At 43.1% G+C, this 144,179-nt stretch overlaps 4 protein-coding genes and 4 long non-coding RNA genes across 10 annotated transcripts in view; 2 read left to right on the plus strand and 6 right to left on the minus strand.

Annotated features, from left to right (window-relative positions):
• LOC118396024 (serine/threonine-protein kinase WNK1-like) overlaps nucleotides 1-44,003 on the minus strand; it is a 61,112-nt gene extending 17,109 nt beyond the window's left edge. The window contains 10 exon segments of the mRNA XM_052465924.1: nucleotides 57-198; nucleotides 201-452; nucleotides 551-652; nucleotides 957-1,176; nucleotides 2,562-2,650; nucleotides 4,468-4,625; nucleotides 6,263-6,483; nucleotides 6,623-6,795; nucleotides 39,831-41,064; nucleotides 43,712-44,003. Coding sequence (XP_052321884.1) covers nucleotides 57-198; nucleotides 201-452; nucleotides 551-652; nucleotides 957-1,176; nucleotides 2,562-2,650; nucleotides 4,468-4,625; nucleotides 6,263-6,483; nucleotides 6,623-6,795; nucleotides 39,831-40,601 — 2,128 coding nt within the window. The 5' untranslated portion in view covers nucleotides 40,602-41,064; nucleotides 43,712-44,003.
• Nucleotides 44,004-53,812: 9,809 nt separating this feature from the next.
• LOC127908249 (uncharacterized) lies at nucleotides 53,813-58,526 on the minus strand. The gene is made up of 2 exons (XM_052465913.1): nucleotides 54,031-58,526; nucleotides 53,813-53,873 (listed from the first exon to the last, which is right to left on the minus strand). Exon 1 carries the CDS (start codon nucleotides 58,472-58,474, stop codon nucleotides 54,623-54,625), a length of 3,852 nt encoding a protein of 1,283 aa, XP_052321873.1. The 5' UTR covers nucleotides 58,475-58,526; the 3' UTR covers nucleotides 53,813-53,873; nucleotides 54,031-54,622.
• On the plus strand, nucleotides 54,272-63,626 carry LOC127908254 (uncharacterized). Its single transcript, XR_008066503.1, has 2 exons — nucleotides 54,272-54,315; nucleotides 63,154-63,626. It is a non-coding gene; the product is annotated as an uncharacterized LOC127908254 (long non-coding RNA).
• On the minus strand, nucleotides 59,669-60,540 carry LOC127908251 (uncharacterized). Its single transcript, XR_008066486.1, has 2 exons — nucleotides 59,887-60,540; nucleotides 59,669-59,729 (listed from the first exon to the last, which is right to left on the minus strand). It is a non-coding gene; the product is annotated as an uncharacterized LOC127908251 (long non-coding RNA).
• A 2,722-nt stretch (nucleotides 63,627-66,348) lies between the features above and the next one.
• On the minus strand, nucleotides 66,349-72,709 carry LOC127908253 (uncharacterized). Its single transcript, XR_008066502.1, has 3 exons — nucleotides 72,618-72,709; nucleotides 70,467-70,608; nucleotides 66,349-67,483 (listed from the first exon to the last, which is right to left on the minus strand). It is a non-coding gene; the product is annotated as an uncharacterized LOC127908253 (long non-coding RNA).
• LOC118395736 (ELKS/Rab6-interacting/CAST family member 1-like) lies at nucleotides 71,751-113,635 on the plus strand. Of its 2 annotated transcripts, none has more exons than XR_008066477.1 (20): nucleotides 71,751-71,946; nucleotides 74,399-75,234; nucleotides 75,469-75,657; nucleotides 90,994-91,285; nucleotides 91,380-91,507; nucleotides 91,640-91,714; nucleotides 93,412-93,567; nucleotides 93,875-94,042; nucleotides 94,879-95,046; nucleotides 95,173-95,310; nucleotides 95,484-95,624; nucleotides 95,721-95,861; nucleotides 95,947-96,140; nucleotides 96,676-96,811; nucleotides 97,666-97,797; nucleotides 100,442-100,602; nucleotides 100,763-100,910; nucleotides 101,269-101,364; nucleotides 101,662-101,739; nucleotides 105,628-105,772. XR_008066477.1 is itself a non-coding variant. In XM_052465914.1 (20 exons), exons 2-20 carry the CDS (start codon nucleotides 74,692-74,694, stop codon nucleotides 111,137-111,139), a joined length of 3,330 nt encoding a protein of 1,109 aa, XP_052321874.1. In that variant the 5' UTR covers nucleotides 71,752-71,946; nucleotides 74,399-74,691; the 3' UTR covers nucleotides 111,140-113,635. The 2 variants fall into 2 exon arrangements, 1 of the variants encoding a protein (XP_052321874.1); XM_052465914.1 differs by lacking the exon at nucleotides 101,662-101,739 and adding an exon at nucleotides 111,002-113,635 and having other exon boundaries at nucleotides 71,752-71,946; nucleotides 105,628-105,813.
• A 470-nt stretch (nucleotides 113,636-114,105) lies between these two features.
• LOC118395735 (F-box/LRR-repeat protein 14-like) lies at nucleotides 114,106-116,986 on the minus strand. Its single transcript, XM_035789603.1, has one exon. The coding sequence runs from the start codon at nucleotides 116,325-116,327 to the stop codon at nucleotides 115,116-115,118; it is 1,212 nt and encodes a 403-aa protein (XP_035645496.1). The 5' UTR covers nucleotides 116,328-116,986; the 3' UTR covers nucleotides 114,106-115,115.
• Nucleotides 116,987-131,692: 14,706 nt separating this feature from the next.
• On the minus strand, nucleotides 131,693-134,350 carry LOC118395737 (uncharacterized). 2 transcript variants are annotated; one of them, XR_008066499.1, is made up of 2 exons: nucleotides 133,706-134,350; nucleotides 131,693-133,384 (listed from the first exon to the last, which is right to left on the minus strand). It is a non-coding gene; the product is annotated as an uncharacterized LOC118395737 (long non-coding RNA). The 2 variants fall into 2 exon arrangements; XR_008066498.1 differs by having other exon boundaries at nucleotides 131,693-133,387.
• Nucleotides 134,351-144,179: the final 9,829 nt, after the last annotated feature.

Genomic DNA, 144,179 nt, shown 5'->3' on the forward strand with positions numbered 1-144,179 from the left:
TATAATGTAGGTCAATAATACAGAGCCCTGAGAGCAAAAAGGCAGAAGGTACAGACCAGTCTCAGTCTGCTGTGGGTACTGGTCCACCTCTGGCCTCTCTGATTCTGTCTGGACTGGAACCTGGACTGGAATCTGGGACGATACTGGGACAGAGACTGGGAGCTGCCCTGTAGACTGGGGTATATAGGGAACCCCCTGTGGCCCCAGCTGTGCTGTCTGAGGGGGGATGTAGGGGGCCATGGGCTGGGTTGGCTGCTGGGTGGGCTGTGGGGGGATGTAGGGGGCAGCCTGTTGGCCTGGCTGGGGGCTGCCTGAGGGACAGGCTGGGCTGGTTGGGGGGCCTCTGTGCCGGGCTGGAGCCCTGGTTGAGGTTGGCCCTGCTGCTGCTGCAGTAGTTGTTGTTGCTGGCCCTGCTCCTCCTCCAGCCTCCTCTTCTCCTGTTCCTCTCGCACCTTCAATTTAATCCCATCTAGTTTAATTCATGATTGCAATACCATACATCACATTTATCCAGGATTCAAGCCAAAGATTCCATTGAGCCGGTACAGACCTGTTGCCTCTGCTCTCGCTTCCTGCTGATGAGGGAAACTCTGTCCTTGATGGCCTTAGCCATGGTCTTATGGTCCCCTTCACACACGTAGCCAGACTCCACCTGACAAAGAAAAACACACACACACACACACACACACACACACACACACACACACACACACACACACACACACACACACACACACACACACACACACACACACACACACACACACACACACACACACACACACACACACACACAATAGGGCAGTGTCACATTTAATGTTATTTAGTCTAGATGATGTTTGTAAGTCAAGGATTCCTAATAAATAATCAGGAAGAATAAAGATTGTGTCTCAAATGGCAGCCTATTTGGGACACAGTCAATCTCTCTCTGATGTGGACATTGTGTTGCCACCCACCATCTCCTGGGCCACGTCCTCAGGGACATCCTTGCTGAGGTCGAAGGAGAACTCAATGGCCTCGTTGTCTTTGTATTTCCCCTTCAGCTTCTTGATATCCTCTATCCTCAGCCAAAGCTTGATGGCCTCCATTTCTCCGTCGTCCTCTTCGGCCAGCTCAACACGCACCCCTGTCTCCTCCTGGAAGAAGGCATGGTTCAGCAGGTCCTTTATCGAGTACCTGAGAGAACGTGGGAGGGGGATGAGAGAAGGTGAGTCAAATCAACAGACATCTTTAACACACTTTGAAACGGGTCATATTTTGAGACGGTCCTGGGTGGTTGAGTATGAATACTCTCCCTGTATCAGTGTCTCATTAGTGGTTGAGTATGAATTACTCTCCCTGTATCGGTCTCTCATTAGTGGTTGAGTATGAATAATCTCCCTGTATCCGTGTCTCATTAGTGGTTGAGTATGAATACTCTCCCTGTATCTGTGTATCATTTAGTGGTTGAGTATGAATACTCTCCCTGTATCTTTCTCTCATTAGTGGTTGAGTATGAATACTCTCCCTGTATCGGTCTCTCATTAGTGGTTGAGTATGAATACTCTCCCTGTATCTGTCTCTAATTAGTGGTTGAGTATGAATACTCTCCCTGTATCTGTCTCTAATTAGTGGTTGAGTATGAATACTCTCGCTGTATCTGTGTCTCATTAGTGGTTGAGTATGAATACTCTCGCTGTATCTGTCTCTAATTAGTGGTTGAGTATGAATACTCTCGCTGTATCTGTGTCTCATTAGTGGTTGAGTATGAATACTCTGCCTGTATCCGTGTCTCATTAGTGGTTGAGTATGAATACTCTCCCTATATCTGTCTCTCATTAGTGGTTGAGTATGAATACTCTCCCTGTATCAGTGTCTCATTAGTGGTTGAGTATGAATACTCTCCCTGTATCGGTCTCTCATTAGTGGTTGAGTATGAATACTCTCCCTGTATCCGTGTATCATTAGTGGTTGAGTATGAATACTCTCCCTGTATCTGTGTATCATTAGTGGTTGAGTATGAATACTCTCCCTGTATCGGTCTCTCATTAGTGGTTGAGTATGAATACTCTGCCTGTATCCGTGTCTCATTAGTGGTTGAGTATGAATACTCTGCCTGTATCCGTGTCTCATTAGTGGTTGAGTATGAATACTCTCCCTGTATCTGTCTCTAATTAGTGGTTGAGTATGAATACTCTCCCTGTATCGGTCTCTCATTAGTGGTTGAGTATGAATACTCTCCCTGTATCGGTCTCTCATTAGTGGTTGAGTATGAATACTCTCCCTGTATCTGTCTCTCATTAGTGGTTGAGTATGAATACTCTCCCTGTATCGGTCTCTCATTAGTGGTTGAGTATGAATACTCTGCCTGTATCCGTGTCTCATTAGTGGTTGAGTATGAATACTCTCCCTGTATCTGTCTCATTAGTGGTTGAGTATGAATACTCTCCCTGTATCGGTCTCTCATTAGTGGTTGAGTATGAATACGCTCTCTGTATCTGTGTCTCATTAGTGCTTATGAAGCTCAAATCACACTGGATAAGAGTGTCTGCCAAATGATCAAAGTGAGAATGTGAGCTGACCTCTCGTCCTTGTTTTGTCGGATGCATCCCTCGATGATCTCCTTCACCTCTGGGATCGCCACCTTGTCGAAGCTGGCCGGCTTCACCCCCTATAAGACACAGACCTCCCAGTCACAACCCACACATTGTCAACACACTGTTTCCGTGATTCTAACTTCCTGGTCTATCCAGGGTTGCAGATAGAAATGTCTTGTACAGAGCTGAAATTATGACATATTTTACATGACGGAAGTATGTCTGTTCTATGTAATATATTTCCATCTGCGCCTTCTGTGGCGTTGCTCTGTCACCACATATCAGAGAACAGTGTATAACACTGTATTGGACTGCAGTGCACTCTATATGTTCAAACTTGTGTAATTTTAATGTGATCTACTTGAGTGTTCCTTGTGGGAAAACAAGGTTGTTCAGGGGGAAAAGAGCCAAATAGTAATGGAGTCTTTTTACAGGCACTAACTCAGTGATGGTTCGTTGGACAAAGTGTATGAGGAAAATGAATGGCATTTTTGTAGGGATTTTGGATAAACCAAGAAAATAAGGTCTGTGGTAAACACAGGTTTAGGAGATATTATACATTCTGTTCTATGAGATAATCTTCATCAGCTAACATCACGTTTAGTGAACAAAGGCTTCATAATTCATAAAGGTCATGTTAACTGACTAATCTCAGAACAAATTGTAAAAGATCTCCTAAGCCTGTGCTAACCTCAGACCTTAGGAATGGCATTCCCATAGGGATGTCTGAACAAACCAGAGGTAACTTATTTCCGGGTTATAAGACTGCAAGCTGGCGAGCTCTATAGTCACCAGGTACAGCAGTCTTGTCTCAGAGCAAGGTTCAGCAGCAACCCACTGTGTCCAGGGCCTGTGCTGCTGAGGACCACTAACCTAGAAATCTACATGTGAACTCTGGAGTTATGGTGACACTCCCACTCTTTGAAGATTAGGGCCTGGTGCTGTTGTTGCTGGGAGTTGGGGAGAAGAATGGTGTGGGAGAGCATGGATTCCAGAAAACAGGGTTGATGAGGGGGGCAGAAGGAGAAGTGAAGGAGTGATGCGGGGAAAGGAGTGAAGGAGATAAAGAGTGAGAAGGAGGAATGGAGGAGGGAGCAGAGGGTGTATGTGTGACAGTGTCCAGTGATGGACAGGTCTACAGAGACAGCAGCAGACTGTCATATATGATATCTGAAGCTCTGATAGTCATAAGGTTGCACACTTCTGATGGTCACAACGCGATAAGTCTGTGGCGTATATACTGATTCCGGGAATGCATGTTACTTATCAAGAGAGTTTAACAAATGTTTAGCGAAGGTAAAAAAGTAACCTGTGTCATGTGGCGCTCATGGAAGAAACAGGCACGTGCAAGAAGGTATACCTACTACCTCCCAACGTAGTTGTTGATCAACCGTGCTCACTGACACTGGCAGCCGACATTCGATTCCTAGAATGGCAATGCTGATTGGTGAGAAAATAGGCTCACCTTTAAAGGCCCATTTCTAACCATAATCATGAAGTATCTATGCTGAGGTGTGTGTTTTCTTCCTTTGGGTCCAAGTCGAGGCCAAGTTACACCCAACACAAATGACAGACTCAACACGCCTCAAGAGACAGAACGAGACAAGGCGCAAAAGATAGAGAAAAATAATGTAGGCTGCAGGATTGAAGGAGGTGGGAAAAGAGGTAACGGAGAGAGAGGAAGAAGGCTCGCAGGGAAGACAGAAAGAGTGGGGAGAAAAAGGCAAGTGGCAAAGAATGGCTAATGATGCAAATTAAAAAGAATTTAGCTCAAAAGGGACAGCCAAGCAGTGAGGGAGAAGGGGCAGATAAGAGGGAACTGGAAAGAGGAGGAGAGCGGGTGGCAGATCGAGGACAACAGGCAATTGGGGTTGAGGCAGCGGAGACTTACGCTGGTGACTCTGCGGTAGATCTGTGCAGCGTTCTGGCACTCGGAGTATGGGTACTCTGAGGTGGCCATCTCCAGCATGCACATCCCAAAGGCATACACATCCACTGACTCGTCGTACTTCTCCTCATACATCTCAGGCGCCATGAACTCAGGGGTACCTTAAATCAAATACAACCATTCAGAACTCTGTGTCTCTCTGTGTGTTCGTCTCCATCTCCGAGTGTCACACCCCAAACGCCCCTCTTCTCCTCTAACCAAGAGGAGGAAGAGTGACCGGTCCACCGCTGCCTCCAGGTGAGCAGAAGCTGCGAAGGAGAGTAGAGAAAGAGAGAGAGGAAGGAGAGAACAAAAAGGGGGGAGGCCGGGTTCAGTTAGACTGTAGAGAAAGAGGCACAAGTTTCTCTGTGTAAGACCTGGTTATCTGTGGGGTGACACCTTGTATAGGGAGTCTACAGAAGATGGCTGGTGTACAGAAAACACTGTAAGGGGGGCCAAACTGGTGTTAGACACACTTTGTCAGTTTAACTACTGACAAGCTGTAGAATGGCCCGGTTTACCAATCAGAACCTGGTTAGTGAGTTGAACGTCAATGATCAGGGGCCTCAAAATGGCATAGAAGGGGCACAAATAGTAAAACTAGCTATGGAAATAACTTGTGTCAAGACCTTACATTTCACAACTAAACCCTCAAACATAACCTGTTTCATACAAACATACCTTTGAGTAGTCTGACTCACCTGTCCTCCTTGACCTGGGGAGTAAAGGTGTTATGGTGATGGCCGAGAGAAGCAGATCCCATAGCTAGTTAGTGAAACAGTGCATTTCTGGACACCAGCCTTATTCAAATAGCAGATACTCTGCTCTCAATCTTCTAATGGTCTTACACAGAAAAACTCTAATGGTTATTTGAAATGATTAGTTTTTTGTAAGGTGTGTGTCACAGTGCACTCGCACACTTACCAGGCCATTACAATACTCACTGACCAGCAGTACCCTACTTATTCCTTTACTGCAGAACGGAGCACAGCTGAGGCTACAGCCTACAGTCTCAAAACATACCCGAGAGTGTGAAAGAACAACAACAAAAAGGCTGATAAAGGAGAAGAGGAAAGTGGGAAGGGGGGGCTTTCCAGACAGAAAAAGAAGCAGACATTATTCTCTGTGCTCCTGACATTTTTTTAAAGGACAGAGACAAACATGGACAAAAACCTGTAGGGCCAAACCCTTCAAAAAACAGAAACGGCAAACGTTATTGGCATCACTGGCAAACAGACCACATATTTCCAAACCACAGAGCAAAGACCAGTCTGAGACAGAACACATAACCAGAGGCCATACCTGTAACCCTGGCCTGGCTAGCCTGACAGTTAAGGCATGACAAGTGGATTGAGATTCATATTTCACAGAAATTGGCACTACTTACTCTCAGTAGGAGCCTGAAAGTGAACTTTCACTTTGTGGAAGAAAAAGAGAATCAAATCAATTCTGTCACGAGTAATCAGCCCTGGTGGACTCGCTGACATAACACAGTGTGTGTAAAGAGAGGGTTAGTGGGTCTCCCCATGGCCTGGCCTCCACTTGAGCTGTGGTTTGAAAAGAGAGCTGAAACATTGTGGTCTGCTTTCCAACCACATTGTCAGTAAAAAAAAAAGAGAGAATAAATAAAATAATCTAACCATTCACAACCTCAATGTTAACTACAGTATAATGACCTTACACAAGACATCACCATTGGAGTTTAGTGAGGAAGAAAGCAGAGCACAGTAAAAGGTAGCTGGTGATGTTGGAGTCTTACCTATGACACTCTTGGCAAAAGAGGACCTCTTGAGTGTTGCTAATCCCAGGTCTCCTATCTTGACGGAGCCTGTGGGCCCCGTAATGAAGATGTTGTCACACTTCAGGTCCCTGTGGATGATAGGCGGGGCCCTGGTGTGGAGGAAGTGAAGGCCCTTCAGGATCTGCCTACACCAGCTCCTCAGAACTTTGATCTTCATGACCTTGAAGCGCTTCAGATACCTACAGAACAGACATAGGGGTAAAGATGAACATCACACAACCATCCTCATCACATTACACTGATTTGGGTAACTAGGACCAACAATTGAATCGTGATGATAGACTGGTGTTGATGTCTGTGTGTGAAAGTGAGACTCACGTTTTGAGTGTTCCAGAGGTCATGAGCTCTGTGACCAGCACAATACACTTCCTGCCTTTAACAGGGGCCTCCCAAGAGTCGTAGAAGCGGACAATGTTGGGGTGCTGCAGCCCCTTCAGCATGCCCGCCTCCTCCTTGAACCGCTGGCGCTCCGACTTGGACAGCTTACGGTCCTACAGGGGGGATCAATACAGTTGAGGGTCAATACTGTTGAAAAGGGTGGATTTAACTTACATGCTTATATGAGAAATACTTTTTACATGCAGGAGAGTCAAATAACAATGGGAACAGTAGCCTATTACTAGTATGCCAAAGTGAAAGCAGCTAGTCTACATTTTGGCAGTTATGCCGAGTGTTGTTCTTACAATAAGAGAGTTTAGTGAGCTAAGCATTTGACAAGAGGACAAGTCTGCAAACATTTCCGTCAGTCAATGTTTTCTCTGGCGTGGGGCACTGACATGAGAGGAATGTGCGTAGCTTTGGCCTACTTTTCCACCAAACGAAAACAAAAGAGCCAAAGTGTGAGATGAATGTGAAGTGGATACATGTGAAAAACCTAATTTCCCCTGTCTACTAACCAACTCCCCTCAGTCTAACATCGCAAAGCATACAAAATGTCTTCAGTAGGGACGGGCGTTTTTCTTGGTCAGGTCATGTGGTCAGGAAAAACAGCTAAATCTACTGAGCAGACAAGACCAGCCTACCACAAAACACACAATACAGCTTCATGCATCTATTTGAAACAAGTGATTGCTGATAAAGAGTTCAAGTCAACATACAGATTAAGCAGACTACTACTACTCCTAGTGCACTCTACTACAAACACAGAATTCTGTCTGACAACGTTCAACAGGTGGCCAGCCTAAAGCACTGACAGAATATCAATTACAAGTCAAATACCTTCATGCATGTGTAGGCTAAAAGTCTTTACTCTATATGATAGCCAATCCCTACATTTTTGGACAAATATAAGAACCAACATTTTCTTCACTAAAAGAGCCCGCAAATAAATTGTTCTAACTAAAAAGTCACATTTTACAAAAGGGTTTTGTAAATACTAAAACGAGATTAAAAACGGCCAGAGTCGTTAGGCCAATAAGCCTCCGTCTCAGGGTTGCCACAAGTTGCCAGATATACTGCTGGAGTGACCTACATTTGCACTGAGACCAGACCACAATATAAAACCTCAGTGCAATGATCTGGCAACCCACCACCAGTCAACCAAGCCCAGAATAGAACCCCCCCCAGTCAAAGACCTGGCACCCTGCCTGGTTGTCCAGGAAACACTCCCCATTGTTTGAGGAGAGCACAGAGGGAGAGAGAGAACTTTCTCAACAAAAGAACAATGAAACAGCGCACTGCTCTGCAGTTAAAGAGGAACTGAGCTGTTCCAACTCTGAGGCTTAGGTCTGACTGATGAGAGTTGGGGGCCGTTACTAGGGAGGGAGTTTTGGCAGACAGGAGACAGAGGGATGAGGATTCTTTGGAAACAAGGCAGCGTTTGTTGTAGGGGGGTTGGGGCCAGAGTATATTTTAGTCGGAGGAGTGACCCTGAGCCTGGATGAGGGGGTGCTTGCTGTGCCCCCTGACCAACTGACCTAGTTTCAGTATCTGCTGGGCCCGTGGTGTGGGCCAGTGGTTCCCCTTCCAATTTCTTTGCTCTTTCTTCAGTGCACGTTAAAACAGTCAAACAAAACATCCACGGCAGAATTCAATAGCTTCATTCTTTACCCCCCCGTTGCCCTTTTTTCCCTAATCCCAAACAGACCCCTCGCCCCTACACATTAGGGCTGGGTATCACCTTTGTTAAATGTGATACTGTATATAAATGGATGGATACATGGTGTATCAGTCAAATGTTTGGACACCTACTTATTCAAGCATTTTTATTTATTTTTTACTGTTTTCTAAAATGTAGAACAATAGTGAAGAAATCAAAACTACGAAATAACACATGGGGGGAAAAAAGTGTTATTTTACATTTCAGGTTCTTCAAAGTAGCCAGTCTTTACACACACCTGGAATTCTCTCAACCAGCTTCAACTAGAATGATTTTCCAGCAGTCTTGAAAGAGTTCACATATATTCTGAGCACTTGTTGGCTGCTTTTCCTTTACTCTGCGGTCCAACTTATCCCAAACCAACTGAATTGGGTTGACGTCGGGTGATTGTTGCTCGCTCGCAACAGCAAGCAAGGTATCTAGCAACAGCATGCTAGCTAAATTGCCATAAATGTGCTTAATGCTTTTCGACCTGCACCCCAAATTAATATAGTTGGTTCAGAGTTTGTTTTGATATTTCAACCTGTGTGTTCTGATCACATCTGGTGGGTGGACAAAATCAAAATGCGAGCGATGGCACATTTAGGCAGCATGTTAGGCCTACACATGCATATACAAACACCTGCATACAGTCTTTCTCTGAAAACACTATTGTTTTCATTTGTAAATGGGCTCCGTATTACACTGAAATAATAAACGTTTTCTTTTCAAAATGATAGTTTCCGGATTCGACCATATTAATGACCAAAGGCTCATATTTCTGTGTGTTATTATGTTATAATTAAGTCTATGATTTGATAGAGCAGACTGACTGAGCGATGGTAGGCACCAGCAGGCTCGTAAGCATTCATTCAAACAGCACTTTCATGCGTTTTGCCAGCAGCTCTTCTCATTGCTTTAAGCATTAAGCCGTTTATGACTTCAAGCATATCAACTCCCAAGATTAGGCTGGTGTAATCGATGTGAAATGACTAGCTAGTTAGCGGGGTACGCACTAATAGCATTTCAAACATCACTCGCTCTGAGACTTGGAGTAGTTGTTCCCCTTTGCTCTGCAAGGGCCGCGGCTTTTGTGGCGCGATGGGTAACGCTGCTTCGAGGGAGGCTGCTGTCGATGTGTTCCTGGTTCGAGCCCAGGTAGGGACGAGGAGAGGGACGGAAGCTATACGGTTACACTGGCATTACTAAAGGGCCTATAAGAACATCCAATAGTCTAAAGTATATGAAATACAAATGGTAGAGAGAGAAATAGTCCTATAAATACTATATTAACTACAACCTAAAACCTCTTACCTTGGAATATTGAAGTCTCATGTTAAAAGGAACCACCAACTTTCATTTGTTCTCATGTTCTGAGCAAGGAACTTAAACTTTAGCTTTCTTACATGGCACATATTGCACTTTTGCTTTCTTCTCCAACATTTTGTTTTTGCATTATTTAAACCAAATTGAACATGTTTCATTATTTATTTGAGGCTAAATTGATTTTTATTGATGTATTATATTAAATTATAATAAAAGTGTTCATTCAGTGTTGTTGTAATTGTCATTATTACAAATTTTAAAATATATATTTTAAAAAATTACAGTGAGACATACGAGCTGAGACAGGATGTCGAGTGGTGACAGAGTATGGTGCGTTACCACCACCAACAGCACGGATGGAGAAATGACATTTAGAATGAGAAGCTAGCTTACTAGCTAGAGGCTAGCTGGTAGTGCTAGCTTGCAGCAGAGATAAAAGGGGTTAGTTATCAGTATTAGGGATGTAATGATTCACCGATAAACACTTGAACTGGGGACTGATGCGTAAGATAAAAGTACATCAGTCTGCGGGAGCCCAAACCGATCCAAATATAGCATGCATTGGCCAGAAAAACAATTCAAATGTTAAGAATTGTCGGTTCACTAATGTCTTTTATTCATATTGTTTCCCTTCATATCTGTAGTGATGGAATTGATGAGTCCTCTCCTTCAGTTCAGTAGCACATCAAACAAAAAAAGCATGTTACGGCATATTAGGGTTGGGTGGTATCCATATTGTGTCTGTGCATTCCCAGGATATACCATATTACCAGTAGTGCACACAAGGGGCGCAATTGTTTTTCCAAAAGAAAAAAAACGGCACTTACCAGAATGCGTGGTAAGTGGATAGTGGATGCTAGGAAAATGCTAACAAGCACATGCAAACCTTTATTACTAGGACAGGCAACCCAACGCTTAAAGTTATGCAAGTATGTCAAAACGCAGTTTGCCACAAACAACACAAACATTAGATAGTTAACTTAATAGTTAAGAAATATAGCTGGCAAACATTGGTAGTGAATTTCATACAAGTGTAACATGACCACCTGACTTAAGTCGCTCTGCAGGAGTGACTCACCTCACAAAGCTCCCATTTTGCTTAGGGAGACTCTTTGTAAACAAACACTTGTGACTGGCTTAAACCTCTGTTATAGGAAACTAGTACCAGAAAGCTTCATAATGAAAAATCTTTACAATGAAACATTTGCTAGGACACAAGCTGACTACAGGTATCTATTTAAAAAGCACTAATATTCAAGGCCCTGAAAAAGTAACTTACTAGAATTTAAAAAATGTTAACACATACTAAGGAATCTTCATAGACAATGTTAACGAATTGCAAAAATCGCTGAAGTTGGAGACTTTTATCTCCCTCACCAACTTCAAACATCTGCTATCTGAGCAGCTAACCGATCGCTGCAGCTGTACATAGTCTATTGGCAAATAGCCCACCCATTTTTACCTACCTCATCCCCATACTGTTTTTATTTATTTACTTTTCTGCTCTTTTGCACACCAATATCTCTAACTCTCTACATGACCATCTGATCATTTATCACTCCAGTGTTAATCTGCAAAGTTGTAATTATTCACCTACCTCATGCCTTTTGCACACAATGTATATAGACTCCCCCCTTTTTTTTCCTACTGTGTTATTGACTTGTTAATTGTTTACTCCATGTGTAACTCTGTGTTGTCTGCTCACACTGCTATGCTTTATCTTGGCCAGGACGCAGTTGCAAATGAGAACTTGTTCTCAACTAGCCTACCTGGTTAAATAAAGGTGAAATAAAAAAGAAATAAAAATAAAAAACTAAATTCTAACGAACGCATTGCGAACATATTGAGTTTGACCTGAACTATACAAGTCAGTCAAAAACGCTACTCACAGTTTGCTGCACGCACAAAACAAAAACGTGCCAGCAAGTCTCTTTAACTTCTTCGATATAGGGGGCGCTCTTTTAATTTTTGGATAAAAAAACGTTCCCGTTTTAAACAAGATATTTTGTCACGAAAAGATGCTCGACTATGCATATAATTGACATCTTTGGAAAGAAAACTCTGCCGTTTCCAAATCTGCAAAGATATTATCTGTGAGTGCCACAGAACTGATGCTACAGGCGAAACCGAGATTAAATTTCCAACAGGAAATGCCCCAGATTTTGAATGCACTTTGTTCCAATGTCTCCTTACATGGCTGTGAATGCGCAAAGAATGAGCCTACACTTTGTCGTTTCCCCAAGGTGTCTGCAGCATTGTGACGTATTTGTGGGCATATCATTGGAAGATTGACCATAAGAGACTACATTTACCAGGTGCCCCGCTTGGTGTCCTCCGTTGCAATTATTGCGCAATCTCCAGCTGCGTGTATTTTACCATGTGGTTCAGAGGAGAAACCAAACTGCCACGAATGACTTATCGAATAGATATGTGAAAAACACCTTGAGGATTGATTCTAAACAACGTTTGCCATGTTTCTGTCGATATTATGGAGTTAATTTGGAAAAAAGTTTGGCGTTGTAATGACTGAATTTTCGGGGGGTTTTCTTAGCCAAACGTGATGAACAAAACAGAGCGATTTCTCCTACACAAATAATATTTTTGGGAAAAAATGAACATTTGCTATCTAACAGAGTCTCCTCATTGAAAACATCTGAAGTTCTTCAAAAGTAAATGATTTTATTTGAATGCTTTTCTTGTTTTTGTGAAAATGTTGCCTGCTGAATGCTATGCTAGCTATCAATACTCTTACACAAATGCTTGTGTAGCTATGGTTGAAAAGCATATTTTGAAAATCTGAGATGACAGTGTTGTTAACAGAAGGCTAAGCTTGTGAGCCAATATATTTATTTAATTTAATTTGCGATTTTCATGAATAGTTAACGTTGCGTTATGGTAATGAGCTTGAGGCTATAATTACGCTCCCGGATACGGGATTGCTCGACGTAACAGGTTAAACAAGAGGGGAATTTCTGCTGGCGCATGTTGCTACAGGAAGTGACTCAAAGCTCTTGTCAATGTGTGCTTGTGTAAAAAAACACACCACATGACTGGGGACTACCATAAACTACATAATGTGACAGATGAAATGAAGAACGCAATGTTCTTTATCTCCTAACGTATTGCATAAGTTGACTGCAGGTATTTTTTTTTAAAAGTAGCTACAAATATTAAACTTAATTTAAAAAACTTCAAAGACAAACGATATTGAAAAACCATCCTGTGGTTTTTTCAAAATACCCCAGTATACATAGTAGTGTGCGGGAGACAGCTCACGCCAACGGGAGGTAGGCCCATCCCTGTTCAAATAGGCTATTCACACATTTGCATTCAGATGGCAGAGGCTTTCACTATGTCAAATAATAGGCTTTATTACTTTGACAAACAATGTCATTTTCTGGGCCATTGTTACCAAATACCCCGTAGAAGATTGTGTTTTACCGGAGTGAACGTAACTCACATCCAACTGCTGATTGGGGTTGTCAATCATTCAGGTTTTATTTAGATCGTTCAGGTTCACCACCATAAGAAGTAGTTTTGCTTTAAAAACCGTCAGTGTATTTGGCCATTTTAACTTGAACGGGGTCATTTAAAAGGACAGCAATATTTTTTTGTGAGCTGCGCATGGTCACATTTATTGGTCAGAGCGGGAGAAGCTCTCCACGGTTTAAACTGTTCGCTTTTGATAAGGTAAAATCCAAAACTGTATTATATGAATTGGCTAAATGCCATGTTAATGTCTAAATATAAATATTGACATAATACATTTGAGGTAGTACTATCTGCAAAATGATAAGTTAATCAGTAGGCGATTGTGATTTCAAATAAAACGTGGGAGACAAAAAAGCATAAATTGCCACACACACACACACTAACAGAGAGCCACGCAGCTTAGAGAAGTCATCTCAGACAGATCCAGCTGAGGCCCAGGGCCTGGTTGCATAAAACATCTTAATTGTTTACCTTAAAGCTGCACTATGCAACTTTTTGGGCAACCCAACCAAATTCACATATAAATCTCAGTTATAGATCTGTGATTCTCATTGAAAGCAGTAGATCTTTTCTATGAGTGTTATTAAGATCCTTCCTGTTCTTAAGTTATATTTTTGTGTCTTTCACCTTCGGTTTTGTACACCAACTTCAAACAGCTGAAAATACTATATTATTGGTTATTGAAAAGATATTTCACAGTGGTTTAGATTGTACAATTTCTCTTTACACTAACAGGCTGACAGCACTCGCGTGTGCGAGCATTCCAAAATAAATGTAGAAATCCGTTATTCAATTATTGCACCAACACTGCTCACGCATGCCAACGAGCGTCTGCGTTGCCAAGGGCTACAATAGAAATCAGTTCTATTTCTGACGCAGATCGCGCTGCAAGTCCTCCCTCTCCCATCTCCTCATTGGTTAATACAAGCAGGTACCCACATGCCATCTCATCATTGGTTATACCCACGTGGGTGACTGAAAGACTAACGAGGTCAGTGGCTGTAATGCACCTAATTTATGAAACTTGCCAATGGCAATATAAAGTCAAGAGAAGAAAAGGCCTAGAAGGAAGAGAGATGACTAGAAACGATTCAGTTGACCTTTTTATGTGTGGATTAATTGGCGGCGTAGAGGACCTTGTGCAACTCAATGTTTCTATCCCTGGACAAATTAGCTAGCAACAGCAAGCTAGATAAATAGGACAAATTAGCTAGCAAGTGTAAGCTAACTAGCCATAAATGTTTAATGCTTTTAGACCTGTCCCCAAATTAATATAAATTGGTACAGAGTTTGTTTTGATATTTTAACCTGCGTTTCGTGATCACGTTTGGTGTGGGGGGACAAAATTAATTTACGCACAATGGCGCACCTGTGCAGCCGGTTTGGGTTCCATGTAAACATTGCTTGTTTTGTCACAAACTGAAATTGGGCTAACTATTTGTGGCGGAGTGATTTCTGCACATTACACCTTTAAGGAAAATGTTCCCTTACCCAAGGGAATTGTTTGAAGGTGTTGCATAGAGCCCCTCAAACAGTTCTTTAGGTGAGGGCATAATTTAAGGGTTTTACGGTAGTTTGAAGGCCTGTATGGCATAAAGAGTCTCGGGTGACAATAGAGATGACTTGATTCACTGACTGAACATGTCAAAGATATGCATTTATTCATTAGATAATAAAACTTATTTTAGTAACTTTTTCAGAACTTGTTATTACTTTTGAGCACGCACGTCAAGCTAATTGACTAGCTAGCTAGCTTTGTAGCCATTGAATGTGCACCTTCCATTGTTTAGCTAAGTACCTAACTAGCTGGGTGATGGATCTTTTACTTTTGAAACCAGGGCAGAGGCAAGCAACATTAGCCTCCACAAATGCTGTTAAAATTTATAAACTTCTCTCGCTATATAAACTCAGCAAAAAAAAGAAACCTCCGTTCTCCAGGACCCTGTCTTTCAAAAAAAATAATAATTCAACTTCACAGATCATAGTAAAGGGTTTAAACACAGTTTCCCATGCTTGTTCAATGAACATTAAACAATTAATGAACATCCACCTGTGGACTGGTCTTCAAGACACTAACAGCTTACAGACGGTAGGGAATTAAGGTCACAGTTATGAAAACTTAGAACACTAAAGAGGCCTTTCTACTGACTTTGAAAAACACCAAAAGAAAGATGCCCAGGGCCCCTGCTCATCTGCGTGAATGTGCCTTAGGCATGCTGCAAGGAGGCATGAGAACTGCAGATGTGGCCAGGGCAATAAATTGCAATGTCCGTACTGTGAGACGCCAAATACGGCGCTACTGGGAGACAGGACGGACAGCTGATTGTCCTCCCAGTGGCAGACCACATGTAACATCTGCACAGGATCGGTACATCCGAACGTCACACCTGCGGGACAGGTATAGGATGGCAACAACAACTGCCCGAGTTACAACAGGAACGCACAATCCCTCCATTAGTGCTCAGACTGTTCGAAATAGGCTGATAGGCTGATAGAGGCTGGACTGAGGGCTTATAGGCCTGTTGAAAGGAAGGTCCTCACCAGACATCACCGGCAACAACGTCGCCTATGGGCACAAACTCACCGTCACTGGACCAGACAGGACTAGCAAAAAGAGCTCTTCACTGATGAGTCGCGGTTGTGTCTCACCAGGGGTGATGGTCGGATTCGCGTTTATCGTCAAAGGAATGAGTGGTACACTGAGGCCTGTACTCTGGAGCGGGATCGATTTGGAGGAGAGGGTCCGTTATGGTCTGAGGCGGCAATCTCAACGCTGTATGTTACAGGGAAGACATCCTCCTCCCTCATGTGGTACCCTTCCTGTAGGCTCAATCCAGACATGACCCTCTAAGCATGACAATGCCACCAGCCATACTGCTCGTTCTGTGCGTGATTTCCTGTCTTGCAGGATCCAGCTCCAGAGTACAGGCCTCGGCGTACCACTCATTCCTTTGACGATAAACGCAAATGTTCTGCCATGGCCAGTGAAGAGCCCGGATCTCAATCCCATTGAGCACGTCTGGGACCTGTTGGATCGGAGGGTGAGGGCTAGGGCCATTCCCCCAAGAAATGTCTGGGAATTTGCAGGCGCCTTGGTGTAAGAGTGGGGTAACATCTCACAGCAAGAACTGGCAACATCTCACAGCAATAACTGGCAAATCTATTTACACGTGTTAAGTTTGCTGAGAATAAACGCAGTTGACAGTGAGAGGACTTTTCTTTTTTTGCTGAGTTTATGTACTGAATTAAGCACTTAAGGGACCTCATGGGCAACATGAACATCTTCACTTAAATTTAAGGGGGAAAGTCACCGTAAAATGTTTTATGCAACTGACAACGTTAAAGAAATGAGAAAAGTAGGAAAATGTTTTATCCAGCTCCTATCAGCAGCAGATATGGATTTTAAATGGAAAATGAACGTGTTCATGCAAAAATATTCACTGCATCAAACCGTATATTGCATCAATTAATTTCCCTAATCAAACCGAATCACACCAAATAATTTCAAACTAAAGTATCGTTCTTGTCTCGGAGCCAATCAGTATCTTTTCTATTAGTAGTAGTAGCTAGCTAGTCAGTGTAGCCAATTCATCAAGGTCATAACACAAGAAGTAGTTGCTTTGTTGTAATTATTTTTGGCATTAACATTGTATTTAAAAAAATTAGCAAAACAAAATTAATCCTGCACACACAGATTGGCTAGCCAAACATCCCAACTTCAACCACTACAATACTAACATAATTCCCTGGACCAGAGCAAGTTCAGGTTGCATGCGCACATAGCATCTGAGACCAAAAACACCATCTGATTCCAAAATTGTTAGACACACACGCTTTGAGATTCGCAGACCAGGGGGCCTCAGCCTGAATAATCTGCAGACTGTAGCTAAGGTGACCCATAAACGCAGGTTATAGCGGTCACCACCAGAGGAGATGGCCAAGACCACCACAACATTAACACAGGTGCAATGGCTCCCTTCCAGCCCTACTTTCCTCCTTTCTTCTGCTAATTTCCTTCTAAAACTAGCAGGTGAAAATATATGACCACCTTCTCTCACAACAGTGGCGGTGAAGGAAGAGAGAAAATGCAAGGAAGCTAGTGGAGACTTGAGACACAGCCAACATCCTTCAAATGTCATTTGAAAGGTGTGCCAGCCAAAGGAAGGGACCTATAAAATACAGGAATAAAGCAGTAATAAATCCCCGGGTGGCAGGCAACAGCAGTAATGAATGACTAGACTGCAGTCATGAGTCACAGCAGCAGCTCTCAGTGTGTGTCTAAGACTGGGAATGAGTCAGCTCAATAAATAGCAATGTTGCCACTGCTGTATTTCAAGCCGATACCCTAGCATGGATAAGAAATAGCTAGCAGGTGTATGCCTTTTTTACTTCTTAACGAGGGGAGATTCCTGGCACAACAGTCAGCACTGGGCTGTCAAATGGCCCAGGTGCTGTGAGGCCGCTTTCACACAGAGCATTATGGATCCACTCTAAAGCCAGTCAAGCCCAGGCTTCCATGGAAGAGCACACACTGCTACCAGGCAAAGGCTGTCATAAATAACCTATGTAGTCTATAAATAGAGCAAGGAAAAATAGAAGGGTCTGTGCCCACTCTGAGGCCTGTCTCTGTCAGGTCTCTGCTCTGAGGATGACATTGGGGGAAAATACACTTAAAAGGGAAGCAGTTTCACTGGTCTGACTCAGGCCATACTGGCAACAGAGGCAGGGCACCTATTTTCCATCGATAAGACCGTTACACGTTTAATCAATTAGCCCTCACATAGATTTGGTGATACATTGATTGCATACTTGGCTGATGTTGTTTGGCTACAATCCATCAACTGTTACTTCCAATTGTGGTGTCCTCTATACATTTTACATGCATGTGTGGAGCTCCCTGGTGGCCACAGGGCATGACAGTAGAGGTCAGTGGTTCAGCATATACAGAGACGAGCAGTCAGCCAGGCTGAACTACAGTTGGACTAACAAAATGATTAGCTGAGTTCCACAGGTCAGTGGAGGCTGGTAGAAAACTCACACATACACGTTAACCCCATAACATATGTGGGTTAGTGAGTGCATGCATGCGGGAGTGTGCCCAGCGTCGTGCGGGTTAGGACGTCATTGTAAATAAGAATCTTTTCTTAACTGACTGTGTAACTGTGTGTAGCAACTAGCGAGATTGTATGTGTGGAGAGCTGGTGTACGGCAGTAGGCTATATGGGGGGGGGGGGCGTTCTGGCTATATAGTGTCTAAATGGTACTGACACACGTGAGGTTGGCCAATGAATGACTGCTTTTGCTTGTCAAGGCCCAGGAGCAAAGCTAATGATTGACACTGAAGATTTTTTGCTGACATATGGAGAAAAAAATATTCCCTAGAAACTGTATTGAATGAATGAAGTACAAGCCAGCTAACCAGCAAGGAGAGGCTGAGCTCAGAGCAACAGTACAAGCCAGCTAACCAGCTAGGAGAGGCTGAGCTCAGAGCAACAGTACAAGCCAGCTAACCAGCAAGGAGAGGCTGAGCTCAGAGCAACAGTACAAGCCAGCTAACCAGCAAGGAGAGGCTGAGCTCAGAGCAACAGTACAAGCCAGCTAACCAGCAAGGAGAGGCTGAGCTCAGAGCAACAGTACAAGCCAGCTAACCAGCTAGGAGAGGCTGAGCTCAGAGCAACAGTACAAGCCAGCTAACCAGCTAGGAGAGGCTGAGCTCAGAGCAACAGTACAAGCCAGCTAACCAGCAAGGAGAGGCTGAGCTCAGAGCAACAGTACAAGCCAGCTAACCAGCTAGGAGAGGCTGAGCTCAGCGCAACAGTACAAGCCAGCTAATCAGCAAGGAGAGGCTGAGCTCAGAGCAACAGTACAAGCCAGCTAACCAGCTAGGAGAGGCTGAGCTCAGAGCAACAGTACAAGCCAGCTAACCAGCTAGGAGAGGCTGAGCTCAGCGCAACAGTACAAGCCAGCTAACCAGCAAGGAGAGGCTGAGCTCAGCGCAACAGTACAAGCCAGCTAACCAGCTAGGAGAGGCTGAGCTCAGAGCAACAGTACAAGCCAGCTAACCAGCTAGGAGAGGCTGAGCTCAGAGCAACAGTACAAGCCAGCTAACCAGCTTGGTGAGGAGCAACAAGCTCATACAGATCTGCTTATCCTCCTGATCACATTAGATTGAGTGTTTTCTTTGGTTCACACAAAACATAAGAGCTACAGCAAAGCTTCAGTCTTCCCCTCTTTATCCATTAGATTAAGATTTAAAAAAACAAGGACTGTCTTTGTACAGAGAAGCCTCTAGAAATCTCTAGTCTAAATCACATCAGATCACACTAACAGAGTTAGCCAGAAATCCTGCTTGTACGAACCTCGGAAATGGCTAATCTCGTTAAAACAACATTGCGGGTTGGAAAATAACCATTCAATTCTGGCACAGAATGGTTTCCTAATTTCACAGTGGTCAGCTTTCTAATACAATAGTCGGCATCTAACGAGTGTTCTGGCACAAAATGGCTACTTTGTGTGTCACTGGCCGCAATGGAAGAAACACATTGGTTTTGCCATGTGAATGGATGGGATGTTAAGCCTTCATTGGCCAAACCAAAATCGAATATACATTTACATTTACATTTACATATAGTCCTCCAATGAAAGATGACCCCTCCATAACATTTTAAACCCATATATGGGTTAACAGCTATGGATGCAAAAGTCTATGGGAGGGGTCACTCATCTCCACATAGTGATTGACTGAAGGGAATTTCAGAGGATCATATTACAGACCATCGAACCCATATGGTCCAGAATACAGAACAGTTGCTCCAACATAGCTCTGGAATGCCATTGAAGAGCAGTCAGGAGGAGAGACAAGGAGAGGCCACTAGAATTCTATGGGGAACATAGCCTGACCAGCTGGCATCGTGGCAGTCCCTAGATTATACCAGCTCTGAGCCAGGCTGGCAACCTTCTGCACCAGGCCTTCTGAAGGATGCCTGCCTCACAGTTCTCCTGCTTAGCTTTCTATGCTGGAGCTCAGCCAAATGAGGACGGGAGGGGTGACATGCTTCATTGAGGCCGGGTGAGAGAGGAGTCTCTTAAATGTATTCGTCGCTTCCTCCCCCCCTCCTGTGCGGTGACCTACTTATTGTTCAAACATGCCTGCAATGTGAGATCCGAATGAGAGAGGGTGTGCGCGCACGGGTGGGTGGAAGATTCAACGTTTTTACCAGACCAGTATGGACATATGGCTTCCAGATTGAAAGTATCAAGGGGCCATTCTATTAAAATTTTGTTTGTTGTTTTAACACTAAAACAAGATTTAAGAGCTTTATGTGGGGAAACTTGTCAAATGTGTTGTGGCTGGAGTTGTGCTGTTGCATTCAAATGCTTCCAGCTTCATCTCACACTTCCGTAGAGCAAGCAATAGCAAGTCCGATTAACATATGTGCTGATGAACACAGATCAACAAGCTCTTCCCACTAAGACAGGTTCCTGCCTGAGTCTGATTAATTTATCAATATCCTAAACAACCTACAGATACATCAGGGAACGCATTTCAACATAATCACTTTCATAACGAGGGTTGTCACGGTACCAGTATCGTGATACTCAGAGGTATTGTGGCAAGGTGACAAAACATGAAGCAGACTGAATTTCCTGAGGAAAACAGCACTAATGTTGGAAACTAGCAGCCTTATGTTGTCACCCAGAATCACATTTATTCTCCAATCTATAGCACACATAAGTAGGTACAAGTAGGTTCAGTCTGCTTTGCATTTTCCTTTTTGCCAATGAAAATTAAGACTCGTAGTATCGGGATACTGGTATCCAGACAACCCTAGACATAACTTGTACAGAATGTACATTGACTACAATAACAGTTGGGCAAATTTTTTTGCCTTGGCTTTTTTATCAGCATTACACTGTGTGTGTGCGTGTAGTGTAGTGTACAATAGTTAAATCCATGTTACAAATCCCTTTTGGCCCGACAGTCTAGGGGGGATGGTAATGAGACCCGTAACATAACTCAGGCAAATTATAATAGTGACAAAGTAAAAGTGTGAACGAAATAACCAGGACAACTGAAATCTACTGTCAAACTCAAGGTTTATTTGAAAACACACGGTAATGGGGGGGGGGGGTCCTCCCAGTTCCAAAAATACAGTGGGTGGTCCGCCCAGTTCTAACTAGTGTATTTAACAAAGTCTACCTACGGGTAGTGTATGCCCATGGGCGATTTGTCTTGGTTTCCCCTTTTCCCACCAGCAAACAAACAAACACCATAACCAAAAACAATACTCACAGGTGATGACAAAGTGCTATGGAGGTGCTCAAACAAAAAAATAGCTCAATACATAAAGAGAGTGAAACAGAGAGATCTACAGACATGGCATTTACAGAGAGATTGAGCTCTAGAGCAAACAACTGACAGGGTTTTTAAACCAAAGGAAAGGAACTGTGATTGGGTAGGAAACAGGAGGAGGTGTGTCTTCTGATTGATGATTGATTGTTGACTGATTGGGAGAAGGGGAGAAAAGAAACACACACAGGATACTTGTATCCATAACAATCCACAAGAATTGTGCTGTCTGTCAAATACTAAAACGCACTGTCCCTTTCATGTCTGTCTGACCACACATGCTTAAGATAGACAGAGAAATCAATACACATGGAGCAGCAACAACTTTGCTTCAATACCCAAGGTACTGTGGCCCAGCCAGATCAGATAGGACTCAAGAGGCTCTTGGCACTAACATGCAGTAAAACAATAAGTTGAAACCTGACTGGTCCCATGCCAGTGAAGAGCAGTGTATTTAATACTGTAATGACTTTGGTCCACAGAGACATGGGTGGACTGGGTTACAGGTAGGGAGGGGGGGAGAGAAAAGCAGCACGTAGTTTTGCATGGGTCAATAGAATGTTTCGTAGACATATTTCTTGGGATTTTACATTGAAATCATATCACATTTTATTGGTCACATACACATGGTTAGCAGATGTTAATGCAAGTGTAGCTTAGTGCTTGTGCTTCTAGTTCCAACAAAGCAGTAATATCTAACAAGTAATCTAACAAATTCACAACAACTACGCAATACACACAAATGTAAAGGAATGAATAAGAATATGTACACAGATATATGGATGATCGATGGCCGTGCGGCATAGGCAAGATGCAGATGGTATAGTATACAGTATATACACATAAGATATGTAAACATTAAAGTGGCGTTATTTAAAGTGACTAGTGATACCGTTATGAAGTCCATTTATTAAAGCGGCCAGAGATTTGAGTCTATGTTGGCAGCAGCCTCTCTGTTAGTGGTTGCTGTTTAGCAGTTTGATGGCCTTGAGATAGAAGTGGATTTTCAGTCCCAGCTTTGATGCACCTTTACTGACCTCACCTTCTGGATGGTAGCGGTGTGAACAGGCAGTGGCTCAGGTGGCCTTCCTGTGACTTTGGGTGCTGTAGGTGTCTTGGAGGGCAGGTAGTTTGCCCCCGGTGATGCGTTACGCTGACCTCCCTACCATGTGGAGAGCCTTGCGGTTGAGGGCGGTGCAGTTGCCGTACCAGACGGTGATACAGCTCGACAGAATGCTCTTGATTGTGCATCTGTAAAAGTCTGTCAGGGTTTTAAGTGACAAGCCAAAATCCTTCAGCCTTCTGAGGTTGAAGAGGCGCTATTGCGCCTTCACCACGCTGTCTGTGGACCATTTCAGTTTGTCCGTGATGTGTACGCCGAGGAACTTAAAACTTCCCAGCTTCTCCAGTACTGTCCCGTCGATGTGGATAGGGGGGTGCTACCTCTGCTGTTTCCTGAAGTCCACGATCATCTCCTTTATTTAGTTGACATTGAGTGAGGTTATTTTCCTGGCACTAAACTCCCAGAGCCCTCACCTCCTCCCTGTAGCCTGTCTCGTCGTTGTTGGTAATCAAGCCTACTACTGTAGTGTTGTCTGCAAACTTGATTGAGTTGGAAGCGTGCATGGCCACGCAGTCGTGGGTGAACAGGGAGGGGGCTGAGACGCACCCTTGTGGGGCCCCAGTGTTGAGTATCAGCGGGGTGGAGATGATGTTTCCTACCCTCACCACCTGGGGGTGGCCCGTCAGAAAGTACAGGACCCAGTTACACAGGGCGGGGTCGAGACCCAGGGTCTCAAGCTTAATGACAAGTTTGGAGGGTACTATGGTGTTAAATGCTGAGCTGTAGTCAATGGACAGCATTCTTCCAAAGATATTCCTCTTGTTCAGATGGGTTAGGCCAGTGTGATGACGATTGCATCGTCAGTGGACTTATTGGGGCGGTAGGCAAATTAGAGTGGGTCTAGGGTATCGTGGAATTAGAAGGTTTGTGGTTGACCACAATGCTCCCTTCGGACTTCCACAAAGAAGAAATATGAGCCCGGGCAGAGAAGCGAGAGATTGAACTTCACTCAACTTTCTACAGTTTTCCCATTTAGTTAACATTATCAATGGTTCGCTCTACTGTGGAAATTGTGATCAAATCAACACATTAGCCACATCCAATGTAATATACTGAAACAAAACAAGCTATGCAAGATTTAATATGTAAAACCGTGCAAGAAATGTTCTTGGAATAGGATTCTATTACATTGACAGGCACGACTCACTCTACACAGACCGGTCCACCATAACCAATCAGAGCTGCAGTAGGCCTATATGCAAATAGCCAGTGTCATACACGGATCTATGCAATTCAGTTTGAACTGAACTGTGTTGAGGCGACAGTATGAGCGGTCGCGAGTAGATCCGCACGGTTTGATATCAAAGTGAGAGCTGCATGTAGCCACCTGTGCACATTTATTCATATTCTTTCCTAGTTAGTGAGTTATCGGCCCAATTACAGCTCATTTGTAGTCAATGGGGGAATGGTTGCTTCCAACAGGAGCACAAAATGTGAGCATTTCTAGCAATCTTTGAAAAGCGAATCAGGTATAAGGGATTTTTGGTGTCTTAAAGGGGTAGTGTTGCATTTTGAGACAGCCTTGAATAAGCTAAGTACCCAATAGACAGAGAGTAGCATAATTTGTCTCATTCTCTGTCACAATGGTATGAGAACAATGACTTATTACGTAAAGTGGTTTCTAGCATCAATCAACATTTTCAGTCACCTTGTCTGAAAGACAAGTGGATAAACAGGTTTATGTCAAGCCCTGCAAGTCTCATGGAATGTAGACATTGAACACCACACATTGGCTGCTACTGTAGGCTGAATGACAGAACAGCTATTTCCATGTTAAAATGTTATGGGATGCATTTTCCTCCATTGTTTTTGATTATAGGCGACTCTGGTAGGCCTACATTATGATCAAACAGCCACAGTAGCCTACTGGGCCACTGTTAAAACTAACTAAGCGGGTACAGCGTCCGTGTTCACAGTAAACGCGCACCAGAGGTTGAACAGAATTTTCAAAACTTTCAAATTGCTGCTAAGCTGATTTTTTTTTTGTTGCGAACATTGGATGACTACACACTCCAAAGCCTGTGGGTTGACAAATGGAAAGCAGATCTGAAAATAGGCTCAAAAAAATAAAGGGAACACTAAAATAACATCCTAGATGTGAATGAATGAAATATTCTTATTAAATACTTTTTCTCTACATAGTTGAATGTGCTGACAACAAAATCACACAAAAATGATCAATGGAAATCAAATTTATCAACCCACGGAGGTCTGGATTTGGAGTCACACTCAAAATTAAAGTAGAAAAACACACTACAGGCTGATCCAACGTTGATGTAATGTCCTTAAAACAAGTCAAAATGAGGCTCAGTAGTGTGTGTGGCCTCCACGTGCCTGTATGACCTCCCTACAACGCCTGGGCATGCTCCTGATGAGGAGGTGGCGGATGGTCTCCTGAGGGATCTCCTCCCAGACCTGGACTAAAGCATCCGCCAACTCCTGGACAGTCTGTGGTGCAATGTGTTATTGGTAGATGGAGCGAGAAATTATGTCCCAGATGTGCTCAATTGGATTCAGGTCTGGGGAACGGGCGGGCCAGTCCATAGCATCAATGCCTTCCTTTTGCAGGAACTGCTGACACTCCAGCCACATGAGGTCGAGCATTGTCTTGCATTAGGAGGAACCCAGGGCCAACCACACCAGCATATGGTCTCACAGGGGGTCTGAGGATCTCATTTCGGTACCTAATGGCAGTCAGGCTACCTCTGGCGAGCACATGGAGGGCTGTGCAGCCCCCCAAAGAAATGCCACCCCACACCATGACTGACCCACCGCCAAAGCGGCCATGCTGGAGGATGTTGCAGGCAGCAGAACGTTCTCCATGGCGTCTCCAGACTGTCACGTGGTCAGTGTGAACCTGCTTTCATCTGTGAAGAGCACAGGGCGCCAGTGGCGAATTTGCCAATCTTGGTGTTCTCTGGCAAATGCCACCTGTGGGTGTTGGGCCCTCATACCACCCTCATGGAGTCTGTTTCTGACTGTTTGAGCAGACACATGCACATTCGTGCCCTGCTGGAGGTCATTTTGCAGGGCTCTGGCAGTGCTCCTCCTGCTCCTCCTTGCACAAAGGCGGAGGTAGCGGTCCTGCTGCTGGGTTGTTGCCCTCCTCCACGTCTCCTGATGTACTGGCCTGTCTCCTGGTAGCGTCTCCATGCTCTGGACACTACGCTGACAGACACAGCAAACCTTCTTGCCACATCTTGCATTGATTGTGCCATCCTAAATGAGCTGCACTACCTGAGCCACTTGTGTGGGTTGTAGACTCCGTCTCATGCTACCACTAGAGTGAAAGCGCCGCCAGCATTCAAAAGTGACCAAAACATCAGCCAGGAAGCATAGGAACTGAGAAGTGGTCCCCACCTGCAGAACCACTCCTTTATTGGGGGTGTCTAGCTAAATGTCTATAATTTCCACCTGTTGTCTATTCCATTTGCACAACAGCATGTGAAATGTATTGTCAATCAGTGTTGCTTCCTAAGTGGACAGTTTGATTTCACAGAAGTGTGATTGATTTGGAGTTACATTGTGTTGTTTAAGTGTTCCCTTTATTTTTTTGAGCAGTGTATACAGTTGAAGTAGGAAGTTCACATAAACTAGTTGTAATGGCTCCAACCTAAGTGTTTCAACCACTCCACAAGTTTTGGCAAGTTGGTTAGGACATCTACTTTGTGCATGACAAGTCATTTTTCCAACAATTGTTTACAGACAGATTATTTCACTTAATCACAATTCCAGTGGGTCAGAAATGTACATACACTAAGTTGACTGTGCCTCTCAACAGCTTGGAAAATTCCAGAAAATTAAGTCATGGCTTTAGAAGATTCTGAAAGGCTAATTGACATCATTTGATTAATTGGAGGTGTACCTGTGAATGTATTTCAAGGCCTACCTTCAAACATCTTTGCTTGACATCGTGGGAAAATCAAAAGAAATCAGCCAAGACCTCAGAAAAAAAAATTGTAGACCTCCACAAGTCTGGTTCATTCTTGGGAGCAATTTCCAAGCGCCTGAAGGTACCACATTGGTCTGTACAAACAATAGTACGCAAGTATACACACCATGGGACCACGTAGCCGTCATATTGAGGAAGGAGACGCGTTCAGTCTCCTTTAGATGAACGTACTTTGTGGCGAAAAGTGCAAATCAATCCCAGAACAACAACAAAGGACCTTGTGAAGATGCTGGAGGAAACGTGGTACAAAAGTATCTGTATCCACAGTAAAACAAGTCCTATACTGACATAACCTGAAAGGCCGCTCAGCAAGGAAGAAGCCACTGCTCCATCAACCATCTAAAAGTAACTATTGCCTCTTCCTCTCTGCAATCAGAGGGCTGTCTGTCGATTAGGATTGCAAAGGGTCAGAATGTTAAGCACTGGAATTTTGCTTAAATTGAACAAAAAAAGTTCTTATAAACAGTGAACCTTTTTTGTGGGATACACAAGGCAATTCTAGGTCTTGTGGGATAATTTGGTTAAACTATCACCAATTCAATGAAATTTCAAATATCTGCATGCACAGTGTATTCTTCCATCACATGGGCAGTGCACTCTTCCATCACATGTACAGCTGATTCTCAAGATCTTGCACACTAATGAGCCCATACTACTACACTGTCTGGACCAAGGACTACATGCTTTCTGGTAAGTTTTGATTACAATACTGGGTGGGGTGAATATATTTGATATAAAACACATTTTTTTGTTAACTAGTAAATAGTAGCCTACAGCAAAGTGAACTTGTTAACCATTTCTGCTAGTTAGTTTTAGCTTGCTTGAGCCTGCTGAGGTGTTAATTCACCTGTTTCCATACATGTTTCATTTTAAAACATTTATCTTACAAAAGGAGTTTAATCTAACTGCTTAAGTATTTATCTGTACATGGAATTGTATTTGTTGTTTTTTAAAATTAATTTTCCCCTAATCTTTACAGGAAAATGCCACGGGCACCATCTGATGTGTGGAGACATTTTACTGCAGCTAATGAAGAAGGAAAAGCTGTGTACATTTGCAAATACTGTGCCAAATCATATGTGAAGAATGTAACAAAGATGCAGAATCATCTGGCCAAGTGCATAAAGTTCCCTCCAATACTCACAACAAGCGACCTCTGACTAAAGTCCCTCTACTTCTATTTGAGGTGAAAATTATGAATCAGACACCTTATCGATAGCAACAGCTCGTGGTCCTCGTGGAATCAGAAGTTCTTTTGACTCAATGGAGGAATGTAGTCAGAGAAATGCTGATGAATGTCTTGCTCGAGCTGTGTATGCAACCGGTTCACCTCTGATGCTCACAGGCAATGTGTATTGGAAGAGATTTCTGAATGTTCTTCGCCCAGCATACACCCCTCCAGCCAGACATGCTTTATCTAATCATTTGCTGGATACAGAGTTCAAGTGAAAGTCAAGCAAATCATAGAGAAAGCAGACTGTATTGCAATCATCTCTGATGTGTGGTCAAATGTTTGTGGGCAAGGAACAATTAACTTAATCATATCTACCCCTCAACCAGTATTCTACAAAAGCACAAGGGACAACAGACAACAGTCTCTACATTGCAGATGAGCTGAAGGCAGTTATCAATGACCTTGGACTACAGAATGTGTTTGCACTGGTGACAGACAATGCTGCGAACATGAAGACTGCTTGGTCTAAAGTGGAGGAGTCCTACCCTCACATCACAACCATTGGCTGTGCTGCTCATGAATTGTATCTGCTCCTCAACGACATCATGGCACTGAAAACAATGGATACACTCTACAAGAGAGCCAAGGAAATGGTTAGGTATGTGAAGGGTCATCAAGTTATAGCAGCAATCTACCTCACCAAGCAAAGTGAGAGAAGAATAAGAGCACCACATTTAAGCTGCCCAGCAACGCCTGTTGGGGTGGTGTTGTCATGTTTGACAGTCTCCTGGAGGGGAAGGAGTATCTCCAAGAAATGGCCAAATCACAGTCTGCCGATATGGACAGCCCCATCAAGAGGATCCTCCTGGATGATGTATTTTGTGGTAAGCAGCCCAAAACCTATAGCAGTAGTAGTCATTGCACGGATTGTGGGAGACAATGTCATCCTGTCTGATGTTCAGACTCTGCTTGCAGATGTAAGAGAAGAAATCCGTACTGCCCTGCCCACTTCACCGTTGCTCCAAGCAGAGGAAACTGCAGTTCTGAAATACATCAAAAAGCATGAAGACTTCTGCCTGAAGCCCATACACGCCGCAGCGTACATGTTGGACCCCAAGCATGCTGGCAAGAGCATCATGTCTGGTGCAGAGATCAACAAGGTGGTGTCATCACTGCCATGTCTCGCTACCTTGGCCTGGATGAGGACAAGGTTCTTGGCAGTCTGGTGAAGTACACTTCCAAGCAAGAGCTTTGGGATGGAGATGCAATATGGCAGTCGTGTCAACATATCTCATCAGCCACCTGGTGCAAGGGACTTTGTGGATCTGAGGCTCTTTCCCCTATTGCCTCCATCATCCTCCAAATCCCACCAACATCAGCCACCTCAGAGCGCAACTGGTCCTTGTTGGGGAACACACGCACACAAAAAAAAGCACGCAACAGGCTGACCAATACAAGGGTTGAAAAATGGGTGGCCATCTGGGCAAATGAGGCTTTTTGAGCCCGACAACGAGCCATCAACTAGGTTGAAAAGTGACAGTGAAGATAAGGCCTCAGACTCTGATGTTCAAGGAGGTGGACATTGAGGAGGTCCAGGGAGAAGACATGGAAGCATGAGAGGAAGATAGTTTCTAGACTAAAGCTTTGGTTAGAATTTTACAGATGCATGTTGAAAACGTTTTTGGGAAATGCGATGGATCATTGGGGGATCATTCAATATTCCCTTTAGTTGTTCAGTGAAATCAGCCCATGTGAAGTCTACTCCTTTAATTAAAAATTCAATTCATAACTACATTTTTTTTTTTTTTTTTTTTTTTTAAGGATTTAATCATTTGCAATATTGTCTCCCTATGATTAGGTCAAATGTTTATCTCCATATATGATAAAAATATCTAATGCAAAAAACATCTACATTTAAAATGGTATATTAATTTGCATATATTCCCGTCAATTCCCACGGTAAGTTTCCACCTCTGAATATTCCCCAAAATGTGCAACCCTATCGCTGATCGAATGCCTGTTCGTGAATGCAGGAATTGAATTGGTCTAAAGACAAGAGCAAAGATCTCTCATCCGAGTGGAAGTACAAAATTAGTCAGAAGCTGAGTGGAAGTACAAAATTAGTCAGAAGCTGAGCAGAAATTACAATAAGAAGCATTTTAGATATGAGTTTACAAAACGCAGCAAGAGCTTTCTGCGTTCTTTTCTTTTTATGCGTGAAAATTCAGAATTCTGTATTACAGCGACCCCTGTTATACAGATAAACAGTGCACATTCAACACTGATATGCGCAACAATGACAGTGATATTTGCATTAATATGAGGCAACTCGTGGGGAATGTTCATATGAGATGACAACGTGCTCTTCACCAAACCAAACATTTTTCCATTCTCTACAGAGCTTTTGGTAGGCCATTATGGTAAATAAGAATGTGTTATTATTAACAGACTTGCCTAGTTAAAAAAATAAAGACGATAAAGGTTTGAGATGGTAAGTTAGAGGGAGCATAAATGAAAGCGAAAAGGCAAGAATATATCGAGAGTCAAAGCAACAAAAACATTTACGAGCAGTTTGATTTGGTTATATGCTTTAGGTCTGAATCCTGGGGAGATAGTAGAGATATGCCTCATGTCAACATCATCTCTGAAGAATGGAGGGGGCTGAGGAGAGAAGGAGGAACGGGTGAGAGGGTGGGTGCATAGAGGGCTGAAGGGGGACTGGATGGGTAGAAACCGGTTGTACTTCACACAGAAGATAAGAAAAGCCTCTCAAGAATCTGACCCATTTTACATTCAAACAAGCATTGAGCTCAGGAGCGCACTGAGCATGTGAAGGATTGTCTCTCTGCACTGAGCGACAGGGGAGGGAGGGGTCTGGTCTGTGTCAGCAGTATCTCCACAGGCTGTGTTGTCAGTGTGTGTGTTGTGTGGGGTCTGTGCTGGTTCTGACAGGCTGAAAGCGAGTCAACATAAATATACATGTACTGAATGGGGTTAACCTCTGCTGTGCGTCTTGTCCTTTTCCCTGGAAAAGCAGACAGCCCATCTGAGCCTGTGCCATCGCTGGGCCTTTGGCTCGGCCAGAATCACCCTTTGCTACAGCTACTAAGCTGAAGCAGAATTGACTGTATTCAGGTGTTCTATTTAACTAAGGCCCGAAGCCAGGTCAACACCTAATAAATAAATAACGCTTTTAGAAAAATCAATATATGAATGCTAAATGGCAGCCCAGCCTCTTAAAGGGGAAACATCCGTGGCTGTGACTCAGGAGACTGAATCAGATCAACAAGAACAAAGATTGTCATATTCCATTTCAAAAAGCTTTGCTGCTTTTGCACTAATGATTGGAAGTCCCATAGGGCGGCGCACAACTGGCTCCGCTTCATCCGGGTTTGGCCGGGGTAGGCCATCAAGTTTAAAAAAAAGAATATGTTGTTAAATGACTAGCCTAGTTAAATAAAAGGTTACACACACACACACACACACACTGACCCCCCCCCCCAAAAAAAAAAATCAGGAAGTGGTAGGTCCATCCAGAAAGAATTTTCAGCTCTGTAACATTATATTCTATTGGCAACGGGATAGATATCAAAGAGGAAATGCCAGCAACTCATGACTAAGGAGATAAGGCCTATCATAAATACAAAGTGAGATTGCAATAGCGTAAGCAGCAAATGTCAGGAGAATTATTCTGTTTCCCCTATAGTCATTTAGCAGTGGAAGACCGCAGCTGCTAAATCGTTGCCGCTACTCCAAGAAATATGATGCAAAAATGTTTTAGAATACATTTTTTTTTTTAAATGTAATTTGATGGTAAAACATTGTCAGTGTAAACTTAATATGGATGTAAAGTTTTGAAGAAAAGATAAAGGAGCTATATGTTTTTTAAAATAAGATAGTCTTTGAGAACTAACAATCACCAATGAAAACTAGACAGCCTAAGAAAAAATAAATAAGTGTCATGTATTGGGGACCCATTGATTTTGTTAGCATAAGAACACGGCATGATGGCAAAATGTGTAGAATTTCATGAAATCTGCTTTAAACCCGCAAAATTGTGTCTCCGTAACCAAGAGGAGGACATTCAAATCTTTGGTCAGAGACCATGCATGCAATTGGCCACGCCCACGCCCCATGCTAATTTTGCAAAGGCTGCTGAATTTTTTTTATAAGGGAAACATTGTTATTGGACTGTCCATTTCCCTTTTAAAAATAAGTTATACGATTACAATGGACCACTGTATCCATCAACAGCATTCTAGTACAGTTAAATAGTTGACACACACACATAGACGCAGCGGTCTAAGGCACTGCATCTCAGTGCAAGAGGCGTCGCTACCGTCCCTGGTTCAAATCCAGGCTGTATCACATCTGGCGTGATTGGAAGTCCCATAGGGCGGCACACAACTGGCCCAGCGTCATCCGGGTTTGGCCGGGGTAGACCATCAAGGTAAAAAAAAATATGTTGTTAAATGACTAGCCTAGTTAAAGAAAAGGTTACACACACACACACACTGACCCCTCCCAAAAAATTGCTGGCATTTACGCATGTCCCCATGACCAGTAAAACAATCAAAACCTATTTCTTTCACTTACTTGCTGTTTCGTTGTTCAGTCGTTTCATTCTCAACCACGATTTCTATGGAACACCGTTTGGGTCGTTGCATGTCAAAAAAGGTACACGTCAACTAAGCTTGTTGAGGTTGGAGTCATTAAAACTTGTTTTCAACCACACCACACATTTCTTATTAAACTATTGTTTTGGCAAGTCGGATAGGACATCTACTTTGAGCATGACAAGTCATTTTTCCAACAATTGTTTACAGACAGATTATTTCACTGTATCACAATTCCAGTGGGTCAGAAGTTTACATACACTAAGTTGACTGTGCCTCTCAACAGCTTGGAAAAGTCCAGAAAATGATGGCATGGCTTTAGAAGCTTCTGATAGGCTAATTGACATAATTTGATCAATTGGAGGTGACATAATTGGAAAATCAAAAGAAATCAGCCAAGACCTCAGAAAACAAATTGTAGAAATCCCCAAGTCTGGTTCATCCTTGGGAGAAATTTCCAAACGCCTGAAGGTACCACGTTCATCTGTACAAACAATAGTACGCAAGTATAAAAAACCATGGGACCACGCAGCCATCATTCCGCTCAGGAAGGAGACGCGTTCGGTCTCCTAGAGATGAACGTAGTTTGGTGCGAAAAGTCCAAATCAATCCCTGAACAACAGCAAAGGACCTTGTGAAGATGCTGGAGGAAACAGGTACAAAATTATCTATATCCACAGTAAAACAAGTCCTATACTGACATAACCTGAAAGTCCACTCAGCAAGGAAGAAGCCACTGCTCCAAAACCACAATAAAAAAGCTAAGACTACGGTCTGCAACTGCACATGGGGACAAAGATCGCACTTTTTGGAGAAATGTCCTCTGGTCTGATGAAACAAAAATAGAACTGTTAGGCCATAATGATCATCGTTATGTTTGGAGGAAAAGGGGGAGGCTTGCAAGCCGAAGAAAAACATCCCAATTGTGAAGCACGTGGTGGCAGCATCATGTTTTGGGGGTGCTTTGCTGCAGGAGAGACTGGTGCACTACACAAATAGATGGCATCATGAGGAAGGAAAATGATGTGGATATATTGAAACAACATCTCAAGACATCAGTCACAAGTTAAAGCTTGGTCGCTAATTGGTCTTCCAAATGGACAATGACCCCAAGCATACTTTGAAAGTTGTGGCAAAATGGCGTAAGGACAACAAAGTCAAGGTATTGGAGTGGCCATCACAAAGCCCTGACCTCAATCCTATAGAAAATGAGTAAGCAGAACTGATAAAGCGTGTGCGAGCAAGGAGGCCTACAAACCTGACTCAGTTACACCAGCTCTGTCAGGAGGAATGGGCCAAAATTCACCCAACTTATAGTGGGAAGCTTGTGGAAGGCAACACGAAACATTTGACCCAAGTTAAACAATTAATATAGAATGCTAGCAAATTCTAATTAGTGTATGTAAACGTCTGACCCATTGGGAATGTGATGAAAGAAATAAAAGCTTCAATAAATCACTACTATTATTCGGACATTACACATTCTTAAAATAAAGTGGTGATCCTAACTGACCTAAAACAGGGAATTATAACGAGGATTAAATGTCAGGGATTGTGAAAAACTGAGTTTAAATGTATTTGGCTACGGTGCATGTAAACTTCAGACTTCAACTGTATGCTATGATGCTGGTAAAGTTGTCTCGCGCACAGTGCTAGTCATTAAAAAAAACTAACTAGCTCATGGATGCAAACAATGTTCTTCCACAAAAACGTAGCAAAACAATCTGTTTCAGTAGCTATATAGTTAGCTAGCTAACTACAGTGGGGCAAAAAAGTATTTAGTCAGCCACCAATTGTGCAAGTTCTCCCACTTAAGGTGAGAGGCCTGTAATTCATCATAAGTACACTTCAACTATGACAGACAAAATGAGAAGAAAAAATCCATAAAAATCACATTGTAGGATTTTTTATGAATTTATTTGCAAATTATGGTGGAAAATAAGTATTTGGTCAATAACAAAAGTTCAATACTTTGTTATATAGCCTTTGTTGGCAATGACAGAGGTCAAACGTTTTCTGTAAGTCTTCACTAGGTTTTCACACACCGTTGCTGGTATTTTGGCCCATTCCTCCATGCAGATCTCCTCTAGAGCAGTGATGTTTTGGGGCTGTTGCTAGGCAACAGACTTTCAACTCCCTCCAAAGATTTTCTATGGAGTTGAGATCTGGAGACTGGCTAGGCCACTCCAGGACCTTGAAATGCTTCTTACGAAGCCACTCCTTCGTTGCCCGGGCGGTGTGTTTGGGATCATTGTCGTGCTGAAAGACCCAGCCACGTTTCATCTTCAATCCCCTTGCTGATGGAAGGAGATTTTCACTCAAAATCTCACGATTCATGGCCCCATTCATTCTTTCCTTTACACGGATCAGTCGTCCTGGTCCCTTTGCAGAAAAACAGCCCCAAAGCATGATGTTTCCACCCCCATGCCTCACAGTAGGTATGGTGTTCTTTGGATGCAACTCAGCATTCTTTGTCCTCCAAACACAACGAGTTGAGTTTTTGACAAAAAGTTATATTTTGGTTTCATCTGACCATATGACTTTCTCTGGATCATCCAAATGCTCTCTAGCAAACTTCAGACAGGCCTGGACATGTACTGGACATGTACTGGCTTAAGCAGGGGCCATAATTCTGTCCATGTCATTGACAGTGATGCAAATCAATACAAGTAGTAGAATTATGCCATAATTGAATAGATCATGCTAAACGAGGTTGGGATGTTATATAAAATCAAAAGACATTAATTTGTTCATTTGACAAATCTGTTGAAATTACACTGGATGTTATATACTTTATAATTGCATTGGGGGCATAGTTATTTCACTGTACAGCCTTACCCCATGTCATTGATCCACAATCCATAGGTATCAGTCTACTCAGTGACACCCAGAGAACATTAGCGTCGTAGCTCTTATTGCGGGACCCTGAAACAACTGTAAATGTAACCATATTTATTGCCAACTTGTGTGTATTGAACACTATTCTGAAGGAAAAACATTACTGCGTGGATGTTTTGGAGTCTGATAACTCTGTGGATGACGTTGGGGAAAAATAGCTTGGGTATTGAGTAGACTGATACCCCATTTCACTGATCCCCAACCCTTAAGTAAAGCTGTACAGTGCAATATGAATGTCAACACTGCTGCCAATGACTGGTACGAATTGAGGGGGGGAAAAACGGAGAAAAAACCCCCCCGCTGAAGTTGGAGACTTATATCGCCATCACTAACTTTAAACATCAGATATCTGAGCAGCTTATCGTTCGCTGCAGCTGTACAAAGCACATCTGTAAATAGCCCATCCAATCTACCAACCTCAACCCCACATCATCATCATCATCTGCACATCTATCACTCGTGTTAATTTGCTAAATTGTCATTACTTCGCTACTATGGCCTATTTATTGCCTTACCTCCTTACACCATTTGTACACACTGTAAAGACTTTTTCTATTGCGTTATTGACTTTGTTTGTTTATTCCATGTGTAACTCTGTGTTGTTGTTTGTGTCGCACTGCATTGCTTTATCTTGGCCAGGTTGCAGTTGAAAATGAGAACTTGTTCTCAACTAGTCTACCTGTTAAAATAAAAGGTGGGGAAAAACACAATAGGCTGACAGGGGAGGTGATTTCACAGTCATGCGATAAGAGCTACAACGCTAATATTTGCGTGAACTCTAATATGGTATGATTCCACCAGTTGTAAACTTCTGCGTCACTTTCAAAGAGGTACTTTTATTTTGAAGGCAAAACTCAAATTCCACTACTGTGCCTAATCCTTCTTGTGGCTAGCTTCACAACACATAACCCGGACAGGTCGAGCCTCACTAGCCAGATGAAGCTAGCTGGCTGCTTATAACGTTAGCTTTGGGCAACAGGGTTATGTAGCTGGCTTGAAATGTATTTTCATTAATTGAAGTTCAATTTCAATAGGCAAACAACAAGTGCCTACCCTGGGTCTCGACCCCGCCCTGTGCAACTGGGTACTGGACTTCCTGACGGGCCGCCCCCAGGTGGTGAGGGTAGGCAACAACATCTCCACCCCGCTGATCCTCAACACTGGGGCCCCACAAGGGTGCGTTCTGAGCCCTCTCCTGTACTCCCTGTTCACCCACGACTGCGTGGCCAACTCAATCATCAAGTTTGCGGACGACACAGTGGTAGGCTTGATTACCAACAACGACGAGACGGCCTACAGGGAGGAGGTGAGGGCCCTCGGAGTGTGGTGTCAGGAAAATAACCTCACACTCAACGTCAACAAAACTAAGGAGATGATTGTGGACTTCAGGAAACAGCAGAGGGAACACCCCCCTATCCACATCGATGGAACAGTAGTGGAGAGGATAGTAAGTTTTAAGTTCCTCGGCGTACACATCACAGACAAACTGAATTGGTCCACCCACACAGACAGCATCGTGAAGAAGGCGCAGCAGCGCCTCTTCAACCTCAGGAGGCTGAAGAAATTTGGCTTGTCACCAAAAGCACTCACAAATTTCTACAGATTCACAATCAAGAGCATCCTGGCGGGCTGTATCACCACCTGGTACGGCAACTGCTCCGCCCACAACCGTAAGGCTCTCCAGAGGGTAGTGAGGTCTGGACAACGCATCACCGGGGGCAAACTACCTGCCCTCCAGGACACCTACACCACCAGATGTTACTGGAAGGCCATAAAGATCATCAAGGACAACAACCACCCGAGCCACTGCCTGTTCACCCCGCTATCATCCAGAAGGCGAGGTCAGTACAGGTGCATCAAAGCTGGGACCGAGAGACTGAAAAACAGCTTCCATCTCAAGGCCATCAGACTGTTAAACAGCCACCTGACACTGACTCAACTCCAGCCACTTTAATAATGGGAATTGATGGGAAATGTAAAATATATCACTAGCCACTTTAAACAATGCTACCTAATATGTTACATACCCTACATTATCCATCTCATATGCATATGTATATACTGTACTCTATATCATCGACTGCATCCTTATGTAATACATGTATCACTAGCCACTTTAACTATGTCACTTTGTTTACATACTCATCTCATATGTATATACTGTACCCGATACCATCTACTGTATCTTGCCTATGCTGCTCTGTACCATCACTCATTCATATATCTTTATGTACATATTATTTATCCCCTTACACTGTGTATAAGACAGTAGTTTTGGAATTGTTAGTTAGATTACTTGTTGGTTATTACTGCATTGTCGGAACTAGAAGCACAAGCATTTCGCTACACTCGCATTCACATCTGCTAACCATGTGTATGTGAAATTTGATTAGATTTTATAGATAATATTTACAAGGATTCCTAAATCATTGCTAAGAATAATGAAAATGACTGCAGTTTCTACTGGTCATTGTTTTCAGGCTGGTTTTATTGATGCTAGCTTGGTACCAAGCTAAAACAATAGCTCCCCCAGACGTTGCGGTCGAACAAATGGCTGGTGTTTGCAGACTTTTTTGTACAGCTTTGACAGTGCTACTGATAGTAGTGGTGGCAGTTGGCTTGCACGTGCAAATTCAGAACACATTCTATAATAGAACTGTTATTTGACGTATCAAATTAAACGCTTATTTAACGTGTCATTGTCAAATAGTATTATTTAACGTATATCTTTGACACGCAAAGGTCGTTCCATAATATGTCGTGAAGCTAATAGCAGTGACACTTGACACAATTACTGTGTAACATCTGAAAAATTGCACACTTTGTAGTGTGTACAGGTGCTCAACCAGTCGCAAAAGCCAGCATCATCCACGAGAGAGAACGGTTGATTGTCAAGGGCAATGAATTCCATTATCTTGCCGTTAATGGATTTCACCTTTGAGATGTCCAGCAAAAAAATTTGGACTCTTTCAAATGACTGCTCGATCCACACAGGAGACCTTGTGGGCTTGGTCAGGAATGCTGTGTTGCACGCGTAGTGCCAAATTTTACATGGCTTCAATACGTCACGCCAAATTTTACATGGCTTCAATACGTAACGTAGCTATGTTATATAGGTATGCACGTCAGCTTTGACATCGGTTTTGCACATCGGCATTAAACTAGACATCGGGCCGATACAGATAAGTCGCTCTGGATAAGAGCGTCTGCTAAATGACTTAAATGTAAATGTAAATACAGATGTTGGCATTTTTAGCTAATATCATACCGATGTTAGCATTTGAGCTAATATCGGCCAAATCCAATATGTTCATCAATATATTGTGCATCCCTACTTTGAACCAATGGCTTCAAATGGATTTGCAACAACACAACTGAAGGGATAACTATGACTGATTGACAGACCCTTAGGTGTTTAACCGGTGACAGTTACTATGTCCAAATGCCGCGAATGTGACACAGAGACAGCATAAAGGCCCGTAGTCACTGCAGAAGAAAAGGCAGACTTTTGGCTCTAGCCTGACTTGGCAATATGAGCAGCCTGGTCTCAGACTAGACATGACATAGTAAATGAAAATCAGGAAAGTCAAATGTTTGGTATGGCTACATAAGGCAGATGGTTACTTAAGGCAAAAACATAAGTAGGGTGGTTGGTCGGCATGGATGGGTGGGCATATAACGCGAACGTTTAGCAACCCAAAGGTCACGTATTCAAATCTCATCAAGGACAACCTTCAAACTTAATTTAATCTTTATTTAACTAGGCAAGTCAGTTAAGAACAAAGTCTTATTTTACAATGACGTCCGTTTTTGGCCGGGGTAGGCCGACACTGGGCCAATTGTGATTGTCCCAATCACGGACAGATGTGAAACAGCCTGGATTTGAACCAGGGACTGTTGTGATGCCTCTTGCACTAAGATGCAGTGCCTTGTACTGCTGCGCCACCTGGGAGCAACTAGTTACTACTGTTTAGCTACCTTGCAACTACTTAGCATGTTAGCGAACCCTTCCCCTGACCATTTTAGTTAACCCTACCCATAAACTTAACTCCAAGCTAAAATTAGCCAGCTAGCTAACATCAGCGATAGCCACCTAACCAACAGTCACAAATTGGAATTCATAACATACTGTACTTTTTTCAAATTCTGAACATATTGCACAAATTGCAATTTGTAACATATCACATGAAATGATTGACGAACATCCACAAATTAATACATACCATACGAAACTCAACATACATTATCATACGAATGATTTACGTACAGAATAATACAAAATGCTCTGAGACCAGGTTGAAATGAGACTAGTATATTCTTCTCACAGATTTTGTAGGTTATGAGTGACTCAACAGGTTTTGTATGGGTCTGATTAGGGATCAACCGGTAACCTGTAAAGAGCCAATTTTGTAATCACTGGGCTTATCAGTGGTGCACTTTCATATCAGTTTTCATGGAGGGAAATGAGGATGCAAGTTTAAGCTACATAGATAGTATTGAGATGTAGCCCATTCTTACCTGCAGCTCGCACCATGCCACCTCCACTGTGGTCTCTGTGTCCAGGCCCTTGTAGACCGTCTTGAAGGAACCACGTCCAATCTCAATGTCAAACTTGAGGAAACGCCCATCCGGCGACGTTCCCACCGCTTTCGTCTCGGCTTCCTCAATGTCATCTTGCACCTTCTTCTCCGCCTCTCTCAGTTCAGCCTCTACCCGGGCTTTCTCCTTCTCTTCCTTATCTGCTTCCCTCCCCTCTCCTTCTTCACTCTCCTTCACCTCACTCTCAGGTTCAGGTTCTGTTGTTTGGCTCAGAGGTTGGGCAGCTAGACTGTTAGCTTGCTGAGCAACCACTGCTTCCCCATCACAGATATCCTGTAGTATAGCAGCCTTCTGCTCTACAGACACCACATCCACCTTCAATCCACCTTCACACTCAGCCAACTCCTCCCTCACAGTCACACGGAGTGCAGGTCTTGGGGCGGGCAGTGCACCAGAGTGCCGGGGCACGACATCTCGCACGCGGGGTACCAGAGGTGCAAGGACAGGGATTTTACTCGGTAAGGGGAGGTCAAGGGCTGTGGCGTTGGAGTCGCTGATGACGCTGCGGCGGAAGAATGTTCGATGTTCTGCAGCGCAACGGTCGCGCTCCATGGTGTGGTGGCGCCGCCTCACCTCCGCTGCCATTCGTTCACCAACAAGCGAGTCCGAGCCAGACCCGTTGTTTCCGTTACCACTCTTGGGAAGGGGAGTCAGGAACTTAACCATCTTGTTGTTGGGCTTTTCCGACATCCCACCACCCCCAACGATAGTGAGCGGATATGATTCAACAGAGAAAAGAGAACTCAAACTTCCTCCATAAAGGCTTTGGAAAGAAATTAAAATCTATGTGGTCAGACTGACCAATTAAAACAGGAGCTTGTTTTGCAAACCTCCCTCTCCTATTCCTACCTGTGTGACTGCTGCTTAAATACAGTTAGTAGGTATACAGGGCTCAGAGTCTGGGTGGAGGATGGGGGGGTGTTCTTTTGTAAATAGAAAAGAAGAGAACACTGTCACAGAACAGGGAGCGCTGCCAACACACGAGACCCTTTAGATCCACACCATCCATCCTGCAAGACACGGGGTACAGCTGCAATCCAGCATAAGGAGCCACCAGAAGGGAGGGGGAAAGAGCTAGACTCAGCTCCAGGCACCAAGCCTCACTGTGCAGGCAACGGACAGGCCACACACTCCCAGCAGAGATCCAGTGTCACTGCAGGGGGAAAGAAACAGGGACAGACGGGATCAGTATAGCAATGAAATTTAGGGGGAAAGGGGCAAACTGGTTTAACTGTGAGTGGGGAGGTGGTCAACAAATCTGGAATTCCTGACTTAAAAATATAAAATTCCATCACTGACTGCAAAGAGAGGTTAGAGAAGAGTGTCTCAAATCGTTTTTATGAAGCAGTACAAACCACAGAGTGAATTTTCAGTATTTATATATAAACAAGATGTGTCCCTGTCATGGTGGTCAAGTGCAGACAGTTATCTCATGCTTTACAATACACAGCAAAACAAGTGTACTACTAAAAAACTAAATATCATAACACAGAGAACATACACATAATACTACAATAGCTTCACTAGCTTGTGGTGCAGTCAAGCTATTAAAAATATTGCCCATTATTCCAGCTGGCTGATAAATTCTGTGTGCTACGGCAAAGTGCCTACAACCGACCATAACTTGTCAATACTTCCTCAATTCCCGATTTGGAAGACAGACGGTCTTCTAAACGTCCATGTCTAGTTGCAGGGGGTTCTTTTGAATTTAGAAAATGCTCTGTTATTAAACTGTTTCTATTTTTCGCACCATTAAGTAATCCAACAACGTGCATGCTGCCTTCTTGTCTATTTTAAATCTCTCACTGATTGGAACAAGTAGGTGTCCATCCCAAAGTGACACTCACCTGTCTCGATAAATGAAAGAAGATTTCAAATAGAAAAGACAGAACTTCATTTATTTGATTTAATAACAGAGCATCTTCTAAATTCAATTATAAACTGGGTGGCTCGAGCCCTGACAGCCGTGGTACAACAGGTATGACAAAACATGTATTTTTACTGCTCTAATTACGTTGGTAACACGTTTATAATAGCAATAATGCACATCGGGGTTTGTGGTATATGGCCAACATACCACGGCTCAGGACTGTAACCAGGACGCGTTGCGTTGTGCCTAAGAACATCCCTTAGCCTTGGTATATTTGGCCATATACCACAGAGCCTCGTGCTTTATTGCTTAAACAAACCCTCTGCAACTAGACTTTGGATGTCTTCCCAATGCCAAGTTAAGGTTGATTGAAAATTTGCCGTGTTCTGCCAAACAGTACCTACCCTGTAACTGCTAACGGAGAAACACATTAGCCCATTACAATCTGCTAGCTAGGTGTATTCTGAATCAGTATCTGAGCAAAGAGGAGATGATTACTATGATGAGTCTCATCTCTAGCCCAGTTAGCTACCATAAATTTTCTTATTAGACAGCTGCGCAAGTGTTGAGTCAAAATACGTTCAATTGTCACCAAGTATGGAGTTTCGATGAGCAACTATAGTCATTTACTGTTTTCACGCCCGGTGTGTACTTCCAAAATGGTCTTAAAACATAAGCAGATAAAACAATTGTATTGTCAGGAAAGAATATGTATATTTTTTTACCAAGTGTGCACGTGCTTCCACCTCTTCAGTACTTCCAATAAAATCACTAATAATCTGAATAATTAGTGACTAATTACCGCAGCAGTACAGTATCCCGAAAGATCATTGATTTTATCACCTACAACAGTATTAATGCCCTATCAACCGGTTGCTTCACAAATGCTACACGGAATGCAATATTATTTCATGTAAACAGATTAAGTGGTTAAGATTACTGTAAAACGTCACCTAATATTAATTAATATGTGGATTTGGCGCAGACAAATTTTTATTCAGACATTTTTCGGAAGTTTCTACCTTGCGTGACAGCAGTAAATTTGAATAGTTAACGTTACACAAATAAACTCCACGCGTGGGGAGTAACTAACGTATTTTGACAATATAACGCGGTCGAAAGGAAAACGAATGGTAGCTAACTGGGCTAGAGATGAGACCGGTCATATTCATCGTAATATAATAATAATAATAATAATCTCTGCTGGGATTAATTTCGGAGTTTTTGCAGAGAAAATCACGTGTTACATTTGAGCACAGCCATAGCCGACACTTGACTGGCGACTGACTGTAGATAACAAGGCTTTTAGCTTAGCATAACGGCCTTAGCTACGAGAAACAATATTATAGAACATTAAGCTGACGTTAACTAGCTAACGGTATATACCAACAATGGCTAGTTATGTCATCAAGCAATGTAAACTAGTTGACATTGAAAATAGTAAACATTTCACACGAACGTAGTTAATCTATTTAAAACTGAAGAATATATATTTGTCTGGACAAACGTTAGCGTTAACTTGCTCACAGGCATCATTGTTCCATGTTGGATTGCGCATTTAGCTAGCGATCTAGCTAACGTTAGTGATAGCTATACTCTCCTGCTTGATGGCGGCTAGTTAGCAACTAGCTAACTACCCCAGCGTAACTAGTAAAGGAGCAATTGAATAACGTCGTTTGTCAAAATACATAATCGAGAAATCGAAACAATAACACAAATCAATACAAAGACGAACATTACATTTTCCCATTGACCGTTTTAAATCTGTCTGATAAACGTTAGCTTTGGCTAGCTGGAGCGAGGGTTCTTTGTTAACGTTATCTCCGCATAGAACATCGAATGAAAGTTCCGCGTTGCCATAACTGCGATTCACTCCCAGCCATAGTAGGCTGCAACTCATATAAATACGTTGATTTGTAGTGTCATTTACCGTCGTGTGGTCAAGTTTCCATCCATAAGTAGTCTTCAAGCAGTGAGAACTCTAACACGTTTACCAAAGCAAAGGAGCCGGTTGGAATTACTGAGGTATAATAATTACTGTCGGAACGTTCCCAGACTGGCAGCGTTCATTTTACAGATGAGGCGGGTCTTTCTCTCGTGCGAGCGGGGGACTAGAACCGCCTCCTTCCCACTAACGACGGCAGTTTGCTAGCTTCAAACCAGGCACTCCCCCCAAATTCATTCGGCTACTAGCGGCAAGATAGCTACTGCTACGTTGTGGGTCGTCAATAAACCCCACCGCAAGCGTAACTGAATATGGCGACCTCACAAGAACACTCACCTCAGTGTTGTCACAAATAGAACATCTTTGGTGTTGTCCTTAGAAATAGAATCGTATTCTATGATGGATCCTATATTGTATGGCGCTGTGCAAAAGTGTGGCAGCTTCGGAGAGACAATAACCTGTAAACCGATTATGAAAATGTATGTCCGAGTTTTTGAAAGCATCATTTCCCATTAACTATAGCATCATGACTCGTTCGAGATCATGTAGAATAAGAGTAATGACAAAACATACCATGCATGTTTTTTGCAATTGAACACAGGGATCGTTAAATCGACTTCAGTTCAAGGGATAGGGGGCTTGAGGCCTCACTGTTATCATAATACAGGTTAGAAAGCCAGGCCAGAGGTAAACACTGCCCTCTGTTGATTTGACAAAGAATATAGATTGAATGTGTGAGTGAGATTGAAAAAGCGTATTCCTCTTCCCCTAACACAGTTAAATTAAGGTTACATTTAAAAATAAAAACACAAGTGGTCATCTCCATCCTGCTACCACAAAAATATGTTCACCCTGCCACCATACTGGTGAATGCAAGCATTTCCCAGGACTGTGCCTCAAAACCTAATGTCTACCTGGCCCACCACTACACCCTGGACTTGAACAGCCTTAACGACTTGAACAGCCTTCACGACCAGGTCCACCTCTACAAGGCAGCAATCCCAACTTTTGCCAGGACCCTGAAGGATTTCATCCGCAGCCCCAGCACCTCACACTGGAGCAAGACAACCCACCCAGACCTGAGACACCCTCCCGAAGAACTTGCACCAAGCGAACCCACATGCCCAGCCGAGCCCCCCCCCAAACAAACCTTGGCCACACCCTATATAGGCCCTCCCAGATCAGACATGCCCCTTCTGCCCCCACCCCAATAATACAGCTGCCCAAGCCCCACAAGATGCATGTTATGGATAAAAAAAATAGTTTTGTTATTTTCCCTTTGTCAATTAGGCCAGTATTGTGGAGTAACTACAATGTTGTTGATCCATCCTCAATGTTCTCATATCACAGCCATTCAACTCTGCAACTGTTTTAAAGTCATCATTGGCCTCATGGTGAAATCCCTGAGCGGTTTCCTTCCTCTGAAACAGGGTTAGGAAGGACGCCTATATCTTTTGTAGTGACTAGGTGTATTCATACACCATCCAAAGTATAGTTAATAACTTTACGGTGCTCAAAGGAATATTCAATGCCTGGTTGTTGTTTTTTTTACCAATATGTGTTTGTGATTGAATCTGTAAAATTCAATGCTCGACTGAGGGACCTTACAGATACAGTGCATTCAGGAAGTATTCAGACCCTTTGACTTTTTCCACATGTCGTTAGGTTACACCCTTATTCTAAAATTGCTAGGTAAAGCCCTGCATTATCTCAGCTCACTGGTCACTATAGCAGCACCCACTCGTAGCACACGCTCCAGCACCCACACGCTCCAGCATATCTCACTGGTCACCCCCAAAGCCAATTCCTCCTTTGGTCGTCTTTCCTTTCAGTTCTCTGCTCGCCCATGACTGGAACGAATTGCAAAAATCTCTGAAGCTGGAGACTCACATCTCCCTCACTAGCTTTAAGCACCAGCTGTTAGAGCAGTTTACAGATCACTGCACCTGTACTTAGCTATTGAAGGAATTTAATTCCTCTGTTTTAATTCCCAATTAAAATTAAACACTCTGTCAATTCATAAGAATTTGTAAGACCCTTATTTTACAGGAATGGACAGAGCCCGGTCTTAAAGTCAAATAGCAGCCTTTATTTAAGAGAGTACTCCCGCAATACAGGTTACCACAGGTTATAAACTGAAAATGACATCATTAGTTCCAATACCACCCCGCGCCATCTCCGTTCCAGTACAAAGGCTGTATCTCGAGCCTTCCCACATCCGTCTCCCTACCAATTTAATATAATTTACGAGTCAAGGTTTTCTCGTGTAAATAAGCATTCTAGCCAGTCTGATTCATTTGTACCAAGGAACAGACAGTCATTGTTCTACTCTTGACCACATTCACACACATTATATTCAGTACCGGGATCAAGAAAGAAAATTCATACATATACATTAACATTTAGTATTCTGATTAGTACATATACAGTAACATAATAGTATTCTGATCAGTACATCCTGATTTAAATGAATACATTATTAGTCATTATAGATAAACATTCCCTTAACATTAGCCTATCTGTAAACAGCCCATCTATCTACCTACCACCCTACCCAATCTACCTACAACATTTAACCAGGCAAGTCAGTTAAGAACATTTTCTTATTTTCAATGACAGCCTGGGAACAGTGGGTTAACTGCCTGTTCAGGGGCAGAACGACAGATTTGTACCTTGTCAGCTCGGGGGTTTGAACTCGCAACCTTCCGGTTACTAGTCCAACGCTCTAACCACTAGGCTACGCTGCCGCCCTATACTGGTATTTATTTATTTATTTTGCTCCTTTGCACCCCAGTATCTCTACCTGCATATTCATCTTCTGCCGATCTACCATTCCAGTGTTTAATTGCTATATTGTAGTTACTTCGCCACCATGGCCTATTTATTTCCTTAACTTACCTCATTTGCACTCACTGTATATAGACTTTTTGTTTTCTTTTGTTCTACTGTATTATTGACTGTATGTTTTGTTTATTCCATGTCTAACTCTGTGTTGTTGTATGTGTCGAATTGCTACGCTTTATCTTGGCCAGGTCGCAGTTGCAAATGAGAACTTGTTCTCAACTAGCCTACCTGGTTAAATAAAGGTGAAATAAAAATTGTATTGATTAAATTGTTTTTTTTCCACTCATCAATCCCATAATAAAAACAGGTTTTTCTAAATGCTTGCTAATTTACAGCCTCGAGTCTTCTTGGGTATGACACTACAAGCTTGGCACACTTGTATTTGGGGAGTTTCTCCCATTCTTCTCTGCCGATCCTCTCAAGCTCTGTCAGGTTGGATGGGGAGCATCGCTGCACAGCTATTTTCAGGTCTCTCCCAAGATGTTTGATCGGGTTGAAGTCCAGGCTCTGGCTGGCCCACTCAAGGACATTCTGAGACTTGTCACGAAGCCACTCCTGCGTTGTCTTGGCTGTGTGCTTAGGGTTGTTGCCCTGTTGTAAGGTGAACCTTCGCCCCAGTCTGAGGTCCTGAGCACTCTGGAGCAGGTTTTCATCAAGGACCTCCCTGTACTTTCCTCCGTTCATCTTTCTCTAGATCCTGACTAGTTTCCCAGTCCCTGACGCTGAAAAACATCCCCACAGCATGATGCTTCCACCACCATGCTTCACTGTAGGGATGGCGCAAGGTTTCCTCAAGACGTGAAGCTTGACATTCAGGCCAAAGAGTTCAATCTTGGTTTCATCAGACCAGAGAATCCTGTTTCTCCTGGTCTGAGAGTCTTTAGGTGCTCTTTGGCAAACTCCTACGGGGCTGTCATGTGCCTTTTACTGAGAAGTTGCTTCCGTCTGGCCACTCTAACATAAAGGCCTGATCGGTGTAGTGCTGCAGAGATGGTTCTCCCATATCTACATAGGATCTATGGAGCCCTATCAGAGCCACCATCGGGTCCTTTGTCATCTCCCTGAACAAGTCCCTTCTCTCCCGATTGCTCAGTTTGGCCAGGCGGCCAGCTCTAGGAAGAGTGTTGGTGGTTCCAAACTTCCATTCTTACATTTAATAATGATGGAGGCCACTGTGTTCTTGGGGACCTTCAATGCTGCAGAAATGTTTTTGTACCCTTCCGCAGATCTGTGCCTCGACACAATCCTGTCTCGAGCTCAATGTAAAATTCCTTCAACCTCATAGCTTGGTTTTTGTTCTGACATGCACTGTCAACTGTGGTACCTTATATAGACAGGTGTATGCCTTTCCAAATCATGTCCAATCAATTGAATTTTCCACAGGTGGACTCCAATGAAGTTGTATAAATATCTCAAGTATTGTCAATGGAAACAGGATGCACCTGATCTAAATGTTGAGTCTCATAGCAAAGGGTCTGAATACTTAAGTAAATAAGGTGTTTTTAAAATGTTTAATACATTTGCAAAAATGTCTATAAACCTGTTTTTGCTTTGTCATTGTGGGGTACTGTGTGTAGATTGAGGGAACAAATTAATTGAATCCATTTTAGAATAAGGCTGTAAACGTAATAAAATGTGGAAAAAGTCAAGGGATCTGAATACTTTCCGAATGCACTGTAATTGTATGTGTGGTGTACAGAGAGATGAGGTAGTCATAAAAATGTTATGTTAAACACTATTATTGCACATAGAGGGAGTCCATGCAACTTGCGTGACTTGTAAAGCACATTTGTACTCCTGAACTTTTTTAGACATGCCATAACAAAATGGTTGAATACTTATTGACTAAATAGATTCAAGCTTTTCGCTTTTAATTCATCTGAATTTGTTTGGGGGAAAACATAATTCCACTTTGACATTATGGGGTATTGTTTGTAGGCGAGTGACCAAAAATCTAAATTTAATACATTTTAAATTCAGGCTGTAACACAACAGCGTGGAAAAAAATTGAGGGGTGTGAATACTTTCTGTAAAAGAATACATATATGGGAGCAGTCGGCCTAGTAAATCAAGGCCTCACAACTGCAACGTGTTTTGACTACTAGAGTCTTCCTTAGGCAGCATTGTTGACGTGTCTAAAAATAGAGGTGGGGACAGGTAAATGTCACATGACAGGTAAATAACTATATACAAAACACAACTACAACATTATCACATCAGTGTATAAAGGCAACATGAGAAATAATATGAAAAATGAATAAGTAGTTGCAGTTGTGCATCCTGATATACTAGGCTGACTCCTCCCATATTTCTTATTTTGTAAATATATTATGTTAATAGTTCACTAAAGTTTATTGCAACGTACCTGGCGGCCTACTCATCTTCTTCCTTGTTTAAAAATTAACAGAGAAACAATTCCTCATGTGTGCCACCTATATCCCCTGAATAGAATCCCCATACTTTAACGATGACAGCTTCTCCATCCTAGAGGGGGAGTTCAATCATTTCAAGGCCCAGGGACATGTACTAGTCTGTGGTGACCTAAACACCAGAACTGGATAAGAACCTGACACTCAGCACATAGGGAGGCAAACACCTACCTGGAGGTGACAGCATTCCCTCCCAAGTATGCCCCGCAAGACAAAACAACCAACAAAAACAGGCCTCAACTCCTACAGCTCTGTCCTACGCTGGGTATGTACATAGTCAATGGTAGGCTTCGAGGAGACTCCTATGGTAGGTACACCTATAGGTCATCTCTTGGCAGTAGTACTGTAGACTACTTATCACTGACCTCAACCCAGAGTCTCTCAGAGCGTTCACAGTCAGCCCACTGTCACCCCTATCAGATCACAGCAAAATCACAGTCAACTTGAACAGAACAATACTCAGTCATGGGGCATCAAATCCAAAGGAACTGCATTATATTAAGAAATGGTATAGATGGCAGGAAAGTAGTGTAGGTATACTTAGACCTCTACATGCTTTGTAAGTAGGAAACACTGCCGATTCTGCAGGTTATCAAATACTTGTTCTCCCCACTGTACGTCAACAGCAACCTTGTGATAATTCTCTGCATTATCATTAACAGCAGACTCGTATATTTCCTCAGTTAAATCACTTCAAGATCAGATAGTATTACATGAATTTATGTAAATTACCTATTCATAGTCTGCCTACTCTTCTCCAAATTAAAGAAATATTTTTTCCCCCCACCTTTTTCAATCCATTTGGCCTTTGGGCAGACGAAGGCACCCTTTGCCTTATCGTTGTATATCTAGTCCAGATCACATCGGCATTTAGCAAGCTCTGCTTTCTCATCTTCATTTAAATTTTATCTTTATTTAACTAGGCAAGTCAGTTAAGAACAAATTCTTATTTTCAATGACAGTCTAGGAACAGTGGGTTAACCTTGTTACCTGCCACCTCAAGTTTATTGCTCAACCTGTTACTATCAACAATAATATCCATCTGCTTGGAGAATATTTTCTGAGCGAGCATTTTACCAGTAGTGATAGCAAGACATCGAATTCTGAATTTAATAATTTCCCATTTATTAGTAGAAGAGCAGAATCGAGAAAGGTCTCTCTGATTAGAGTTTTAGACTGTAAACAAAATGACTCATTATTTAAAAGAAGAGTTACATTTCCAGTATGCTTTAGAAAATCTCATCATTATCAAAACAAAAAGGAAAGAACAATGGAACCATGGTCTGTCAGAGGAGCTGAGGAAATACTACATTCACTGACAAGATTCATAAGATTGGAAGATACCAACCAATAATCAATTCTTGATTTTAATTGTCTGTCCCTATTTGTAGAGTTGAACCAAGAAATTTGCTTTAAAAAGTTGGATTCTGTGAATGCGAAATGTCAAAGTTAAAAGTTAGAGCAGAAATGTAGAATTAAGTTAAAACAATGGGCTGAATGCCTGGTGGGATACCTACCCATCCAGTCATCAGGAGCAACATCATAATTACCTCCAACAATGTTATCTGTAGAATATTTGTTTTTCAACTCAATTAAGACTTTACTAAAATGTTGGATTGAATTTTTTTGACCGTATGTTATGAACATTTACCAATATGTAACATGAGCCTTTATATTCGAAAACAATAGATATCCAGTGACCCTCATCACACCTGCTTTCTAAAACCGTACCTGGAAACCGTCTGAAAAGTATTGCCACACCAGCAGGATGAGATGAGCCATCCCATTGTGAAGTCCAACTTCAGCATCTGAGGAATGTGTCTCTTGAAAAGACAAATGGGCTTTTATGAATCTTTACAAATACTAAAAATTCCTTGCGTTTTAACTTATGTTAAACCCCTGGTGTTCACGGATAAAAGGAAATATTAATGTTGGATTAGAGTATACGAGATAAAGAGTTGTCTAGAATAAACAGGGACCCTGAATAATATAAAGGTAGCATAAGCCCTTCAAAAATGTACTTGACAAACTGTAACCACCATAAAAAGGGAAATAAATGGATAGACCGTGTAATAACACGTTATATTAATAGTGTACTACTTAAATTGAACTCTAAAACTTAAAATAAATCTCTGAAAGCTAATCAAGCCACATTTTTTTTAATTGAAATTTGCTTAAATAATAACGATATTAAATCAATGAATAAAAACTAACTTAGTAAGCCATCAAATGACAAACAAAAATCCGTGTGCTTACGTTGTCTAATGTTCACATTAAAAACTCGCCACTGCGAACAGTATGGCCCTATGCAATATCACCTATATGCGACGTTCAGATAAACGATTGCATGAATAAACTCACCAGTTGAAACAGTATATGGCTTCATTGCCCTACTACTGCACTATTGTAAAGTGACCGAAGTGACCGTTCTACTGGATGTCATAAGGTGAATGCACCAATTTGTAAGTCGCTCTGGATAAGAGCGTCTGCTAAATGACTTAAATGTAAATGTAGAAGCAGGCTAACTCATAAAGCATAAATCAGTCAGTCACGTAGCTCCACCCTGCGGCCGTCAATGACAGCAAACACCTCTGAGTCTTGCAGAAGCCTTTCCCCCCTGCGTCTTGCCTCGACTGGTGCCACAACTTCGCACGGGCATTCTTGTCGCGCTTGCTCAAATCTTCTGCAAAGCAAATGCCTTTCAATTCAATTCAATTCAATTCAAGGGCTTTATTGGCATGGGAAACATGTGTTAACATTGCCAAAGCAAGTGAGGTAGACAACATACAAAGTGAATATATAAAGTGAAAAACAACAAAAATTAACAGTAAACATTACACATACAACAGTTTCAAAACAGTAAAGACATTACAAATGTCATATATATATATATATATATATACATATATATATATATATATATACATATATATATATATATATATATATATACATATATATATATATATATACACAATGTACAAATAATTAAAGGACACAAGATAAAATAAATAAGCATAAATATGGGTTGTATTTACAATGGTGTTTGTTCTTCACTGGTTGCCCTTTTCTCGTGGCAACAGGTCACAAATCTTGCTGCTGTGATGGCACACTGTGGAATTTCACCCAGTAGGTATGGGAGTTTTTCAAAATTGGATATGTTTTCGAATTCTTTGTGGATCTGTGTGATCTGGGGGAAATATGTCTCTCTAATATGGTCATACATTGGGCAGGAGGTTAGGAAGTGCAGCTCAGTTTCCACCTCATTTTGTGGGCAGTGAGCACATAGCCTGTCTTCTCTTGAGAGCCATGTCTGCCTACGGCGGCCTTTCTCAATAGCAAGGCTATGCTCACTGAGTCTGTACATAGTCAAAGCTTTCCTTAATTTTGGGTCAGTCACAGTGGTCAGGTATTCTGCCGCTGTGTACTCTCTGTGTAGGGCCAAATAGCATTCTAGTTTGCTCTGTTTTTTTGTTAATTCTTTCCAATGTGTTAAGTAATTATCTTTTTGTTTTCTCATGATTTGGTTGGGTCTAATTGTGCTGTTGTCCTGGGGCTCTGTAGGGTGTGTTTGTGTTTGTGAACAGAGCCCCAGGACCAGTTTGCTTAGGGGACTCTTCTCCAGGTTCATCTCTCTGTTTGTGATGGCTTTGTTATGGAAGGTTTGTGAATCGCTTCCTTTTAGGTGGTTGTAGAATTTAATGGCTCTTTTCTGGATTTTGATAATTAGTGGGTATCGGCCTAATTCTGCTCTGCATGCATTATTTGGTGTTTTACGTTGTACACGGAGGATATTTTTGCAGAATTCTGCGTGCAGAGTCTCAATTTGGTGTTTGTCCCATTTTGTGAAGTCTTGGTTGGTGAGCGGACCCCAGACCTCACAACCATAAAGGGCAATGGGCTCTATGACTGATTCAAGTATTTTTAGCCAAATCCTAATTGGTATGTTGAAATTTATGTTTCTTTTGATGGCATAGAATGCCCTTCTTGCCTTGTCTCTCAGATCGTTCACACCTTTGTGGAAGTTACCTGTGGCGCTGATGTTTAGGCCAAGGTATGTATAGTTTTTGTGTGCTCTAGGGCAACAGTGTCGAGATGGAATTTGTATTTGTGGTCCTGGTGACTCGACCTTTTTGGAACACCATTATTTTGGTCTTACTGAGATTTACTGTCAGGGCCCAGGTCTGACAGAATCTGTGCATAAGATCTAGGTGCTGCTGTAGGCCCTCCTTGGTTGGTGACAGAAGCACCAGATCATCAGCAAACAGCAGACATTTGACTTCGGATTCTAGCAGGGGAGGCCGGGTGCTGCAGACTTTTCTAGTGCCCGCGCCAGTTCGTTGATATATATGTTGAAGAGGGTGGGGCTTAAGCTGCATCCCTGTCTAACCCCACGACCCTGTGTGAAGAAATGTGTGTGTTTTTTGCCAATTTTAACCGCACACTTGTTGTTTGTGTACATGGATTTTATAATGTCATATGTTTTACCCCCAACACCACTTTCCATCAGTTTGTATAGCAGACCCTCATGCCAAATTGAGTCGAAGGCTTTTTTGAAATCAACAAAAGCATGAGCCTTTCTCCCTGCAGATCGGCGCAAGTTTGGCAGCTCTCCACATCTCGTCTATCACGTTCCTCAACGAAAACATCATGATGACCTGTCTGTTCATCTACTTCCTCTTATCTCCGACACGGTGTACAACATCTTCAGCAATGTTCAGGGTAGCAGGGGGAAATGTCAATCACAATCCCTCTGATATTCTCCCTATTCTCAGTTGTAGCTCCCTTCAGTAACCACGAGCACAACCGTTCCTTGATTTTAACTGGCGGCTTTATTCTGTAGTTTTAGTCAGAATTATCACCTTCCGTGAGAACTATAAAGTAAATGAAAAATACAGTTAAGCACACTCTTACGACCTTATCTTACGAGTGACTTATTAGCTTGGTATAACTCTGAAGTGCTTACATACATAACAGTTTAACCGGCGTTATAACAGGTTCAGATTAACACATGAATAAAGGAACAAATACCTCATTGGCTGCTTATTACAGAAGGGAGGAAATTAAACTTCACACTTATTATTCCTGGCATGAATTCACACTTCATCCTAACATACACTCTTCAACCATTATGAACTACACCCGATGACATGAAAACTTAGCTAACGCAGCGCAGGATTGCCTTCCCTCCAAAGGTGTGTTGCTACAATAAGGATCCCCGTTACAACAGTATTAGCTACGTAGTTCCGCTTGTATTATCATTTCCCCGCACAGCGGACACATAAACAATTCAAACAAAAGACAACGACATAACCTGTAAGTCTAACTGTCAGTTACACTCCCACCAATCACCAGTGATTTCTGTGAAAGGGGTCTGCAGGTTTCTTGATCGGCTTCCAGGAGGGTGACTGTCTTATGGATGGGCCTCTCCAGACAGGTGGGTTTGGTGATGCGTTTACCTCTCTCATCTTCGGTTGAGTCGCTGATCAGTAACTTGAATCTTCTCACCCGGCCATCCTGTCCCGGGTACACTTCTGTAACCTTTGCCAATTTCCACTGGTTGCGTGGTGCAGTATCATCTTGCAAAATGACAATGTCATTAATCCTTGCGTTTCTTCAGTCTTTACTCCATTTCTGTCTGTGTTGGAGGTTTAATGCGTTGAATACGGTTAGCTACAAAGACGTGGAATCTTCTGGCTTCATTGTTGATGTAGCCAAGAACTACCTTCGACTCTGTCCAGAAGTATTCCTGTAGACCTTGTATCTCTAACTCCTTTTTGAGCATGTCACTTGTTCGAACAGCTACCACCGCTGCTGAAAGTTCCAGTCGTGGTATGGTCGTAACCTTGGAAGGGGCGACTCTCGACTTTGCCATAACTAGGGAGCAATGAACTTCTCCTGCGGTGCTGATTGTTCTGAGGTATGAGCACTCTCCATAACCTGAGGTACTAGCGTCGGAGAAGTGATGGAGCTCATAACTCTGCACCTCCTTGAAACTTGATGGCAAGTAGCTTCGTTGGATCCTTACTTCAGACAAGTTTTGTAGACCTTGGAGCCAGAATTCCCACTGGGAACGTAGGTCATCTGGAAGGGGGTCATCCCAGTCGATTCTGTCACGACACATCCGCTGCAAGATCTGCTTCCCCACCAGGACAAAGGGTGCCACAAACCCAAGCGGATCATATACAGAGGCTACTGTAGAGAACACTCCTCTTCTTGTGAGTGGGCGTTCCTTGACAACTACTCTAAACTGGAACTCGTCTGATGCGACACACCACAGTACACCAAGCGCTCTCTCCATGTGTGGTTCACCCAGAGCCATATCCAGGTCTTTGGCACCCTTGGCACGTTCTTCCTTGGGAATTGTGGCTATAACTTCCTTGCTGTTAGAGATAAACTTGTGCAACCAAAGTTTGCCGATGCTGCAAAGCTCTCTTGCTTCTTTCCCCAGCTGGGCCGCTTCAGCTTCAGACGATACGCTCGTCAACCCATCATCAACATAAAAGTTCCTTTCTATGAACTGGATAGACTTCTCGCTGAAGCTTCCTCGTCCTTCGGCAGCAAGATGTTTGAGACCATAGTTGGCGCAACCAGGAGATGAAGCTGCGCCGAACAAGTGGACCTTCATACGATACGCTGAGGGTTGAGACTCTAGATCTCCGTTCTCCCACCAAAGGAACCGTAGATAATCTTGGTCTTCTGCTTTCACATGAAACTGGTGGAACATGCACTCTACGTCACACATGATTGCAACTGGACCCTTACGAAAACGACAAAGGATGCCCAGCAATGTGTTTGTCAACTCTGGACCGGTAAGGAGATGATCATTCAAGGACGTCTCTCGAAACTTAGCTGAGCAGTCAAAGACGACTCGTATCTTCCCAGGCTTTTGTGGGTGATAAACTCCATGGTGCGGGATATACCATGCTGGATGCTTGTTAATTTCCTCTTTAGAGACCTTCTCAGCATCTCCACAAGCTATAGTCTCTTCCATGAATGCTGTGTAGTCCTTGTAGTACTGCTTGTCTCTCCTTAGGCTCCTTTCCAGGCACTTGAGTCGGTGAACTGCACATGTTTTATTGTTCGGCAGATTGGGTCTTTCTTCCTTAAACGGCAGCGGCATCTCATAATGTCCATTGTCCTTACGTCTGATGCCCTCTTTCATTTTCTTCAGGAACCGGATATCCTCTTGAGATATGAGGTCCTCTTCTGCAGGTCTCTCGTTGAAGTCAGATTCAAGCGTCTTGATAATGTCCAGTGTTGTGATTACCTCTCTTGCATGTGTTCTACAAACATAGTGTACTTGATTTGTGAGGTTGGAAGAAGATTGAAGGCTTGGCATCACCTGTCTAACGATAACCCGATGACTCACTCCAATAGGGTCGCCATAGTCGATACATGGATTTCCATAGCCGACTATGCTCCAGCCAAGATCTGTTCTCTGAGCAAAAGGCTGATTTCCCTTACCAGACACAATTTCTCTTGGAAGGAGAGCCTGGGAGCAGTTGTAGCCAATTAAGAGACCGACATCACAGCTCTGTTGAGGAGCAATCTCCTCTGCAATGTGTTCAAGATGAGACCATGCTCTTGAAGTCTCTGGAGTAGGAATATGATCTCTGTTTGCAGGAATAAACTCTCTCGAGTAGGTCGTTGGCAGAGGGATTTTCTTCTCCAAGTAAAACCCTCTAACCTGCAAACCAGACAGCTTCTGGCAGGGCACAGTGGTATTTCTTGAAGCCATTGTAGAGAGTTTCAGTTGGACTGGCTCCTTCCTTGTATTGAGAGCCTTTGTTGTCTCTTCAAGGATAAAAGTGGTGTCGCTCTGGGTGTCAAGAAGTGCATACACAAGAACTTCACGATCTGGCTCACTTGTGGTTGACACCCATACTGGAATGATTGTGGAGGTGTGAGTGTTAATGTCCCTTACGACTCTGTTAGATATGGCCTCACTTGACGCTCTTGTCCCCTTATCTTGTGAGGTCTTCCTATCCCTTAACCTTTCTTTAGTACGATCTTCGTGCAGGCAGGATGGATGCCTCCTCTGACACGTGTCGCAGGTGTTCCTGTTATCACAATCTTTCGATCGATGGCCAGGCCTTAAACAGCCAAAGCACAATTTATTCTCTTGAACAAACTTCTGTCGCTCTGCGGTGGGCTTATCCATGAACTTCCAGCATTTGTGGAGACTGTGACCTGACTTCTCACAGAAGACACAACTAGTAACAGTATCTTTCTCATCAGAGTTAGTTGCTAATACCCTTGCTCCGGGGTTTTGAATCCTTGGCGTCTTAAGTTTCCCATCTTCACTTGGTTTCAAAGCATGAAGGGATGTTACAGGATTGCAAGCAATCTTGGCTTCTCTTGTGAGAAACTTCACAAACTGACTGAAGCTAGGAAAGATCTCCGTTTCTTCTAAGATGTCTGTGACCTTTCTATTCCATCTTGAAGTTAGCCAATCTGGAAGTTTAGCGAGGATCTTTTGGTTTTCATTACAGTCATTAAGCACCTCCAGGCCCTTATTCTGAGACATAGCAGCTTCACAGCTGCGAAGAAAGTCTACAAGGTCTCTAAGTTCAAGACTGTCCTTGGATCCTATCGTAGGCCATGCATTGAGCTTATCTCTGAAAGACTTGGCGATGAAGAATTTGTTTCCGTACCTTTCTTCAAGAATGGTCCAAGCAGCATGGTAGGCTGATTCTGTTCCTAACATAAAGTAACTTTCGATGGCTTTCTTGGCAGGCCCACCGACATATTTTCTTAAGTAATATATCTTCTCAGTTGTTGGTATGTTCTTCCTGTCTATCAGAGTCTGAAAAGAGACCTTCCAGTCAGTGTACGAGAGAGGCTCTCCATTGAATGTTACTGGTTCTGGTATGGGGAGGCGGCTTTCACTGATTGCTTCCGCTAGTAACCTGAACATGGTCTTGGTGCCATCTTCTTGCTGTGTGCTTGTCACAACATGTTGTGGTGAGAGACTGTGAAATGAGCCACTTCTGTGCATGACTTCTTTCACATACTTGCAGTTAGAGAGTAGTTCTCTCTTCTCGTCCTCTGAGTTTTCATCTTGCTCATACACTTGCATTCGCGCCTTGGCAGCATTTAGTTTCTTGAGCACTTCTAGGTGCTCTAACTCTCTACGCTTGTCTTCTAGTGTCCTTCGTCTGGCAGCATTTTCTACCTCTAACTTGACTCGCAGCCTAGCTTCTTCTAAGCTGCGTTTCACAGCCTCAGCTTCTTGCTCCGCTGTCCTCTTCTTATCTTCATCTTCGAGTCGCTGAAGCTCTTCTAGTTGGCGTTCTTGCTTAACCATTACTTCTAAAGCTGCTTGGTTAGCAGCAACTTCCGCCGCAGCCTCTTGTCTCTTGACAGATGACACGCTTGAGCATCTGGAGTTGACCTTTGAGTTGTTTTGAGACTGGGAGGAAGCACTTGAGGGCTGATAGTTGGGACTTGACTTATGTGAGAGTTCGGACATGCACAAGGAATTGCTGTCCTTCCAGTGCAACTCTATCTGGTTACTTTGACCTTCTTCCTGCCTTTTAAATGACACCTTACAGTCTTGATAATAGACATTGTAACTGCTTCACAAGTATCAACTCTGCGTCGTATATCGTTGTCGGGAATGTCGATTTGACGCAAATTTACATAGACACGGTTTAGCTCTGTAGAGGTATGGCTAATCTTGTTTAAGAGGTCTTCTAGTAGGTCTTCAGAGCAACAACCTGTCAGTGACAGTTTTGCTTCCTTTACCAGAGCCTTCCACTTCTCATAGCTGACCCTGAAACGTTGTTCGAGCTGTCTCCACCTTTCGTCGCGCAGTTCTCTGCCCTTTTCAGTTAACCTGCGGACCCTCTCACCTTTTCGTGGCTCTTGTTGTGCTACCTCTTCCTGCTGCTCTGTTTGTTCTGATGAAGGCTCAAAGTTTGCGAGGTGTTGCTGCAGCTGCTCAACTTGACCCACCCCATCTCTATCACCTTTAGTGAAACTACCTCTTTCTGACATTCTAAATCAAGTCAAATCAATTCTAGCTAAGGTTTGGATAAGTGAGTAGGTAATTTATACTCTAATTCACTGTAATTTATACCTCAGTACGTGGTATAAACATGTATAATGCTTGAAACAAAGGCTTGAACAAACACCTTACCAAACAATTACACTATTAACTTACAGGTGAAAATAGAATTAATAGGTGTACGCTGACCCTTAATGTTTGTGACTATATATATATATATTTAGTAAGTATCAAATAATATTTTTCAGTAATACACATACCAGCGATACATTAAGATAGAAAGAGCAAATGCATAATACCAGAGTCTTTATGAAATAGACAACTATCTCCAGTCCTTACGAATTGTGATCTTAAAGTCTCTTATTAGCTGTTCAGAAGGCTAGGACCACCTTCAAACACCTTGACTTGTACTTGCGTGTCTGACTTTCCTGTTAGTCTTGACCTTATGTTGCCTCACGATGCTTCCTTATGTGGAGATTTTCTTCTTAGTTTGCAGGTAGGTGCAAAACTCTTATCTGGCAGATGACAAGGTCTACCAGGATTTGGGAATCTTGTAGATGTTTTACAGCTGGATGAGATTCTTCTTTCTCTCTTGCTCGTGAAGAGCATTGAGTTCTCACTGTAGCTCCCTTCAGTAACCACGAGCACAACCGTTCCTTGATTTTAACTGGCGGCTTTATTCTGTAGTTTTAGTCAGAATTATCACCTTCCGTGAGAACTATAAAGTAAATGAAAAATACAGTTAAGCACACTCTTACGACCTTATCTTACGAGTGACTTATTAGCTTGGTATAACTCTGAAGTGCTTACATACATAACAGTTTAACCGGCGTTATAACAGGTTCAGATTAACACATGAATAAAGGAACAAATACCTCATTGGCTGCTTATTACAGAAGGGAGGAAATTAAACTTCACACTTATTATTCCTGGCATGAATTCACACTTCATCCTAACATACACTCTTCAACCATTATGAACTACACCCGATGACATGAAAACTTAGCTAACGCAGCGCAGGATTGCCTTCCCTCCAAAGGTGTGTTGCTACAATAAGGATCCCCGTTACAACAGTATTAGCTACGTAGTTCCGCTTGTATTATCATTTCCCCCGCACAGCGGACACATAAACAATTCAAACAAAAGACAACGACATAACCTGTAAGTCTAACTGTCAGTTACATCAGTTTCAGGGAGCCGGTTCAGATCCTAGCCCCATCGGCGGTTGTATCGGTCTTGTCCAGCACTGTCCAGCTCCTCGTTCTCTTTTGTCAGGGCATCAACTTTATTTTTCAACAGTTTCACATCAGTGGTAATATTCTTAATGCCTGATGCATTAAACTCTGTAGTTCTGGAAACGTTTGCAATCGAGAGGGTATTTTCATGAATCCTCTCATCAAAGCCATTCAGCTAAATAGCTTGTTCGTCAAATGTATTGTTTAAACCCTAGATGGCCTCAATGGTGAAAGGCTGGGGTGGTTGAGTCTGCCCGGCGTCACTTTCTTGTAGTCTCTTCAGGTAGGGGGTCGAAGGGGTTATTTGGACACCTGTACCGAAGACGAATTCCTCCGACTTCGGTACCGTTACTTCTGGGGGAGTGTCAGAATCTTCCATATGGTTGCCAGTATCTACCTCGGTTATGACAGCTCCATTTTTGCTAGATTCCAACTCAGCTAATGTTAGTAGCTAGCTAGTCTTGGCTGAACTTGTGTAACAGTATAACTGTAGACCGTCCCCTCGCCCATACCAGGGCGCGAACCAGGGACCCACATCAACAACAGTCACCCAGGAAGCATCGTTACCCATCGCTCCACAAAAGCCGCGGCCCTTTGCAGAGCAAGGGGACTTCACCGATTGAACCGCTAGTTAGCGCGCACCACTGCTAACTAGCTAGCTATTTCACATCCGTTACACTTGCATGCAGTATAACAAAGTGGTGTTCGGTAAACCATCAAACACATATATTTTTTAAACAGCAAAAAACGTCATTTTAACTGTGTTCGTCGTCAAACTCAAATTAGGGATTTAATTAAATTTAAAGTTTAGGAACTCAGTTTAATGCGACCACTCACTCCGCCATTTTATCCCCACCAGTGGTCATACTCTGCTTTACTCAGGATTAATTTAACTCAAGAGTTGATTAAACTAATTGTTATCACCTGTTCTGAAACTGAAAACTCTTGAGTTTGACAGCTCAGAGTTAGTCAACCCAGAGTTCAGGTTTAAACTCAGAGTTTGTTATGACTACTTTCTGAAACAGGGCCCTGCAGATTAATGTGACTCAAAATAGATTACAGTTTAACATTCGCAACGGCAGATATACTTTCGAGGGAGCATTTTACGTTTTTGGTTTGCGCGGTGCATTCTGGGCAATTCTGGGACAAGGAGCGCTCTCCCTCAAGGAGTGAATGGTTAGTCTATTGAATGCTAGCTCAAAACCCCAACATTAGCACGAATTTCGTCAGAAAAGTACAACATTACACATCTTTTCCGAGATGTGAGATAATTAACTTGCTATCTGTGATATTGTATTGCTTTGGAATCGTGATATTACGTACTTTCGACGGGATTACGTGACGATTAGTTTAACAACCGCGTGACACAGCAGGACAACCTGCACGCGATTGGTCGACAGTCTGCTGGTGGGTGTTTGACGTTCTTAATTCATTGGATTCCTATCTCCTTTTTGTAATATATCTGACAACTGCACCGCGGTTAAATTATATACATATTTGATGCAATGCACCCTGGACTAAAGAGGCAGACAAATAGGAAAAATGTGCTAGACAACTCATGAAAACATCAAATGACACAGAGCATCGACAGAACGTCACACAGAGATGCACAAAAACAATATAACATTCAACATTGGTGAAACTTTCTTTAAAACCCACAGTTTAACGACTTTGCCTTCAAAATAAAAGTCTGCGAATAAACGCTGTGTATAATACATCACTGGGTACATCACACTAGGGCCAAGCTTCCTGCCATCTTTAACCCCCCCCGTCTTTACACTGCTCCGACTCACTGTTTATTATCTATGCATAGTCACTTTACCCCTACCCACATGTACAAATTGGCTCGGTACCGGTACCCCATGTATATAGCCTCGTCATTGTTGTTTTACTGCTGCTCTTTAATTACTTGTATCTCTTCTTGTCTGTATTTTTTTAACTGCATGTGACTAATAAAATTAGATTGGATTTAAATATTTTCTTAACTCTATTTCTTGAACTGTGTTGTTGGTTAAGGGCTTGTAAGTAAGCATTTCACAGAAAGGTACCTGTTGTATTCGGCACATGTGACAAATAACATTGTATTTTATTTGCAATCAATATTTTTTTGCATCTTTGCATAGTCATAGCGCATAATGTAAGAAATTATGAAACTAATGAGAATTACTACTTACAATAAGATCAATAATATTATAATGTGGAGAAGATTTAAAATCAAATGTTTAAATCAAAATTTCACATTTAAACAAATCTTAATGTATTGGTCAGGTAGACAGATTTTGCAGATGTTGTCTCGGGTGTAGTGAGCAATGTCAGAGTCCAGACTATAAATATATATGTAGATGATGGTGTGTATAGACATTATGGGCAGTGTATGAATAGACAAGGTGTGTACAGCAGTAGTTCTATAGGATGAACCTTGACTAGAATACAGTATATACTGTACATATGAAGTGGGTAAAACAGTATGTAAACATTCAAGTTTCCAGTGTTCAATGACTATGTACATAGGGCAGCAGACTCTAAGGTGCAGGATTGAATACCAGGTGGTAGCCGGCTAGTACCAGTGAATAAAGTTAATGCAGGGTACTGGGAGGACGCTGGCTAGTGGTGCCTATTTAATAGTCTGTTGGCCTGGAGATAGAAGCTATTTTTCAGTCTCTTGGTCCATTCTTTGATGCACCTGTGCTGTATCTGCCTTCTAGATGGTGTCGGGATGAACATGCTATGGCATGGGAGGCTGAGGTGGCTATGGCTATGTTATTTATATAACTGGTGCTATGCTTACACGTGTTAATTGGTTCTTACAGATCCTTTCACAGTTTTAATGTATTTCCTGTTTGCTTGAGATGTAATTCCTGGATGATTATATGATCAACCCCTTTTTTTCAATTGACCCATGGCTAGGGTCCCCAGTCCGAGGTCGGCGGCGAGGGTCGCGGAGGCGGGCTAAGAGGCGGACAAGGACTATGGTGGAGTGGGGTCCACGTCCCGCGCCAGAGCCGCCGCCGCGGACAGACACCCACCCAGACCCTCCCCTATAGGGGGTACTGTTACGTTCTTACCTTAGTTCTTTTGTTATGTCTTTGTTTTAGTATGGTCAGGGCGTGAGTTGGGTGGGTTGTCTATGTTAGTTTTTCTATGATTTGCTATTTCTGTGTTTGGCCTGGTATGGTTCTCAATCAGAGGCAGCTGTCAATCGTTGTCCTTGATTGAGAACCATATTTAGGGAGCCTGTTTTCTATTGTGTTTCGTGGGTGATTATTTTCTCGTGGGTGATTATTTTCTGTTGTGTGTCTGCACCAGCCTGAACTGTTTTCGGTCGGTTCTCTTTGTTATTTCCGTGTTCATTCTAATAAATATGGACACATACCACGCTGCACCTTGGTCCTCACCTTCTTCCACCATCGACGACCATTACAACTCCCCTCAAACAATAGCATGGTATTCTTTCACTGTAATGGCTACTGTAAATTGGACAGTGCAGTTAGATTTACAAGAATTTAAGCCTTCTGCAAATGTCAGATATGTCTATGTCCTGGGAAATGTTCTTGTTACTTACAACCTCATGCTAATCGCATTAGCCTACATTAGCTCAACCATCCCGTGCAGGGGACCCACCAATCCTGAAGAAGTTTTAATGTGTCTTATCCTAGTAGCACCCTCTAGTGGCTTAAAGCCTCGTGTGTCTTATTCTTGTTCTGTGAAATGCTATGTGCTGTGCCCAGCAGTTGTCTTTACTATCTTTTGCTAATAGATACTAATTATTTGGTCGTTCAGAGTTTATGACTATTGAGGTCTACACATGCAATAGAACATAGCCGCCAATACAGTTCACTGTATATGGAATACATATTGGACTGTAAAGGAACAAGTTTACAACCTGTCTCAGCTAAAGTGAGGTGGAAAAGACTCAGTAGGGTCTCTTCTAACCAAATATGTTTAGTTTTGGAGGGAAACTGTGTCGTACAGATTGTTGCTGTCTTTTTACTCCTTCCCCTCTTTAGCCCCCAATGCAATACACTGTTTTGGGCTGTCTAATAACTGTCTCAGATAAAGTGGGGTGGAAAATACTCAGTAGGGTGTGTTCGAACAAAAAGCTAAGTTATAGGGAGTGTTGCTGGACTTTTACTGTGGTCAAACAGCTTCAAATGTGGTGCCTAAACACTATGGGGCAAATATAGCACTGTGTCATATGATGCATATATTGTTCTACCAAAATACCCTATAATGTAGAACATTTACATTTTACATTTAAGTCATTTAGCAGACGCTCTTATCCAGAGCGACTTACAAATTGGTGCATACACCTTATGACATCCAGTGGAACAGCCACTTGCATCTAAATCTTTTTTGGGGGAGAAGGGGGGTGAGAAGGATTACTTACCCTTACTTACCCTATCCTAGGTATTCCTTGAAGAGGTGGGGTTTCAGGTGTCTCCGGAAGGTGGTGATTGACTCCGCTGTCCTGGCGTCGTGAGGGAGTTTGTTCCACCATTGGGGGCCAGAGCAGCGAACAGTTTTGACTGGGCTGAGCGGGAACTGTACTTCCTCAGTGGTAGGGAGGCGAGCAGGCCAGAGGTGGATGAACGCAGTGCCCTTGTTTGGGTGTAGGGCCTGATCAGAGCCTGGAGGTACTGAGGTGCCGTTCCCCTCACAGCTCCGTAGGCAAGCACCATGGTCTTGTAGCGGATGCGAGCTTCAACTGGAAGCCAGTGGAGAGAGCGGAGGAGCGGGGTGACGTGAGAGAACTTGGGAAGGTTTAACACCAGACGGGCTGCGGCGTTCTGGATGAGTTGTAGGGGTTTAATGGCACAGGCAGGGAGCCCAGCCAACAGCGAGTTGCAGTAATCAAGACGGGAGATGACAAGTGCCTGGATTAGGACCTGCGCCGATTCCTGTGTGAGGCAGGGTCGTACTCTGCGGATGTTGTAGAGCATGAACCTACAGGAACGGGACACCGCCTTGATGTTAGTTGAGAACGTCAGGGTGTTGTCCAGGATCACGCCAAGGTTCTTAGCGCTCTGGGAGGAGGACACAATGGAGTTGTCAACCGTGATGGCGAGATCATGGAACGGGCAGTCCTTCCCCGGGAGGAAGAGGAGCTCCGTCTTGCTGAGGTTCAGCTTGAGGTGGTGATCCGTCATCCACACTGATATGTCTGCCAGACATGCAGAGATGCGATTCGCCACCTGGTCATCAGAAGGGGGAAAGGAGAAGATTAATTGTGTGTTGTCTGCATAGCAATGATAGGAGAGACCATGTGAGGTTATGACAGAGCCAAGTGACTTGGTGTATAGCGAGAATAAGAGAGGGCCTAGAACAGAGCCCTGGGGGACACCAGTGGTGAGAGCGCGTGGTGAGGAGACAGATTCTCGCCACGCCACCTGGTAGGAGCGACCTGTCAGGTAGGACGCAACCAAGCGTGGGCCGCGCCGGAGATGCCCAACTCGGAGAGGGTGGAGAGGAGGATCTGATGGTTCACAGTATCGAAGGCAGCCGATAGGTCTAGAAGGATGAGAGCAGAGGAGAGAGATTTAGCTTTAGCAGTGCGGAGCGCCTCCGTGATACAGAGAAGAGCAGTCTCAGTTGAATGACTAGTCTTGAAACCTGACTGATTTGGATCAAGAAGGTCATTCTGAGAGAGATAGCGGTAGAGCTGGCCAAGGACGGCACGCTCAAGAGTTTTGGAGAGAAAAGAGAGAAGGGATACTGGTCTGTAGTTGTTGACATCGGAGGGATCGAGTGTAGGTTTTTTCAGAAGGGGTGCAACTCTCGCTCTCTTGAAGACGGGAGGGACGTAGCCAGCGGTCAGGGATGAGTTGATGAGCGAGGTGAGGTAAGGGAGAAGGTCTCCGGAAATGGTCTGGAGAAGAGAGGAGGGGATAGGGTCAAGCGGGCAGGTTGTTGGGCGGCCGGCCGTCACAAGACGCGAGATTTCATCTGGAGAGAGAGGGGAGAAAGAGGTCAGAGCATAGGGTAGGGCAGTGTGAGCAGAACCAGCGGTGTCGTTTGACTTAGCAAACGAGGATCGGATGTCGTCGACCTTCTTTTCAAAATGGTTGACGAAGTCATCTGCAGAGAGGGAGGAGGGGGGATTCAGGAGGGAGGAGAAGGTGGCAAAGAGCTTCCTAGGGTTAGAGGCAGATGCTTGGAATTTAGAATGGTAGAAAGTGGCTTTAGCAGCAGAGACAGAGGAGGAAAATGTAGAGAGGAGGGAGTGAAAGTATGCCAGGTCCGCAGGGAGGCGAGTTTTCCTCCATTTCCGCTCGGCTGCCCGGAGCCCTAGAAGACAAATATATTTTCTTTCTGGTGGACACTTCTGGTGGATACAACATACAATATGTTTATTCAAAAGGGCAAGAGAGATGCAAGTTCACTTTGTCCAAAAAAGCATACTTTATTCATTACAAGTGTCACATTAAAGTTAATTAATCAAATTGATCAACAGTTACTCAGACGTTTGAAATTAGTTTAGAGTTTTGTCACATGCACAAGTAGTGAAATGCTTACTTGCTAGCTCTTTCCCAAAAATTCAGTGTTCAATATCAAATAGTATGAAGTAGATTTTTTTTAAACACACAAGAAATAAGAAAAACACGAGACATGAAGCTATATACAGGGTCCGTGCCAGTGCCAAATGTACAATATGCAGGGATACTGGAGTGGTTAAGGTAGATACACTATGTACATGTAGACAGAGGCAAGGAGAAATTGACTGATAGCAGGATAAATAGTCAAAATAATCAACATAGCAGCAGCATAAGTAGTGGGTGTATGTGTGTGTGTGTATTATTATTAGTGTGTGTGTGTGTGTGTGTGTGTGTGTGTGTGTGTGTGTGTGTGTGTGTGTGTGTGTGTGTGTGTGTGTGTGTGTGTGTGTGTGTGTGAGTATTTGAGTGTGTGTGCAGTAGAGTCCGTGTTGGCGTGTGTGAGTGTGTGGGTAAAGACTCGTGAGTGGCATAAAGTTAGTGCAGATAGACCGTGGATGAGCATGGGTAGCCATTGCTTAGCTGTTCAAAAGTCTCAGTGCTTGGCGATAGAAGCTGTCTCGTGCTTGTTGGTCCGAGACCAAATGCTCTGGTACCACCTGCCAGACGATAGCAGAGTGAACAGTCTATGGCTGGGGTCGCAGGAGTCTCTGGACAATTTTTGCACCTTCCTCAGACACCGCCTGCTATGTACAGTATGTCCTGGATGTCCTTATATGCAACATCAGTGTTCAGCATATCAGCTCCTGAAATGCACCAAACAATCCGAGAACCATACTACATTTGCATGTTATACCACTTAAATCATTGCAGATTGATCTCCTTTTGAGTGTACATGGAAGCATTCTTTCTTGGCGTTCACCATTATACTCAATGAATCTGATATACACATTCTTGCATAACATTAATGCAATAATCTTCCTTCTGATAATTCATACAAAATACATCTCATGTTGTTGTGAATGGACCGCTTTAGTGAACAAACATATCGGGACCACAAGCACTTCCATCTACCTGAGCTTTGAAATTCCCACAATGATGAGAAAATTCATATTTCAGAACAATGTCCACAACCTTTCCATGTCAAGCCAAATACTGTAGCACCAGATATTTCTGTAGTGAGTGCAGAATGCCCTCCAGTTCCTTCTCATACTGTTTTAAGGAGTCCATTATTTTAACACTCAATGTTACAGTGCCTTGCGAAAGTATTCGGCCCCCTTGAACTTTGCGACCTTTTGCCACATTTCAGGCTTCAAACATAAAGATATAAAACTGTATTTTTTTGTGAAGAATCAACAACAAGTGGGACACAATCATGAAGTGGAACGACATTTATTGGATATTTCAAACTTTTTTAACATATCAAAAACTGAAAAATTGGGCGTGCAAAATTATTCAGCCCCCTTAAGTTAATACTTTGTAGCGCCACCTTTTGCTGCGATTACAGCTGTAAGTCGCTTGGGGTATGTCTCTATCATTTTTGCACATCGAGAGACTGATATTTTTTCCCATTCCTCCTTCCAAAACAGCTCGAGCTCAGTGAGGTTGGATGGAGAGCATTTGTGAACAGCAGTTTTCAGTTCTTTCCACAGATTCTCGATTGGATTCAGGTCTGGACTTTGACTTGGCCATTCTAACACCTGGATATGTTTATTTTTGAACCATTCCATTGTAGATTTTGCTTTATGTTTTGGATCATTGTCTTGTTGGAAGACAAATCTCCGTCCCAGTCTCAGGTCTTTTGCAGACTCCATCAGGTTTTCTTCCAGAATGGTCCTGTATTTGGCTCCATCCATCTTCCCATCAATTTTAACCATCTTCCCTGTCCCTGCTGAAGAAAAGCAGGCCCAAACCATGATGCTGCCACCACCATGTTTGACAGTGGGGATGGTGTGTTCAGGGTGATGAGCTGTGTTGCTTTTACGCCAAACATAACGTTTTGCATTGTTGCCAAAAAGTTCAATTTTGGTTTCATCTGACCAAAGCACCTTCTTCCACATGTTTGGTGTGTCTCCTAGGTGGCTTGTGGCAAACTTTAAACAACACTTTTTATGGATATCTTTAAGAAATGACTTTCTTCTTGCCACTCTTCCATAAAGGCCAGATTTGTGCAATATACGACTGATTGTTGTCCTATGGACAGAGTCTCCCACCTCAGCTGTAGATCTCTGCAGTTCATCCAGAGTGATCATGGGCCTCTTGGCTGCATCTCTGATCAGTCTTCTCCTTGTATGAGCTGAAAGTTTAGAGGGACGGCCAGGTCTTGGTAGATTTGCAGTGGTCTGATACTCCTTCCATTTCAATATTATCGCTTGCACAGTGCTCCTTGGGATGTTTAAAGCTTGGGAAATCTTTTTGTATCCAAATCCGGCTTTAAACTTCTTCACAACTGTATCTCGGACCTGCCTGGTGTGTTCCTTGTTCTTCATGATGCTCTCTGCACTTTTAACGGACCTCTGAGACTATCACAGTGCAGGTGCATTTATACGGAGACTTGATTACACACAGGTGGATTGTATTTATCATCATTAGTCATTTAGGTCAACATTGGATCATTCAGAGATCCTCACTGAACTTCTGGAGAGAGTTTGCTGCACTGAAAGTAAAGGGGCTGAATAATTTTGCACGCCCAATTTTTCAGTTTTTGATTTGTTAAAAAAGTTTGAAATATCCAATAAATGTCGTTCCACTTCATGATTGTGTCCCACTTGTTGTTGATTCTTCACAAAAAAAATACAGTTTTATATCTTTATGTTTGAAGCCTGAAATGTGGCAAAAGGTCGCAAAGTTCAAGGGGGCCGAATACTTTCACAAGGCACTGTATACTCATTTGAGCACAAACACATTATCCAATGTGCTTTTAAATTCACAGGTATTATTACATTCTCAAAACGCCACCAATTGAGAGGAATCACATTCCTTGCATTTGACAGTGCATACAGTAAGTGAATGACTTCTTTTAGACCAAAGTGGAGAACCTCTACTTATCCGGTCATATTCAACTAGACAAAATGTGTCTTTGTGCAGCAATTTGTTGAGTAATTCTAATCTATAGCTAACTGACAACTTTGATGTCTCAGTGCAGTTCACGTGCAAAAACTGGTTATGACATGTATACAGTTTCACAAATTGGTATTTGTCTGAAAATGTGACAACTAGAAATAGTATATGTATGTTTGCTAAATATGCAAAGGAGAGTAAAGCTTCTAGGTAATTTGATCCTATCCCTGTCTATTTATACAAGCAAAGTCTGTAGAGCATGGGTTACATAAAAGCTTGAATGTTGAGTGCCTTTTGAATTCTTAGATATATTACATGCTCTGCTCTGTTGATTCAAACCAAAGAGGTATTGGCCTACGCGTTCTGCAGAAATGTCCCTGGGTTATATGATCAGTTGTTTTGTAGTCTGGCCATACACTGCCTGAGTATCACACTCACTGGAAATGTTTAGACTGTGAGTGTAGAGCAGACCATTTTCCAAGAAATTTGCAGGTAGAATTTCCTGAACAAAATGTTCAACTATGTCCTTTACACCACTTTAATGAAGTTGTTCTTGGATTGTAATGAAGTTGAACAATGGATTGTGAAAATGTCGCTGAATTCAATGCTTCAAACTGGGAAATTGCCTTTTTGAAGTGAGGAGAAGGTTTCCTTTGGTCAGCAATAAGTAATCTCTTATGGCATTCAGAAAATGCTGATGGAGTATCGAGAAAAATGTAAATGGGTCACCTTATTTTCCAATCACTGTGTGCATGGACTCTACAAGGTGTCGAAAGCGTTCCACAGGGATGCTGGCCCCTGTTGACTCCAATGCTTCCCACAGTTGGGTCAAGCTGGCGGGATGTCCTTTGGGTGGTGGACACACAGGAAACTGTTGAACGTGAAAAACCCAGCAGTGTTGCAGTTGTTGACACAAACATGTGCGCCTGGCACCTACTACCATACCTCATTCAAAGGCACTATATATTTTGTCTTGCCCATTCACCCTCTGAAAGGCACAGATATACAATTAATCTCAATTGTTTCAAGACTTAAAAATCCTTCTTTGACCTGTCTCCTGCCCTTCATCTACATGGATTGAAGTGGATTTAACAAGTGACATCAATAAGGGATCATAGCTTTCACATGGGTTCACCTGGTCAGTCTGTCATGGAAAGGATTCACCTGGTCAGTCTATGTAATGTTTTCAACATTCAGTGAACATGCTGACTCTATACCTATCATCTTTACCACGTAAGTTTTTTACAGAGTTCATAAGCCTGTCGCATTAAATTACTTTTGCATGCTCGTATGACACGGAAGTCAAGATCTCTTGCCGTGGCTTGTTCTGTCTATTTTCCAGCAGCGCCGCAAATACATCTCCATATTGTTGCTATTAAATATTTTCATAGCTACATTCAACAACTCTGTAGGACTTGGGGAAGCAGAGAATGTCCACCTCCAGGTCACGCTGACCTTCGAGGGGAATCCTGGTACTGCAGATGAGGCCACCATTCACTTTACCCTGTAATCATATGGATATTTTAGGTTTTGCAGTGATTATTATACTTTAACCTGATGACGTGATGCATTTGGCACTCGTGGCTGGCCATGGGCTGATTTTAAATGTGTAAAGGCGTGCTCTATAAGCCAATATGTATTCCATATACAGGGATGCACATTGTGGCCAATGTAATAGGCAGAGTAAAATGCCAGCAACACTCCTTGTTATTCAGAGCCCCATGAAATGACACCATGTACATTCTACAGATACTGAGTATTCCCTACAATACTTTTACTGCTGCACCTCGAATAGTTTTTGCTCTATAAGCCAATATGTATTTCATATACAGTTACATGCAGTGGGGGCATTTTTAAAATTTTTATGTCACTTAAACATGAACAAATATGAATCATTGTTAATGTTTAGAAAATTATTTTTCATATATCATGAATAATAAATATAGGTTATTGACACTTTTGTACGATTACATGGGGAACTTTTATTTAGAAAATGTCCGAAATTCTGTGACCGGAAATAGTTTTTTTTAGTGTGGCTGACGAGACGCTGCTGAAGAAGAAAGCCGCTGGTTGTGTTGGCAAAAATAGGTTAAAATCGGATAGAGGTATGCAGAAGAAATAAGGGAAAATGTCCGTATATGGAGCCGTTTTCCATTTGACGCAGGATACAGCAAACTGACTTGACCCCATCGGACATAGCTACAGCAAAGTACGTTAGTTCACTCTAAAAGTGATTTTCATAATCATTGTGTTCATTGCTAATCAACAAAAAATGGGTTCTGCTTGACCATATCCGATTCCTGGTATTTATTCATTAGTATTCATCGGGATATGAGCTTTTGTCGATTACGGCATTTGTGTTAGTTTTTTTTACGGGAGAGCGACTTACTTTTAATGAAGGAAAACTCCCTAAATAATGTTCAACCCTGAAGCAATGGAGGAGGAGAAAGGGATACACATGAGAGGGAGATTTTCGGTGGCTCCTCAGCCCCTTGTCTGTATTCCCAGCGAAGAAAACATTTTAGATGTTGTCCATTTCTAAATAATTTAGACGTCTTGCCATCTAAGTTGACAATTGTATTATTACCCTCGCCTCGGACCAGCTGCATATCTTGCACCCATTTTTTTTATTCCCAGGGTTTAAATGGCCAACCCTTTAGGTCGGTGTATCCAACACAGTTAATGTAGCGATTCACTTAGTGAACAAGAAAATGTAGCACGCTTCCTTGCTCAATATAGTGCTTGCTGCCAAAGAGATGCTACTTTACAACAAAAAATGATATTGCGGTAAAACGTTACATTGTAACGCTTGATAACCCAGCCATATTAACTTAGCTTTTGCTGCTAGCTGTAACTAGCCTGCCAACTAGCTGTGCTTACGTTTATGAGGAGTCTTCAATCGAAATTGTCCGTGATGAAATGTATTCTGCATATAGTGTTTTTTTGTGCAAATTCTGTAGCATTTCTGGGGCCACAACGCTGTCATTTGATTCAACTGAAAAGGGGCGCTCCTCCCTACATTAGCCAGATCACGTGATACATAGCATAACGCACATGCGCCCCTATTGCTTTTTCTCTGAGATGTCAAAGCAAGCAAAGCAGAAACTGGCTACTCTTTGACTGATGTAGCTGGCAAGGAAACTGCTGTTTGACTTAACAGAACAAAGTATTTATTCCCAGTGCTGAGCTAGTAGTTTAACTGACGTGTAACGTTATTGTTTCATCCCTTCTTGACTGAAGTTCTGTCTGAAGTGAATGAACTAAGGCTACCACAGCCAGTTCAGCTCTAGCCTCTAGCTATCAGTCAGGTGCCAGTGTCTCACAGCTGTTGTGTGTAATGGAAATGTTTTGTAGCCTGATATTCTGTTTTTTGATGCGTTGTGAGTTTTTATTAGTCAGTATAGCAATGTAAAGTTATTGATCTGCCAGGTTCCTTAGTTAATTCCCTTAATTTCACACTGACATGGTATAAACAACTCTACAGGCTTCACTGTCATGGTGAACAGTCAGTACATAACACTATGCTCATCATTTATTAGCAGGAACAGATGGTGACAGATGTCCAAGCAAAGCAAGACAGCCAGGAAAAATGAATTTTGCAGTATAATATAGCAATCAATGAATGGATACAAAGTTACATCTTGAGTTGATGGGTAGGCTTCAGTTTGGGACCTAGGAAGAATGGTCATTTCAATTATTGAACAATTGATTCTATTCTTGGATAATATAATGTATAAATGTACATCAAGGTAATTCTTTGACATGCCTCATCTGAGAAGGATCAGATGGTGACAGGGGTCTCAGCAGGGTCAAGCAACCAGAGAAGACCAGTGTGTGACGGTGCTGAGATTACACTTTATTCTCTCTGCGCAGAAAACACTGGACAAGCCAGGAGCTTCAAAGATTGAAACTATTTTAAGGCAGTCTGACAAACCTCTAAAGTTGATTTCCAAACTGTATCAAGGGTTGATAGAGGCTTTTCCCGATGACACAAAACATGTAAAACAAAAATATGAGGAAACCTGGTAGACACTATTGATGATGATGAATGGATACAGATGTGTTTGAATGCCCAGTCATGTTCATATCATCTCAGACATAAATTACTGCACTTTAAGACTATCCATATAATGTACTATATGTCAGTGAAACTGAATATCATGCACTCAGAAATGTAATTCCTCTGCTGGAGGTGTAAAACACAGAAGGGGTCATATTTGCATATGTTATACTCTTATGAAGGCTAGGTGAATTCTGGCAAAGATTATTTTATTTTGTCTCAGCAGGTCTTCAGATTCTCGCTTCTCTCGGTTTTGATTTGCTTGGAAATGTTGATACTGGAGACTGTTATCAGTAGAAACTATGTAACCAAGCATTTATAACTGCTAAGAAATGCATTGCCATTAATTGGCGGGTTGATTATCCCCCCACACTGTCACAATGGATGGCAGAAATGTCCAGTTATGTACAGTATCACTAGATTTGATTTATTACAAGATTACGGGAATATTGTGCTACTTTCATAAGGTTTGGATGCCTTCTATGGAATATTGTACGACAAAAGGAGTCTGTATTGAAAACATGCCCATGTCAGGAGAGATACCTAGTCAGGCAATATCTAGCTGTTGATGATCCCTTTTAAACTCTGTTCCTTCTTCCAGATCAGTTTCCTGTGTGTGGACTCTCTGAGTGGCTGTTCTCTCACTCCAAGAACAGCTGTCACCCAGTCCCTTCTGAGAGTGAGTGAGCGTGAAGAGAGCTTAACAATTTCACATGAATCAAGTGCTCACTTTCTCCAGTTGAAGCCGGAACAGAGAGACACGTCAGCACAAACTCACAGATCTGCTGTCAAAATCTCTCACACACACACTAGGCAAAGCTACATCCTGACATTTCAGACACTGCACCTCTTCATTCCCACCATCAATACGTTCACTCCTCTGCTTCAGTGAACATGTACGGCAGCTCCCGTTCCGTGGGCAGAGCGGATGCCAACCTCAGCGGAGGGAGAGATGGGGGGAGCAGCCAGGGTTCAGGTCGCTCCCCTCATCTCCCCCGTTCCCCACGGATGGGCCACCGTCGCACCAACAGCACGGGGGGCAGTGGAGGGGGTCCAGGCGGAGCGGGGGGTAAGACCCTCTCCATGGAGAACATCCAGTCCCTCAATGCCGCCTATGCCACCTCAGGACCCATGTACCTGAGCGACAACGAGGTTGCCATGTCCGACCACGTTAACAAGAGTGGTCGAGAGATGACCACAATGGGTCGACAGAGGGTGACCTATGGGTCAAGAGCAAGCGCAGGAGGGGGTGGAGGGGTGGCAGCTAGCACTCCCAACATCGCCACATCTGCCCAGGCCAACGCTGTGCTCCCTGGGGGAATGATGGCAGGTGACGCCCTGGCTTTTGGGGATCACCACATGGCCTCCACGGTCCCTCACTCCCTGAGACAGGCCCGGGACAACACCATACTGGACCTGCAGGCCCAACTCAAAGAGGTCAGTAGCCACAGTTGGTAATGTTAGTCTGTCTGTAGAATGACAATGGACAAGGAAAGCTCAATGCTGTGATGTCATAAGGAAAGTTAGTAATAAATCGTTTGACATGTACCCTACTTTGAGAAGATCTAGTATGACTTTGATGTTGAGTGTTCTGCTATTTGTGTGAAAACATTTTGTATTTGCAGTGTGTATGTGTGTATGTTTTACTGACTGAGTCGGCTGGTCCCTCAGGTTCTGCGTGAGAACGAGTTGCTGTGTCGTGAGGTGGAGGTTAAGGAGAGCAAGCTGAGTTCCTCCATGAACTCCATCAAGACTTTCTGGAGCCCTGAGCTGAAGAAGGAGAGAGCCCTAAGGAAGGACGAGGTGTCCAAGATCACTGTCTGGAAGGAACAGTACCGCGTGGTGCAGGATGAGACCCAGGTGTGTGTGTGACATTTTTCATCCATGTAATTGTGAAAGAAAGGATTGGGGGTTAGATATTCTGATCCTAGATTTGTGTTGACGGCAATTTACTACCTCAAGCACAGGACAGGTTATAGCCTATAGTCTAGGTGTTTTGGTAGTTTTTTGTGGGTTTTCTCTTTGACCAGTATTGCCAGCATTATCCACTGGATTTGCTGCAGATGGAAAATCCTAGGAAATGCTCTTTAATTGACAGAAGCTGTCTACAATCAATCATTCAATGTCGGTAGGGTTCTGTTGGGGGATCGCCTAAACCAGGGCGTAGCTTACGAATCTTAATTGCACAAAGACTAATATTTGGCAGGAAAAACTATTTGTAGATCAGTGGTTCTACACCTCGATTTGCTCAAGCTGATCCTCTCCAACAGACTCAATCCCTGATCATAGGAGGTTTTAAAAATGGGGCAATTAGGACAGTCAGTGGAGAGACTATGAATCCAACCAGAAAATATAAGCAATTCTAAATCAGAATGTCGCTTGAAAATAGAGCATGCATATACGCCTCTGGGACGTTCTTTGCAGACAACAATATATTCTGCAAAACCTGCAATTTAGCATTAGATTATAAATGGAAAGAAAAGTAGCCATCTGAAAGTATATATAAACTCAGCAACAAAAGAAACTTCCCTTTTTCAGGACCCCGTCTTTAAAAGATAATTCGTAAAAATCCAAATAATTTCACAGATCTTCATTGTAAAGGGTTTAAACACTGTTTCCCATGCTTGTTCAATGAACCATAAACAATTAATGAACATACACCTGTTGAACAGTCATTAACACACGAACAGCTTACAGACAGACGTTAGGCAATTAAGGTCACAGTTATGAAACCTTAGGACACTAAAGTTTTCTGGTGCAAATCTGGTGCAGTCCATGAGGAGGAGATGCACTGCAGTACTTAATGCAGCTGGTGGCCACACCAGATACGGACCAGTTTGATTTTAACGCCCCCTTTGTTCAGGGACACATTATTCAATTTCTGTTAGTCACATGTCTGTGGAACTTGTTCAGTTTATGTCTCAGTTGTTGAATCTTGTTATGTTCATTCAAATATTTACACATGCTAAGTTTGTTGAAAATAAACACAGTTGACAGTGAGATGACGTTTCTTTTTTTGCTGAGTTTATATACATTGCTCAAAAAAATAAAGGGAACACTTAAACAACACAATGTAACTCCAAGTCAATCACACTTCTGTGAAATCAAACTGTCCACTTAGGAAGCAACACTGATTGACAATAAATTTCACATGCTGTTGTGCACATGGAATAGACAACAGGTGGAAATTATAGGCAATTAGCAAGACACCCCCAATAAAGGAGGGGTTCTGCAGGTGGTGACCACAGACCACTTCTCAGTTCCTATGCTTCCTGGCTGATGTTTTAGTCACTTTTGAATATTGGTGGTGCTTTCACTCTAGTGGTAGCATGAGATGGAGTCTACAACCCACACAAGTGGCTCAGGTAGTGCAGCTCATCCAGGATGGAACATCAATGCGAGCTGTGGCAAGAAGGTTTGCTGTGTCTGTCAGCATAGTGTCCAGAGCATGGAGGCGCTACCAGGAGACAGGCCAGTACATCAGGAGATGTAGAGGAGGCCGTAGGAGGGCAACAACCCAGCAGCAGGACCGCTACCTCCGCCTTTGTGCAAGGAGGAGCACTGCCAGAGCCCTGCAAAATGACCTCCAGCAGGCCACAAATGTGCATGTGTCTGCTCAAACGGTCAGAAACCGACTCCGTGAGGGTGGTATGAGGGCCCGACGTCCACAGGTGGGGGTTGTGCTTACAGCCCAACACCGTGCAGGATGTTTGGCATTTGCCAGAGAACACCAAGATTAGCAAATTTGCCACTGGTGCCCTTTGCTCTTCACAGATGAAAGCAGGTTCACACTGAGCACATGTGACAGAGTCTGGAGACGCCGTGGAGAACGTTCTGCTGCCTGCAACATCCTCCAGCATGACCGGTTTGGCGGTGGATCAGTCATGGTGTGGGGTGGCATTTCTTTGGGGGGCCGCACAGCGCTCCATGTGCTCGCCAGGGGTAGCCTGACTGCCATTTGGTACCGAGATGAGATCCTCAAACCCCTTGTGAGACCATATGCTGGTGCGGTTGGCCCTGGGTTCCTCCTAATGCAAGACAATGCTAGACCTCATGTGGCTGGAGTGTGTCAGCAGTTCCTGCAAGAGGAAGGCATTGATGCTATGGACTGGCCCGCCCGTTCCCCAGACCTGAAAACAATTGAGCACATCTGGAACATCATGTCTTGCTCCATCCACCAACGCCACGTTGCACCACAGACTGTCCAGGAGTTGGCGGATGCTTTAGTCCAGGTCTGGGAGGAGATCCCTCAGGAGACCATCTGCCACCTCATCAGGAGCATGCCCAGGCGTTGTAGGGAGGTCATACAGGCACGTGGAGGCCACACACACTACTGAGCCTCATTTTGACTTGTTTTAAGGACATTACATCAACGTTGGATCAGCCTGTAGTGTGTTTTTCCCACTTTCATTTTGAGTGTGACTCCAAATCCAGACCTCCATGGGTTGATACATGATTTCCATTGATCATTTTTGTGTGATTTTGTTGTCAGCACATTCAACTATGTAAAGAATATATTTATATTTCATTAATTCAGATCTAGGATGTGTTATTTTAGTGTTCCCTTTATTTTTTCTGAGCCGTGTATATATCTAGTACCAGTCTAAAGTTTGGACACCTACTCATTCAAGGGTTTTTCTTTTACTAGAGTAAACATTGTGGAATAATAGTGAAAACATTCCAAACTATGAAATAACACACATGGAATCATTTAGTGTTAAACAAATCAAAATACATTTTAGATTCTTCAAAGTAGCCACCTTTTGCTTTGATGACAGCTTTGCACACTCTTGGCATTCTCTCAACCAGCTTTATGAGGAATGCATTTTAATGAACCTTGTTGGAATTTCTTTCCTCAATGTGTTTGAGCCAATCAGTTGTGTTGTGACAAGGTAGGGATGGTTATACAGAATATAGCCCTATTTGGTAAAAGACCAAGTCCATATTATAGCAAGATCAAAATCAAAAGTAACAGTCAGTATCTGGTGTGGCCACCAGCTGCATTATGTACTGCAGTGAATCTCCTCCTCATGGACTGCACCAGATTTGCCAGTTCTTGCTGTGAGTTGTTACCCCACTCTTACCCCAAGGCACCTGCAAGTTTCCAGACATTTCTGGGGGGAATGGCCCTCACCCTCCGATCCAACAGGTTCCAGATGTGCTCAATGGGATTGAGATCCGGGCTCTTCACTGGCCATGGAAGAACACTGACATTCCTGTCTTCCATGAAATCATGCACAGAATGAGCAGTATGGCTGGTGGCATTGTCATGCAGGAGGGCATTTCAGGATGAGGCTGCAGGAAGGGTACCACATGAGCGAGGAGGATGGCTTCCCTGTAATGCACAGCTTTGAGATTGCCTGCAATGACAACAAGCTTAGTCCGATGATGCGGTGACACACCGCCCAAGACCATGACGGACCCTCTACCTCAATCGATCCCACTCCAGAGTACAGGCCTCGGTGTAACGCTTATTCCTTCGACGATGAACTCGAATCTGACCATCACCCCTGGTGAGACAAAACCGCAACTCGTCAGTGAAGAGCACTTTTTGCCAGTCCTGTCTGGTCCAGCGACGGTGGGTTTGTGCCCATAGGCGACACTGTTGCCGGTGATGTCTGGTGAGGACCTGCAAGCCCTCAGTCCAGCCTCTTTCAGCCTATTGCGGACAGTCTGAACACTGATGTGTTATATGTTAAAAAAGTTTGAAATATCCAATAAATGTCCCTCCACTTCATGATTGTGTCCCACTTGTTGTTGATTCTTCACAAAAAAATACAGTTTTATATCTTTGTTTGAAGCCTGAAATGTGGCAAAAGGTCGCAAAGTTCAAGGGAGCCGAATACTTTCGCAAGGCACTGTATCTAACAAGCAATCTAACAATTCCCCAACAACTACCTAATACACATCTAATGGGGTTAATGAGAATATGTATGTGGAAGTATATGGATGAGCGATGGCGAAGGTGCAATAGATGGTGTAAAATACAGTATATACAGTCGAAGTTGGAAGTTTACATACTGTACACCTTAGTCAAATAGATTTAAACCCCGTTTTTCACAATTTCAGACATTTAATCCAAGTAAAAATTCACTGTTTTAGGTCAGTTAGGATCACCACTTTATTTTAAGAATGTGAATGTGAATAAAAGTAGAGTGATTATATTTCTTTCATCACATTCCCAGTGGGTCAGAAGTTTACCTACACTCAAATAGTATTTGGTAGCATTGCCCTTAAATTGTTTAACTTTGGTCAAACGTTTCAAAACGTTTCTCGTCACTGGTGCATCCTGTTTGAATATCTGCCTACAAGATGGAAGGAGCATGATGGCATCGTGGTCGGATTTTCCGAAGGGAGAACAGGGGAGGGCTTTGTATGCATCGCGGAAGGGGAGGGCTTTGTATGCATCGCGGAAGTTAGAGTAGCAGTGGTCGAGGGTATTGCGCAAGCACAGCGCAATCAGTGGGCTGTAATAATTTAGGAAGACTTATTCTGAAATTTGCTTTGTTAAAATCCCCAGCTACAATAAATGCGGACTCAGGATGTATGATTTCCAGTTTGCGTATAGTCCATTGAAGTTCATTGATGACCGTCTTGGTGTCTGCTTGAGGGGGAATGTACACAGCTGTGACTATAACTGATGAGAATTCTCTTGGTCGGTTAAATGGCTGGCACTTGATTCTAAGGAATTCTAGGACTTGAGTTCCTGTATGTTGTTATGATTACTATTACATGAGTTGTTAAACATAAAGCATACACCCCCGCCCTTCCTTTTCCCATTGAGGTGTTTATTTCTGTCGGCGCGATGGATGGAGAAGCCCAGTGGCTGAAGAGATTCCGACAACATAACCCGAGAGAGCCATGTTTCCGTGAAAAAGAGAATGTTACAATCTCTGATGTCTCTCTGGAAGGCAACTCTTGCGCGAAATTCGTCTACCTTGTTGTCAATAGGCTGGACACTAGTAGTATACTTGGGAGTAGTGTGCGATGTGCACGTCTACGGAGCCTGGCCAGGTGGCTGCTCCTACTGCGGTGTTTTGGATCGCCTACTGGAATTATCTTCATTGTCCTGGGTGGTGGTCCGAACTGAGGATCCGCTTCGGGAAAGTTCTAATGTTTGTTATATGACGTTGCTCTTATATCCAACAGTTATTCCCGGCTGTATGTAATAAGACTTAAGATTTCCTCGGGTAAGAAATAATACATTTAAAAAATCTAAATAGTGCATAGTTTCCTTAGAACTCAAAGCGAGGCGACCATCTCTGTCGGCGCCATGCAACAACCTCATGGCTTGGTTTTTGCTCTGACATGCACTGTCAACTGTTGGAGCTTATAGAGACAGGAGTGTGCCTATCCAAATCATTTCCAATCAATTGAATTTACCACAGGTGGATTCCAATCAAGTTGTAGACATCTCAAGGATGATCAATGCATACAGGATGCACCTGAGCTCAATTTCGAGTCTCATTGCAAAGGGTGTGAATACTTAAAAAAAAAAAGTTTTTTAATGTATTTTAAATATTTTGAAACATTTCTTAACCTGTTTTTGCTTTATCATTAGGGGGTATTGTGTGTAGATTGCTGAGGGAAATTATATATTTAATTCATTTTAAAATAAGACTGTAACCTAACACCGTGGAAAAAGTCAAGGGGTCTCAGCCGAAGGCACTGTAGGCATATAAATGTGTCCGTTTTGGGATCTGATAGTATTTCTGATTGGCTTAACACACCACCACTCATGCATGACCTGTTGAGCGTCTCAACGTAATATTTGCTTCACCTCAAACAGCAACCATACAGAGTCTGTTTTTGCATCTATTGAGAATTACAATAGTTGCTCAATGTATTTGCGAAATATTTTCTCCTCTCTCCCTTTCGATAACCACTCAGCATGAAAGGGAAAAATGTCACGCTCTTATCCAGTGCAAATGTTATAAAATAGGCCTACCTGATTACATCTTATCAGTGCTTGTCTTGGACTGAAATAAGTTTCTGTATTCATTTTGGGTGCTGTTACTGTCTATATTTAGGTGCAGGGGTTCCATAATACTTTTGAGTTAATGTTCTATAAGAGCAACAGGAGCTCAAGCAGTAGAACATTTGAGTTGCCTTTACTCATCTCCGGGAAGCTCCTACCAAAGTCAAAAACGGCTTATTTTCCATTGTGCAAATATAGCCATGTCTGTTCCGAGCTCACTATAGCAGGGAACTCTAGAGGGCCCAGAATATTTCATGCAAAGTTGCAAGTTCGTTAGCGCAAGCTTCGGGCCAGACCCAAGTTAATAGTTGATGCAATGTTTCAAGTTTGGCTACACATGGCCTGTCTGCAACAATGTGATTTATAGGATATTTATTTTTATCTGATTATTTTCTACCTGCAGGCTGCAATGATTTTATTTGTTGACTTTATTTAGGCTATTTCTACATGGATGGCAATAGAAGTTACTATTTAGCTTTAACATTTTAATTTGAATAGAATTTTGATTAACCACATGATAATTATTTTGAGATAGGAAGACGTTATTATAAATTAACTGAAACTTTCAAGAAAATGTGCATATGAAAACCATGACTTGCACGCAGATAGGTAGAAATAGTAAGATAAATTGGCATTCATCATGAGAAAGGTTGCCTACTCCTCATGTAGCCTATCACCGGAAACTTCTGCCATTACTTTAGAGTAATGGCAGAATCTGAAAGCCTGCTGGAGTGGGAGGAGAATAGTTGGATTATGTTTTTTCTTCTTGTTGTCTAGATCTCTGGCTCCCTCTTGAGGCATTTGTATTATTTCATCCAACCTTAAGCTTAAACATCAGACAAGCTCAATGAATATAGGAGATTTTATTAAAACACATAGGGTCTGTCTACATATGGAAAAATGCATGTTTAAAAATGTTGACCGATCAATCAAATGTATTTATTAAGCCCTTTTTACATCAGCCAATGGCATACAGGGCTATAATCGATTTGTCGAAAGAACAGATGACTTTCAGACAAAAATCATCCCAGAGCTGAATGTAGTTTTGTAAAATGTAGTTTCCTACCCCTGGTTTAGTCTAATGACCAGCTCAGCACTCCATCACTGTGTGTGTATAAATATGTGACTGTTGGGAGGGAGATTTTCTGCACTTGAACCTTTGGACTTCTAACAGGTGTGTGCGCGTGCGTGCAGATGTGCATTATGCTCATTTTGGCCTTAGCTCTTGCAATGCTTTTCCAGGCATCACAATCCTGGTTTAACAGGAGATTAAGTGTATAAGAAACAGGGACCAGTTCTGTTTCAGGACTAGTGTATCATCTACAAGTGAAACCATCTGGTATGAACCAGATGTCTGGAAAACCTGGGTGATTTTTCACCTCGTGTTGTACTTCACTAATCAAATGAATGTATTTCCCCTCTGAATGCTGGCACCCTGACAGAAGGCATGTCTTTAATGACTAGTGGAGTGGATGGGCTGATCGGGATCATTTGGTGTTTCTGTTCCAGCCCATTATGGCCTGCTAAGTCACACACACACTTATCTAATGCCCCACTACTGTCCGTCTAACCATCCACGTCCAGTCCCTCACACTGCCAAGCACTCTCCCGTTTGTGTGTATGTGTGTGTTTGAGAGAGAGCAAGTGTTAAGAGGGGGGGAGAGAGGGAGAAAGAGAGAGACCACTGTAGAGGAACAAAGAGAGAGAAAGACCTGCTGTGTGTGGATGTATGTTCGTGTATGCAGTGTGTGTGTGCGTTGGCTGCAGCTCTCTTGTAATCCCTAGTATAAAATAGAAGACATTGATCCCCCTCATCCGCAGTGATAAGTGACTGCTATTAGTCTTTGAATGCGTGGCAGATGCTGTAAAATGGCTGTCATATTCCATCTCCTGCTGTAGCAAAATTCTTGCTTGAGAAATTGCTCTTGGCTAAGGAGCAATGTTTTTGCAATGTTTGATTTTTTTCAACAAAAACAATCCTTTAGAGTCCTATTAATTGGCCTTTATAGATAGAGCTAAATTGAAATGTTTCTTCCAGAAGAAATATGAAATGCATAAACATAGTAGCAATTGAAAGGGAGAAATTGAGAGATTATGGGAAAAGTATTAGACTAAAGTTGAGGACACAACTGTTCACCTGACCCAAGACTGAATCTAAACATTACACTGTTCATTTTTATATTTTCATTTTTATGTGCATTTTACATTTACTGTACATTTTGCAGAATTTGTTGATAACCACATTTTAAAATACTCTGGAATACTTTTTTGCCCCACTGTACATTCAGTAACATGTTAAGACTATTCCTGGGGAATGTGGAGTAGGTGCAAGATTACACATAAAATGACAAGGGTTTCAGTGAGCGGACTAATTGGTGTATGTCTCTAAGTGGCTACACACCTCTCCAAAGTGTGTGCAGTTCCTAAGTAATTTCAATGCACTTTTATGACTCAACTAAAAGGTGTTTATTTTTTTTTCTCTCTCCTAGCTGTGCCGTTGAGGAACTAGAGCAAGAACACTTGTAGTTGTTTTGTTTGGAACACAACCCGGCATCCCACCATCACACAATTACTGTTGTTTATGAAATCGCTATCTGGGTCAGGTGGCCATTATTTTAAGCTTGCTCTATTTCCAACATGACTAGCTAATTTATAAAATACCATCTTCCAGTGTTAGGCTTTTACAAGGCAATTCAGAGAAACGGATCGTAATTTTGGTGCGCAAAGAAAGGCGTCAGAAAGGAGTCATGGATTATCTTTTTAAATCCCCAAAACACATCACTACAACTGTACTGGGTCATTCAAGTGCGTGTTCCGCTGCAAATTGTCTTCACAATAGACAGTCTCATTCTGTTCTGAACAACCCAGGGTATGACACCACGTCATCTTGTAACTACATCAGACATGGTGATCATCAACATTGACACTGTGTATATGACATTAGTTTTATGATATGGAAATGTGGCTTTCTTGTATGATATCAAAGCGGTATTTATTTATATTCAACATTTAATCTCTCAATAGAGTCCCTCTTAATTTACAGCATTTCCCTCACTCAGACATCTTTTTCAAAAGTTGGCCAATTAGTGGAAGGGATAGGGGCAAGTTGTTGTCGCGTGCAGTTCTCAAGTTCAGAACGGCTGTCAGTCATACAGCACTGTGAAGCGCAGTCTGAGCTCTGTCATTTATAGCATGTTACTGTACAGCCACTGCGTTACCATTTAGGCGCTTATCAGTGCCCAAATCTGCTATTTCCAACCCATATACAGATATGAGTGTGAATATTAATATTATTATTAAGGGCTACTTGTTATCCAGAAATGAGATTTTGAGATAAAAATGGCTGAACTGTACCTTTTTAAACACCTCTCTGTTGTCTCAGAGCGAGATCTCAGTGAGTCAGACTTAGTCACTGGGTATGGGAGGAGGAGAGAGAATGAGGGAAGGTGAGAGAGTGAGCGGGAGGGTGAATGAGTGAAAGAGACATAGTGAGTGGCATAGGAGGAGAGTGTTGGATACAGGCACTGACTTGTTTTTGTGCTGTTGTCTGAAACATCTCCCAGCTGATCCAAATGAGAGAATAGAACACAGCATTGTATTTCTGTCAAATAGCTGGTCTGTCAAAAAACTGTGGCAGTACAGGCTCCAAAGAATGAATGCTGGCTGAGTTGTACTGTTGCTCACTCTGTATACCACTGGATGGGAATGTCCTGATTTGTACTGTTGCTCACTCTGTATACCACTGGATGGGAATGTCCTGATTTGTACTGTTGCTCACTCTGTATACCACTGGATGGGAATGTCCTGATTTGTACTGTTGCTCACTCTGTATACCACTGGATGGGAATGTCCTGATTTGTACTGTTGCTCACTCTGTATACCACTGGATGGGAATGCCCTGATTTGTACTGTTGCTCACTCTGTATACCACTGGATGGGAATGTCCTGATTTGTACTGTTGCTCACTCTGTATACCACTGGATGGGAATGTCCTGATTTGTACTGTTGCTCACTCTGTATACCACTGGATGGGAATGCCCTGATTTGTACTGTTGCTCACTCTGTATACCACTGGATGGGAATACCCTGATTTGTACTGTTGCTCACTCTGTATACCACTGGATGGGAATGCCCTGATTTGTACTGTTGCTCACTCTGTATACCACTGGATGGGAATGCCCTGATTTGTATTGTTGCTCACTCTGTATACCACTGGATGGGAATGTCCTGATTTGTACTGTTGCTCACTCTGTATACCACTGGATGGGAATGTCCTGATTTGTACTGTTGCTCACTCTGTATACCACTGGATGGGAATGTCCTGATTTGTACTGTTGCTCACTCTGTATACCACTGGATGGGAATGCCCTGATTTGTATTGTTGCTCACTCTGTATACCACTGGATGGGAATGCCCTGATTTGTATTGTTGCTCACTCTGTATACCACTGGATGGGAATGCCCTGATTTGTATTGTTGCTCACTCTGTATACCACTGGATGGGAATGCCCTGATTTGTACTGTTGCTCACTCTGTATACCACTGGATGGGAATGCCCTGATTTGTATTGTTGCTCACTCTGTATACCACTGGATGGGAATGCCCTGATTTGTACTGTTGCTCACTCTGTATACCACTGGATGGGAATGCCCTGATTTGTACTGTTGCTCACTCTGTATACCACTGGATGGGAATGCCCTGATTTGTACTGTTGCTCACTCTGTATACCACTGGATGGGAATGCCCTGATTTGTACTGTTGCTCACTCTGTATACCACTGGATGGGAATGCCCTGATTTGTACTGTTGCTCACTCTGTATACCACTGGATGGGAATGCCCTGATTTGTATTGTTGCTCACTCTGTATACCACTGGATGGGAATGCCCTGATTTGTACTGTTGCTCACTCTGTATACCACTGGATGGGAATGCCCTGATTTGTATTGTTGCTCACTCTGTATACCACTGGATGGGAATGTCCTGATTTGTACTGTTGCTCACTCTGTATACCACTGGATGGGAATGTCCTGATTTGTACTGTTGCTCACTCTGTATACCACTGGATGGGAATGTCCTGATTTGTACTGTTGCTCACTCTGTATACCACTGGATGGGAATGCCCTGATTTGTACTGTTGCTCACTCTGTATACCACTGGATGGGAATGTCCTGATTTGTACTGTTGCTCACTCTGTATACCACTGGATGGGAATGTCCTGATTTGTACTGTTGCTCACTCTGTATACCACTGGATGGGAATGCCCTGATTTGTACTGTTGCTCACTCTGTATACCACTGGATGGGAATGCCCTGATTTGTACTGTTGCTCACTCTGTATACCACTGGATGGGAATGCCCTGATTTGTACTGTTGCTCACTCTGTATACCACTGGATGGGAATGCCCTGATTTGTACTGTTGCTCACTCTGTATACCACTGGATGGGAATGTCCTGATTTGTACTGTTGCTCACTCTGTATACCACTGGATGGGAATGCCCTGATTTGTACTGTTGCTCACTCTGTATACCACTGGATGGGAATGCCCTGATTTGTACTGTTGCTCACTCTGTATACCACTGGATGGGAATGCCCTGATTTGTACTGTTGCTCACTCTGTATACCACTGGATGGGAATGTCCTGATTTGTACTGTTGCTCACTCTGTATACCACTGGATGGGAATGCCCTGATTTGTACTGTTGCTCACTCTGTATACCACTGGATGGGAATGCCCTGATTTGTACTGTTGCTCACTCTGTATACCACTGGATGGGAATGTCCTGATTTGTACTGTTGCTCACTCTGTATACCACTGGATGGGAATGCCCTGATTTGTACTGTTGCTCACTCTGTATACCACTGGATGGGAATGTCCTGATTTGTATTGTTGCTCACTCTGTATACCACTGGATGGGAATGCCCTGATTTGTACTGTTGCTCACTCTGTATACCACTGGATGGGAATGCCCTGATTTGTACTGTTGCTCACTCTGTATACCACTGGATGGGAATGCCCTGATTTGTACTGTTGCTCACTCTGTATACCACTGGATGGGAATGCCCTGATTTGTACTGTTGCTCACTCTGTATACCACTGGATGGGAATGCCCTGATTTGTACTGTTGCTCACTCTGTATACCACTGGATGGGAATGTCCTGATTTGTATTGTTGCTCACTCTGTATACCACTGGATGGGAATGCCCTGATTTGTACTGTTGCTCACTCTGTATACCACTGGATGGGAATGCCCTGATTTGTACTGTTGCTCACTCTGTATACCACTGGATGGGAATGCCCTGATTTGTACTGTTGTTCACTCTGTATACCACTGGATGGGAATGCCCTGATTTGTACTGTTGTTCACTCTGTATACCACTGGATGGGAATGCCCTGATTTGTACTGTTGCTCACTCTGTATACCACTGGATGGGAATGTCCTGATTTGTACTGTTGCTCACTCTGTATACCACTGGATGGGAATGTCCTGATTTGTACTGTTGCTCACTCTGTATACCACTGGATGGGAATGTCCTGATTTGTACTGTTGCTCACTCTGTATACCACTGGATGGGAATGCCCTGATTTGTACTGTTGCTCACTCTGTATACCACTGGATGGGAATGTCCTGATTTGTACTGTTGCTCACTCTGTATACCACTGGATGGGAATGTCCTGATTTGTACTGTTGCTCACTCTGTATACCACTGGATGGGAATGCCCTGATTTGTACTGTTGCTCACTCTGTATACCACTGGATGGGAATACCCTGATTTGTACTGTTGCTCACTCTGTATACCACTGGATGGGAATGCCCTGATTTGTACTGTTGCTCACTCTGTATACCACTGGATGGGAATGCCCTGATTTGTATTGTTGCTCACTCTGTATACCACTGGATGGGAATGTCCTGATTTGTACTGTTGCTCACTCTGTATACCACTGGATGGGAATGTCCTGATTTGTACTGTTGCTCACTCTGTATACCACTGGATGGGAATGTCCTGATTTGTACTGTTGCTCACTCTGTATACCACTGGATGGGAATGCCCTGATTTGTATTGTTGCTCACTCTGTATACCACTGGATGGGAATGCCCTGATTTGTATTGTTGCTCACTCTGTATACCACTGGATGGGAATGCCCTGATTTGTATTGTTGCTCACTCTGTATACCACTGGATGGGAATGCCCTGATTTGTACTGTTGCTCACTCTGTATACCACTGGATGGGAATGCCCTGATTTGTATTGTTGCTCACTCTGTATACCACTGGATGGGAATGCCCTGATTTGTACTGTTGCTCACTCTGTATACCACTGGATGGGAATGCCCTGATTTGTACTGTTGCTCACTCTGTATACCACTGGATGGGAATGCCCTGATTTGTACTGTTGCTCACTCTGTATACCACTGGATGGGAATGCCCTGATTTGTACTGTTGCTCACTCTGTATACCACTGGATGGGAATGCCCTGATTTGTACTGTTGCTCACTCTGTATACCACTGGATGGGAATGCCCTGATTTGTATTGTTGCTCACTCTGTATACCACTGGATGGGAATGCCCTGATTTGTACTGTTGCTCACTCTGTATACCACTGGATGGGAATGCCCTGATTTGTATTGTTGCTCACTCTGTATACCACTGGATGGGAATGTCCTGATTTGTACTGTTGCTCACTCTGTATACCACTGGATGGGAATGTCCTGATTTGTACTGTTGCTCACTCTGTATACCACTGGATGGGAATGTCCTGATTTGTACTGTTGCTCACTCTGTATACCACTGGATGGGAATGCCCTGATTTGTACTGTTGCTCACTCTGTATACCACTGGATGGGAATGTCCTGATTTGTACTGTTGCTCACTCTGTATACCACTGGATGGGAATGTCCTGATTTGTACTGTTGCTCACTCTGTATACCACTGGATGGGAATGCCCTGATTTGTACTGTTGCTCACTCTGTATACCACTGGATGGGAATGCCCTGATTTGTACTGTTGCTCACTCTGTATACCACTGGATGGGAATGCCCTGATTTGTACTGTTGCTCACTCTGTATACCACTGGATGGGAATGCCCTGATTTGTACTGTTGCTCACTCTGTATACCACTGGATGGGAATGTCCTGATTTGTACTGTTGCTCACTCTGTATACCACTGGATGGGAATGCCCTGATTTGTACTGTTGCTCACTCTGTATACCACTGGATGGGAATGCCCTGATTTGTACTGTTGCTCACTCTGTATACCACTGGATGGGAATGCCCTGATTTGTACTGTTGCTCACTCTGTATACCACTGGATGGGAATGTCCTGATTTGTACTGTTGCTCACTCTGTATACCACTGGATGGGAATGCCCTGATTTGTACTGTTGCTCACTCTGTATACCACTGGATGGGAATGCCCTGATTTGTACTGTTGCTCACTCTGTATACCACTGGATGGGAATGTCCTGATTTGTACTGTTGCTCACTCTGTATACCACTGGATGGGAATGCCCTGATTTGTACTGTTGCTCACTCTGTATACCACTGGATGGGAATGTCCTGATTTGTATTGTTGCTCACTCTGTATACCACTGGATGGGAATGCCCTGATTTGTACTGTTGCTCACTCTGTATACCACTGGATGGGAATGCCCTGATTTGTACTGTTGCTCACTCTGTATACCACTGGATGGGAATGCCCTGATTTGTACTGTTGCTCACTCTGTATACCACTGGATGGGAATGCCCTGATTTGTACTGTTGCTCACTCTGTATACCACTGGATGGGAATGCCCTGATTTGTACTGTTGCTCACTCTGTATACCACTGGATGGGAATGTCCTGATTTGTATTGTTGCTCACTCTGTATACCACTGGATGGGAATGCCCTGATTTGTACTGTTGCTCACTCTGTATACCACTGGATGGGAATGCCCTGATTTGTACTGTTGCTCACTCTGTATACCACTGGATGGGAATGCCCTGATTTGTACTGTTGTTCACTCTGTATACCACTGGATGGGAATGCCCTGATTTGAGTAGATGGTGTCCTACTAGTTGCTGTATCCTCCTATCCTTCGCTCCACTTCTCCTTCTCTCTCCCCTTCCCCCTCTATTTGATAAATAAACAAATGAATCCCTACTCCATCTTATTTTATGCAGCACCCTGAAATGAAAGGTGAAACATAAATAGATAACCTCTGTCTCTCTCTCTGTTGCCCCCCAGCACCTCCATATGACTGTCCAGGCCTTGCAGGATGAACTGAGGATACAGAGAGACCTGAACCAGCTGCTTCAGCAGGACCCTGGCAGCCAAGGTCGTGACCTGGCCCTGACCTCTGAACCCACGGAGGAGAACTACCGTCGGCTGCACGGGGACCACGAGCGTCAGGCCAAGGAGCTGTTCCTGCTCAGAAAGACCCTGGAGGAGATGGAGCTGAGGATAGACACCCAGAAACAGACCCTGGGCGCCAGGGATGAGTCCATCAAGAAACTACTGGAGATGCTGCAAAGCAAAGGTGGGATACCATGCCCCACACACTGTGGCCCTATTAGTAATGTTTTTATATTAACACATCTTCTAAATGACCATATTATTGTATTATATTCCAGGGCCGTCGGCTAAGTCGTCAGAGGAAGACCAGGAGAGAACCAGGAGACTGGCTGATGCTGAGATGCACAGACACCATCTAGAGTCCCTACTGGACCAGAGAGACAGGGAGACGACTGCTCTACGAGAGGTGAGGGACTCAGCGAGAGGAGAGGGAGGGAGGTAACAAATTGAGCTTAAGTTGGGTCACAACACAAACTATTAGGGATTGATTGGTGTGTAGTAGACAACGTGTGGAGCGTAACGACCTTGTTCTCTTTAGGAGCTGCACCGTCGATACGAGGGAACCCCAGAGTCCACAAAGACCAAGGCTCTACAGACTGTCATCGACATGAAGGTACCCATCTGTGTGTGTGTGTGTCTGTAAGTGCATGTGTGAGTGAGTGTATTATAGGGCTGACCCCATTTAGTCGTCTGGTCGATTGTTTGGTCGATAGACTTCAGTCGAACAGTAGCCCCCCCACACCCAAAATAAATCATGTACAAGAAAGCTGTATGATTTGCGCCTAAGTGGACTAATCCACTGTGGAGGTTGTGGGGATGGCACAGTCATCACTCTTAAGACTTGTGCTACTGAAATTGCATATGCTTAGGCCTATATTACGTAACAACAATGGTGCAACACAAATAAAAAATATGATTATTGTATAACAAATGCGCTTTCTCCCGTGTTGGATAGCAGTCGCCTTCCACAGTACTAAAACACGCTGTTGAATTGGCACCATTTCCTAAACCATGTTGCTATGTGCATAATAGCAAAGTTAACCAGCATATTGGTGATGAGAACAATGCGGCAGCCCCTGCTGCGACAGCCCCTGCTGCGACAGCCCCTGCTGCGACAGCCCCTGCTGCGACAGTCCCCGGCTGCGACAGTCCCCGGCTGCGACAGTCCCCGGCTGCGACAGTCCCCGGCTGCGACAGTCCCCGGCTGCGACAGCCCCCGGCTGCGACAGTCCCCGGCTGCGACAGTCCCCGGCTGCGACAGTCCCCGGCTGCGACAGCCCCCGGCTGCGACAGCCCCCGGCTGCGACAGTCCCCGGCTGCGACAGTCCCCGGCTGCGACAGTCCCCGGCTGCGACAGTCCCCGGCTGCGACAGTCCCCGGCTGCGACAGTCCCCGGCTGCGACAGTCCCCGGCTGCGACAGTCCCCGGCTGCGACAGTCCCCGGCTGCGACAGCCCCCGGCTGCGACAGTCCCCGGCTGCGACAGTCCCCGGCTGCGACAGTCCCCGGCTGCGACAGTCCCCGGCTGCGACAGTCCCCGGCTGCGACAGTCCCCGGCTGCGACAGTCCCCGGCTGCGACAGTCCCCGGCTGCGACAGTCCCCGGCTGCGACAGTCCCCGGCTGCGACAGTCCCCGGCTGCGACAGTCCCCGGCTGCGACAGCCCTGCTGCGACAGCCCCTGCTGCGACAGCCCTCAACCAGTAAACATTCCCCCGTTTAGAGTTTATGTCCATTTTGCTGTTACGGTGTTAAAAGTTTGTTATAACTAATGTATTGATGTGATTATGATATGCTATAGGACAGACCCTATTGGTCACTTGCATGAGATGCATACCTGTATCATGTAAAGACAGCAAATGTTGAGGGAATGGGAACATATTTCCTAAACAAATGAGGGATTTCAGTAAGAACATTTTTTAGTCAGAAATGGCTGTAATTATGTTGCAACAAGGACAACGCGATAAACACAGATGTTCTGTGGTGGTTTCTGCAGCAGGGAGGCGAGAGAGAACTGGTACTAGTCACACAGTCACTCTCTGTCATTTTAACACAACGCAGCAAGTCTAAATCCCTCTAGTCATTTGTGTGTCTTAATTATTTCATAAAACAGTGTTCAAGTATCAGAGAAGCTCGATGCATGTAGTTGATTTGATTAAAACATATAGGATGTGTCGATGTTTGGGAAAATACCTAATTTAAAATTTAGACCAACCGATTGGTCGAAAGAACAATTGGCCAACCAAAATGTGTATTTTTTTTGTCGGGGACAGCCCTAGTGCATTAACCCCTTCTCTGTCTGGTGTGTGTCAGGATGCTAAGATCAACTCTCTGGAGCGAGGTCTGAGGGACATGGAGGAGGAGGTGATTATGTTGAAGTCCAATGGCCTGCTGAGCTGTGAGGAGAGACAAGAGGAGATGAAACAGATGGAAGTCTACCGCAGCCACACCAAGTTTATGAAGAACAAGGTGTGAGGTCACTTCCCCTCAGTTTCCATTGATCAGAATTATATTTCTATCCGTTTATATTGGTCAGGCTTCAAGTCCCCTTGGTTCTGAGAGGTTAGAGGTCGGTACAATTCCTTCCAATCAGCTCAATATCAATCTGTTCTGTAGTTGTACATGTTCTCTTCATATCCCAACCCTCCTTCCTCTGCTCATCACCCTCTACCTCTCCTCTACATCCCTCTTTCGCTCTTGTTGTACACTCTTCTTCGACCTCTCCCTTCTTTCTCCTCTTCTCCTCCCTCTCTCTCGCTGTCTTTCACTGTCTCAGATGGACCAGGTGAAGCAGGACTTGTCCAGGAAGGACACAGAGTTGCTGGGTTTGCAGACCAAGCTGGAGACTTTGACCAACCAGTTCTCTGATAGCAAGCAGCACATCGAGGTCCTCAAGGAGTCGCTGACCGCTAAAGAACAACGAGCTGCCATCCTACAGACAGAGGTACACACACATTTCAGAATGAGCAATATAAGTATATAGACACTCACTGGTCAGTTTAAGTAAACCACCCCATTCCCGAAAATGGATTGCCCCTACAGACAGTGAGTCATGTGGCCATGTCTTGCTATATAAAGAAGGCAGATGGGCATTGAGGCATTGTTACTGTTTGATTGAACAGTGACCTAAAGCGACTGAGTGTGGTATGATCCTCGGTGCCAGGCATGTCGGATCCAGTATCTTAGAAACCGCCACCCTCAACAGCTTGTTGATGAGAGGCCGAAGGAGAATGGTAAGAATCGTGCAAGTTAAAGGACAAATAACGCAAATAACAGTGATGTGCAGAATGGCATCTCAGAACCCACAACTCGTCAGTCTGTCACGGATGGGCTATTGCAGCAGACGACCACACCGGTTTCCACTCCTATCAGTGAAAAAAACAAGAAGAAGCGGCTCCAGTGGGCACGCGATCACCAACACTGGACAACTGAGGAGCGGAAAAACATTGCCTGGAACATGACCGTGAGTTCAGTTTACTTGAGTGGCCTGCTGACCTCAACTGAATAGAGCATCTTTGGGCTGAGATGAATGTACCGCTAAATGTACCGCTGTCCAATCTGTAAGATGGAGGAATGCCATTGCATCAGCATGGACTAACATCCTTGTGGAACGTTACAACACCTTGTAGAATGCCCCAAAGAATGCAGGCTGTTCTGGAGGCAACGGGGGGTCCTTCCCGATAATTGATGGGTATACCTAATAAACTGTTGGGTGAGTGTACAGCCCACACACACAGACCCAGTATGCTGAGTAGTTCTCCTCTGCCCTCTGCTGGCCAGGTGGATGCTTTGCGTCTGCGTCTGGAGGAGAAGGAGACCACACTGAACAAGAAGAGTAAACAGATCCAGGAGATGTCTGAGGAGAAGGGCACGCTCAACGGAGAGATCCACGACCTCAAGGACATGCTGGAGGTCAAGGAGCGCAAGGTCAACGTCCTGCAGAAGAAGGTGGGCCTCGACTATATAGCACGCTGTATAATACAATGTGATACATTACCTCGTACTACGTCCTATTTAGTAGACTTGTTCTGTATGTCTTTTGTCAAGCCCGTCTAATTTTGTGTGTGTGTCCAGATTGAGAACCTGCAGGAGCAGCTGAGAGACAAGGAGAAGCAAATGAGCAGCCTGAAGGAGAGAGTCAAGTCTCTACAGGCAGACACCTCTAACACAGACACTGCTCTCACCACACTGGAGGAGTCCCTTGCTGAGAAGGTACACACACATGCAGACACACACACTGACTCCAACAGAGAGACACAAGCAATGTGTGTTATTTAAAGTCATGCCGTGTCTGTCCTGGATGTTTGTGGTCCTCTCATATGGGCTCTGAATTGACGTGACGATGATGATGTTCTGTGCCTCCCCTCCTATTCTCTCCCCTGTAGGAGCGTATCATAGAGCGTCTGAAGGAGCAGAGAGACAGAGACGACAGGGAGAAGACTGAGGAGATCGACAGCAACAAGAAAGAGCTGAAGGATCTGAAGGAGAAAGTCAGTCTGCTGCAGGGAGATCTGTCTGACAGAGAGGTGAACACACACACACACACACACACACACACACACACACACACACACACACACACACACTGTTGACACATTGTATTAACCCCACCCTCTCTCCAGACTAACCTGTTGGACCTGAAGGAGCATGCGTCGTCCCTGGCTTCCTCAGGGCTGAAAAAAGACTCCAAGCTGAAGACTATGGAGATCTCTCTGGAGCAGAGGAAGGAGGCGTGTCTCAAACTGGAGAACCAGCTCAAGAGGGTGAGGTATTTGCCTTAGACACTGATCTAAGACCACTTTTGCTGTGTGTGCGTGTGTGTCTGACTGTGTGTGTGTCTGTTTCCAGGCCCAGAATGCGACGTTGGAGGCCAAAGCGAACACAGAGCTGTCGGAGCGCATCACCTCCCTGGAGAGGGAAGTTACCCGACACCGAGAGGATTCTGGGAAGGCTCAGGCGGAGGTGGACCGACTGCTGGAAATCCTGAGAGAGATGGAGAATGAGAAGAATGACAAGGACCGCAAGATCAATGAGCTGGAAAGGTGTGTGTGTGTGTGGTGTTTATCTTTCTCTGACCCTGACTGTTTGTGTCTGTGTGTCTGACTCATAGTCTCTGTAAACAGCAGTCTATCTATAGAAATGTGTATGTGCTCCTACATGGTCTAATGTAGTTTTCTTCTGAAATACCACACGGTCCTACTCTTCTCCTTCCTTCTCATCTTCTTGCTCTCTGAATCTGTGTTTCTCTCTCCTGCCTTGTCTTTTCGCTGGAACTCTGTCTCCTCTCCAGTCAGTCCTCCAGGTTAGTAACATGTTTTCTACATGGCCTCTATGTACTGGCTTGACTTCCTCCATCCCATTCTCCCACCCCCTCTCTCTTCTCCTCAATTGCTTTTGCTCGCCCTCCCCCTCCTCTCCTGCTCTAATTTTCACCAGTTTCTTCACCCCGCTTCACTTTCTCTCTCTCTCCCTCCTCTTTCTGTCTAACTCCCTCTCACTGTGATGCTTCAGTGTAGTGTGAGTATGCCTATGGGATTGTGTGTAACCCAGTCCTCCTGTGTCTATGGTGCCCTGCAGACAGACCAAGGACCAGAGTAAGAAGGTGGCATCACTGAAACAAAAGGAGCATGTGGAGAAGAGTAGGAACGCCCAACTTGTGGACGAAGCCAAAAAGAGAGAGGACAATATCTCCGAGAGCTCTCAACAGGTCAAGGTGAGGCGGGGGGGGCTGTATCAATGTATGCGACTAATGTCAACACTCAAAGAAAGCTTCCCTTGTTGTACTAAATGTAGTTCGACATCAATATCCTTAATTGTCTTCCTCTGTCTTTTCTCCTCCTCCTGTTCTCTTCTCTTCCTCTCCCCTCCTGTCCTCTTCTCTTCCTCTCCCCTCCTGTCCTCTTCTCTTCCTCTCCCCTCCTGTCCTCTTCTCTTCTCTTCCTCTCCTCCTCCTGTCCTCTTCTCTTCTCTTCCTCTCCTCCTCCTGTCCTCTTCTCTTCTCTTCCTCTCCTCCTCCTGTCCTCTTCTCTTCTCTTCCTCTCCTCCTCCTGTCCTCTTCTCTTCTCTTCTCTTCTCTTCCTCTCCTCCTCCTGTCCTCTTCTCTTCCTCTCCTCCTCCTGTCCTCTTCTCTTCCTCTCTCCTCCTCCTGTCCTCTTCTCTTCCTCTCCTCCTCCTGTCCTCTTCTCTTCCTCTCCTCCTCCTGTCCTCTTCTCTTCCTCTCCTCCTCCTGTCCTCTTCTCTTCTCTTCCTCTCCTCCTCCTGTCCTCTTCTCTTCTCTTCCTCTCCTCCTCCTGTCCTCTTCTCTTCTCTTCCTCTCCTCCTCCTGTCCTCTTCTCTTCTCTTCCTCTCCTCCTCCTGTCCTCTTCTCTTCTCTTCCTCTCCTCCTCCTGTCCTCTTCTCTTCTCTTCCTCTCTCCTCCTCCTGTCCTCTTCTCTTCCCCTCTCCTCCTCCTGTCCTCTTCTCTTCCTCTCTCCTCCTCCTGTCCTCTTCTCTTCCTCTCTCCTCCTCCTGTCCTCTTCTCTTCCTCTCCCCTCCTGTCCTGTCCTCTTCTCTTCCTCTCCCCTCCAGGACTCTCTACGGTTGAAGACGGAACGTATCGAGGAGTTAGAGGAGGCTCTGCGAGAGAGTGTTCAGATCACAGCGGAGAGAGAGATGGTGCTGGCACAGGAGGAGGCTGCCAGGAACCACCAGGAAAAACAGGTACGCTCACATGCAACAGAAGTACACATGCACGCACCCACACACACACTTGCAACACAAATACACACACATGCAACAGAAGTACACATGCACGCACCCACACTTGCAACACAAATACACACACATGCAACAGAAGTACACATGCACGCACCCACACACACACTTGCAACACAAATACACACACATGCAACAGAAGTACACATGCACGCACCCACACACACACTTGCAACACAAATACACACACATGCAACAGAAGTACACATGCACGCACCCACACACACACTTGCAACACAAATACACACACATGCAACAGAAGTACACATGCACGCACCCACACACACACTTGCAACACAAATACACACACATGCAACACAAGTGGACACACAAACGCACACACTAAAAGAACAGCTTGATAAGTGCGCACACACATACAAGTACAAAGCTACACGAACACAGACACAGACGGCTTCTGTCAGCCCTGCTTGCTACGTTTCACTCTCTCCCTGCTATCCCTCCTTTTCTCAGTTTTCTTATCTCTAATGTTCTCCTGTTTTATCTTGCTACTCACTGCCTCTCAGAAGCACTCACACAAACCAATGCATGAGTCCAACAACGCCCACTTTAAGTGGTCTAAGGTATGACATAATAATGCCCCCTCTGTTGTATTTCACCCTTTGGATCAGTAGTAGCTCTTTAGACCATGTTATCATGTACCATTTACCTACTATTCCCTTTGAAATGACATGGCGTCAACTAGAACCTTCTGGTTAGAGCCTGACCCATGTTGTTTTGGGAGTTCTATTCCGATGTCTAGGAGGCAAAACGTACCGATATATTTGCAGATATACTGTTTTACATCGGGGAAATCGAAAAGGTGTGTTTCCCACACTGAATTCTCATAAAATGTCCAATAACTATGCTTCAAATGCTTCAAATGTTAATTTCATACATTGTGTCAATGACACAACATGAGAATGGCTGCCAGTGTTCAGAAAAGCATGAGCTTCACTTTTTTCATCTTATTCATTAAGTATCGGTGAAGTTAACGTCCGATACCGATTTATAGAGTTAAAAGGCCAATATCTTACGATTTTTTTTATTTTTTATTTTTTTATTTATTTTTATTATTATTCTTTTTTTTATTACCGGTGTGCAGATTTTAATATTGGTGGTACATATTTCTAGTAATGTCAATCTGCAACTAGTTGGTAATCGATGATTATACTAACATGTGTATTGATGGTATAATTTAGTATTTACAATGCACCCCAGATAATTCAATAGTTATTATTTAGCCATATTGAGTTGTACTGTTAACAATGTGACTTCTATGTAAATGCCAGGTAAATGAAAGTACCACAGTGAGTAGTATATTTAGTGCTGTTTAGAGCTGTCATTGGAGCCCCTTGTTGTACATCCGTCTCCTCAGTGGCGTTGGGTCCAGAAACAAACCCTAGCCCAGGGATCGGCAAAACCACACAGCAAAGTATTTATTTTTTGTGAAAGGATTTTAGTTTTTGGTCAAACGTTTTCAGCTAAAAATGAGAATCTGTTCACCAAGTATTCCCACTATTAAAAAAAAAAGTTGTGGTCAATTTGCAGTGTACAAATTATTATAATTATGTTCCGACCCCTGACCAGTCGATCCGACAAAATCCAACCTACAGCTGAATTTAGTTGCCTAGCCCTGTTCACCATATTGCTGGTCTATTACCCATCAATCCATTCAGATTTACACTAGTGCTTAGGGGCAGTGGTGGAAAAAGTACTCAATTGTCATACTTAAGTAAAGATATGTTAATAGAAAATGACTCAAGTAAAAGTGAAATTCATCCAGTAAAATACTACTTGAGTAAAAGTAAAAAATGATTTGGTTTTAAATATACTTAAGTGTCAAAAGTACGCAGTGGTCTAAGGCCTCTCAATGCTAGAGGCGTCACTACAGACCCTGGTTCGATTCCAGGATGTATCACAACCAGCCGTGATTGGGAGTCCCATAGGTCAGCAGACAATTGGCCCAGCGTCGTCCTGGTTAGGTTTTGGCCGGGGTAGGCCACGTAAGAATTTGTTCTTAACTGACTTGCCTGGCTAAATAAATAAAAATACATTTCTTGTTTTTTACATTAACGGATAGTCAGGGGCATACTCAGACTCCATTTACAAACAAAGCATTTGTGTTTAGTGAGTACGCCAGATCAGAGGCAGTAGGGATGACCAAAGATGTTCTCTTGATACGTTTGTGAATTGGACCATTTTCCTGTCAAAATGTAACTAGTACTTTTGGGTGTCAGGGAAAATGTATGGAGTAAAAAGTACATTATTTTCTTTAGGAATGTATTGAAGTAAAAGTTGGCAAAAATATAAAAAGTAAAGTATAGACCCCAAAAAACTACTTAAGTAGTACTTTAAAGTATTTTTTTTTACCACTGGCTAGGGTGTAAGGGCTAGTGCCTAAGGGTTAGGGGTTCTTTCTGGATAGAGCCATGTTTTCAATAACATACAACCTCTGATGGCCCTCTCTCTTTAGAGTGCCTTTGATTGACAGTTCATCAAAATTGGTCTGTACAGTTTGTCTTTGAATGATGAACACGTCTCATACATTTTCACTTTCTCTGCTCATGTGTTTGTACTATGGTGTGTGCAGATTGAGGAGCTGCTGGGCGCCATGGAGAAGGTGAAACAGGAGCTGGAGTCCATGAGGGCCAAGCTGTCATCTACCCAGCAGTCCCTGTGTGAGAAGGAGGCCCATCTGACCACGCTAAGGGCTGAACGCAGGAAACACCTGGAGGAGGTGCTGGAGATGAAGTAAGACAAACATACACTGTTTCCACCCCCCCACTTTACCAAGTCAACAAACATGTTACAGTCAGGTAATGTTGTAAAACTCCCAGGTAATAGAATATCCTGCACCGTGTAGATGACTCATTATTCTGAAATACCACCCTGTAATTCCTCCTCGGTGCAGACAGGAGGCGCTGCTGGCAGCCATCAGTGAGAAGGATGCCAACATCGCCCTGCTGGAGCTGTCATCGTCCAAGAAGAAGAAGACGCAGGATGAGGTGGCTCTGCTGAAGAGAGAGAAGGACCGTCTGGTACAACAGCTCAAACAGCAGGTAGGGAACACTACCTCATCAGGTGACCTGGGTCTGACCACATATGCCACTGTGACATTAAAGATGTATTTCAATAATGCTAAGTCTCTTCCTCTAGTCATCTCCTCTCCTTTACCTGAAATGGGGAGAGGAGACCTAAACAGACCTTAGATAGTTTATAGCTATAGCTTTTGACTTTGCAGCGAGTGTCAAAATCAAGAGTAGGCAGCCTTAAACTCCTCTCGGCATAGCTGGCTGCTCGATGCACCGTGAGTATGCTGGTAAAATGTTTTCCTTAAGTCTCTCTCCCTGAAATCCTTTCCACATTCTCCTCTCTTCCCCCTTTCTCCTCCATCCTCCCTCTTTCTCACTCTCTCAGACTCAGAACCGTATGAAGCTAATGGCAGACAACTATGGGGACGACCACCTGAAGACCGCCCCCGACCAGACCAATCACAAACCTTCTCCAGATCAGGTGAGTACCCAGTCAACCAAACATAATCCTATATATCTAGATCAAATGTGTTGTTGTGATAACACATCTGCAGCTTAACCAGAATACGCTTTCTTTCTCCACTATATGAAGTCATGTCAACTGTCTTTCTGTCCCTAAAGTGAAATTGAATCATCACTCCTAATATAAAGTATTTAATCTTTCTTCAGCACCTAAACCTAAGTGTTATCTCTCGCATTATTTGTTCTGTCCCGTGCCCTTTTACTAACCAAGTGTTCTTTTCTAATGCTGCAATTGGCTAAACCATCTGTCCAATAGGATGATGAGGAGGGTATCTGGGCATAGCCAACCCTGTGCCCTCCTCCCCTCTCTCTCTCTGCCAATTTGTTCAGAAGGGTGAGCATGAATGAACGCCAGTCATCTGTCCATTCTTCACCTCCTCCCTGGCATGTTTTCTCTTACCCCATCGTTCAGTGTGTTCGTTCTGCTCCTCCATTTTGTCTTGTCATCCGTTTCTCCTCTCACCATTTTACTTTTGTCCATGCAGTGTTTGGTACATGTTGTCTGTTCTCACATTTGTAATTTCTGTGGGAATGTTATCACTGTTGTTAATGTGTTACCATGGTAATGGTGCTCTGTCAAGTTATGGCAACGCATTCAGTGTGTAGCGGTATTTATTAGAGAGGGGTAAAGAAAGATTTTGTTCGGGCGCCAGGCAGGTATTAACCATGCCGAAAGGAAAAGAGTAGAATAGAGAGAGTACCACTACCAGCCCCACACACATCAGCAGAAGAGACTGCCTAGAGTGTAGCCTGTTTACCAGATAGCCAGTGGAGAGAAAAGAGAATACACACCATATAAAACCCACATCACAGCACAGGGGTAACCCAAACACGAATACCTCATACAATAATACTAATACTAATAATGGCAGAGCAATTCAACAGCAACTTCATACAAGAACGAACCCAGTCATCAACATAGGATTTGCAATAATCTGTATTATTTTCTAGTGGGTGAGTGCAGAGGGAATGAATGTGGGGGGTGTTCATCGACACAACAAAGGCCTTAAAAATGTCCACAGTCTTCTCGGCCACATGTCATTAGTACACCCCAGCTCAATACAGTTCACATAATATACAACTTGCAAGCAACCTACTAAAATGTCCATCCAAATACTTCTGGCAGGGAAATAATAGTCCAGCTCTAATGAACTTCAATGGGAAGTGCATTTAAAAAAAATAGAGAGTCTGTTGCAGGGTAAAGCACTGGAATGAGAGGGAAGAGAAAGAGAGAGAAAAAGATCAATCTTAGCTGTGGTCTTCAGGCCTGCCGGTGTCTGACTGTCCGATGGTTTGTTGGTTTGTTTGTTAAAGCTTCGCAACAATGTTGCTACTAATCCATGCGATCCATAACGGGCGCGGACCCAAACAAAAACAACCACGATCTAAAGCGATCACACCGATGATTGAGTTAAATACTTTATAAACTACAAACGCTGAAAACAAACAAAACTTCTGCAGCTCAGCACACACAATCAAACTGTCGCGCCACCCACGAGTTCCTCCCCCTCAGTTTACATTTATTAAAACAAAAGGAGTAGAACAAGCTCATATTTTGGGTTCTGATGGGGTACAACAGTTGAACTAAGCTGATGAGGCATCTATAAGTTATATTCATCATTCATTTAAATGTTTAATAATGGATGTACCAACTGCAGATTGCCCTTTTAATGGATGTCATTATTACCTTTACTTATTATTGTGAGTCATCTTTCCAGGTGTAAATCAATTCCAGTTCTAAAAGTTTAACCATAACAGTCAGTAGTAGACTCTGTAGGCCCAGATGAATGTCTTATCATAGTGATTGGACAGAAAAAAAAATTTGTGCTCTACATGTTTTCACATTTTAGCTTTGGTATTAAACTGTCAATTCCCTCAAACCCTGAACAAGAATGCTACATTTTGAAATCAAAATCCAAAAGTCAACATTGAAAACCCTCCAAAGTCAATTAGAACTTGGTCCAGACAAAATGTCACAATTAACAGCTACCAATATTTTTGAAAAACACTGACTAAACATTTAGTCCCTGAAAAAAAATATTGTATTGAAGTCTGGATCTCCCTGGCAAAGAAACAAAAACATGGGAATAACTCAAACCTCTGATCAAGTTAACTAATTGAAAGGCATTTATTTTACAATGTTTGTCTAAACTAGTAATAAGTCTGATATGAGCCTAGATTCTTTCTCCCTTTGCTAGAATCTGTTTTTGGTAAAGTTCTTATAGTACTGCATCAAAACAATGTCACATCATGAGTGGCTACTGTAGCTTCGCACTTCTCCTATACCACTTTGGCTATCAAGTCACACATTACCAAAAATGTGTTCAGCTATCAGCCAACTTTAAACAACTGCCTCAGTCCTTTGAGAATGCTGTATTATACTGTCCTGGGACACTTGCTGGTCCTCAGCTGACTGCAGCTCCTCCAATCACCATGGCATGCTTGTAGGCTTCTGTCACGTTCTCACAGTCTGTGATGGAGAAAGCGCTGTCAACCACCCCAGACTGGTAACAGGCCATGTCCCAGGGTCCTTTCTGCCTCAGCAGGTCTTGCCCAAGCCCCTCTTCTCGGATGTCCAGGAGGTTGTCAGCAGACACGCAGCCCCTCATGGTGCCCTTGGCTGGGCGTTCCCTGGGTGCCGCTGGCCCCACGCGGTCAGGCAGATCCAGCTGGTCAAAGGACTCCGAGGAGAGGATGCTGTCCTCGCTGATTGCCCCGCTGGGTCGTGCTCTCGTGCCCCCCCCTTGGCAGGGAGGCCGCCAGCTGGTCCAGAGACCCAAACTCCTGCAGTAGGCCTGAAGAGAACTTACCGTGGCGCTTCAGGATTCCCTTTCAGTGGGGCGGTGCTGAGGGGCAGAGCTGGGCCTGGGGTGTCTGGGCAGAGTCACTGCTGTCTGGGGAGGAAGAGTAGTAGCCAGACTCTCGCTCGGCCGGTTTCTTCAAGATGCCTTTGCGGGGCAGTGATGCAACAGGCAGGGGCTGGGCCGGGGTGGAGAGTTCATAGTCCCTCACTGGTTCCTCCATCACTGAGGTTGTAGCCTCGCTTGAGGGCCTTCTGTTTCACGCTACCTCGTCTCTTCAGTATGCCCTTGGAGGGCCGAGCGGTGGCCCCATCATTCATGGTCTGGGACACGTTGTTCTCCTTGCGTGACGTCCGTAGGGACCGCTGCCGCACCACATCCCCTCCACCGCTCCCGTGGGACCGCAGCAGACAGCGCACCTTGGAGCTGTTCTCCAGTAAGGGCTGGGAGTTTCGACGCAGCCAACTGGCAATGCTGGCAAGGCCTCCAGGCGGCTGTGTGGATGCAGTGGTCTTCTCACTTGGTTGTAGCAATGTCGCATTCTCACCCTCGGCCAGTAGGGGTTTCTGGTAACCCCAGTTGAGCCACCAGTGTCCAGCGATCTCCTCTATGGTAGCTCTGCGCTCAGGATTTACCATTAGCATCCAACGAATCAGCCCACAGGCATCTGAAGGGTTGGTGGGTTTGCGGTGGTTTCCAGTGCTAATCTGCTGGACCAGGTTCTTGTAGTTTTGCCCATCTAAGGGCATGGCACCATGGACCAGGGTGTAGAGCAGAACGCCCAGCGACCAGGTGTCCACCTCGGGCCCTTTGTACGGCCGCCCGTTAACGATCTCTGGAGAAGCATACAGAGGGCTGCCACAAAACGTCTGCAGGTACTCATCACACACAATCAAACTGTCGCGCCACACACGAGTTCCTCCCCAAAGAGCTGAACGAGCTCTCTTTATTTCCTCCTTCCTTACGGCTCATGTGCTCTTAAAGTGGCAGCGCACGGTGAAGGCTCCGAGCAGATTTCGCCACAAGTGTTTGTCTGCCAACCACATACTGTAGCTTGTGTCTGTGAACAACTGAGTAAATCAAATAGTCACACACACACACACACACACACACACACACACACACACACACACACACACACACACACACACACACACACACACACACACACACACACACACACACACAGCAGGACACACTTCTGTCAAACATACCATACTCCACATTCCCATCTCCTTCATGCATGTGAGATGCAGCCTTGTTCTTCTTCCTTCTTCCTTCTGCATGCTCCATGCTTTTGGTTTAGCATGGTTAAGCCTCTGAAAACACACTGGGACCTCTCTCTCTCTTCCTTTATCCAACTGGTTCCTTAATTTCTTTATTTCTCCCCTCCCTCTCCCCCTTCCCATTGTCCCCTCAAGATGATCCCCCCTCTCCTGTCCCTGAGTGAAAATCGCAGTAAGCTGAAGCTCTACATCGACCACCTGACTGACCTCTGCCACGACCGAGACCCCAGCATCCTCAGTGATCTGACCCCGCCCGCCCACTATCACCACGCCAACCCAGCAGCCTGGGAGGAGGATCTACACAAGTTGACTCTGGAGCAGGTAACAGTCGGTATTTAATGTCATAAGAAGGAATTCGACCACGCCCACAAATTGGGGATAACCAACCATTATTTCTCATTGACTGTCATTGTAAAAGAGCCAACTTCGTCGTATATTTTTTGTTATACAGAAATACTAATCTGGAAGCGAAAGAAAAGCACACCTGTTTCGGCGAGATGCTGGCTAGCGGAGAAGAACACTTGAAAAGGAGAGCCGCACACACTAGGAGCTCAGATGCAATAATTTTATAACCTAATAACCAACAATTCGACAGACAAGCTGTCTTCATCAGGGTATGATGAAGTTGGCTCTTTTACGTTGGTGCAGTGAGTTCGTCCAGTCGGGTATGATGAAGACAGCTTGTCTGTCGTAACGTTGGTTATTAGGTTATAAAATGATTGCATCTGAGCTCCTAGAGTGTGTGGCTCTCCTTTTATTTTTCATACGGAAATACCAAAACATGCCGAAAAGCTGATGTGTTGTTCAATGTACATGTAACCTAGTCAAATCTACGAACCTATGGTTCATAATGCTCCCATGTAGGGAAATGGAGCCTTTGAGAAGAGCCCTGTAGCTTTAGGCTGTTCGGTGCGGAAGAGTGGGAAATTGTGCCTTCAGAAAGTATTCATACCCCTTGACTTAATCCACATTTTGTTGTTACAGCCTGAATTATTTTCTCACCCATCCACACACAATACCCCATAATGACAGTGAAAACATGTTTGATAGCAAATTTTGGGGAGAAATGAAATATAGAAATATCTCATTTACATAACTATTCACACCCCTGAGTCAATACTTTGTAGAAGCACCTTTGGCAGCGATTACAGCTTTGATTTGGCTTGGGTATGTCTGTATCAGCTTGGCACATATAGATTTGGGGATTTTTCTTGCAGATTTTCTCAAGCTCTGTTAAGTTATACAGTGCCTTTGGAAAGTATTCAGACCCTTTGACTTTTTTCAAATTTTGTTACGTTACAGCCTTATTCTTAAATTGATTAAATAAATAAAAATCCTCAGCAATCTACACACAATACCCCATAATGACAAGGCGAAAACAGGTTTTTAGAAATTTCTGCAAATGTATTAACAAAAAAACAAACGCCTTATTTACAAATGTATTCAGACCCTTTGCTATAAGACTCAAAATTGAGCTCAGGTGCATCCTGTTTCCATCGATCATCCTTGATGTTTCTACAACTTGTTTGGAGTCCACCTGTGGTAAATTCTACTGATTGGACATGATTTGGAAAGGCACACGCCTGTCTATATAAGGTCTCACAATTGACAGTTCAGGTCAGAGCAAAAACCAAGCCATGAGGTCGAAGAAATTGTCCGTAGAGCTCCAAGACAGGATTGTGTCAAGGCCCAGATCTAGGGAAGGGGTACCAAAACATTTCTGCAGCATTGAAGGTCCCCAGGAACACTGTGGCCTCCATCATTCTTAAATGGAAGAAGTTTAGAACCACCAAGACTCTTCCTAGAGCTGGCCGCCTGGCCAAACTGAGCAATCGGCGTAGATGAGCCTTGGTCAGGGAGGTGACCAAGAACCCGATGGTCACTCTGACAGAGCTCCAGAGTTCTTCTGTGGAGATGGGAGAACATTCCTGAAGGACAACCAACTCTGCAGCACTTCACCAATCAGGCCTTTATGGTAGAATGGCCAGATAAAAGCCACTCCTCAGTAAAAGGCACCTGACGGCCCGCTTGGAGTTTGTCAAAAGGCACCTAAAGACCCTCAGACCATGAGAAACAAGATTCTCTGACCTGAATGCCAAGCATCACGTCTGGAGGAAGCCTGGCACCATCCCTACGGTGAAGCGTGGTGGTAGCATCATGCTGTGGGGATGTTTTTCAGCGGCAGGGACTGGGAGAGTAGTCAATTTGATCTATTTTAGAATAAAATTGTAACGAACAATGTGGAAAAAGGTCAAGGGGTGTGAATACTTTCCGAATGCACTGAATGGGGAGTGGTCAGCAATCCTAAAGTCCTTCCACAGACTTTCAATGGGATTCACAAGGCTGGGCTTTGGCTGGGCCACTCAAGGACTTTCACATTCTTGTTTTGAAGCCATGCCAGCCTTGCTTTGGCTGTATGCTTGGGGTGATTTGTCTGGTTGGAACGTAAAATCTTTGCCCCAGTCTGTCATTTGCACTCAGAAGCAGGTTCTCATCATGGATTGGCCTGTATTTGGCTCCATTAATTGTTCCCTTACCAGTCTCCCAGTCCCTGCCGCTGAAAAGTATCCCCACAGCATGATGCTTCTACCACCATGCTTCACGGTAGGGATGGTGTTAAATGGGTGATGAGCTGTGCCTGGTTTTCTTCAGACAGCGCTTTGCATTCAGGCCAACGAGTTACAATTTTTTCCCATCAGACCACAGAATACTTTTCCTTATGATCTGTCTTTCACGTGCCTTTTTGCAAACTCCAGGCGTGCTGTCATGTGCCCTTTTCTTAGGAGTGGCTTCCGTCTGGCCACTGTCCCATAAAGCCCAGATTGGTGAAGTGCTGTAGACTGTTGTCCTTCTGGCAGGTTCTCCCATCTCAGCCAAGGAACTCTGAAGTTCTGTCAGTGGTCATTGGTCACATCCATAACCAAGGTCCTTCTTGCCTGGTTGCACAGTTTGGTGGAAACATTCAACACTCTAGAAATAGATTTATACCCTTACCAATATATATGCCTCATCACAATTTTATCTTGGAGATCTAAGGACAGTTTCTTGGACGTCATGGTATAGTTTCTGCTTTGACATGCACTGTCAACTGTGGCATCTTAAATAGACAGGTGTTTTTTTCTAAATCATGTCCAAATAATTGATTTGGCCATAGGTGGAGTGCCGGCATGAGGGAAGCCATACAGTATGACGTTTTTCTAAGTAGTAATAACGCTTGAGAGCAGGCAATGTTGTAAAGGAATCTTCATGTACTTTTCTTAAATCTATACTGAACAAAAATATAAACGCAACATGCAGCAAATTCAAAGATTTTACTGAGTTACGGTTCATATAAGGAAATCAGTCAATTTAAATAAAATCATGAGGCCCTAGTCTGAATTTCACGTGACTGGGAATACAGATATAATCTGTTGGTCAAAGGTACGTTAAGAAAGGTAGGGGCGTGGATCAGAAATCCTGTCAGTATCTGGTGTGACCACCATTTGCCTTATGCAGTGTGACACATCTCCTTGGCATAGAGTTGATCAGGCTGTGGAATGTTGTCCCACTCCTCTTCAATGGCTGTGCAAAGTTGCTGGATATTGGCGGGAACTGGAACATGCTGTCGTATACGTCGATCCAGAGCATCCCAAGTAGCCTCAATGGGTGACATGTCTGGTGAGTATGCAGGCCATGGAAGGACTGGGACATTTTCAGCTTCCAGGAATTGTGTACAGATCCTTGCGACATATGGTGGCGGATGAATGGCAAGACAATGGGCCCCAGGACCTTGTGATGGTATTTCTGTGCATTTAAATTGCCATAAATAAAATGCAATAGTGTTCATTGCCCATACCATAAGCTCACCGCCACATGGTGCATTCTGGTCATGAAGTTGATATCAGAAAACCACTCTCCCACACGTTAATATATATATGTGGTCTGCAGTTGTGAGGCCGGTTAGATGAACTGCTAAATTCTGGCAGATTATGGTAGAGAAATTAACATTCAATTATCTGGCAACGGCTCTGGTGGACATTCCTGCAGTCAGCATGCCAATTGTACGCTCCCTCAAAACTTGAGACATCTGTGGCATTGTGTGGTGACACAACTGCATGTTTTAGTGGATTTTATTTTCCCCCAACACAAGGTGCACCTGTGTAATTATCATGCTGTTTAATCAGCTTCTTGAAATGCCACCCGTCAGGTTGATGGATTATCTTGACAAAGTAGAAATGCTCAATAACAGGGATATAGACAAATTTGTGTACAAAATATGAGTGAAATTAGCTTTTTGTGCGTATGGAAAATGTCTATCTTTTATTTCAGCTCTTGAAACATGGGACCAACACTTTACATGGTGTATTTATATTTTTGTTCCGTCGTTTTTGTAATTGACTTACTTGGCTGTCACAATAGCAAATGATCATCTTAGATATGTTGCATAACTACTTCCAGTCTTTACCTGCCCTTGAACAGTCTAGTTATTTAGAAAAGTTGCTTCTTGTTAGCTTGTCTATATGTCCTTTCTACTTGCCAGAGATCAGCTGGGGAGACAACCCTACCAAATGGCCCCAAGTAGCCCACGGCGAATCCCACCTACTTGGTGGAATCTCCAGTTTTGCATAAATATCCAATGGCAGAAGGATATTCTAGCTTTAATGTGGATGGATAGCGCACTAGTCCTTACTACAAGCTAACTAGCAAGCTTTATGCAATATTCATAGCTAGTTAGATATAAACAAAAATGTATTGAGTAACCAGACCCCACAACTTTCCATTTTCATTGCGACGTAATAGCCTGAAACCGTGAGGTTCGTCTAACCTGGTCCTTCTCCTTGGGCAGTTGATGAAACTTAATTTGGTGGTCCTTTTTATCTGACTAACAAAATGATACGCAATAGCTTTTCGGCATCTTAAAAGCAGGGCTTGCTAGTTAGTCTGTTGGAATCGTCCCTTTGGCTGAGAATCGTGATGTACATTCCACGCCACAGTCTGTCTGTTCATGCTAACATTTTTACATTTGGAATGAAAATGTTTTTAGGTAGAATGTAGTTAGTTGATTTAAGGCGACAAGTGCAGTACCAGTCAAGTTTGGACACCTACTCATTCAAGTGTTTTTCAAGTGTGCGAAGCTGTCATCAAGACAAAGGGTGGCTCAATAATAACATTTTGATGAACACGTTTTTTGGTGACTACATGAGTAATATGTGTTATTTCATAGTTTTGATGTCGTCACTATTATTATACAACGTAGAAAATGGTACAAATAAAGAGAAACCCTTGAATGAGTAGGTGTGTCCAAACGTTTGACTGGTACTGTATGTTACAAATAACCAAACAAGCATATCCACAGGCGGGCGAGGGTGCAACTTTGTTTTTAATAACGACTTGGACTATCCCTTCCTCTCTTGTTCCCTCTTTCTTTCCCTCTTTATCTTTCTGCACTCTGTGTTATCTAATGTTTTGATTTGCCTCAAGAAAAAGTGGGGTTGGAGAAGTATGCTAACGCATTATCTCTCTTCCTTAGTTGGAACTGGAGTTGGAGTTGTGTGAGAAGGAGAGTGGGGAGCTGCAGGAGTATGCCAACTCAGTGCTGCAGCAGATCGCTGACTACTGCCCTGACATCCTGGAGCAGGTGGTGAACGCGCTGGAGGAGTCCTGCTGACCGCTCACCTTTACAGACCACCTCATGACCCCGCATGAGCTTCAGGCAACCTTCCTCCCATTTATTCACACATGATCAGGGCAGAGGGAAGACTGGGTGATTGTACTGCACCCCCACATGCCCAATTATCATTCCTGGGGATATTGACCAGCCTGAGGACATGATGATGATGATGAAGAACAGCCACAAAGTGGCCTAATGGTGGAGGGATGTAGCGGCCTGCCAGTCATGGGTTGTGTTCAGTAGGGCACGTCATACCAAAACGTTTTGAAAGAGAAAACACAGGTAGCACTTTCAAAATGTTTTCTCTGGATTCATCCCTACTGACACAACCATTGTTTTCTCTTTGAATCTAAACCAGTGTTTTTTCTGAATGGTGGAGTGTCGTGGAATAAAAATATTTAGGAACCAGTGATTTAAACCACGTTTTTTTTTGCTATTTTATTTCCTTTGATTGGCCTTCAGAATCTCCTATGTGAGTTACTGGACAACAAACCTTTTCCCTCAACTCCCCACCTAGATCTATTGCGAGAAACCCCTAGCTGAGTTTTGCCGACTAAATGTAAGGCTTTAGCTATGGCTGACGTACTGCGTGTTCTGTGAACGGCTCTTAAGACAGAGGGAAGAATCCTAACTTGAATTTCCACACACATTTCCCATTGACATCAATGTCTAATTTATGTGAAACTGAGGTACACTAGCTTCTCGAGTTAGGGAGAGAGAGAGCGAGCAGTTGATTTGAATGGTTTTGCACACAGCACTCCCTTCTATATGAGGTATGCAATGTTAGTTTATTTTCAGTCATAGCCAGCATCCCAAATGATACCTAATTCCCCACATTGTATACTTATTTTGTCAAAGGTAGTGCACTAAACAGAATAGGGGGTCATTTGGGATGCTACCATAGAGTGGCCTTTGAGCGTGCACAAGGATCAGTACTGGACCTAAATGAGGGACCTTTTTTATTCCTCAGTTCTATTGGTGCTACAGCATGGCATAAGACATCAATAAAGATCTAATCCACCAGTCACATGATCTCATCCAAAGTTTCTATAGATATGACTTTTAAAAACTATAATTGTTTCATTTTTAAAATTGAATTACATTCCCTTAGATGTAAATGTTGCGCGTTCACTGCATCTGTCCAACGCTTCAGAGCTAAATATGGTTCTTAATGTAATGAGATTATAGGGAATCCTAGTTAAAAAGACATGACGGTCACTTCTCAGTGGGTTTGAACTTCTTAAAATCCATTTGTAAATAACTCATCAAATACGTGCAGTGACTATATAAAGGTAACCCAGTGGAAGATGTTGTGAATTCTGTTTAAAAAAGATATAAAAATACACAAGTGAGAAGCTAAAAGCAGTGCAGTCCCGTGTGTCTCAATTTGTCTGCAGACAAGATGTATTTGACAGTACTGCCATAAGTCGTGAAGTCGTGTTCTATAAATATAAATATATATATACATATACAAAGTATGATGTTGACCATATGGATATATGCATTGAAATGTTTGCACAGAATCGTGAGAAGCAAGTCCCTCTGAACAAAGATGTGGATTGTGTCCTCAGCTAAAACTGGAGAAATGTGTCAAAAACGTTTGTCTCAAATTAACTACAAACATTTTCAAACCGTGACTATGTAGAGGGAGACTACTTTTTTTGCATTTATTTCTAAATTGTTCATTTTTTATATACACACTTTTGCCACATATGTAAACCTTTTACCCTTAGGTTCCAGTGCTTTGTTTTTTCATGTCTGAGATGTGAATGGGTGTTTGTGGGAATGACGCTCCCTAGACTGTGTTCCTCTTATGTTCTCTCACATAGTAGTCTGACCCTTTAGGACCGAGTGGTCTCCAAACATGTTTGTCCTGTGGCCTGATTAGTGAGAGTTGTACTGTATAGAACAGACATCACTCTCTGCCAGTCTGGCATTTTGTAACTGCAATATACAGTGCATTCCTATGCCAATCAGTCACTGTTTGAACAATAATAAAACACCTACAGATCAGCTTGCTCTCCAGGACCAGAGTTGGAGACTAGGTTACTGTTCAGGTTCTTTTATCCTGCCTCTTGTCTATAGGCCCTATGATGATACTCATTTTGAATCACATCCTGGCAATCCCAGAAGTAATGACTGACCTGACAAAATCACGAGGTCAAACCAAAGGGTTCCACTCCTCAGCTTTCACCTATCCAGGTCGTTAGAATATAGTTTGATTCTAGGAAGGAGGAACCGGGCCCTAGCCTGTGTATCCCTGCCTTTGCCTTAATGTCTGTGGACTCACCATTCTGTGATAACTTCATATTTTTCATTTTGGAACAGTGCTTGCTGTTAAAGGGGCTACTACTACCAAAGTCATGGTTCACTTTTTTTTGCATTTAAAGTTAATGTACTGCCTTCTGTGTTGATGAAAAAAAGAAACTATGTAAAAAGAAAAGATGAGTATTTGCATTTTGTATATGTATGTAAATAAATATATCCTATCAATCTTTGACTCTGGGGATTTGTTTACAGGAGCACCATGTGTATATTTATCAGCAGAATTAAGTAACATTTGTCTCTATTTTAATATCTGCCACAATTGCTAAGAATGGTTTTCATTCTCTCAGACCCTGTCCTGCTGTTAAGCCAGTAAGGAGATGAGGTCAAATGTGACTTCTGGATAGGTGTGTGTAAGCAGTTACAAACTCCTCTTAACGCCATGGTAGGTGGTAATCCACCATTTTACTTACATATGTATCAGGTTCAGATCAGCACACAAAGGAGATAGAAACAGAGGGCCCGATTTTGTCTGGTTGTGCAACCTCAAACCTATAGTCAATCTGGTCATAATTGTTTCTGGACCAGGCATATTATAGAGCAATAATGTTCTCAACACCCTGCACCAACTGCCCTGTATTTACAATAGGTAAACCACTTACTGGACAACAGAACTCAAATGAAAAATGTCCCCCCAATAAACATTGTGCGTTTTTATTAATAAATATCACTATCGTATGAATATAAACATTTTAAATTAGCCTTAACACTCCAATATCTTTCCTTGGAGGCTTTACAGGAGAAAATATGTAGGTTATTGATATGTTGCATACAGAAATACATATTCTTGATAACCAAGGACAAGATAAAGGACTTTATTCAATCTATTGCTGAAGCATTAGATTGCTCAAAGATTTAAAGGTTATTTCCGATCATTTCAATCATGCTGTAACAACTTCCGCGATACAGATTGAATTGAGCCCAAAGTCTATTTCCACTCTCCATTCTAAAGTTCCCAGGAGGAAAAGGCAGTTTACCCCTGTCATATCCACACTGTTCATGTTGACAAGCTGGAGTAAGGCATATTACAATGTTTGATACAGTGTAACTCCTCAGGAATGGGAACTACCAATTAAAAAACAAAACACTTCAATTTGAAGTACAATGTTCTGGACTACAGCCATTAATAAAAAATACCTTCATTAACATAAGCAAAATACTTCAGCTGAAGAAATCCCCTGCTCACACCTTCAATCCAAGGCGTTAACGCCTTTGTGCAGTGTTAAGGACTGTGTTTGAACAGAGATGTTTTGCATGAGTCATGTCTATCATCAATACTGGTAAACAGTTAAAGGGAAAGTTTTAAAATGAGTTTGTTTTGCATGGAAAGATGCTGTGGTAGTGTGGTTGTGTCCCAGACAGTACAGTTTCTTGAATGGATGAGGTAGCTAGTCAAAACCTTATAGATGTGATACAGGGACAGGATAGTTAACACTGAAATAAGAAAGCAATTTTACCAAAATAAGGGGTGGAATATTGCTGTGACAGTGAATGTTTAAAAAGTGTTTCCTTCTGCTAAAATTAAGTCACAGTATTGTAGCTATTAAAGATAATGTAATAGTCTACGAGCTGTTCCGCTCAGGTAATCTCTGTGGATGAAAAATATTACAGTGAAAACCCCACTTGGCAGTTCATCCCAGTTTGGCTTTCACCTAACTTTCTCACTCTCCGTCATCTGCCAGAGTCCCAGGTTTAAAACTTTAAGGCACGGGAGCTGCGTTATCCTCTCCAGGCCCCGCTTGGTGATTTTGGTACACCCATACAGGTCGATACCAGTGAGCTGCGTCAGGTGGTCAGCAATTAGCTCCAGCCCCTTGTCAGTGATGCGTACACACTGCCCGATGTTCAGCGTCTTGAGCTCGTGCATCTGGCGCACCATCCGGTTGATCCCGTCGTCACTGATGTGGCAGGAGCACAGGGACAGAGACTTGAGCTGGTACAGCCCCTGGGCGATGTAGGCCAGGCTCTGGTCACCTATCTTGTCGCAGAAGGAAACATCCAGGCCAGAGAGCTGCAGAGACCCCATGGCCAGGTGCATGATGCCCATGTCACTGATGTTGTCACAGGACCGCAGGTTGAGGCTTGACAGGTGATTCATGTTCGACAGATGGATCATACCTGCATCCGATATGCCTCCGCAGAAGCTGAGGTTGAGCACCTTGAGCTTGGCTAGTCCCTTGGAGACGTGTTTGAGGGACAGGTCTGTCAGTTTCTGGCAGTCCTGTAGTGTCATCTGCTCCAGGGAAAGGCAGCCTTCGGCAGCGCTTCGGGTCATCCCAGCCAGGTGACCAATGCCGACATCTGACACATGCCTGCAGCTCCGCAAGTTAAGGCTCTTGAGTTTGTGCAAGCCCCAGGCGATGAGAAGAAGGCCTGTGTTGGTGATGTTACTGAGGCCTCCAAGTTCCAGCACCTCTAGGTTTTTGAGATACTGGGCAATCCTACCCAGGCTTGAGTCTGTGATTGGTTTGCAAAGGCTGAGGTTGAGGATTCGCAAGGACGGGATGTCTTGAACAAACGCATGTCCGAGGCCGTTGTCCGTGAGGTTAAAACAGCCACATAGGTTAAGGCTTTCGATGTTTGGCAGCCCCTGGATTACATAGCTTAGGCTTCGTCGCAAGCTTAGGATCTGGACTTTCCTAATGCCTCGGGTATGGAGGCTGGGGAACAGGGACGGGTTGGCCCTCCGCAGATGCAACTTCGCTTCCACCCCCCTCCACACAGACTTGTGATACGAAGCGTCCCTCCAGGCCGCACACACTTGGGCAACCCTACCTTTGTCCCTTACGTCCAAGTAACTGAAAATTATAGCTAAAATTTCCGGGAAGAGGCCAGATATGTGCGTTTCCATTTCAAACATTTTTGGAAAGGGATAGGTTAGATCAAACTAACCAGGTATCCGCTTATTCGAGTAGGCTAGCGAACTGTTAGCTAGCTAAATTAGGTAATGTTACTCAGGAAAATAACCTGTTCAAAGTCCAGCCATCTCTTCATAATGCATGTCCAACAAGAAGTGTGGAGGTTGTGTTATAATAGCTAGGTTATAATGATGTTATTCTAATCAAATGAGATAGCTAGCTAGCTACAAAAACTTGGGATAGCTAACGTTAGTTAGCGTACTTAAAGGCGGAAAACAGTGACGGTCAGGCGACTCTACCCAATTTCAAGTCAGATGACCGCTGTCGTTCTTCAAACGGATCCAGTCGGTCGTTCATTTTCAAAACAAAAAGTATAAATGTATTTATGAAAACCGCAGTATCTGTTTCTTCTGTGTCATCGATTAAAATAAAACGTTTCTATTAGCATTTCGGTTCTGTTGTGGGATTCTTCCTGTGCAGCCTTTGTCTGACCAACCATTTCAAACTAGCTTGCTACGCAGAAACAGTCAGCAGCACTTCCTTGCTTTGGTGGGGTACAAAAACAATACATATAAACGATTGACATTAATACGATAAAACGTAATAAATGTAATAGGTCCAAATTAACAACATAAATATTAAAAAGTTAGACATGTTACACATAATCACTTTTCTCAGAGATTCTAAAGGATTTTTTGTGAACCACCCCTTTTAATTATTGGTTTCGCCCAATTAGTAACAAGGGAGCTGTCCCCCGAAAGCGACTTGTGTTTTTTTCTACTTGAACCACATTCTTTTAAATAAGTAATTTGTTATATAAATACACAATTTCATGAGTTTTAAAGTGAGTGCCCATACTCAGGAATGGGCAGGAATTAACCATGTTGATAAATGTGACCTGGACCAGGGTACAACCCGGTTGTTTCATCAATAAAGACAAAGGCTAGTTATTATGCAATATTGTACAGCATCCCAAACTTCAGTTTTGGGATGTGGGATATTCGTTCTCACTCCTTGGTTGATATTCACAACCTCTATTTGAATAACGTGTATACAGGCCTACAACAGCCAGAACATTTACTTCAAACCTCCTTCAAGTCACTTTCAGTGTCTGTCAGTAGGAAGTAGGGCCTGTGTAACCAAACACAAACTCCTGATAGCATGAATGCTCTTCAAGGGCCACTGGAAACCAAATACTCCCTTTATCCTAATGGTCAGTTCACACCAGTGGTCAAACTCTGGTAAACACTTCATCTAAGGAGTAGGGGTGATGGTTTAGCATATGGTCCATAAGAAGAGTAAGAATATATTGAAATGTAATCAATCATCAAGGAACATTTTCTTGTGGGGGAAAGTGACAAAATGAGTGGTCCTTGGGAAAATGTGATGCAATTTTTATGAATCTATGTAAATGTGAATCTTGTGTGATGTGTGTTTTGTCCTATATTTTTATTTAATTTATTTGTATTTTTAATCCCAGCGCCGCTCCCCGCAGGAGAGCATTGTAAATAAGAATTTGTTCTTAACTGACTTGCCTAGTTAAATAAAGGTTCAATAAAAAAAATGTAAAAACCGATTGATTATGAGATCCTATTAATGTCAAACTGTAGCATTAAGATTACTGCATAAATTGATGCCAATAATCAATCAATGTTTTATTAATGCCAGGGATGGGCAACTTATTTGAAGACCCCCTAACCCTAACCCTAACCCCCCCCATAAATGTTTTGTTGTTGTTGCAGAATTGCAGCAAACTTGCTTTAAAACTGCAACATTGTCTCTACACCACTTGGCAAAATGTATAGAATTGCACGAAATTAACTCTAAAACGTAGATTTTTTTCTGTGGCCTCAACCCCCATCAAAGTTGCCCATCCCTGATCTATGCCAAGATACATTGAAGCTAATCTGGCTCATGGTGGCCCAAAGCTCTATTAAGAACCTTTATGTTGGTGTTTCCTTTATTTCGGCAGTTACCTGATAATGAGAGACAAGGGCTATTTCTTAATGGTTATTCTCAATTTCTCCTGTCCTTTTTCTTCACCTTTCCTTCTCACAATAAATTGCAGGCAAGGGTCCGACGGGAGGAACATTGTATCTTCTCTGGCAATGCATTCTGAGAATTTAGTAAGCGAAAAGAGAGGTTGGTGAAGGAGGAAAGACAATATAGAAAGTTCCTATTTCAGTGTCCTCAACATCAAGTGTTGAACTACAATCTGTAACATACTTTCAAATGATAGTATATATACATTAAACAGTATTGCAGTGCCAAACATGCAGTGACGGTCATGCAAATGTATTATTAATCCACAATATTTACTATTGCAGGTTGATCATTTGAGGTTGTGGGGCTCTTCCCTGCTGATCTCAGGTCAGTGTATGTATGTGAGAAAGAGAACGTATATAACATACTATAATGATACAATTATGGTTCAAACCTGTGTTCATGGGACTCTAAAAGCCAGGATTTGGATTGGCAATGGGCCCTATAGTGATGGAGAGGCTACGTTTTGGAACTGGAAGAGTGGGGAACCAAATGGGTATGGTAGAAAGAATTGTGTGGGGATGGACCAAGAAGGAAAGTGGAATGATGTAGAATGTAGTCAGACATTTGACAGTGCTCTTTGCTACGATAGCGAGTCTAATTGGGAATGGGGATTTCACAAAAGCCACCAGCAAGACAGACACACACACACACACGCACACACGCACACGCGCACACGCGCACACGCGCACACACGCACACGCACACACACACACACACACACACACACACACACACACACACACACACACACACACACACACACACACACACACACACACACACACACACACACACACACACACACACAGTCTGCAGAAAGAGAACCAAGAAAAACAGTACGTGTACAATACATGCTCACATATCAAGATAACAATGACCACACATTCACATGACATTTTTCAAAACATTCTCCTGTCTGCGTGTTTGACGGGTGAACGTCTGCTCTCTGAGAAGTTCATTCTAGTCAAGAAGACCCAGATGTGAAGAGCTGCCCAGAGCAACTGCAGAAATCATCACAATGACCTGGTGAGTGTGAGGAACCAGTCTGAGAACCAGGACATCCATAAGATGGTGACAGGAGAGATGTTGATCAGCCTGTTCAGATACTCCTGGAGGTGGTCAGACCAAAGTGACTCCTCATTCAGGTACTGGAAGACAGAAGAGATCCTTGAACCTGATAATGCTGGGATGAATACAAACTCAGAGACATGGGTGTGTGATTTTGTGATTTTCAACTTCCATTTGTCAGTCATTCAACATTGTTAGGACCATTAGAGAATTGGTCTTTCATTCTCTCTCTTTATTTTGCACACAGATTGTGTTAGTGTGTATTATTGACTGATGATTAGAGTAAACATAGCATACAGTATGTGAATCTGACTGCATAAATGGTAGAACAAATGTCTCATACAACATTTGCCTGGTATTGATCCTCCTCTCTCTCTCTCTCCTATCTTTTCTGTCAGTACCTGTGTTAAGTAGGACGCAGATAGCGAGAGTGGAGCTGACCCCTGACCTTCACTGAACCTGCCCTGGGCACGGCCATCTTACAACAAGTGAGTCTCATCTCCTTTCATGAAGGGACTAGGTCCCTCAGAACGCACACATTATAGACTACTTGACGCTTTCGTACAGTGCCTTTGAAATGTATTCAGACCCCTTGAATTTTTCCACATTTTGTAACATTACAGCATTATTCTAAAATGGATTAAATAAAACTATTTCTTAAGCAATCTACTCACAATACTCCATAATGACAAAGCGAAAAGAGGTGTTTAGAAAAGAACATCCAGCCAACTTGACACAACTGTGGGAAGCTTTGTGGTTAGAGTGGTTAGAGCGTTGGTCTAGTAACCGGAAGGTTGCAAGTTCAAACCCCCGAGCTGACAAGGTACAAATCTGTCGTTCTGCCCCTGAACAGGCAGTTAACCCACTGTTCCTAAGCCGTCATTGAAAATAAGAATTTGTTCTTAACTGAGTTGCCTAGTTAAATAAAGGTTAAAAAAAATAAAAAATAAAATTGGAGTCAACATGGCCCAGCATCTCCGTGGAATGCTTTTGACACCTTGTAAAGTCCATGTCCTGAAGAATTGAGACTGTTCTGAGGGCAAAAGGTGGGTGCAGCTCAATATTAGGAAGGTATACCTAATGTTTTGTATACTCAGCGTATATTCATGAAGCCAATATTACTTCTGTGTCTCAGATAAAGGAACAACTGATGAGAAAGGGAATGTGGATGGAGAGATCTTCCACAAGAAGAATAGGGAATTTAGCATTAGGAAAAATGTATTTGTTTCTATTTATACTTTATTTATTTACTTACACACAGAAAAAACAAATCACGTTGTTCCCTTACAGTAAGTTCAACATTAAAGTGAATAACCAACCCTGAAACTAATGACCCTGCTTAAAGGATGGTGAAAATATAAAAAGGTTCAGACAAAATAAATGAAAGTACACAAAAAAAAGCTAAACATTACAACAGATTTTAGAATACAAACATGAACCCTCCTGATTTCAGATGGTGAAAAAAAGATTAACTTTTGGCTGCAGATTCCCTGATAATAGACAGATCATCAAAAGCTTTTATTCTGATCAAGTTCAGTAGTTTGTTTAGGACACTGAAAAATTATATATTTTGTGATCGTTATCTGTTTTTCTTAAGACTTGAATAAAGGGACATACTCTAAACAAAAGTGTATGTATGTATTTAAATATACCTGTATACTAAATGTAACAGTGAGGGAATATTTTAGCATGCAGATAAAAAGGGATAAAGTCCTGTCATGTTCTGTAATGGTATGTACAGTACTCTCCAGGGTTGGGTTCATTCAGTTGAAGGCAATCAATTCAGGAAGTCAACAAAAATTATGATTCAACCCCCAAATTTTTTTAAAAAGGCATTTATTTTCAATGACTTCTCAATAAAATGAAAAGTAAAATATAATTATTTTAAACGTTTTAAAATGTCAATTTAAAGTTCAAATCCCTTCCTGAATTGACTGCATTCAATTCAAATTGATCCCAACCCTGGTACACTCTGATATCCTATCCACCATGTGATTTTATAGATTTTTTGTGAGAGTGTTATTATGCCTATGTACTGGGACTCAGGTGTCTAAGGAGTCAATTGATCATTAAGATGACTGTACTCCTAAATCAATCACTTACGGTGTCAGTATCTTCACAGAGGACCCTGGCCAATAAACTCCAAACCCAGGATAGAGAGGTTCAGTGAATGTGGTCTGGACACTGTGGAGGAGGGTCATTGTGTCAGAGACACTGTAAAAGGACAGAGTTCCTTCCTTGTGGTTCAGGTACATGCCTACTATGGAGGAACAGGGAACAGATATTTCAGTCTGAAGCACGTAAACTCCAGCTGTAATTATTATTTCCAAAGACAATCTGCCTACTCATCCCTTTATATGACACTCCTCTATGAGTGTCCCCCTCCGTCTCTACCTCCTAGTAGCAGGTTCCAGACAGACCCTCGTTACACAGCACCTGAGATTTGCGAAATCCTTCTGGATTATCAGGAAAGGGCTGGTCCTTTCCACTGTATGTTACTTTCCTCTCAGACAGACAGACTTTTGTATGTGATGTGTTAGGATCCACAGTGAGTTGGTGGGAGTCTGAGGAAGTTAGTGAAAAAAGAAAGTGAGTGAAATGTACTTTTCATGACACGTGCTGCTGCTGTGTGTGTGTGTGTGTGTGTGTGTGTGTGTGTGTGTGTGTGTGTGTGTGTGTGTGTGTGTGTGTGTGTGTGTGTGTGTGTGTGTGTGTGTGTGTGTGTGTGTGTGTGTGTGTGTGTGTGTGTGTAACACAACAAAATGTATACTTAATTCATTTAGTGAAAAGGTAATTGGCAACTTACACTCAATAACTGGTTGTGCCACCTTTACCTGCAATGACTGCAACCAAACACGTCCTGTAATTGTTGATCAATCTCTCACATCACTGTGAAGGAATGGCCCAGTCTTCTTTGCAGAACTGCTTTAACTCAGCGACATTTGTGGGTTTTCGAGCAAGAACTGCTCATTTCAGATCCTGCCACAACATCTCAACAGTTTTGGTCTGGACTTTGACGAGGCCATTCCAAAACTTCAAATTTGTAGCTTTTTTTGTTGCCATTTCTAGACTTGATTGTGTGTTTTGGATCATTGTCTTGCTGCATGACCCAGTTGCATTTCAGCTTCAGCTCATGGACGAGTAGCCTGACATTCTCCTATAGAATTATCTGATACAAAGCAGAATTCATGGTTCCTTTAATGATGGCAAGTTGTCCAGGTCCTGAGGCAGCAAAGCATCCCAAACTATCACATTACCACCACTATGCTTGGCCGTTGGTGTGAGGTTCATACTGTGAAATGCAGTGTTTGGTTTTCGCCCGACATAACGGGACCAACTTCATCCCAAAAGTACACTCAACTTTGCCAAAAAGCACCTGGAAGCACCTGGATGATCGCCAAGACTCCTGGACCGGCTTTATGGGCCGATGAGTCAAAAGTGGAACTTTTTGGATTACATGGCTCCCGCCATGTGTGGAAAAAAACAACACTGGGGGTAAACACTGGGAGCATTTGGTGTTGCGCAACTTTGTTTATTAAATAAAACAAATAAGGATTCATTTTTTGTGTAATTTATTTACTCATGTTCCCTTTATCTAATATTTGGTTTTGGTTGCAGATCTGATAACATTCAGCGTAAAAAATATGCACAAATAGAGAAAATCAGAAACGGGGCAAAAAGTTTTTCATGGCACTGTTTGTGAATCTGTCCGCACAAAAGGTGTGTGCGTGTCTGCTCATTACTCACATTGTATAAACTCCTCTCTGGTCTTAGGATCAGGGGTTGGAATAATTCTGACTGATTTAACTGTGGAGACAAAAAGTAATCACAATTTGGAATGACCAATCCTCCATAATTAAGTGAACAAAGGAGATTCACCTGGATAAAGAACATAAAACAAATGAACCATTTTACAATTTGTCTTTCCTAGGATTACTGACAGCTAGATTTTACATTCCAATAAGCATCTAAGTATCTTAAATAGCCCTAGTCTTACTAACCCATCACTTGATAAAAGTTTTAAAAATCCTACCGACCTCTCTGATATGATTACATTTTGCTTCTTGCAGGCGTCCTCCAGTTGCTCTGTCAGTTCTGAGACAATCTTTTTAACCTTTTCAAAGAAGATGTGTGGACTGACAATGATGCTGGGTAAGGCAGCAGATTCAGGAGAGACACTGAAAGACGGGAAACTCTACATGGAGAGGGGGAAATACAATACGGATATCTAAAATCCATAAGATCTTTACTGCATCTGAACCAAGACACAGCTCCGTTTAAGATCATGTTTGAAAGATGCCTGCTTTAGAAGACAGTCTTTATACTGTCACCTGACCTGGAGGAAATGGATGTGGGCCTCTGTGTGAGAGAGCTGCTTTATATCAGCATCTTTCCTCCTCAGCTCAGCCACCTCCTGCTCCAGTTGCTCCATAAGTCCTTCAGCCCAACTCACTTCAGCCTTCTCCTGGGCTCTGTTCAGCTCCTTCACCTCAGAGTGCCTTGTTTTAATGGAGTGGATCAGCTCAGTAAAGATCCTCTCACTGTCCTCCCAATTCCGCCTGTGCTGAGCACTGTAAGGACACACACAGAGACAGGACGGAGTCCATTTCAACTCGTCCATTCACCCAGCTCTCACTAGGACCCCAGACAGCCTGTAAATGTAAACATTTAAATATATACAGTGCCTTCAGAAAGTATTCATAACCCTTGACTTACTCCACACTTAGTTGTGTTACAGCCTGAATTTAAAATTGATTAAATAAATAAAACATCTCACCCATCTACATACAATACCCCATAATGACAAAGTAAAAACATGTTTTTAGAAATTTGTAGAAATCTATTGAAAATTAAATATCTAATTTACATAAGTATTCATAACTCTGAATAAATACATGTTAGAATCACCTTTGGCAACAGTTACAGCTCTGTCGGGTTGGTTGTTTATCATTGCCAGACAGCCATTTTCAATTCTTACCATAGATTTTCAAGCTGATTTAAGTCAAAACTATAACTAGGCCACTCAGAAACATTCAATGTCATCTTGGTAAGGAACTCCAGTGTATATTTGGCCTTATGTTGGGTTTTCACACAAAGTCCTCTTTTAAATAACTGATCTCAGTCCTCTTTAAAGTGAATTCTGGGGTAAAAAAAAAAAAACTAAAGAACTCAGTTATTTTTGTATTCACCCTGTCCTGGCCTTTGAACGAGGACTCAATTACTTTGACAGTTCACGTCACCTATTTAGTGGTCTGAGTCTTCTGTGCATTCACGTTGTTATGTTTAGAAAGGAACCAAGATCTTTTCCCAATATTCACTCAATGCACTCTGGGTTTTTACAAAGTGCTGGACAAGCCATTCCATTTAGTACAAAAAAGGCAAAATCATTTTAAGAAGAAGATACTATTATAAATACTATTGGTAACAAAATAAATAGCAGAAGAATAATTGCAGACTAAATAATGCTGTAATTGAAAACTGTACACCCAATGTAGGCTACTTCCCCTATAAGAGCTAAAATTGATTTTGTACTCTATGTTGTGATCCTTTACCAAATATGTTGCCTTCTCACACTATTCAAACCCCACAATCAAATGAACATTTTATGAAGATCTCTTAGCCTATAGATCACATATTGCAAACAAATAATCTGAACTAAACTCCACACATACAGTGCATTCGGAAAGTATGCAGACCCCTTCCCTTTTTCCACATTTTATTACATTTCAGCCTTATTTCAAAATGGATTAAATTGTTTTCATTCCCTCATCAATCTACACACAATACTCCATAATGACAAAGCAAAAACAGGCTTAGACATTTTTAGCAAATTTATTAAAAAAATAAAAACATTGAAATGTCACATTTACATAAGTATTCAGACCCTTTACTCAGTACTTTGTTGAAGCACCTTTGGCAGCGATTACAGCCTAGCGTATTCATGGGTATGATGCTACAAGCTTGGAACACCTGTATTTGGGGAGTTTCTCCCATTCTTCTCTGCAGATCCAGATCCAAGCTCTGTCAGATTTGATGGGGAGCGTCGCTGCACAGCTATTTTCAGGTCTCTCCAGAGATGTTCGATCAGGTTCAAGTCAGCGCTCTGGCTGGGCCACTCAAAGACATTCAGAGACATGTTGCGAAGCCACTGCTGCGTTGTCTTAGCAGTGTGCATAGGGTCATTGTCCTGTTGGAAGGTGAATCTTCGCGCCAGTCTGAGGTCCTGAGCACTCTGGAGCAGGTTTTCATCAAGGATCTCTCTGTACTTTGCTCCGTTCATCTTTCCCTCAATCCTGACGAGTCCCCAGTCGCTGAAAAACATCCCCACAGCATGATGCTGTCCCCACCATGCTTCACCGTAGGGATGGTATTGGCCAGGTGATGAGCGGTGCCTGGTTTCCTTCAGACGTGATGCTTGGCATTCAGGCCAATGAGTTCAATCTTGATTTCATCAGACCAGCGAATCTTGTTTCTCATGATCTGAGAATCCTTTAGGTGCCTTTTGGCAAATGCCTAGCGGGCTGTCGTCACTTCTACTGAGGAGTGGCTTCCGTCTGGCCACTTTACCATAAAGACCTGATTGGTGGAGTGCTGCAGAGATGGTTGTCCTTCTGGAAGATTCTCCTATCTCCACAGAGAAACTTTGGAGCTCTGTTAGAGTGACCACCTCCATATTTAATACCCTTCTCCCCCGAATGCTCAATTTGGCCGGACGGCCAACTCTAGGAAGAATCTTGGTGGTTCCAAACTTCTTCTCTTTTACAAATGACGTAGGCCACTGGGTTCTTGTGGACCTTTAATGCTGCAGAAATTCTTTGGACCCTTCCTCAGATCTGTGCCTTGACACAATCCTGTCTCGGAGCTCTACGGACCTCATGGCTTGGTTTTTGCTCTGACATGCACTATCAACTGTGTGACCTTATAGAGACAGGTGTGTGCCTTTCCAAATAATTTCCAATAAACTTGACTCCAATCAAGTTGTATAAACATCTCAAAGATGATCAATGGAAACAGGATGCACCTGAGCTCAATTTCGAGTCTCATAGCAAAGAGTCTGAATAGTTATGTAAATATGTATATGTATTTTTATTTTCTTTGCAAAAAAAAAATCCAAACAACTATTTTTGCTTCGTCATTATGGGGTATTGTGTGTAGATTGATGAGGGAAAAAATATCAATATCAATTTTAGAATAAGGCTTGAATGTAACAAGATTTGGGAAAAGTGAAGGGGTCTGAATACCTTCCGAATGCACTGTATTTTGGAATTTCGGTCCATTCTTGATAATCTAATCAATATCTAAAAACAGCGAACATTTTTTCTGCGAACCTGCACATCATAATCTTCTCTCTTTTGTGGAACCAATTTGAGGGTTATGGAAAGTGAAACGCTTTTGCTGTAGTCTACTGTGTGGTGCGGGGATAATGACAAGCAAATCTGGGGAGCTTTGTGTTCACATTACCTTAAAAAAGGAAACCGAACCAAGGAATTCAAGCAAATCGAACTTAGACTAGCTCTAGAGATGATCTCAGTTTGATTTGCTTCTGGGGCTCTTTTCAGTGGTTTGAGTTCCTTTGGGGTGTTCACACTGCACAAAATAATTAAGCAAACTGCATTGAGTTCCAAAAAATTGTCTGAAATGGACTACGTGTCTCTCAGTGTCTGTTGAAAAGCAGACTGAACCAGGTTTTCCTCTAGGATTTTGCCGGTGCTTAGCTCTATTCCGTTTATTTTTATCCAAACAAAACTCTGTAGATGACAAGCATACCCATAACATGATGCAGCCACCACCATGCTTGAAAATATGAAGAGTAGTACTCAGTGATGTGTTGTGTTGGATTTGCCCTAAACATAACGCTTTGTAATCAGGACATGAAGTTAATTTCTTTGACCCATTTTTGCAGTTTTTCTTAAATGCCTTGTTGCAAACAGGATGCGTGTTTTGGAATATTTTTTTATTCTGTACAGGCTTCCTTCTTTTCACTCTGTCATTTAGGTTATTCATTGTGTAGTAACCACAATGTTGTTGATCCATCCTCAGTTCTCTCCTATCACAGCCATTAAACTCTGTAACTGTTTTAAAATCACTATTGGCCTCATGGTTAAATTCCTCGGCATTTTCCTTCCTCTCCTGCAAATGAGTTAAGAAGGATGCATGTACCTTTGTAGTGACTTGGTGTATTGATACACCATCCAAAGTGTAATTAATAACTTCACCATGCTCGTTAAGGATATTAAATGTCTGCTTTATTTTTATTTTTACCCATCTACCAATAAGGTGCTCCTGCGAGGCATTGGAAAACCTCACTAGTCTTTGTGGTTGAATCTGTTTGAAATTAACTGCTCGACTGAGGGAACTTACGTGGGGTAAAGAGAAAAGGTCAAACATCTGGTTAAACACTATTATTGCACACATGCAACTTATGTGCCATTTAATGCGTTAAGGAGTTTTTAAGGAGTTTTACTCCTGAACTTATTTAGGCTTGCCATGACAAAGGGGTTGAATACTTATTGACTCAAGACATTTCAGATTTTCATGTTTTATTAATTTGTAAACATTCCTAAAAACACAATTCCACTGTGACATTATGGGGTATTGTGTGTAGACCAGTGACACAAAATCTCAATTGAATCCATTTTAAATTCAGGCTGTAACACAACAAAACGTAGAAAAAGACAAGGGGTGTGAATACTTTCTGAAGGCACTATATGTAATGTAAATACACTGCTCAAAAAAATAAAGGGAACACTTAAACAACACAATATAACTCCAAGTCAATCACACTTCTGTGAAATCAAACTGTCTACTTAGGAAGCAACACTGATTGACAACAAATTTCACATGCTGTTATGCAAATGGAATAGACAACATGTGGAAATTATAGGCAATTAGCAAGACACCCCCAATAAAGGAGTGGTTCTGCAGGTGGTGACCACAGACCACTTCTCAGTTCCCATGCTTCCTAGCTGATGTTTTGGTCACTTTTGAATGCTGGCGGTGCTTTCACTCTAGTGGTAGCATGAGACGGAGTCTACAACCCACACAAGTGGTTCAGGTATTGCAGCTCATCCAGGATGGCACACCAATGCGAGCTGTGGGAAGAAGGTTTGATGTGTCTGTCAGCGTAGTGTCTAGAGCATGGAGAAGCTACCAGGAGACAGGCCAGTACATCAGGAGACGTCGAGGAGGCCGTAGGAGGGCAACAACCCAGCAGCAGGACCGCTACCTCCGCCTTTGTGCAAGGAGGAGCAGGAGGAGCCTTGCCAGAGCCCTGCAAAATGACCTCCAGCAGGCCACAAATGTGCATGTGTCTGCTCAAACGGTCAGAAACAGACTCCATGAGGGTGGTATGAGGGCCCGACGTCCACAGGTGGAGGTTGTGCTTACAGCCCAATACCGTGCAGGACGTTTGGCATTTGCCAGAGAACATCAAGACTGGGGAATTCGCCACTGGCGCCCTGTGTTCTTCACAGATGAAAGCAGGTTCACACTGAGCACATGTGACAGACGTGACAGAGTCTGGAGACGCCGTGGAGAACGTTCTGCTGCCTGCAACATCCTCCAGCATGACCGGTTTGGCGGTGGGTCAGTCACGTGTTTTTCCACTTTAATTTTGAGTGTGATCCAGACCTCCATGGGTTGATAAATTTGATTTCCATTGATCATTTTTGTGTGAATTTGTTGTCAGCACATTCAACTATGTAAAGAAAAAAGTATTTAATAAGAATATTTCATTCATTCAGATCTAGGATGTGTTATTTTAGTGTTCCCTTCATTTTTTTGAGCAGTGTATATACGGTCCAACACACAGCCTATTTCAGGTCCTGCATCTCCTTCTCTCTCTCCTGGATTCTCTGCTGGGATTTCTGCTGATTCTCTCCCAACTGCTTCTGCAGAACAATCTCCACAGTTATTGTAAAGAGTGTGTGTGTTGGCACTGAGTATTGACTAGTTAACGTTTTACTTCGTGCTTTATTAGCATGGATTCAGACTCTGAACCATCATAGGCCTATATATAATATGTATTTTGAAAGTGTGAAAGAGCTTGCATTGAAATGTTTTGGTCCTTACCTGTTTCTCAGTCCTTTCTGCTGCAACTGAGACCGTATCATGGCCTTTATGTTCATCCATCACACACAGCAGACTGATACACTTCTGATCGGTACGGCAGTAAACCTCCAGCAGTTTGTCATGAAGTGAGCAAATCTTCTACTGTAGTTGTCCAGTGACATCAATCAATTTGTCTTTTTCCTGGGTTGAATTCATTGTGAAGTTTGAGGCGAGTCACAGTAAGAGGCCAGGCACACCAGACAAGATTTAATGGCTTTGAGTTTTCTTCCATTGCAGATGTCACACTAGGGTGTTATCTGCCTGCTTGTTTTCATTTCTCTGGAAATGCTTGTGCTGCAGTGGGAGTTACTTCCTGGTTCTGTGTGCGCTTAGCACAAGCAGGGGGTGTGATGCTAGCTGAATCTAGTACTGAATGGAAGGAGACTAATGAAATCCTAGTTTTCCATAAAGCGATTCCAATAGCAAACTACACATGCTTTAGAGTACTCTCTCTTTCTCTCTCTCTCTCTCTCTCTCTCTCTCTCTCTCTCTCTCTCTCTCTCTCTCTCTCTCTCTTTAGAGTTCTCTCTCTCTCTCTCTCTCTCTCTCTCTCTCTCTCTCTCTCTCTCTCTCTTTCTCTCTCTCTCTCTCTCTCTCTCTCTCTCTCTCTCTCTCTCTCTCTCTTTAGAGTTCTCTCTCTCTCTCTCTCTCTCTCTCTCTCTCTCTCTCTCTCTCTATCTCTCTTTAGAGTACTCTCTCTCTCTCTTTAGAGTACTCTCTCTCTCTTTAGAGTACTCTAGAGGCAGAGGCTGGGCCCTCTACAACCTCTGCGTTAAGGTGAGGAGCATTAGAAGCCTAACAGGAGTGAAGGCACATCAGTGGCAGGGGGTATGTGGGGCGGAGAGTATGGTGGGTTTTAGATGGAGGGCGCTCTACAAACCCCCAGTACCAAAGAGGTCAGGGGACCTCCAGTGGAGGGTTCTTCATGGAGCCCTGGCCACTAACAGCTGGTTGGCACGGGTTGATCCGGGAATTGGGCAGGGGTGTCCTTTCTGTCAAATGAAAGAAACTGTAATTCATGTGTTTTCTGTGTGCACCAGGTTAATGCCATTAATATCTCTGTTGGAATGTCTGTGTGACAGGTTGGGGGTGGTTTTTGCTGTTGGGATGTTTATAATGGGATACAGGTATTCGAGTAAGGAGAAAGAAAAATGTGTTTTGTTAAATTTTCTGTTTGCTCAGGCAAAGTTAGCTATTTGGCTAACAAGGAGGAACAGGGTCAAAGGTGGGGGGATAACATACCCTTTACTACTGTTTAATGGGATGGTCTCTGCGCGCCTTAGGGTTGAGTTTGAGTTCTATAAAATGATCAAATGTGTGGAGATGTTTGAGGAGATATGGTGTGTTGGGGGGGCTGTCTGTATTGCTGGGGAAGATGTTTTGGATATACGGTTGTAGGAGAGGGTTTTTGTGTATGGTGATTTGTATCATGTGGTAGATGGAAAGGTGAGTATGGTACATGTATGCAGTATAGGATATATGTTTATTTATTTTTGTTTATTTTAGGAGTGGGGGGGTGCGTTTTAAATGAATTAAGAATGTTTCAATAAAGAAAGACCAAAAGTCAAAGTCTCTCTCTCTCTCTCTCTCTCTCTCTCTCTCTCTCTCTCTCTCTCTCTCTCTCTCTCTCTCTCTCTCTCTCCCTCTCTCTTTAGAGTACTCTCTCTCTCTCTCTCTTTAGAGTACTCTCTCTCTCCCTCTCTCTCTCTCTCTCTCTCTTTAGAGTACTCTCTCTCTCTCTCTCTCTCTCTCTCTCTCTCTCTCTCTCTCTCTCTCTCTCTCTCTCTCTCTCTCTCTCTCTCTCTCTCTCTCTCTCTCGGGGTCAGCCATCTTGCAACAGGTGAGTCTCATCTCCTTTCATGAAGGGACTGTGTCCCAGCAAACACACATCGTAGACTGTGGCAAGAAGAGCTAGAGTGAACACTGGGAAGACTACTAGGTGGTTGCTCTCTATAACAACTTCAGTTGGATGATCTCATCTTGTTAGAGAGGACATAGAGAGATAATTCTATATATGCTTTTATTAGACAGTCTGACATACTGTACACAACTGTTGTGAGTATTTGTTATATAAATCAACACTGTGCAACAGCGGATGTAGTATGGTGTAAACACAGATGATTGATTCACTTTACATGACTCATAGAATACTTCATGTATTTATTTTACACAATGACATGTCATATACAATGAATAAAATGGTAGAGTTTGTTAAAATAATATTACATTTTCATAGTTTTCCGTGAGGGGGGTGGGGAGAGGGAGGGAGAGAGGAGAGAGAACAACAGTCCAAACGATTTAACATTCAGTCTTAAACCATACTTCGACCGCAACCCTTAACTTGCCCTGGATATAGAAAAGGCCCACCAGCAGAAGCTCACAATTTCTTGATCACTAAATAGGTCTCAGTATACTCACATATGATCTGGATAGAGGGTCTGTGGTCTGTGCAATGGTACACGTCATCCTACTGCCTTTTGCTGACAAATTACCAAATGACCAACTGACCAAAGACCAGTGTCTAGAGGCAACTTCACCCTGGCTTTATAGACCAGTGTCTAGAGGCAACTTCACCCTGGCTTTATAGACCAGTGTCTAGAGGCAACTTCACCCTGGCTTTATAGACCAGTGTCTAGAGGCAACTTCACCCTGGCTTTATAGACCAGTGTCTAGAGGCAACTTCACCCTGGCTTTATAGACCAGTGTCTAGAGGCAACTTCACCCTGGCTTTATAGACCAGTGTCTAGAGGCAACTTCACCCTGGCTTTATAGACCAGTGTCTAGAGGCAACTTCACCCTGGCTTTATAGACCAGTGTCTAGAGGCAACTTCACCCTGGCTTTATAGACCAGGGAGTAGTCCCCCTAATCCTACATCAACGCCACTTTATAAAATATAATATATATAAAAAAATGTTATTCATGAAAGCAAAGTAAATGTGCATTTAACAATGTCATGGCTTTGATATCCCAGGCATTACTTCAGTAATTTCATTTTCTGTCATAATTCTTAAAATCCTATACTTTAAGATTTTTTATTTGAACCATTTACCTTTTTTATTGCCTAGTCAAAGCTTAATCAAGGTATTTCCTTTTCATTTCTTAAAAATATTGTTTCATTTTTCTTGCATTGTTTTATGTTTGAGTTATTTTTCAATGTTATGTTTTTCCTCAGTCAAGTGAGATTCAAGGTTCCCAATTCAGTGGCTTATTAGACATTTGGAACACCAGATGAGTAGTTCATCATCTCTGGTAAACCTGCAGCACTGCCATGGCTTCATCCAACTGGACGAGGAGAGACTCTGGAGACTCTCCAGCAACATGTCAATCTTTCCAGTCAGGCTGGAGTGCATATTCTGGTTGAGCGGGAAGAGGCGCTCGCCCAGCATTTGCTTCTGTTCCACTGGCCTGTTTCTTGGGGGCCCCTGGCGAGATTTGGTTGTGCCCCCACTGTGATAAATATTTTGCACACGGGCCCTGCTTGTCCTGCCTCTGTCACTACATTGATCAACTGGGCATTTCTGACAGGTAGGCCTAGTAAATAGCTTGCGTAGGTCTGACAGTGACTGACATAACAAGGTAAACTGCTGTACACTACGACATTTCAAAATGGTGCCTTATGTATTCTACTATTTCAACTCTTCACAGTAAAAACAACCAAACAAACAAAATAATACTAATAAATAAGCAGAGGACCATGTTCCGACCGGCCGTGTGCTGAGTGGAAAACATGCAAGGCGCTGCAGCCTGGAAGGTGGGCTTCATGGTCAGTTGCATGTACTGAAAATGTTGTGGCCTCATGACCTGGGTTGCATAGCGATGTCCGGGTCTCCTCTGCTTCTTTGGAGAATAAAGATTTTGTAACTACTCCTACCATTATCTTGAAAATTACTCTGTCTCTGTCTGTCTGTCTGTCTGTCTGTCTGTCTGTCTGTCTGTCTGTCTGTCTGTCTGTCTGTCTGTCTGTCTGTCTGTCTGTCTGTCTGTCTTTGATGGCACTGAGTGTTAACTAGGTACAGTTTTACCCAGTGCTTCATTACCATGGAACTCAGATGAAATCATTCTAACATTTTTAAATGTATGTTTTGAAAGACATAATTTATTAATAATGTGTTAAATGTATGTTTTGGAATAGCTTGCATAGAAGTGGTTTGGTACCTGTTTCTTTCTCCTTTCTGCTGAAACTGTATCATGGCCTGTATGTTCATCCATCACAAACAGCAGAAAGATACACTGTGGATGAGTACAGCAGTAATCATCCAGCAGACTGTCATGATGAGGGAAGATCTTTTCCTGTAGTTGTGTGGAGGCTTCGACAAGCTTCTTTTTGTGCTTCTTAAAGGCAGGGGAATCATAGTGAGGCTGGAGGTGAGTCTTACAGTAAGAGGCAAGACACACCAGACAGGACTGGACTGCTTTGAGTTTTCTCCCAGTGCATAAGTCACACTCCACATCTCCAGGTACAGCATAACAGAGAGCAGGAGGAGTAGATCTGAGTCCTGTCTTCTTCTGTTTCTCCACTAATTCAGCCAGTAATATGTTTTTCTTCAGGACAGGTTTTGGGGTGAATCTTTCCATGCACAAGGGACAGCTGTAGTTACCTTTAAGATCATCCTGATTCCAGCAGTCATTAATACAGTCCATACAGTAACTGTGTCCACAGGCAGTAGTCACTGGATCCTTCAGTAGGTCCAGACAGATTGAACAGGTAATCAAATCCTTATCTTCTAAAGTTGCATCTGACATGTTGATACACAGACTAACAGACTGAACAGTGGCAAGAGTTTAGGGTGTTGTCTTCCTGTTAAGTTTCATTTCTCTGGAAATGTTTGTTTGACAGAGCTGAGTAACTTGCTGGTTCTGCTAGTTGAACCACATTGAGAGTTTGGCTGATTGCCAAAATATGGTCACAGATAGTACTGAAGCAAAGAGACTATTAAAACATATAAAACATGAACATAGTATTCCATATTTATGAAATTATAGTATTCCATACTGAGATATTAAATTAAGGAGGGGAGGGTCTTGCCGGGGTGGGGGTCATTGTAATTAAGAATTCGTTCTTAACTGACTTGCCTATTTAAATAAAGGTTAAATAAAACAAACATGTATATAAGCATTGGGAAACAACAGACTAGATTGAGAGCACTCTACAACATATCTAATACTTCAGTTTTATTATTTTCATCCAGTAGGTGGGAGCAAAGTTATAGGTTAGAGATAAGAATTGAATGTATTTTGTCTCCAAGTAAAGACCTCCCTAAACTGAGCCACAATAACGATTAGCCACAATAGTAGAATTGGTGTTTCATCCCGCATTAAAATTGATGCAAACACACAGTACAAGTCAAAGGTTTGGACACACCTACTCATTCAAGGGTTTTTCTTTATTTTTACTATTTTATACATTGTAGAATAATAGTGAAGATATCACTCCGCGGTCCAACTCATTATCTCAATTGGGTTGAGGTTGGGTGATTGTGGAGGCCAGGTCATCTGATGCAGCACCCCATCACTCTCTTTCTAGGTCAAATAGCCCTTACACAACCTAGAGGTGTGTTGGGTCATTGTCCTGTTGAAAAACAAATGATAGTCCCACTAAACGCTAACCAGATGGGATGGCATATCGCTGCAGAATGCTGTGGTAGCCATATTGGTTAAGTGGGCCTTGAATTCTAAATAAATCACTGACAGTGTAACCAGCAAAGCACCCCACATCATCACACCTCCTCCTCCATGCTTCACGGTGGGAACCACACATGTAGAGATCATTCATTCACCTACTCTGCGTCTCACAAAGACAGCGGTTGGTACCAAAAATCTCACATTTGGACTCATCAGACCAAAGGACAGATTTCCACCGGTCTAATGTCCATTGCTCGTGTTTCTTGGGCCAAAACAAGTATCTTCTTATTGGTGTCCTTTAGTAGTGGTTTCTTTGCAGCAATTCAACCATGAAGGCCTGATTCACACAGAATCCTCTGAACAGTTGATGTTGAGATGTGTCTGTTACTCGAACTCTGTGAAGCATTTGTTCGGGCTGCAATCTGAGGTGCAGTTGACGATATTGAACTTATACTTTGCAGCAGAGGTAACTCTGAGTCTTCCTTTCCTGTGGCGGTCCTCGTGTGAGGCAGGTTCATCATAGCGCTTGATGGTTTTTGCGACTGCACTTGAAGAAACTTTCAAAGTTCCAGAGTTAACTGTCTGCTACTCAGGCCCAGTTGCTAATATATGCATATATTTGGATAGAAAACACTCGGAGGTTTCTAAAACTGTTTGAATGATGTCTGTGAGTATAACAGAACTCATATGGCAGGCGAAAACCTGAGAAAAAATCCAACCAGGAAGTGGAAAATCTGAGGTTTGTAGTTTTTCAACTCCTTTCCTATTGAATACACTGTGTCTATGGGGTCATGTTGCACTTCCTAAGGCTTCCACTAGATGTCACCAGTCTTTAGAACCTTGTTTGATGCTTCTACTGTGAAGTGGGGGCGATTGAGAGGGGAATGAGTCAGAGGTCTGCCAGAGAGGCATGAGCTGACCACGCACGTTCACATGAGAGTTAGCTTGCGTTCCTTTGCAATTCTACAGACAAAGGAATTCTCCGGTTGGAACATTATTGAAGATTTATGTTAAAAGCATCCTAAAGATTGATTCTATACATTGTTTGACATGTTTCTACGGACTGTAATGGAACTTTTTGACTTTTTGTCTGCACCTAGTGATCGCGCATCATGAATTTGGATTACTGGGCTAAACGCGCGAACAAAAAGGAGGTATTTGGACATAAATTATGGACTTTATCGAACAAATCAAATATTTATTGTGGAACTGGGATTCCTGGGAGTGCATTCTGATGAAGATCATCAAAGGTAAGTGAATATTTATAATGCTATTTCTGACTTCTGTTGACTACACAACATGGTGGATATCTGTTTGGGTTGTTTTGGTCTCTGAGCGCTGTACTCAGATTATTGCATGGTGTGCTTTTTCGGTAAAGCTTTTTTGAAATCTGACACAGCGGTTGCATTAAGGAGAAGTGTATCTGTAATTCCATGCATAATAGTTGTATCTTTTATCAATGTTTATTATGAATATTTCTGTAAATTGATGTGGCTGTCTGCAAAATCACAGGATGTTTTGGAACTACTGAACATAACGCGCCAATGTATACTGAGATTTTTTGTATATGAACTTTATCGAACAAAACATACATGTATTGTGTAACATGAAGTCCCATGAGTGTCATCTGATGAAGATCATCAAAGGTTAGTGATTCATTTATCTCTATTTCTGCTTTTTGTGACTCCTCTCTTTGGCTGGAAAAAACGGCTGTGTTTTCTGTGACTAGGCACTCACCTAACATAATCGTTTAGTTTGCTTTCATCGTAAAGCCTTTTTGAAATCGGACACTGTGGTGGGATTAACAAGAAGTGTATCTTTAAAATGGTGTAAAATACTTGTATGTTTGAGGAATTTTAATTATGGGATTTCTGTTGTTTTGAATTTGGAGCCCTGCACTTTCACTGGCTGTTGTCATATCGATCCCGTTAGCAGGATCTTAGCCCAAGGAGATTTTAACTGACTTGCCTAGTAAAATCAAAATAGATTCCTGCAGTTAGTCTGGGTGTCTGGTTAAGGAAATGGGTTTATCTAGGGATAGCTTGAGCTTACAATGACTTGGTGTTTAAAAGCTGGCATTCTATTGACAAGATGTGTGTGACCTGAGATAGCCTGGAAGAGTTTAGAACAATGCCTCATTGTCTCATCTTTCTGGCATCTGGGAAACTAAGCTGGGTTGGAAGTAAAACAACATCCCGTGTAGATAGTAACTAGGAGATGGACCAAGATGGCTTATGGGAACAGTAGAAATTACTGACTGAGCATTTAGGGCCTATATAAGATCTCTGTTTTTTCATTATCAGTTAAGCTCTCGGCAACACAACTTAGAGTGTGTAGTCGACAGTTTAATTATTGCAATAATTAATCAATGTTAAAAAAGATGATTGTTTGGAAAGTTGTCTCAGTACTGAAATGTCCACTACACACCCCTATCTTGTCACAACACAACTGATTGGCGCAAACGCATTAAGGAAAGAAATTCCACAAATGAACTTTTAACAAAGCAAACCTGTTAATTGAAATGCATTCCAGGTCCACCTCATGAAGCTGGTTGAGAGAATGCCAAGAGTGTGCAAAGGGTGGCTACTTGGAAGCATCTCAAATATAAATCTCCATCTTATAATCTCCACCCGGCACAGCCAGAAGAGGACTGGCCACCCCTCATAGCCTGGTTCTTCTCTAGGTTTCTTCCTAGTTTTGGCCTTTCTAGGGAGTTTTTCCTAGCCACCGTGCTTCTACATCTGCATTGCTTGCTGTTTGGGGTTTTAGGCTGGGTTTCTGTACAGCACTTTGATATATCAGCTGATGTAAGAAGGGGTATATATATACATTTAAAGGTATATTTTGTTTTGTTTAACAGTTTTTTTGCTTACTACATGATTCCATATGTGTTATTTCATAGTTTACTATCTTCACTATTATTATTCTACAATGTAGAAAATAGTCAAAATAAATAAAAACAACAGAATGAGTAGGTGTGTCCAAACTTTTGACTGGTACTGTATATGCACTTTAAAGCATTACATATGGATCCCTGAACTGGGGTATCAACCTTCTGAGTGACACCCACAGAACACAAATCAAATAATACAGTCATAGGTCCTATTGCAGTACTATGTCTGTGGGAAATCGCCTCTCTAGTAAGCCTATTTAAGTATAGAACATTCATTTTGCACTGTAAAGCATTAAATATGGATTGGGGATACATGAAATGGGGTATCAGTCTACTCAGTGACACACACAGGACATTACTCTGAAGAGTTTACACAAATATTAGCGTCATAGCTCTTATTGCAGGACATTTACTGTGGAAAATCAACTCAAGGAAAGGACAGGACAGGAAGAATACAGAATTCATTCAACACTATTCTCTTTCCTATGGTCATTCATTCTCTCACCTCAGTGAAGAAGGGATAATATGTGAGAAAAATACATGCTCAAAAATAGAGGAAAACAATAACGATTGAAATTAATAAAAATTACTTAAAAAATTGATTAAATTATGTATGGGTAATATTGACTGACTCAACGGCTTTGTCTGAATAATTCATTAATTATATTATTGTTAGCAATTTTATTACCATAGGCCTACACCCCCTAATATAATATAGCGAGTCATGCGTGCATACATGTATTTGTATGGGTGGTCCCAGGAAATAGCTTGCATTCTAGTTAAAGTGGCAATCAGCAGTTACTACATTTTTTGGACCAATTGTTTCTTGAAGAATACAACTCATCAGCTTAGTTTGACTGTCATACCCCACCAGAACCCAAAATAGAAGCTTGTTTAACTCCAATGTTTGTCAACAAAGTAAATGTAAAATAAACACGCCTCAAAACAAACAGCCTCAAAACGTGGTTAAAAAGATAATTTTGATATCATGGATGGTCAGTCCTTGCATCACATCAAATCAAATCAAATTGTATTTGTCACATGCAACAGGTGTTGACCTTACATTGAAATGCTTACTTAGAAGACCTTAATCAACAATGCAGTTTTGAGAAAATACCCCCCCCCCCAAAAAAGTATGAGATAATTAAAGAGCAGCAATAAATAACAATAGCGGGGATATATACAGGGGATATCGGTACAGAGTCAATGTGCGGGGGCCCCGGTGTCAAGGTATTTGAGGGAATATGTACATGTAGGTAGAGTTATTAAAGTGACTATGCATAGATAATACCAGAGAGTAGCAGCAGCGTAGGGGGGGGCAATGCAAATAATCTGGTTAGCCATTTGATTAGCTGTTCAGGAGTCTTATGGCTCGGGGGTAGAAGCTGTTTAGAAGCCTCTTGGACCTAGACTTAGCGCTCCGGTATCGCTTGCCGTGCAGTAGCAGAGAGAACAGTCTATGACTTTTAGGGCCTTCCTCTGACACCGCCTGGTGTAGAGTTCCTGGATGGCAGGAAGCTTGGCCCTGGTGATGTACTGGGCCGTACGCACTACCCTCTGCAGTGCCTTGCGGTCGGAGGCCGAGCAGTTGCCATACCAGGCAGTGATGCAACCTGTCAGGATGCTCTCGATGGTGCAGCTGAGGTCTCTGACCTCCCTTTAAGCTGCCTCATCGTTTCATCAGCAAACTTAATGATGGTGTTGGAGTCGTGCCTGGTCGTGCAGTCATGAGTGAACAGGGAGTACAGGAGGGGACTGAGCACGCACCTCCATACACCCCTGTGTTGAGTATCAGCGTGGCAGATGTGTTGTTACCTATTCTACCCACCTGGGGGCGGTCCGTCAGGAAGTCCAGAAGTCCAGGTAGGTGTTTAGTCCCAGGGTCCTTAGCTTAGTGATGAGCTTAAAGGGCACTATAGTGTTGAACACTGAGCTGTAGTCAATGAATAGCATTCTCACATAGGTGTTCCTTTTGTCTAGGTGTGAAAGGGCAGTGTGGAGTGCAATAGAGATTGCATCATCTGTGGATCTGTTGGTGCAGTATGCAAATTGGAGGGGGTCTAGGGTTTCTGGGATAATGGTGTTGATGTGAGCCATGACCAACCTTTCAACGCATTTCATGGCTACAGACGTGAGTGCTATGGGTTGGTAGTCATTTAGGCAGGTTACCCTAGTGTTCTTGGGCACAGGGACTATGGTGGTCTGTTTGAAACATGTTGGTATTACAGACTTAGACAGAGAAAGGTTGAAAATGTCATTGAAGACACTTGCCTGGCAATCCGTCTGGTCCTGCGGCCTTTTGAATGTTGACCTGTTTAAAGGTCTTACTCACATCGGCTGCGGAGACTGTGATCACACAGTCGTCCGGAACAGCTGATGCTCTAATTCATGTTTCAGTGTTACTTGCCTCAAAGCGAGCATAGAAGTTATTTAGCTCGTCTGGTAGGCTTGTGTCACTGGGCAGCTCTCGGCTGTGCTTCCCTTTGTAGTCTGTAATGGTTTGCAAGCCCTGCCACATCCGACGAGCATTGGAGCCGGTGTAGTACAATTTGATCTAAGTCCTGTATTGACGCTTTGACTGTTTGATGGTTCGTCGGAGGGCATAGCGGAATTTCTTGTTGCCTGTAATCCATGGCTTCTGGTTGGGGTATGTACATACAGTCACTCTGGGGACGACATCCTCGATGCACTTATTGATAATGCCAGTGACTGATGTGGTGTACTCCTAATGCCATCGGAAGAATCCTGGAACATATTCCAGTCTGTTCTAGCAAAATAGTCCTGTAGTTTAGTATCTGCTTCATCTGACCACTTTTTTATAGACCGAGTCACTGGTGCTTCCTGCACCAGTGACTCAGTCTATAAAAGGAGGATAGAATTGTGGTCAGATTTGCCAAATGGAGGACAAGGAAGAGCTTTGTACGCGTCTCTGTTTGTGGAGTACAGGTGACCTATATATTTTTTCCCTGAGGTAAAACTGATTTATGTTTCCCTGCGTTAAAGTCTCCGGCCACTAGGAGTGCCACCTCTGGATGAGAGTTTTTTCTGTTTGCTTATGGCGGAATACAGCTCATTGAGTGCGGTTTTGGTGCCAGCATCGTTCTGTGGTGGTATGTAGACAACTATGACAAATACAGATGAAAACACTCTAGTAAGATACTGTGGTCTACAGCTTATCATGAGATACTCTACCTTCGGGGAGCAAGACTTTGAGACCTTGAGACTTCCTTAGATATCGTGGACCAGCTGTTGTTTATATATATATGGATAGGCATATTAGCTACTCGTCGGCTGATCCTCACAAGGCACCCTGATCCCTTTCTGCGAAATCTCAGTTTCCTTCTCCTGTGAATGATGGGGATCTGGGCCTGGTTGGGTGTCTGTAGTATTTCCCTCCCATCCGACTCATTGAAGAAAAACTATTTGTCTAATCTGAGGTGAGTAATCGCAGTTCTAATGTCCAAAAGCTATTTTCGGTCATAAGAGACAGTAGCCGCAACATTATGTGCAAAACAGGTTATGAACAACGCGAAAAAACAACAACAAAATAACATGGTTGGTTAAGAGCCAATAAATAAATAAATCTGGTAAATGGTCGCAGGTTCATAGCATTGTCTATGAATTTGAGAGTGTTTACATTTCTCCAGCCCCATCCCTCAGCTTTTTACAGAAATATTTTCCTTAGTATACATTTTGATTGAACACATTCGTTCATAAAGGCTAGTCAACTAGCCTATATGCTTATATGACCATTAAACACAGTTTAGTTCAACTTGAATGGATAAAGAGCAGGTGGTCCAAACTGGATACGTCTCTGTGGCTAAGTGTTATTGGCACTGAAATCATTGTACAGTAGGAAAATAGTCTTTATAGATCAATGTGTCTATATCACATGTATTGTTTAGGGCCAAGCCAATAATGAATCATATTTACAGAGTGATTGCACAACATGTAATGGGGTAGCCTTGGCAGATCAGACCTGGGTTCAAATACTATTTCAGGTACATTTTGCACATGCAATTTTTCAGTTTTTGATTTGTTATAATAGTTTGAAATATCCAATAAATGTTGTTCCACTTCATGATTGTGTCCCACTTGTTGTTGTTTCTTCACAAAAAAATACAGTTTTATATCTTTATGTTTGAAGCCTGAAATGTGGCAAAAGGTCGCAAAGTTCAAGGGGGCCGAATACTTTCGCAAGGCACTGTATTTAAAATTACTTTTCAATACATTTAAAAACAAAATGAAAAACTATATGAACTATATATATGAAAAAACAAATAGTTGAATATTGGAATGTATTTTGGGACTTAGTAAGTATTTGAAAATAATCAAATACAATGATTCAACGTGGAGTTCCAGGTCTCCGGTAGCCTCTGGAACTGCCGATCTGCGGCCAACAAGGCAGAGTTCATCTCTGCCTATGCCTCCCTCCAGTCCCTCGACTTCTTGGCACTGACGGAAACATGGATCACCACAGATAACACTGCTACTCCTACTGCTCTCTCCTCGTCCGCCCACGTGTTCTCGCACACCCCGAGAGCTTCTGGTCAGCGGGGTGGTGGCACCGGGATCCTCATCTCTCCCAAGTGGTCATTCTCTCTTTCTCCCCTTACCCATCTGTCTATCGCCTCCTTTGAATTCCATGCTGTCACAGTTACCAGCCCTTTCAAGCTTAACATCCTTATCATTTATCGCCCTCCAGGTTCCTCGGAGAGTTCATCAATGAGCTTGATGCCTTGATAAGCTCCTTTCCTGAGGACAGCTCACCTCTCACAGTTCTGGGCGACTTTAACCTCCCCACGTCTACCTTTGACTCATTCCTCTCTGCCTCCTTCTTTCCACTCCTCTCTCTTTTGACCTCACCCTCTCACCTTCCCCCTACTCACAAGGCAGGCAATACGCTCGACCTCATCTTTACTAGATGCTGTTCTTCCACTAACCCCATTGCAACTCCCCTCCAAGTCTCCGACCACTACCTTGTATCCTTTTCCCTCTCGCTCTCATCCAACACTTCCCACACTGCCCCTACTCGGATGGTATCGCGCCGTCCCAACCTTCGCTCTCTCTCCCCCGCTACTCTCTCCTCTTCCATCCTATCATCTCTTCCCTCTGCTCAAACCTTCTCCAACCTATCTCCTGATTCTGCCTCCTCAACCCTCCTCTCCTCCCTTTCTGCATCCTTTGACTCTCTATGTCCCCTATCCTCCAGGCCGGCTCGGTCCTCCCCTCCCCGCTCCGTGGCTCGACGACTCATTGCGAGCTCACAGAACAGGGCTCCGGGCAGCCGAGCGGAAATGGAGGAAAACTCGCCCCTGCGGACCTGGCATCCTTTCACTCCCTCCTCTCTACATTTTCCTCCTCTGTCTCTGCTGCTAAAGCCACTTTCAACCACTCTAAATTCCAAGCATCTGCCTCTAACCCTAGTAAGCTCTTTGCCACCTTCTCCTCCCTCCTGAATCCTCCACCCCCCCCCCCTCCTCCCTCTCTGCAGATGACTTCGTCAACCATTTTGAAAAGAAGGTTGACGACATCCGATCCTCGTTTGCTAAGTCAAACGACACCGCTGGTTCTGCTCACACTGCCCTACCCTGTGCTCTGACCTCTTTCTCCCCTCTCTCTCCAGATGAAATCTCGCGTCTTGTGACGGCCGGCCGCCCAACAACCTGCCCGCTTGACCCTATCCCCTCCTCTCTTCTCCAGACCATTTCCGGAGACCTTCTCCCTTACCTCACCTCGCTCATCAACTCATCCCTGACCGCTGGCTACGTCCCTTCCGTCTTCAAGAGAGCGAGAGTTGCACCCCTTCTGAAAAAACCTACACTCGATCCCTCCGATGTCAACAACTACAGACCAGTATCCCTTCTTTCTTTTCTCTCCAAAACTCTTGAACGTGCCGTCCTTGGCCAGCTCTACCGCTATCTCTCTCAGAATGACCTTCTTGATCCAAATCAGTCAGGTTTCAAGACTAGTCATTCAACTGAGACTGCTCTTCTCTGCATCACGGAGGCGCTCCGCACTGCTAAAGCTAACTCTCTCTCCTCTGCTCTCATCCGTCTAGACCTATTGGCTGCCTTCGATACTGTGAACCATCAGATCCTCCACTCCACCCTC

The sequence above is a fragment of the Oncorhynchus keta genome, chromosome 17 (assembly GCF_023373465.1).
Source record: "Oncorhynchus keta strain PuntledgeMale-10-30-2019 chromosome 17, Oket_V2, whole genome shotgun sequence".
Lineage (NCBI taxonomy): Eukaryota > Metazoa > Chordata > Actinopteri > Salmoniformes > Salmonidae > Oncorhynchus > Oncorhynchus keta.

Coding starts and splice junctions, on each gene's coding strand:
- LOC127908249 (XM_052465913.1), bottom strand. CDS start 58,474: ATGTCCGAACTCTCACATAAGTCAAGTCCCAACTATCAGCCCTCAAGT.
- LOC118395736 (XM_052465914.1), top strand. CDS start 74,692: ATGTACGGCAGCTCCCGTTCCGTGGGCAGAGCGGATGCCAACCTCAGC. Junction 96,141..96,675: donor AAGATCAATGAGCTGGAAAG/GTGTGTGTGTGT, acceptor GGTGCCCTGCAG/ACAGACCAAGGACCAGAGTA. Junction 100,603..100,762: donor GAGGAGGTGCTGGAGATGAA/GTAAGACAAACA, acceptor TCCTCGGTGCAG/ACAGGAGGCGCTGCTGGCAG.
- LOC118395735 (XM_035789603.1), bottom strand. CDS start 116,327: ATGTTTGAAATGGAAACGCACATATCTGGCCTCTTCCCGGAAATTTTA.